General features: G+C 40.3%; 6 protein-coding genes across 11 annotated transcripts; 2 read left to right on the forward strand and 4 right to left on the reverse strand.

The window, feature by feature from the left end:
* The first annotated feature begins 4483 nt into the window (after positions 1 to 4483).
* On the forward strand, positions 4484 to 61023 carry tab2 (TGF-beta activated kinase 1 (MAP3K7) binding protein 2). 5 transcript variants are annotated; one of them, XM_040028088.1, is made up of 7 exons: positions 4486 to 5024; positions 46413 to 46598; positions 48021 to 49641; positions 52478 to 52638; positions 53700 to 53793; positions 56271 to 56351; positions 57438 to 61023. In XM_040028088.1, the coding sequence occupies exons 2-7, from the start codon at positions 46497 to 46499 to the stop codon at positions 57572 to 57574; spliced, it is 2196 nt and encodes a 731-aa protein (XP_039884022.1). In that variant the 5' UTR covers positions 4486 to 5024; positions 46413 to 46496; the 3' UTR covers positions 57575 to 61023. The 5 variants fall into 5 exon arrangements, with proteins under 5 accessions (XP_039884030.1, XP_039884022.1, XP_039883996.1 ...); XM_040028062.1 differs by having other exon boundaries at positions 4487 to 5024; positions 56271 to 56366; XM_040028070.1 differs by having other exon boundaries at positions 4487 to 5024; positions 46416 to 46598; positions 56271 to 56366.
* On the reverse strand, positions 60580 to 71222 carry LOC120731204 (probable ribonuclease ZC3H12D). Its single transcript, XM_040028109.1, has 6 exons — positions 71101 to 71222; positions 69531 to 69934; positions 66244 to 66383; positions 64066 to 64300; positions 63836 to 63942; positions 60580 to 61990 (listed from the first exon to the last, which is right to left on the reverse strand). Exons 2-6 carry the CDS (start codon positions 69911 to 69913, stop codon positions 61050 to 61052), a joined length of 1806 nt encoding a protein of 601 aa, XP_039884043.1. The 5' UTR covers positions 69914 to 69934; positions 71101 to 71222; the 3' UTR covers positions 60580 to 61049.
* A 14609-nt stretch (positions 71223 to 85831) lies between these two features.
* On the reverse strand, positions 85832 to 98628 carry ppil4 (peptidylprolyl isomerase (cyclophilin)-like 4). The gene is made up of 13 exons (XM_040028121.1): positions 98529 to 98628; positions 98195 to 98262; positions 96687 to 96751; positions 96485 to 96602; positions 96109 to 96251; positions 95859 to 95955; positions 94988 to 95104; positions 94748 to 94872; positions 94568 to 94634; positions 90759 to 90870; positions 90505 to 90601; positions 90176 to 90308; positions 85832 to 86258 (listed from the first exon to the last, which is right to left on the reverse strand). The coding sequence occupies exons 1-13, from the start codon at positions 98596 to 98598 to the stop codon at positions 86058 to 86060; spliced, it is 1413 nt and encodes a 470-aa protein (XP_039884055.1). The 5' UTR covers positions 98599 to 98628; the 3' UTR covers positions 85832 to 86057.
* A 55-nt stretch (positions 98629 to 98683) lies between these two features.
* Positions 98684 to 106447, forward strand: ginm1 (glycoprotein integral membrane 1). Its single transcript, XM_040028133.1, has 8 exons — positions 98684 to 98802; positions 100330 to 100401; positions 100510 to 100609; positions 101632 to 101786; positions 103489 to 103648; positions 103759 to 103988; positions 104406 to 104569; positions 105193 to 106447. The coding sequence occupies exons 1-8, from the start codon at positions 98713 to 98715 to the stop codon at positions 105296 to 105298; spliced, it is 1077 nt and encodes a 358-aa protein (XP_039884067.1). The 5' UTR covers positions 98684 to 98712; the 3' UTR covers positions 105299 to 106447.
* A 5386-nt stretch (positions 106448 to 111833) lies between these two features.
* Positions 111834 to 120721, reverse strand: katna1 (katanin p60 (ATPase containing) subunit A 1). Of its 2 annotated transcripts, none has more exons than XM_040028155.1 (11): positions 120564 to 120721; positions 118759 to 118924; positions 118534 to 118673; positions 116552 to 116747; positions 116201 to 116316; positions 115889 to 115994; positions 115653 to 115811; positions 115185 to 115311; positions 114955 to 115089; positions 114307 to 114433; positions 111834 to 112613 (listed from the first exon to the last, which is right to left on the reverse strand). In XM_040028155.1, exons 2-11 carry the CDS (start codon positions 118918 to 118920, stop codon positions 112415 to 112417), a joined length of 1467 nt encoding a protein of 488 aa, XP_039884089.1. In that variant the 5' UTR covers positions 118921 to 118924; positions 120564 to 120721; the 3' UTR covers positions 111834 to 112414. The 2 variants fall into 2 exon arrangements, with proteins under 2 accessions (XP_039884089.1, XP_039884079.1); XM_040028145.1 differs by lacking the exon at positions 120564 to 120721 and adding an exon at positions 119082 to 119213.
* A 2060-nt stretch (positions 120722 to 122781) lies between these two features.
* srp9 (signal recognition particle 9) lies at positions 122782 to 129531 on the reverse strand. The gene is made up of 3 exons (XM_040028167.1): positions 129348 to 129531; positions 129134 to 129202; positions 122782 to 123510 (listed from the first exon to the last, which is right to left on the reverse strand). The coding sequence occupies exons 1-3, from the start codon at positions 129417 to 129419 to the stop codon at positions 123391 to 123393; spliced, it is 261 nt and encodes an 86-aa protein (XP_039884101.1). The 5' UTR covers positions 129420 to 129531; the 3' UTR covers positions 122782 to 123390.
* Between the last annotated feature and the right edge of the window lie 14648 nt (positions 129532 to 144179).

Raw genomic sequence — 144179 nt, forward strand, 5'->3', positions numbered from 1 at the left:
AATCTAAACCACTGACCCATGACAAGCTGTCCTCAGACCGTGACAAACGGTCCATGTTCCATGCCAAGATTGTGGGTGGCCGGCTTTCTTGCTCCAAAAAGCCTATCTGAGGAGTGAGACCGGCTGCTGTAGTGGATTTCTCTCAGCTGAGTGCCCGTTAGGTGCAAAGCTTGCCTTACTTAAAAAAAAATAAAAGACTAAAAAAATGCATTGTCATTCTTGTAATATGTGTCAGCATATACACATGTAAGGAAATGGAACTGGTGTAGTGTGTGTATGTAGAGGGAAGTGTGTGCAGGAGAGTTTATAAGTTCCTTCGACTTCTTAGGCAGCTTGGAGAACTGGAGAAGGAATAAACTGAAGCCACATTCACCACATGAATTCACTGGGACTTCTCAAGAATTTCGATTCTCCTCCTTTTATTTTTCTTGCTGATTCACTTGCCTGACACAAAGCCCCCCGTTTACCACCAGCTTATCTCAAAGTGTAGAAGGCATTGTGTAAAGCTACGAGAGCAGTGGACAGAGAGGATAAGAGGCTGCACTGTGCTGTCAGTTTGCTTCTCCCACTGGAGGGGATTTCTTCTCTCCGGGCTTCAGACCCAGAGTCAAGGGGTCACAGTGTGTGTGAGATAGCTGGGGCTACAATTTGTGTGTGTGTGTGTGTGTGTGTGTGTGTGTGTGTGTGTGTGTGTGTGTGTGTGTGTGTGTGTGTGTGAGTCATTGTGCTACGCCGACACACGAGACGCCATATGTTTCCGCCCAGTTCGCTGAGGAACAAATACACAGTGCTTTTTCACACGAGTTCCCACAAGCGTCTGTTTTCTCACTCACACTGTGTGAGATGTGGTCCACGTTAATTATGTTCTAAAAGAAGGATTACAAGGGACACCTGCTTATGGTTTTCAGGCACGGTGAAAAACATCATGACTAACTAAATAGAAGTGGGTGCAAACTTTTAAATTAGAAAAAAGGTCAAACTGACTGGTTCTTATTATAGTGCTTTTCTACCCAAGCACTCAATACATGGCTCACAAGTTCTTTCTATCCAACATACATAGACTAAAAACTGAAACCTTTTTTATACCCTCTATATTATAATGTTAAAAGACTCAAATTACTGAAGCTAATGAAAACTTAACTACATTTTTACATTCTAAACAACAATTACTAAACTAAAATGAAAAACCAGTTCTGGAAACCATATGAAACAGAATTAACTTTAAAAAATTAAGGAGTTGTACCATGGTGGGAATTTGAAAATCTTAGGCAAACTTTCTTCTTGAGTTATCTCATTCAGATGATTTTCTGAAATTTGACCTCTGACCTTGACCTTGAGGTCGAGGTCACTGAAATTCAAACTCGTCCGACAGTTTTTAGAAGATGCACTGTTGGTTTGGTAAAGTCATCTGTAGATGAGACCCCAGACCTCCTCACTCAGAAGCCTGTCTAAAATGAAATAACAACTTAAATGACAACTATTCGCAGGAACCATGTTTATACATAAAAACAGCTTAAAAATAAACAGAGTCAGGTGATTGTTACAATTTTGAAATGCTTTACCTGATCATTTGTTATCCATCCACTTGAGTCCAGTTGTTGAGGTGGGTATTACTGTTGTATATAAATGAAGTCAACTGTGATTTGGTGCTTTTAACATGCAGCTATAAACACCTACCAGTGTTGTAGACATTAAGAAGGTCATCACCATGCAAAACAAGGAGGCTCTGTAGTCCAAGGGTGCACATTCCTGTCACATCTGGTTTGTAGAACTGAACTATGAACAAACAGAGTACAATATTATGAAACATTCAAAAACCATGCCACAATCAAACTTGCAAAGACAATAAAAACACCACCAGTGTTTGACAGTACAGATAACAGTTACTGACTGAAGAAGGGAAAATCCACAAGTTTAATGTCATCAGCAGAAATGAACCACACCACGTCACCTGATAAAATAAAGTTCATTTCCAACACCTTAAAATAACAATTTCAGTTTTTCAAGAGTTACAGTTTGTATTCATACTGTAAAGCATATAAGTATTTAGCATTCTTAGAACTCAGATATGGTTGTTGGCCTGCTTCTTTGGGAGCTGTGGTCTGGCGTTTAAGGGGTGTCTTTAACAGGTGCTGGGTAATTCTCGAGTGCCTGGGGCTCTGGGGTCCTGTCCTCAGCTTGTACTAGGATGGCTGGGGCCGGCCTCTGGCTGGGTTGGCTACCCGTTGCCTCTTGTCCTTTGGGCCTCTTGCCCTTTGGCCGTGGGGCCTGTCTGGAGCCTCCCTCTTCCTTCTGTTGAGGCAGACACGTGGTTATCATTGGGAAATGTGGTTTCGGATCCTCACTACGCTTAATGAGCTGTGGCTGGCCTGGGTCTCCTGGGCCTTTCTCTGTCTGTCTCTGGGGTTTGTTTCAGCTTTTCACACACAGTATCAAGTTTTTTTTTCTTTGACTGTGTTTTGTTATAGATGGAGCAGTTGCAAATGAATCCTAGACCCTTTTTGCTCTCTTTTTCTTGCCTGTCAGCTCTGACATTGTTAGGCAATGCTTATTAAATAATTAAAATAAAATAAAAATCCATCCATCCGGTCTCTTCAGCTTATCCTTACCAGGGTTGTGGGGTGGGCTGGAGCCTACCCCAGCTGCCATAGGATGAGAGGCAGGGTATTGCCTCTCTGTCACAGGGTTGACACATAATATTATGTGATGCCCTGAATACATTACACAGAATCACCAGTTAAGCCTTTGTCTTTGGACTTTGGGAGGAAGCTGGAGTACCTGGAGAGAACCCACACAGACAAGGGGAGTACATGCAAACTCCAAAACAGAAAGGTCCCAGCCAGATGGTGATATGAACCCATAACCCATAATAATAATAATAATAATAATAATAATAATAATAATAATAATAATAATAATAATAATAATAAATCTTCTTAATAAAGAAAATAAATAAAAAGAAGCTGACTAGCCTCCTGGTGTGGTTTGCACAACAGATCATTCAGATCATATTTCTTTTTGCTAAAGCTGCCTGGTGGGACACCTTAAAAGAGAAAAAACCCCAAAACATTCAGACCCGGCACAGTTACCGCTTCATCCAAATGGTGAAATAATGACATTGTTTGACTTGTTATTCCTTGATTGCTTATATTCTTCATATAATAAACAGTTACAATAAAACACAATAAAAACAAAAACATGCATTCTTCATTTCCAAGTAACATTAACTCATTTATGTAAGCAAGGAAAGCTAATAGAATTTACATAGTAGCTCTGCTATTGCATACTGGACAGACCTTTTGAAAAACAAACTTCTGCAGCCATCTTTGTGAATAATGTTTGCTATCATTTTATTATCCTATCTGGGCTATTGCTTGGGAAATACAGGCATTTATGAATAAAATGCATTAATGAACCACCACAAATGTTTTAACACTGTTTTAACAGTGGGTGCTCGCTGGATCTGTTGCTGTTTATAGTCCAAATTGGGATGTTCCAGATCTTTAACTCCAGATGTGGATGAGTGTTAAAAAGCAGCAGAAGTGTTCATTTCTGGCACCAGTACTTTTTTTTGTTTTGCTAAATCAAGTGAGGTGTCACTGAGCGATAAGGGGAAGATGTTCTCACCCTGCCCTACTTTGTGGTTTTTCTTGTTAAACTCAGGCTGGTCTGTGATCCTGTAAACCAAACAAACAAATGGAATACATCTATGAAACTTTATGTTGGGCTTGTAATGACCTAGTTTAGTTTTAACTCTTTTCCCCATAAAGATAATATAATAAATGATGACTTTCGACATCTCAGGATATGTCATTAAAGACGTGGTTTGACGACCATTAGGATAGTTTCTAGGTTTTTCAAGGGTAGCTGTAGCAGAGACCACCTCACTAACTTCTGATCTTATTTTGTTGTATTAGCAGGCTGAAATATGACAGCAACTGCTCAGTTCAGACAAAAATGCTAATGGTTTCAAGCAGTAAAGAATTTAAAACATATCGATATTTTGAAGCCTACTTATTTTTATTGATTTAATCGAAAAAGTGAGAAGTATAGTTGTATGCATACTTTTTTAAGTAATAATTTGTGCTCGATGTTTCTAAACACAGAACACTCGTGCAGTGTTATTTCTGTAACTGCTCGATGTAGAGGCCGTAGTGCAAACAAACAAAAAGTCAGAACATAATTTAAATATTGTGTACAAGTACTCTTACATTTCAGAAAAGAATCTCGCTTAGTCATAGTTATTAATGTATTTATAAAATTAGCTTAACTCGGGTACTACAAAGTGCAGTTCATTGATTACAATTAGTTTAAAAACTCAAAAATAATATATTATAACTTGATTTTATTTTTTCTGTATTGTTTTTAGTAAAGCCATCTTATCACATTTATTTATTCATCTCATCTGTGCTTTCTCGGTGAACGAAGATGAGATCAGCGTCAATCAGAATGCCGCTGTCTCACTTCATATGGTTTGGACCAAAATGCAATTTATTCCCGTAATTTTAAAGGGAATTGGAGCAACACATCCTTCTCCCGTCGCTTGCACCTTCTTCTGCTCAGCCTATTTTGCAATCACAACTTTCTCTTCCCTCGGCACAACTTGGGAAACTGGGGGAAAAAAAGAAAAACAACTTTTCTTCTCGCGATAGTAACTAGTTTAAGCAGCCGCCATATTCTTTGACAGTATTTTGATTCGTATCTGCTGGAAGTGAGGAAAAAGAGAAAAGTGAAGGGCTGTCGCGGGGAGGGGGGGGCACAAGAAGAGGAGCTGTCAAAAAGGTATTCCCGAGTCTCTGTCAAACGGCGGAGGACTAAGGCTCGGTATCCCTCCCCCTAACGCTATTTCGAGGACACAGAAGGCCCGGGGCCTCGGTGCAAGTTGGCTCTTCGTCTCCCTGGCAGTAGCTGGATCCTTCTTAGCTTCTCTTCTTCCAGCTCCGCGGCCCTCCGGAGGTCCAGCGGCGGTCTTGGGTGTTGAAGGCGGCCCGGGGAGCGGCGGCAGCGGCGGCGGAGACTGGAGGGTAAGTTACATTTAATTAACACGGCTTTCGCCATTTAGCAACAGCCGGAACAACACAGTTTTAATAGCGTTACAGTGAAAAGGAAAAGGCATTTCGGCTTATTATGCCGCAAGTGCTTCTATATACGGTCCATTGTATTTGAAAGAAAATGGAGAGAAAAAAAAAAGCTTTTCAGATGTGGAAAAAGTTTTTGTCTACAGTAAGCAGCTAACTTAGTTAGCTAACTTGAAGTGTTTAGAGCCTGTTCAAATCTCAGAGTTGGGTAACTACTACTTTACATTTTGAAACCAACTCGTTAGCTTAACCGCTAAGTCCTGTTTAATATTCATAGCTCCGTGTAGATACTAAGGGTCTCTTTATTTTAGAGTTACACTGCCTGGCGCTACATGTTTTATAGTGTGTGTTAGCTCATGCTATTTTTTCCATTGAGCTCTCCGATGAAACGTCGCACGATTAGTCGTGGATGGAAACGTTAAATCATAAAATTGAAGCTTCTCTTCTTCTCCTCCCCAGAATATTTGATCCCTTACGAGCTTAAAAATGAAGCTCGTACACCTCAATTAACTGTTTATACCGTCGCTACCACAATGGAAGCACGAAAACCTTCTTACTGACTAACTTTTACACAAGTTGAAGTTGTGATACATACACGCGTGGAAGCCCTACTGTATGTATCATGAACAAGTAGAGCCTTCGAGGTTCAAATAGTGTGGTCTTTGGTTGTTTGATAACTAAGGCAATAAGACAGTGACTTCGCCTATTTGATTACTTGTTTCTCGCCTTTTAACCGTATGGGTCCGACAGATTTGTGGCACTTGTGATAGGGAGTGGGTCCTAACCTTTACCAGCGAGAATGACAGCTCTGGGTATAGTTGGGATGAGAAGTGTTTGTCCTGAGATCATTTAAACTGTCGGGATGTTGACTTTTCTGGCTTGTGTTGTATTATTTATACTCGTGAAAACACTAAAGGTGCCAGCATGGACTGGGAGATACATTTGACTTATTGTGAAAGTTTCATGTGAGAATAAAATCTGTGGCCTTGCAGCAACTGCTCCTTTTCTTTGTCAGCTTTTAATCTTAGTAAAAGTATTCCGAATAGAAGTATTCTGTGACAGGTATTAGATTAAAGATGCTGGATAAGTTTGCTACCTTGTACAAAAAGAGGTGTAACAATCAGTTTGTCGTGGCCCAGCGAAAACCCCTTGGGTGTGTTCAGGCAGGCTGTGTTTCTCCATGTAGCCTCACTCAGCCTGGTGTTCCTATTAAGACGAGACACCAGTTGATGCACAATGTTGGTTGTGGCTGGAAAGTCTGCTGGCTCCAGCAGCCACTTTGGAAGGTGATCAATCTGTGTCCAATTAGTCGTTTTTGTCCTAAAATTGGCAGCTTTAAAATCCTGAATTGACTTGTGACTTGACTTCTGATTTTTTTTTTCTCTTCTCCCTCTCCTTTTTGCTTCTGTTCTTAAAGAAACAGCCCAGTCACAGCACAGCCTACCTGACTGTGGCTTTTTATGTGATTCCCACTATACTACTCATTTACTGCTTTCAAACTGCAGAACTCAGAATCCCTTCTTTTTTGGCCTCCAATCAAAACCTTGCTATTGTCGCTAACCTGTAAGACTGTATATTATTCACTATCAGCTTTTGCCTGTCTTGACTTGCAGTCAGCATTGCACTTCCTGACCAATAAGCTGCCACGGCCAACTGTTTATAGGTGCAGACCCCTAACTGAAACCATGTGTGCCTTTAGCTAGGCAAATATGTTGCTAGGAGACCTTGCTGATTTGCCACTCTTTGGAGACTCGGCAATGAATGCACGAGCCTGAGCGATAAGTGCTAAATGAGGATTTGGGGGAGGATTATGGAATTGTATAGAACGGCATGCTGCTGATCGCTTTATTTGGTTAGCATTAAGGCAAATGTTAACAGGGAGTTGGAGTACTTTATCCTTATGCTAGTTGAGAGAAGTGAAAAGAAACAGGCTCCCTTGTTCTAATTGCTTCTGTACATAATAAACAAGCAAGAACTAACACTTGAGAGCTTCTACAACCGGCCTGAGAGTTTGTGGTATGTTGTCGCGAGGCCTGTGCCAATGCTGAAATCTTTGTTCCTGGAAAAACCTGTTTGCTGATTTATCATTTGCAGTTTGTACAACAAGTTATCACTGCAGAGCAAACCAAAGGGTGGGGGTGGTATAGTTGTGTAGCTTGTGCCCCTGCCCCCCCACCCTACAACTGGCTTCACAAGGGGAAGGATAATTGCTGCATATTAGTGTTCTTGGACTGCGTACAACTTGCTTGTTGTTCAGATGAAGAGTGCAGAGTCAGTTTAACCCAGGAAATGATATTGGTTTACCTTTCTCTGAGTGTCAGGGGCGATTATATCTAAGACGCTACAAATGCTTGAGCACCCTGCTCAGTGACTTGTCCACGTAGGTTATTTTGGAGGGTGTGCTTTCTTCAGAGGTGTTGGTGAAAAAAAACAAACAAACTGTAAGCCCAAATGGGAGTTAGGTGAAAAGGAAGGACCCATCACATTATGCCCAAATGCTGCAGACTCAGGAAGAGGGCTCAATGTTTTTTAACCCTCCCCCTCTCCAGTGTGTGGTTGTCAGGAAGAACCCCCTCCCCCTGTCCAGTTCTCCCGACTTCTCTGCTTTATAATGTGAGGCCTCCATTACACATGCTGCTCATGGTTGTCTCCAGTTCAAGGGTTAAATTGCACACATTGAGGCTGACACTGCACACTCCTCTATACGTCTAACTGCCAAAGGCTACGAGCTTCTTCATTTTGCAGTGTGAATTTTGCAGCAGCTTTACAAATGGTCCGTGGAGACGTGGAGCTGTGTATGATTAAGCTTTATTGGCACTGTCATTTCATTCAGGCAAAAAGAACTCCTCACTGACCTAACAAATGCAGAGCTACAATAAATGCATACATATCAGAGCTTAGATTGTTTCTATCCACTAAATATATTTTAATGCCAGATACTGTGTCCCATAATCTCCGGAGTTGTTTCCATTAATGTGTATGAATGACATTTGGTTTAGTTTCTACCTGTTTGACTTGCTTATGTTGATGCTGCACAAGTACATTAGATGTAGCTGTAAACCTAAAATATTAGCCGAAAACAAGGCCGATAGTGCCATAAAACTGTAGAATTCAGTGGAAATTTGCCAATTTTCTGCTGCAAGCATCCTTTCTGATCATCAGACACTTAATTATGCATTTGTAGACCTAAATGCTCAAAGTAATTAAAGCGATTAGGTTAGGTTAAAGCTCTTACTGCATTTTTTTTTTAAGCATTTCTGTCGTATTTCTCACTATGTGATTGGAGAAAAGTAATTTTATTTGCTGAACTTGAGCAATTTTGTAGATTAAGTTAGCCTTACTTCTAAGTCTAAATTAAAAGTAGTTCTTTTGTGTAAGCGTACTCTACACTTGGGTAATAATATTTTAAAATCTGTATTCGGCGTGATGGAGGTTTCAGGTCTGAATGGCACTGAATTGTTATTAGTTACATTATGTTTATGGTAGAGATGCACAGATATATTGGCTGTATGTTCTGAAAGTCAAAACCAACAAAATAGAATAGAATATCAGCATTGTAATTGGCTATCTAAACTAAAACAATTAATAAAAGATAATCTAGTAGAGAAGAGAACTGATGAAAAACAAGGGCGTGTTAAATGTATTCCTTACCCGCAAGGACTCTGGTGAACCCTTCACTTATCTTTAAGCCAGATACTTGTTTTGCAGTTGGGACAATGGGTCAACATGATTGACAAACTGCATAGATGTTGCAGCACTAATGCCAATAAGGAACTGAAGATGCATAGCGATTAGGCAGTGGCATGCTGTGACTTGCAGAAAGGCAGACAAAGATCAAAACATCTTTGCCACTGACTAACAAGACATATCTCATCATTGTCATATAGATTACTACTGTAATGCAGAAAATCATATGTTTGTGGTGGCTTTCCTGTGTGGACTTAACATATCTGAAAAATTAATATGCTCAGAAACACAAATATAAATATGTTAAAATAATAACAAAACTCACAGCTGAATTGAAAGGCTTGTGAATTGTGTCACAGGGTTAACTGTCAATATCTACAGGGATTAAATTATTAGAGAAACATGAAAGTGGTTTGTTGGCAAACAGCTGGTTAAAATTAGTAATGATTTCTCAGAGATGTTAATCTCTGATGGCTGAGCCTGCACCTGTTCAACTGGCCTGTTTTTATTAAACTGGATTTGAAACCCCTTCTTCATCATCAAAGCTTTCCTTGCTTATATACTAAAAGAGATATTAATAACCTCTTCATGCTGCACTCGATCTACATCACACATGTTGGCACACATGAGAAAACTTACCTGTCAGTAATCTGTGTGTGTCTATTTGCTAATAGTAGCCGTGTTTCCACACAAAACACAGCTTTTAACTGTTCTCTGAGCAGTGAAAGCAGTGACAATGGCAGCGTGTCTAGCATGCAAATCTCCCATCAGTCTCCCACCAAAAAATGTTTTTTCATTTGATTAGACAAGCACTGCTTGCCTTGCTTGTCCTAATGGAGTGCCACTGAGATCAGGTATTGTCTGATATGTAAAAGAGATGTGGATGCAGATTTATAAACGACAACTGTGATGTTGCTGTTGTGCTGGAACTGAAACTGGATTATCACTAAAGAAGTCTTTGAGTCTTGCAGTGTACATTTCCGTTTGATCTGAGAAGTTTCCATTTTAGTTGCTGGGTACATTTTTGTTTCTCCCGTATTGTTAGTGCTAATGTTTGTTGTAATTTATTTCCATCTCTTAGATGTCTGGAAACAGTGAAATTATGGCCTGTCTTAATGATGCATTCAGTGACTAAGTGTTGTTGAGTTAAATTAATAGGATGGGAATTTCAGGTGAACGTAATCTTTATTGGTGGTGGTATGTCTGGGCCTTTGTCACCTGTAATGTGCAGTTCAAATAAATTAAAAAAAAAAAAAAAAAAAAAAAAAAAAAAATAAATAAATATATATATATATATATATATATATATATATATATATATATATATATATATATATATATATATATATATTATTTATTTATTTATTTATTTATTTATTTATTACGTATTGGTCCCATACCGACCAAAATTACTGGATTGGAGAGAAATTTAAAAAAAAACAAAAAAAAAAAAACATGTAATCCCATCCATTAAATATCAAAAAAGCACCTCACAAAACTTGCGACATGGCATAACTCGGCTCAGCTTAACAACCAATATATGGAGCAACTGCCTCTTCTTTCTCCCTCCCTCTCCTGCTGCTACAATCAATCGTGAAACTGATTGATGATCAGCTGATCGACTTTTCTGTCGCGAGTCTGTCTCTCTTGTTTGTTTATCGCCCACTTTGCGCCAGAAAGAGGAAACCAGCGGCCGAACAACAGCAGCACGTTTAAGCTTGATAATCTGTTGTTAGAATTTATTTAATATTAGTTTCTACATCAGGATCTTTTTCTACGTAGCTGACGGCTGGTACCTGTGCAGGGGCCGATCTAGCAAAGTTTAGCCAGGGGGGCCGATAGGGCATGAACAGGGAAAAGGGGGCACAAAGACATACTTTTCTTTCTTATTCTCATTTAAAATGTCTAGCTTTTAATAAATAATTATCATAATCTTACACCCAAAGTTTTAATCTGATGTAAACTGTATAGAAGTCCATTACTGTATATAGTAACTATTAAGTCTAATATACCCTAGTAAGCTGTAGTACTTTTTGCTTTGGGAAGGTACCATCTGTGCAGTCTGCAGTTCTGTTGAGGAAAGATGTTGAATCTATTTAATTATTCTTGAAAAATAATTGATTTCTGTGCATTTTTCTTCACACTGCATACGTCGATTAAGCATCATGAGGTGGGGGGTGGCTCCCTATTTTCTTTTTTTCTTTTTTCTTTTTTTTTTTTTTGCTGGGAGGTTGCAACCCTATTAGTTAGGTTGCTTACTCTTTAAAATACCAGAATAGGGAGGATTGAGTAGGTTTAAGTTTATTAGATTGATCAGTATTGCTGAACTATGAAATATTTTGGGTGCAGTGTATTTTTTGCATACAGGTATAACAGAATAGCTTTAGTGTTTTGTTTTTGTTTTTTTTTAAACTAGAGCTTGAACTTATACAAAATGCAGCAAGATTAGGGATGGGTACCGGTATCCGGTGCCATCATGGCACCGGTTCTGACATAAATGGTAGTAACCAGACCGAAAAGCAGCACACATTTCGGTGCTTTATTTCAGTGCTTTTTTTTTTCCTGAGCTGTGATACACCTTAGATTCTAGCCAATCATTTTACGTTTCCGAGGATAGTAGGCGGGTCCAGGTACGTACATTCTTTTAGAGCAGAGCTACAGATTAAAAATGCCCAAGGCGAAGCGGTCAAAAGTCTGGCTGTACTTCACAGCAAAAGATGCAAACTCAGCAGCAACAAGTGCTTTAAGCTGATAGTGTGATACTGTCAAAGGAGGTAACACCTCAAATCCGATGAAACACCTGGCGACGCATAGCGTTTTTTTTTTTTTTTTTAAAAGCCGAGAAATGCGCCGTATTTGATAGCTTGCTGCGAGACCTCACTCCGTGCACATCTACTGCGGGTGGGTTGCCTGTTATCGGACCCGGAGCAACATCCCCCAAAAACCTGAAGAATAGGGTCCTGGCCCCTAGCCCTGCCAGTGTAGCAGAAATGATGACGGATGATGATGGCAGCAGCAGCCGTTCTTCTCTGCGTGAGTAGCTTAATGTTGTTCGTGTGTAATTTACGTTGAGTAGGCTCACCACGTTATTACATTAATGCATGTAAGGTGAACTAGCAAACATCATCATAGCTACATGCGGCTGTCTTCTTGTTTGATGGCAGATACTCCCTTCACCCTGGCCAAAAAGGCTAAAATGACCAAAGAAGAAGTGGAAAACCGTTAAACATGAGAGGTTTTTGGACAAAGTTTGTGTTTTTTCCATTGTTTAAGCACTGCTTCCAGCCAAGAGTGATACCATATATGCCCCATAGCTGCAGAAAAGGCTAACATTGTTATCTTTTTACAAAAAAAACAGCTGAACATGAGAGGTTTTTGGACCAATTTTGTGTTCTCCATTCTTTAAGCACCGGTTTGAGCACCGTTTAAGCACCGGCACAGTTTCAAAAGTACCGGTTTGGCACCGGTATCGGATAAAACCTAAACGATAGCCATCCCTAAGCAAGAGATATATATATCTCTATCTTTGAAGTTTACAAGTGAAGTCTGCCTTACTTCTAAGTTCAGGTGAAAGTTACATGAGGCAGCTTTACCCAGTGCTGCTGTGGTCTGTTGGTTTTTGCATTTCTGGGCTCTTGACTTTCAGTTCCACTTTGTTGGCCCACTTTTCAAATGCTCTGCTGTTAAAGGTGTTTTCGTAGCTTGCCTCTTCAGTGGCATTGGTCGTTGTGCACATCAGACAACATAAGAAGAGTGAACTGCAACTTGGAGACTCTATGTACGCTACCCCTCCCCCATCGTGTTGCCTCTGACTTGGGTTCCTGGGTTTCATCTCTTATTGCTTTCTACTTCTCTAAGATCTCTGCCTTAACTTCCCTTAACTGACACAGACCTAGAACTACTTGGGTAACTCTGATGCTGCAAAACTATCTAGAAATAAATAAACAAACCCAGGCCTGATCATCCTGGTCAGTACTCTATCAGTTCTGTCTAAATTCACATTTTAATAGGCTCATACATGGTTACAGTTAATTGTGAACGTATGCAAGAATTATATATTTTTAGACTAAGCCAATTTCTGTTATTTAAAAAACAAAACAAAAAAAAAAGTATAACTGATTCTTTTAAGCTTAAGACTTGGAGTCATTCTTTAGGATTGACTTAAATTGTATTTTACAAATGTTACATACTATTTGCACTAGTCTGCACTAGTCAACTGAGTTGAGTTCACTGAGTTTTTGCTGCATACTTTAATTTACATTTTTACTACTTCCCTTCTCCCACCCTCAAACTCGTATGTAGAGCAGTGCTGGCAAAAGACAGGTGAAGTCAGCTTGGCTTGCCCTGACTCAAGGGTTCTTTTGGTTTTTCATTGGGTAGTAGTGTCTGGTAGCATGTACTTGTTTAATACTTACTGGGCTGCGGTTCCAAGCAATTTAAGGCAAGTTGGACACGTGACACCACCCACCACCGATGCCAACGATTGGCCAGTCATTGGCATCACTCGATGAGTCATTAGAGTGACTCATTCACGAAAATCAAAAGCGCAATTTTTGAAACCCCGACAATGAGGGAAATGGCTGCACAAAAACAACACTGTGGTCACAGAGTTTTGACAAAAAGAAATGCACTAAGCAGCAGGTGTACCATCGCCTCGACGTCCTCCATTGTTGTTGTATTTGTGTCATACAAAAATGATGTCTATGGACTTTTGGCTAAGTTGCTATAATGACCCCACGCACATTAGGTGGTACTCAGTTTAGTTGAGTAGGTACTACTGGATGAGGGCTACAAGTTATATTAGTGTAAGTGGAATAAAAGCTTCTTAGTAAGTATTTCAGTGAAAGGGCGAAGTCAACAGGAAAAGTATGTGTGAGGTTGGTTTTTTTTTTTAATTGTATCAACTTGCGGTTAAGTTTAAAACTCTTGCAAACATACAAAAACAAGTGTTTAGCTCCACATTTAGTGGGGTACCTAAAGTAGGTGAGAGCAAGCATACCCCCAAACAGAAAGCAACACCCCCTGGGACAGAAACTAAAGCTGTATACTGGTGTGTGCACACCTTGCAAAACATGAAAGTTGTTTGTTTATAACAGCCTTGATTAGATGATCTGTGTTGTTGTGTGACCTTGGTATTTTAATTGGCTAGTTCAGATCCAAAATAAAATGTCCAGAAAATGTAAAGTCACACAAAGTAGAACAGGAGTTTCTGCCTTCATCAGGGCACGCCTAGCTTACACATTAAGCCTTCAAACTTTAAATTATTTATTGTTTGACTGGTGTCGAAGGATTTGTCCCTTTATTGCAGAAATTTGCAATTCATTTGCTTCATTATGTGGCTCATGAATTCCAAAGTGTGCATTGAAAAAAAGAAGAATATAGTGTTGATTTACATATTATGTGTAAGATGGATAGATGTTTTGATCTCCAGCCAACCAATAACATACTTTGTTAATTACATTTGGATGGTTGTGAAGTTACTGCTGTTCATTTTGTTAGTAATAACTCCCCAGTGATGAAAGAAATAAAAACAAATCAACAAATGCAGAAACTTTCCCATGTCAATGGTGTGAAGAATTATTGACTAAAATTGCTATTGTCTGCGTTCATTAGCTCTTGGAGACGAGAGCACATCAACTCCAGTATTAGCAGAGTTTACAGGCCAGGGAATTGTTCAGCTAAATAAATTAACTCAAAATAGACATCCCGTGTAATAGCACTTGTAAATCAGAGTTGAGTACGATGGAATAATTAAAGAGGAGCTTTCATGCTAATGAAGTGCTTTTCAAGTCTCCTCTGCAGAAAGTCTGCTATGAAATAGGATAGTAGCACAACCATCAATTAAAGGAATATTGTGGAGCTCCCCGGCCGGCTCCCTTTGGATGCAGCATTTAAACTAATTGGAACCAGAGCTGCTGGTGTGTTAAACAGGCATGTTTGGAAAGACAGCAGTGCAGCTCTTGAGACACTTTCGCATTGTTAGTGGGATCAGTGTTGTGCTTGAAGCGTTAATTTCCAGCCTCGCTTCTCTTTTGTGATTTATTGGTCAATAGAAGCAGCAGACCAGTAAGGATTAGGTCTGTCTTTCTTCTGAATGACAACAAAATGCCTTGTTACAACAGCATGACAATAGAATGCACTCACTTGAGCATACAGAAAACTTGTTTACTTCCTGTTGTTGGAGTTGTGCTTTTGGTTGTTTTACTTTCACATAGAACCAGATGCAAGAACCAACAAATTCTAGGATTCAGTTTGACAATATTTACTCATTATTCAGTATTTGATGTCCTTTTGGTCTATAAAAGTTGTGTTTGGTCCTTCTGCTTTCTTTTCATGTATATTCTTTACAAAGTTAGTGTTAATTCCTTCATAGTTTATAACTAGAGGCTTATACTGCTAGCAGTATCACATTCTTCCACATCAGCTAATGGCTGTTTTGAATTTTCAACCACAGACATCTCTGATTTCAAATTGGCCGCCTGTGCCTTTTCCTAGACCCCCTTTTCAGTGCAATCTGGTGCTGTTCAACTTTCACAAACAAGCTAAATATTAAGTATGAATTACAGATATCCTTGTCATTTGTTTTTCTGCAGTCACTTTCATCACAAATCTCAGGTGTTATATGTTACTGTACTTTCACAGGACTGCTGCATGTGCTGCTCTTTTTTTTTACGTAACCTCTGTGTGACAGCATACAGGAAGATGGTTCAGTGGTTATCTTTGGCCTCTGTGCTCCTCACAGTCATGCAGACTGTAGCCTCCGCTGCAGGATATGTGTGCTTGACACAAACACTTCCTCTCCCTTTTACATTTCTTTCTGAAACTCCTCGCTTTGCATTTTCACATACATTCAGGTTTTGTCAGAGGAGCATAGGATTCAGTTTTAGTTAAATGTAATTTTATTTATATAAATCACAAGCACAGTTGCCTCGAGGTGGTTTGTAAGCTATAGACCGTTAAGTAATAGTGAGAAAACCCCAACAATCAGACCACTGCCTATGAGCAAGCATTTCAAGGAATGCATTAAAACTGTGCATTGATGTAGATGCAATTATCAGTTTTGTGAATGGCCCAGGACTCAAATGTGGGACTCTGCAGTAACCTTTTGGCATATGGGTCATCTGCTCAACCAATGGACTATATTAGTGCCCTTGTTTTTTTTATTTTTTTATTTATTAGACAGTAAATAACTAAATACTACACGCATGTCCTGACCTTACCTGACATCCTGAAGCGAAATGTTTTCTTTTTCTCCTTCTTCCTTTCTTTGGTGGCTGGCTACAATATATGTGGAACCTCTTTTTTTTTTTTTCAAGCCCACAGCTAAATTATGAAGGGCCTTTGGCTATTGAGCTAGTGGAACAAATTCAGTTTCTTTGGGAAAAGTCTGACTGTGATTCTAAAATTTGCTGACAGTATTTTGCTGCTAATTGTTCTTTTCTTCAAATAACATTCCTATTCTTTTATATAACAGAGAAAGAAATTTAAAATGAAACCAGAATTTAAAAAATTGCACAAATTTTGAACAAAGTTCAAATGTTTCTTTGAACATGGTCATAGATGATTGCTTAAGTTTTGTGTTCATTTAAGAATAAGCTGTCAAATTTCCAGTGATGACCTTCACAAGTCAAGAAACTATTGTAAACTCCCTTTTTAAAGCTGTATTCAAGTCAAGCATTACATTTCCTGAGGTTGTTTCAGTTTCCACAGATGAGCAGTTTCTGCACACATAAGTAAAATTAGCAATGGCGGAAAAATAGGTTTACATAAATTCACTATAAAGGGAATGGCACTGATTTGATTTAGAGGTGCAACTTTTACTAGACTTTCATGTTTCTTTCAATCTATTTTAATTCTGTCTCCACTGAATTGGTGTACTCTGAATAAGAAGATTGTAAACTGACCTCCCAGCTTGTATTCTGCATGGATGATATTGGAGGTTGGGACTGTCATATCACTATGCTTATCCTGTGGACAGGATCTGGCCCTGCGTTCCCTCTTAGTCCCGCCAACTTTGACTTGCAGAGGCAATGCAGAAAGCTGTTTGGAAGTGCCATGCAGGGATTGCCCTGTCCTTCATCATTTCTCCCACAATCTGCTGATGGTCTTTCATCTCTCTCAGGTTTTTTGTGCTCACTAACTATGGGAAAGGGCTTTGATCTGGTTGTCCTATCAGTAATAGCAGGGGCCCCGGGCTCTTATACTCCCCCACTGTCTCACTCTGAAAACATATTGTCAGGGCGTGGTGGACAACCGAGTCCACCCAGCTGAAAGTCTTTGTTTGTTGTGGTTCAGTGTAGCTTTGCCAAGGGCAAATGCCTGTGTGGGTCTCTCTGAAATTCTTCAGCTAGTAGTGGTCTATTAAATTAGACTCTGGCTTTGCGGATGCTTTGCATCTTTCTGAACTTAAGATAGAGCTACCTGAGATGGTTGGGGGTAGAAAGTCTTAGTTCCCATAACACGTACAGAACCCATCCCCCGGTGATTACACAACACCACTGCAAACAGATAAGATTGTTCCCTGGGACCTTTGCTCTTTCTCCTAGTGGCACAGGGTCTCCCTTTGTTTGAAATTTTTTCCTGTGCTTGCTTACTGATCACAGGAAATTTCCTTTCAATGTATAGCACACAAGTAGAGACTGTGTTGGGATATCTCTAGATCATGGAGTCCAGCCACCTCATCATTCTCATACCTACCCCCATAACCTTTTCTTCTCTCTCATCTCTTGCCCTTTTGTCTCCCAAACCTACTGGCCTGCCTCAGCGCCTGGTTAGAGATGTCACAACAAAGCCGCTGTGCTGTGGTATTCCTTTGAGGAATGCACTGCCTTGGGTTCTGGTGTGCGTATGTGTGTGGTTTGGCTGATGTCCGTGCAGTGGACCAGGCCAGGCTGATGCTGGCACCCCCCTAGGCACACCTGTTGGTGCCAGTCTTTGCAGAACCGATGCTGTGTTGTCCCTCCTGTCCTCTATAGGCCAGGAAAACTGGATGTGTGTGGAAAAGTGAGGCATGTATCCAGGAAACCATGAAGTACTGCACACTGATGATTGCATTTCACAGTATCCTTAAGTTGGTGGTAGATATAACTCTTATCACAATTTGTGCACATTTACTGCAGTAAACAGTATATCTGGAGAATTTATAGGCTTATTGATTAGAAGAGATATCTGGCTTCAAGATCTCACTTTTCACGCCATATACCTTGTTAATTTGTTTTGTTCCAAATCAATCTTGTTATTTGCTTGTTAAGGCACTTGTTATTTTCTGCTCAACAGAGGAAAATGCAAAGCATGTTTTTAAAAAACAAAACAAAACAAAAAAAACCCTCACAGATGATGAGGTTAAGGGATACCTTTTCAATAAGCCTTCAGTGTTGATCAAATTGCTTCTATCTTAAGAGCCTTTTGCTGTTTTAAAAACATACTTTTATGGTGAAGGGGCTGTTGAGAAATCCTGAGCTTTCAGCCTTGAGTTCCTTAAAGCAAAAGTTCAATACTTCAGCTAATACTCTACTTCTTCAAATAGCTAACAGGGTGTTTACTAGGGCTGCACGATTAATCGTTAGAAAATCGCGATCTCGATTCATACTTATGTGCGATCTCATTTCCAAATGACAACGATTCAACGATTCAACCTGCCAACACGGACGATGATGCAATTCTACACCGCAATCATCGAGTCCATCCTCACCTCCTCCATCACCGTGTGGTACGCTGGAGCCACTATCAGGGACAAACAGAGACTGCAGCGTGTTGTGCGCTCTGCTGAGAAGGTGATTGGCTGTAGACTCCCATCTCTGCAGGACCTGTACACCTCCAGGACACTGCGGCGTGCAGCTCGGATCTCAGCTGACCCTTCTCACCCTGGATACAGTCTGTTTGACCTGCTCCCCTCAGGCAGGAGGCTCCGGTCCATTCGCACCAGAACCTCTCACCATAAGAACAGTTTCTTCCCCTCTGCTGTTGGACACATGAACAATAAACGTACGACTGTCCCCACCACTAACTCATGACCCTACGCTGTGTTCACTGCATGATTCCATGTTTTGGCACTGATCACCACCTGCACTCATGTATATATCTTTCTACGTAGCACTTTTAATTCTTATTCTCATGTATATATCTCATGTATATCTCATGCATATATCTTTCTACTAGGGGTGCAACGATACACAAAATTCACGGTTCGGTTCGATACTTTGGTGTCACGGTTCGATATTTTTTCGATACAAAAAAATGTTCATGCATTTTTAATTTGTCATTTATTAAAATTATATATATTTTAACTCAAAAGTACAGTTTTTAAATTTAACCCTAACCCTTGTGCGTGTTTTTATTTTGACAGCGAATGCGCACCTGCGGACCACTTATGTGCAGCCCTGGTTATTTAGCTCGTCATATTGCAGCCACAGAAATTATTTTGTCCATGAAACCATAAAGCTGCACTTTCTTTTTGCCTTATAGTCTGATTTGTCATAACTCCTCCGTTTTGTGGTAAGCTTTTCTTTGGCTGTCACTTCTTCACCCTGACCTGTCTTATTTGGCTCAGCAGAACTGAAATGCTTTTACACGCTCACTCACATAAGCTCAGCGATTCTCTGCGCGATCAACCTCTCACATGTTTAAGCTTGCTGCGGGAGATTTCACTTGTCATGTTTGCATAGTAAGCTAATGATTAATAAGACGATGTCAGAGGAATTGGTGCACAAATTATCATCACTCACAGATCAGTGCTGTCGCTCTCTATACACAGTTCGCACGATTGCAAAGTGAAAGCAAAAAAACAAGCGCAAATTCAAACGCGACTTCAATATGTCACATATTGACAGTGGCTCACCGATGCCAATGACATAATTACCCAGCTACATTTCTGAAAGAATGCAAAAGCATTGACATATATTTTTCCTACAATAGCCCGACGGGCAGGGAAGAGAGATTTTGGTAGCCCGACTGAAAAAATCGCTAGCTCCGGGACGTCGGGCTAGCGATATTGCAAGCCCTGTATCTGATTGAGGAATCACTCATCTTTGGAAAAGAGAGTTTATTACAGAGAAATGTCTCTTTCCAAAATAAAAGCTATACTATCCGCTTCTTCTGGGCTATATTCTCAGCAGCATAAGGAGAATCATGTGCTAACAGCTGTCTAAATGACTCGGCTAAAGTTAGTAGCATGCTTGTTGTTTTTTGTCTGCTTCCACTTGTCTTTGCACTAGGATGATGTCGGCGTGAATGTGCAGTCATATTCTTTGTGTTCCCACTAGTGCTTTCAGGTTAATCTCGTTGAAATGACCTTAACGCCACAACACGGCAAATCTCCGTTAACGAGCTACCGCCGATCGCTCCGTGCATGGGGCTAGACGGCAAACACGTTAACGAGCTAACTGCGCTAACACACTAGTTCACACCAATGTAATTGAGCACTGCATTGCGCATCCAACATACTGTTTTACTTTAGTCCATGACTCGCTTACCTTCAGGGTCATACGTCACATGAAAACAAAAATAATTCCAAACGCCAGATCTGAATGTTGCAAGTAGAGCTTAACTTCTGTCTCGCTAGCTTGCCCTGCGCTCTTCCTTCTGACGATGCTGTCTGTGTTGAGCGCTCAGTGGATCTGCGCTCGACAGTGCAGCCTAGGCGGAGTAGTCGAACACAGATTCACTGAGCGCTCAACACAGACAGCATCGTCAGAAGGAAAATTGATAAAATAAATTACAAATGTTGTATTGTTCGATACATATGCGTACCGAACCGAAAGCACTGTATCGAACGGTTCAATATCGATACGAATATCATTGCACCCCTACTTTCTACGTAGCACTTTTAATTCTTATTCTTACTTTTATTTTTTCATGTCTATTTAAGCGCAATTTATGACAGCATGTTTGCACTGAAGCACCGCAGCAATTTCCTAATGTTGTAAACCTGCTCAACATTTGGCAATAAAACCCATTCTGATTCTGATTTAAAAAAAAAAAAAAAAAAAAAACGATGACGATTGTACCGCATTTTGATCCGGGACGTAATCTGCATGAAAACAAGCGCTCACTCTTCCTGCTCAACAAATGACAAGGGCGGAGCCTTATACCACGTGATATAGAAGCTGTGCCGTGTGATGCTAAAATTAGCAGGGAAAAAACAATGGAGAGCACGTCAGGGATGACGAGAAAGTGACAGGAGAAAATCCGTCCCGGTCAACCACCCAAACATCAATAACGGGAACCTTATACAGCGCTTCCTTATACCTGTCGAACTCCCGCAGGCACAAAGAAATTACGGAGGCTATCACTTATCACCTGACCAAAGATATGGCTCCCATCAACACTGTGCAAAACGAGGGATTTAGGAAAATGATCAACACCCTAGACAAACGCTACACAGTGCTGTCCCGCAACTATTTTTCTATTGTTGCACTACCTGCTCTATACACGCAGTGGCGAGCAACGGTGGAGACGGAATTTCAAGCAGTACAACATTTTGCGGCAACGACAAAATGTGAGACATTTGTTGTTTTTATGTTTATTTATTGTTTTTATGTTCAGTTTCAACTGTTACGAAGTTGATGTGCAGTTAATAAGTGCAATAAATATTTATACTGGAAAAGAGAATCGTGAGAGAATCGTGATCTCAATTCTAAGCCAAAAAATCGTGATTCTCATTTTATGCAAAATCGTGCAGCCCTAGTGTTTACCTTTACATTGTTATGATGATATACAGCTTTGTTATGATCTGCTCCCAGTAGTGTTCTTGGAGTCTAACATTACTCTGGGAATAATTTTATAAGGAATGACTTTCTCACAAAGATTAAGAGAAATGGCTCAACAAAACAAAACACACTTATCTGTGCTAACACAATGATTGTCATCACCCCAGCTACCCATTTGTGAAGCTGTGACATGGTGTCACGGCTTCACAAATTAACTTTGACTGCATTTTATTTACATTAAGCTGTAAACATAAATGAAGGGATATAAAACAGGTTTACCCATCCTCTTTTTTCTTTCTTTCTGATCTGCCATTATGAGGACCTAGCTTTTAAACACAGGATGAGTGTTTGCCCTCTTTCCAGGAGTCCTCTGGCTGTGTTCAGTGCAGAGACACGTCTGGGTCATGTTTAACCTAGCTTCAATTAGGTTTAAAAAAAGCACTTTAGACTTTCCAAATATTCCAAATTGCGTGTTATATCTTGTTAGATAGCAAGCTGCCAGGGATGCAACCCAGAGGCACCTGTGTGTTTTACTTACTAGTGTTTATCATATAACATGAGAAGCACTTATGAAATACTGCCATAACTCCACCCACCAGGTATCAGTTAAGAAAGTGCGTGACCAATGTCAGCTGCTTCTCAGACCACAGTGTCTCGTGTATTAGTTAGGTGATGGAGGCCTGTGAGCAGTTTCCTCTCAGTTCTAGTTACTGGTGCAGTGGTTGGGGCTAGTTTAAGCTATATTAAACTTGCAGATGGTCTATTCAAGAATTGTAGAAATACAAAACATTACAACTGCCCAAAGAGAACGGTGGCTGGGACCTACCATGTGTGTGTATGTATATGTATATATTAGGGCTGGGCGATATATCAAAAATTTATCGTTACCGAAATTTATGACTCTCATCGACGTCATTTTGCCCATGTCGGTAAATTCGGTATTTAAAAAAAAAAAAAAAGAAAAGGCATGTGCAGGTTGGCGATGTTCATGTCCCTTTAAGACGCTGTGCTACGTTACAGACTTGACGGGGTGGAGTCACATGACTCTACTACCTGTTGGACAGACACTGTGCGATTTTTTTTCAGTCGCGTTATTCAGCTCCTGCTCAAACTGTACGATTGACTCGCAGGGGTTAGAAGTTCGTAGGTCACGATGCAGGTCTCACACTGTACGGCCCGATGCTCTGATGCGACCTGAGTGCTCACACTGTGCGTACATAAAACGAAGGTTATAACAGAAATTCTGTCGCTCGCTCTCCCTCTCTGTCTTTCACTCACACAGACACACCACCACCATCAACTTTGCTAAATTGCTAATGAAAAACATTGATCAGGCAGCTGTGATTGAGCAGCAGTGTAGATCCAACTATTTTCACGGTTGTTGTGGTCGTGATCATTTTGTGAGGCCACATCGAAAAGGCTCGGATGAGCTTTCCAAAGCTCTACAAGTTGTGCCTCCATCGCTTGTGTCCAGATCACACGCTGCACTGCTGTGCTGCGCCGTCTTTTTCGCTGACATTTGTGTTTGCGCGTGCGCAGTGTGAGAAACTGCGGTGACACCCTCACGACAGGTCGCGAGGATTTCAAACAGGTTTGAAATCCTCACGACCAAGCGATTGATGATCGGGAGCTGGTCGTGAGGTGTCAATCGCTTCTCGTTACCCCACGTATACTACACGATGCACGACGCACGATGAAGGCCAAAATCGGGCCGATCGCCAAAACGGTCGCATGACTCAAAAATCGGCTCAAAATGGGCCAAAAATCGCACAGTGTAAGCCCAGCATAACAAGACGAGACACGGGTGAACAAATGGAGGACGATTTAAATGTTGAAGCAGCAGCGACGGAGGTAGAGCTGGTGGAGGAGGAAGAGGAGACGCTTGTTAACAAAAAAATGCATCATCAATCGTTTGGCAACATTTTGGATTCAACAAGGATGATATTGATCAAAAAATTGTTAAATGTAAACTCTGCAAAAAGACTGTTGCGTCAAGTCAAGGTAACAACCAACCTCTTCCACCACCTGCAGCACAAGTTTTTGTTTAAGAGTTTATAGCTTTCATTAGTCACATGGCAGTGCTTAGTATTTATTATAGTTTTTTTCTGTGTTCAATTGACATTTGTGTTTGTGACATTATTTGTTTACAAGTTATAGTACCTCAAGGCCTTAGCAGAGATAGGCCTTTGTCCATGATGGCATTACATTTGCACAATCATTGTTTACTTTGTGAATAGCCAATGTGAAACATATTTATTATTAAACTATTTTGTTTACAAGGGATACACATTTTTTTTAGAGAGCATGGTTACGTATTGTATCCTACACTTTTTATTTTGTTCAGTTAATAAATCTTAACCACTAAAAGTACTTACTACTATTGTCTTCATTTATTTTCAGTGACATTTTACAGTCCTTTAAAGTGGTAATAATATAATTGCAATGAATAGGTCTAGGGGGAATAATATTATCAAAATAACTGGAGGAACTATGCTGCCTGCCACAGCCCCATCAAATGAGGAAAAAAAAAAAAAAAAAGTTTATTTATTTTTTTTTTGGCACTTGGGGTGGTTATCGTCCATTTATCGTTATCGAGGTTAACTGCTCAATTTATCGTGATATTGATTTTAGGCCATATCACCCAGCCCTAATAAATATATATATATATATATATATATATATATATATATATATATATATATATATATATATATAAATAAAATTACTATACTATACTTCAGCAATGTTGCACTGGTGCAATCCCTCGTATCTAGCAACATTGAAGGAAATTGAATGCAAAACAAAGACCAATATGCATATACAGGCAGTTCTAGCAGATAAACATCTACAGGACTAAATTTCCAAAATAAGAAATCCTTGGGTAAAGACCACACTAGGGGTTTGGAAAATGGTGGTAAAAGAAAATAAGCTGGAGAAGGATATAAAAATATTAAAATGGTGTGCATATGATTCGGAATTTACACCAAATCAAATAGACCCTAGTTTTAAAAACTGGATGGATAAAGGAATTACATTGATATGTAGTATTGTAAAGGAAGATGAAATTATGAGTTTCCACACTTTAAAGCAAACGTTTAATTTAGAAAACCAAGACCACTATAGATACTTACAGTTAAGAAACTTCTATACTCGAAACATTAAAAACCAGATACCCACTACAGCAAGGCCATTTATCCAACTCTTTGTAAATGCTTATAAGTCAAATATACAAAAGTCTTCCTGATCTCAGCAATTATTCAACAAAGTATATAAAAGAAAGATGGGAGAAAGAGGGAGGTCTGGCAATTGCAGAAGAGGAATGTGCATAATAATTTATTTTAAGGTGCAATTATGTGGGTCTATCTAATAGTTCCTTAGCAACATCATCCATTTTGGGGTGGTTTTTTTTGGGGGGTTTTTTGGGGTTTTTTTTTAACACGTGTAGCTGTTATCCATGCATGTATTCCACCCCTACCTCTTACCCTTACATTAATAGTATGTGTAGAACAAATTTGGATTTCTACAACAGATTGGCCAGCTGCAAAGTACAAGATATTATTAGTTGTTTAAGGTTTGAGCTAAAAGAATTTTTTTTTTTAATCCCTTAAAAATATAAAGTTAAATTAGTGATTTTATATTAATAATAATAATGGCTTAGAATACTTAGACACAAGTAGTGAGAAATCTTTAATGTGGACCAGATAAACTGACCAGTTATGGCTGAAAGCTTAGTTTGTGGTTAGAGTGATTTGTAGGGTTATAATGACAACAAATGGCTTGTATTGCAAGTGCATTACAATGATGTGGGTGAAAAGGGCTCGCTCTCTGTAGGAGACAAGTATGACTTGAATTTTTTTTAGAAGGGTAGAATAAAACTCAATGGCATCTCAGCAGCAGAGGAGTCACATGACTTGGCTGCTATTTGTCTTTTGGTTGGCCTCAAGGTGGGGGAATGATACTCCTAACAGCTGCAGGAAGTATTTCCGGTGGAGGGTTTTTTCCTTAGCCAAGCAGACAGAGCTCTAGCAATACAGTCATGCAGGGATGCATTGATGTCTACTTCTTTTTGAACCACATTTTAAAAGCTTGGATTTGTTCAACAAATCACAAAAATAACTGTTTGATTTGTGATTCCACTTTCTTCAAAGGAAATCTGAGAGGCACCTATTCTGGAAAGAGCCTAAATTTGTTGCTTTAGCCTCACAACCTAAATCTACACTTAAACCCTGTTAAAAGTGTGGTTAAAAGGCTTCACAATGTTTTTCCCACCTGGTAACACCCTCAGAGGTGGGTTGAAACGATAGATTGAGCTGACCAAAGACAGAAGTACTGCTAATATCCCTCTGTCTGTGTACTTCAAAGAGCATGATGACATACAGTAAGTGCATTTCGTAAGGTGATAAAGGGTGAAGATTTGGCTGCTGCATACTTGCCATGTCATCACCAAACGTCTGAGTGCTAGGAGTCTCGTAGAAGTCTTATTGTGTACACTTGCCTTGCAGCGAGTGGTGAGAGATGCCACTGCCACCCAAGCTCTGACTGCAGTGAGCCAAAAGGTCAAAGATTTGAATCCCAGAGATGGATGGGAAATGCTTCCTCCTCCTCAGTGGATGTGCCTTTAAGCAGGGCACTCAGTTTCTTGAACAGTGAAGAGTAGATAGCTGTAAATGTACTTGGATAAGTAAGATTACAATTGCACATTCAGAGCATACATACACACACACAGACACAGATCACTTGTTACAGATTCCTCAATAATGTAAATAGATACAAAACTTCATCTCTCATTCGTCTCTAGTTTGTACTGGATGTCTTCACATCAAAAAGGTCAAAAAGTGATCAGAAGTAACTTTAAAGATAAGTAGCATAAATAACCTGGACCATTTCTGCACCTAAAGATTTTTGTTTTGCAGGAAATATTGGGTGGGATCTCGGCAGGAGATGGCTTGCTCTGTTAGCGTGTCTGTATTGTTGCACTACTGAGGAAAAAGGCGTGTGTGTCGGGGGGGCTGTTGAAGGAGGGGCTCTGGAATGAGATTGACATAGAAGTTATGTCTGGTATTTATGTCTTTTATTGTGTGTGTTACTTTGTTATCTCAAGGAATGGTTAAGATACCACTCTATATACCAGGTATTAGTCAGAGTCAGACTGTTCAGTCCAGACTGACGATCTTACTCATGATTGTCAAATGTCGTCTGTTGAAAATGTCTCACCAATCAAGACATTACACCTTTCTACTCTCAATCTGAAAAACCTTTGCTATCAAAATATTGTATTTATTTATGATGTCAGAATATGAGATAGAGAGATAGATATTTATTTATTTATTTGGCTATAATATTAAAGGTTCAGCTTTTGTCACACCCTGATTTGATTTGTAGGATCCAAAGGTAAGCTCGGTCCAATAAATTCCCAAGTCTAAGCAGCCACTAATGAGGCTGAAGTTGCTGCCTTGGCCCTCAAGCTGCCAAATAATCAATCATTGAGAAACATGTAGTGGAGGAATCTGCTGCCATGCAGCTGGACAGTAAAACCAAGTGGTCTTTGAAACTTCTGGCAGAAAATTTATCAGAACCAACTGTTTCTGAACCTTTTTCTTTTTTTGGTCCACCCCCCCCAACAGAGTTCATCTACTTCCAACCTCTCATCAGATTGGTTTTCACATCACTTGGATTTTCCTTAGTTTTTTACTGTCTTTCTGTAAGAGGACAGAAACTGTCAGTTGTGAAAGGAAGAAAGGTGCACATCTTAGTAAATGTAAACTAGCTTTAAATTTCTTGTAGCTGATGAATGTAATTCATAGTCTGCTTGTGCAATGTTCTCTTCCACTTAACAACTAAGCTGGTGTTCAGTTGTTTTTAGAGCAGCCAGCAGGTTACTTCTGCCACATGTCCATGAGTCACTGTATGACTTGTTGTTGTGGACAGGCTCCATTCAGCACACCAAGTTCCTTTGTTTATCTGCTGCTTTTTCTGTCTTGTATATTTTGTTATCCAGGAACAACTTTTTTTTTTTCCACCAAAAAGAAAATCTTACCTTCAAGTGTATTGACATTAGGGCTGGGCGATATGGCCTAAAATCAATATCACGATAAATTGAGCAGTTAACCTCGATAACGATAAATGGACGATAACCACCCCAAGTGCCAAAAATAAATAAATAAACTTTTTTTTTTCTTTTTCATTTGATGGGGCTGTGGCAGGCAGCATAGTTCCTCCAGTTATTTTGATAATATTATTCCCCCTAGACCTATTCATTGCAATTATATTATTACCACTTTAAAGGACTGTAAAATGTCACTGAAAATAAATGAAGACAATAGTAGTAAGTACTTTTAGTGGTTAAGATTTATTAACTGAACAAAATAAAAAGTGTAGGATACAATACGTAACCATGCTCTCTAAAAAAAATGTGTATCCCTTGTAAACAAAATAGTTTAATAATAAATATGTTTCACATTGGCTATTCACAAAGTAAACAATGATTGTGCAAATGTAATGCCATCATGGACAAAGGCCTATCTCTGCTAAGGCCTTGAGGTACTATAACTTGTAAACAAATAATGTCACAAATACAAATGTCAATTGAACACAGAAAAAACTATAATAAATACTAAGCACTGCCATGTGACTAGTGAAAACTATAAACTCTTAAACAAAAACTTGTGCTGCAGGTGGTGGAAGAGGTTGGTTGTTACCTTGACTTGATGCAACAGTCTTTTTGCAGAGTTTACATTTAACAATTTTTTGATCAATATCATCCTTGTTGAATCCAAAATGTTGCCAAACGATTGATGATGCATTTTTTTGTTAACAAGCGTCTCCTCTTCCTCCTCCACCAGCTCTACCTCCGTCGCTGCTGCTTCAACATTTAAATCGTCCTCCATTTGTTCACCCGTGTCTCGTCTTGTTATGCTGGGCTTACACTGTGCGATTTTTGGCCCATTTTGAGCCGATTTTTGAGTCGTGCGACCGTTTTGGCGATCGGCCCGATTTTGGCCTTCATCGTGCGTCGTGCATCGTGTAGTATACGTGGGGTAACGAGAAGCGATTGACACCTCACGACCAGCTCCCGATTATCAATCGCTTGGTCGTGAGGATTTCAAACCTGTTTGAAATCCTCGCGACCTGTCGTGAGGGTGTCACCGCAGTTTCTCACACTGCGCACGCGCAAACACAAATGTCAGCGAAAAAGACGGCGCAGCACAGCAGTGCAGCGTGTGATCTGGACACAAGCGATGGAGGCACAACTTGTAGAGCTTTGGAAAGCTCATCCGAGCCTTTTCGATGTGGCCTCACAAAATGATCACGACCACAACAACCGTGAAAATAGTTGGATCTACACTGCTGCTCAATCACAGCTGCCTGATCAATGTTTTTCATTAGCAATTTAGCAAAGTTGATGGTGGTGGTGTGTCTGTGTGAGTGAAAGACAGAGAGGGAGAGCGAGCGACAGAATTTCTGTTATAACCTTCGTTTTATGTACGCACAGTGTGAGCACTCAGGTCGCATCAGAGCATCGGGCCGTATAGTGTGAGACCTGCATCGTGACCTACGAACTTCTAACCCCTGCGAGTCAATCGTACAGTTTGAGCAGGAGCTGAATAACGCGACTGAAAAAAATCGCACAGTGTCTGTCCAACAGGTAGTAGAGTCATGTGACTCCACCCCGTCAAGTCTGTAACGTAGCACAGCGTCTTAAAGGGACATGAACATCGCCAACCTGCACATGCCTTTTCTTTTTTTTTTTTAAATACCGAATTTACCGACATGGGCAAAATGACGTCGATGAGAGTCATAAATTTCGGTAACGATAAATTTTTGATATATCGCCCAGCCCTAATTGACATACCATATTTTTCGGACTATAAGGCCTGCAAAAATCTGTCAAAAAATGTTTTAATGCGACTTTGGTAAGCCGCACCACTTGATGGATTGTCGGAGCATTACAGCTACCATAGTCAGAAGCCTCACGGAGTAATCCGGGTCCAAACTCCACTAGTCCTCCCCACTGTGTGCTGAATCTTGTACCATGTTCTGACTGAGAGATTTCTGAAAAAATGAAAGCTCTGCTATCACTTCCAACATAAATGAAGACAGAAAATGAAACGACAGTGACTTTTGAAGGGTTACTGAAATTAGACTAGCTGGTATATAATGAATGTTCTAAGTGATCGCTAGCGACACAGCTATGTTAGCATAACATAAACACAGTGAAGCTGGAGGATGAACGCTAACTTTTTTCCACTCGATAAAGAGAGAATTCAACATTAATGAATTAATGGTACGGAAGTGGAGGAAGCAAGAAGAATGAGTTGAGTAAAGTTTGACTCATCAGACTGTTTTGTTTTGCCCAATGCGCCTTATGGTACAAAAAATACGGTACTAGAAAAGCAACATATGCAGTTTAATTGTCCACAAGTCTGCAGGGGACTGTCAGGGGCATTACAAAACCTTCAGCTGCTCCTTAATATATATGGAGCCAAGTCAGGGTCAAAAGTTTTATCAATTTGAAAAAGTGATTAGAAACTGAAATTCTGAATTTTTATGTGTAAAAAACCAATTGAACAATTTTTTATTTATTTTTTTTCCAAATGTAATTTCAGTATAATATTCAGAAATGAACGGATGATTCTAGTTGGTGCCTTTGTGTCGGTGATGCAAGAGAGCACGGAGAATTTCTAAAGCTTTGAAATTTTCTCCAGCTGTTATTTTTTTACCTTTTGAGAATCATTTCACTCATTTAAGTCTTTTGTACCTAACCATTTGCATGCAACTGTACAAGTAAACAACTAAAATAAACTTGATAAATATTTTGATTTGTAACTCTTCACTGCCCATGCACATGCAGATGTATTATTTTTTTTACTTGACCAGTAGATTTGGAGTTGTTGAGCCTCTGTTTTCTTTGAAACGTTCTTCATTCTGGCCTCAGCTGCATTTGGGAGGCAGAACACAGTGACCACTTGACAGCTGTAAATGAACAAATGCATGGAAGCAGGGTTAGTCCTCCTAGTGATTGACAACTACCTGCCAAAACCTCCTGCAGAGTTAACCTAAGGTACCAACAGTCAAGCAGTGCATGCTTAGTTTCCCTCACGTTCATGTTTGCGTCACTCCTGTGATTAAAAACATTAATTTTAAAACTTATAAAAACCATTTTGGGGGGGAAAATCTTAATTTGAAATGTTGATGATTGCAAAATGTCTTCTTTCAAACTGAAAATTTACTTCTTAACACTTTAAGTGTTGAAGTTTTGTTGATGGTAGGTTCTGTTCTGTGGGTGTAGTAAAATGAAGAATAGTGGCACTAATTTTCCACCTCCTGTGTGTGTCAAAGTGGTCATCTTAACCACAGCACATGTTAGGGCTGGGCGATATATCGAGTTTTTTTTTTTTTATTTTAATTTTTTTTATTTTAAATATCGATATATTTTTATAAGAGATATAAGATGTGACAATATCCTTTATATCGATATAGTCTATGTTACGTTATAATTATAGTTGTGGAGCCACAAGTTCGCCTCTCTTTCGTCCGCTTTTGTCTTTACACAACGTTACTCGGCCTTGCCTCTCTCCTTCACTGAACACAACTCCCCCTTCTCCCCCATCGCTTCACCTGCAGGCAGCGACAAGATGGACACGGCAAATCTCTGTTAACGAGTTACTGCGCATCGCCCCGTGTGTGGGGCTGGACGGCGTCAACGTGTTATCGAGCTAACCACGCTAACGCCATGCAGCCCAGAGGGGCTGCACAGCCTAAAATCCTTTAATTCTCTCAAAAGTTAACAGCACGCCTTTTGTATGAATTCTGGTTGTGCTTGATGACTGCGAACCGATTTTATGTTGTACACAGCACTCAGCAATCTGTCAAAAAATGTTTTAGTACGACTTTGGTAAGCTACGGAGCTGCACCGCTTGATGGATTGTCGGAGCATTACGGCTACCAAGAAGCCTCGCGTAGTAATACGTACTGTGCTTCAACGTAATATATTCAACGTTTTCTCCGTAATAAATGCTCATAATTTATTTTTGAGTAGTTTTTTTCATGTACATCTATGCTGTATGTTCATAAAAGTGCCTGTGTGACATCTGGGACGCAGCTTTGACTAAGAACTCTCTTTTTGTTCTTACTTAAAGGCTTTAAAAAAATATCGAGATATATATCTTATATCGCCATCCAGCTAAAAAATATCGAGATATGAATTTTGGGTCATATCGCTCAGCCCTAGCACATGTCCAGAGCGAAATGGTTCAAGAGACTCAAGACAGCAGACTGGCATAGGCATCAAGCTGACCAGCCTGCCAGTCGGTCATTGGCTCTGAAATTGTGTGGTGTCAGCCCTTTACAGCTGGGACGTAGCCAGCTAGGTGAGAAAGAGGAGCTATTGCAATGACCTTTAGCTTTTAGCAGTTTAGTAAAAGTTTAGTAGCATCTGAACTTTTAATATGACAATGTGGCCAATGTCCAACAGCAAACTGATGGGTCGAGGGATGAAAAACAAAAATAAACAAAGGTCCTTCAAAATATGTTTGGGCTGTCATAAAAGTGTGTGTGTGTGTGTGGGGAAACCCTGGATATCCACCAGTAGGGATGAAATAATTAGTTGACAGACAGTAAATAAACTCAAAGCTGTTTTGAAGGTTTATGTACATTGTGGTTGTCAAACATATACAGTGTGTGCAGTGTACAGTTGTCAATCTGTGAAAAAGTGCAGTGAGGTTTTCGATTAAAGGAACAGGAAGAGCAGGGGGCACTTGGTGATTCGGAGCTGAGTCACTGAACCTGTCGGCCATCGCGTGGGACACAGGAACATGTCTTTATCTATCTTCTCTTGTCGTCCTTCCTCATGCTTACACACCAAATGCAGATCTGTTGCATCCTTGTGCTCGTCGGTTTCCAGAGTTTGCCATTTGCCATCCCACATGTAGTTGTTGCAGCTTGTAGTTTTGGGAATAGATCTGAAAATTTTTCTTTTTCTTTTCTTTTTTTCTAGGACAAAAATAACTTAGTGCATCCTGTTGTATTTGGACAGCCGCTAAGACGTGCAGTGATGGGAATAATAAATAATATATGGAGCAGAAAATGAATAGCTGTTTGGTCACACCAGAGTCAGACTGTGTGCACTCCTGTGGTATAAAGTGTTCAAATATTCATCCAACAGCTTCATATACCCATTTTAAATGTTTGAATTGCTGTTTTATTTTATTTATTTATTTTTTACTAGCAGTCTCAGCTTGGATTGGTTGGTTTAAGTCTCCACCCTCCTCTTGGCCTCTGGCTGTATTTGAGTGAAAACTATAGTTTGCAGTGAGTGCCAACGGTCTGTACAGCATTTTCCTCCTCCTAAGCATGCTGGCCCTGTAAAGTGTGAAAGCAATGTACACAGTCACATGGTTTGGACACTGCTGCTTTGCTGATTGGTTTAAAGATGGAAAACTAATCTCTATCTCTCTTTCCTGAGACTAGGCTTGGAAAGTTTAGCTTATAGTTTCTAACGTACCTGCTCAATGAGAGTGTGTGTTGGGGTTTGTCAGCTGACAATTAATGTTTCCACAATGTAAGGAAAAACACAGTGCCCTGCTGAGGCCCTCGTTGCTTTACGCTTTATTTTCACTTATTAATTTTTGCTTTGTAGATTGCTCGCACCCTCTCTTTTAATTCCGATTTCCCTGGAGGAAGGCAGACAAAAAGATTAATGGTTTCAGGATAAGGCTTTTCATGTTGTTGAGGGTTCTATTTTAAGCCTGGGCTGTGGTCCTGACATATAATGCCTAAGGAAAGTTAAAGCGGGGAGTAGGGTCTGCAAAAACAACTGCTGTCAGTGGTGGAGGATTGTTGCACAGCCTCAATAAAGAGGTGTTTCTTTGACGATTCATCACTGTTCATCATGTACATTGTAAATAAGTTTGACATTTATGAAAATATATATATATATATATTTAAGATCTATATCTGATATATATATTATTATTATAGAGATATATATATAAGATATATATATATATATATTATATATAGATGCGCAGCCTGGATAGCGTAGTGGTTAGACTACACGCCTTTGGAACCAGGATTCGCAAGTTTCGATTCCTGCCTGGGCGTCTGTATCCAGTAAGGGTCCTAAGGCTAGACCCCCTATGCTAAGCGAGCCTACCGCAGACATGAGCGAGACAGATAAATATGAAGGCATGCCGGCTCGGACGTCGCCCGGATCAACAAGGTCCGCGTCAGGTGTTGAGGAACCAGGGCACCCTGACGAAAAGTGGGCTACTGGAACAAGAAGGCATCGGTGGGCAAGAGACGAAAACAGGGCGTTGTTGGAATGCTACTACGCAAGTAACCCCGGCGGAAGGGGCTACATGAATAGGATGACGGACCTATGGATTCTTCGATACCCAACATCCACAATGACGGCGAAACAACTAGTAGCTCAGTGTTCCAACATTCGAAAGAAGGGACTGCTCTCACAGCTAGAGATTGACGAGGTACAACACAAATGCTACGGCAAGGAGGAGTCAGGACGCCAGGTCAGGGGGGAGATATCATCACCCCCACCCGAGATTGGGTACATAGCCCCAAGTGCGATAGGAGAAGGATCGTTGAGTGCAAGAGGAACTGACCTGAAAAATAGGATAATGGCCAAGCTTGAAACCTCGATCCCCCGTAGCCGGTTACCAAGATTACGTGAAGTACCCTCAGAAGGTCTGCTAGATGATGTTAATGCAGCACTACGGACAATACCTACAACCACGATTACCGACACTAACGAGCTGATCTACAATACGGCAGCAGTGATCAGTGAGATGCTTGGCTACAAGTTGAACAGCCACAAGGGGCAGTACCCTCCATGGAGAAGGAGGCTAGAGGGCAAGATCAAAGTAGCACGGAGGGAGGTTAGCCAACTAACGGAGTTGCAGAAAGGTGCGACAAAGAAGGTGCATAAGAAATACAGCAAGCTGTCCATACCTGAGGCCTTGGAAACGGCCAAGCAAAGACTCACAGCCTTGGCCAGCCGCTTGAGGAGGTACACCAGAGAGATAGAAGGCAGGAGAATAAACCAGCTGTTCTCCACAGAACCAGCAAAGGTGTACTCTCAGTGGCAAGGGAACAATAATAAGAGAACAGCACCACCAAGGCTGGAGACGGAGCAATACTGGAAGAGCATATGGGAGAAGGACGCAACCCATAACGGCAATGCTCAGTGGCTAGTGGATCTGAGGGCAGACCACAGCGACCTCCCTGAACAGGGTCCAGTAACCATCACAGTGGCAGATATCCAAGAAAGGGTCTCCAGTATGAAGAGTTGGACAGCACCAGGGCCCGACATGGTTCACGCCTACTGGCTAAAGAAGCTGACTGCACTCCACGAGCGTCTGGCAGCACAAATGAACCAGCTGCTAGTTAACGAGAGACACCCGGAATGGCTAACCGAAGGTCGGACGGTCCTGATCCCCAAGGACCCCAAGAAGGGACCGGTCCCCTCCAACTACCGACCAATAACCTGCCTCAGTACTACATGGAAGCTCCTGTCAGGCATCATATCGGCTAAGATGAACAGGCACATGGGTCAATACATGAGTGGGACACAGAAAGGAATTGGCAAGAATACCAGAGGCGCAAAACACCAGCTACTGGTAGACAGAACAGTCAGCCGAGACTGCAAGACCAGACTGACCAACCTGTGCACTGCCTGGATTGATTACAAGAAGGCCTATGACTCAATGCCCCACAGCTGGATACTGGAATGCCTAGAATTGTACAAGATCAATGGGACCCTAAGAGCCTTCATCAGGAACTCAATGGGGATGTGGCGTACAACACTAGAGGCCAACTCCAAGCCCATAGCACAAGTCACCATCAAGTGCGGGATCTACCAAGGAGATGCTCTGTCCCCACTGCTGTTCTGCATAGGCCTGAACCCCCTCAGTGAGATCATTAACAAGACTGGCTACGGATACCGACTACGGAACGGAGCAGTTGTCAGCCACCTCCTGTACATGGATGACATCAAGCTGTATGCCAAGAGTGAACGAGACATCGATTCACTGATCCACACTACCAGGCTATACAGCAATGACATTGGAATGTCGTTCGGACTGGAGAAGTGTAGTCGGATGGTAACAAAGAGAGGGAAGGTAGTCAGAACTGAGGGGATTGAACTACCAGAAGGCAACATTGCAGACATAGAGGACAGTTACAAGTACCTGGGGATCCCGCAGGCAAATGGGAACCATGAAGAGGCCGCTAGAAAGGCTGCAACCACCAAGTACCTGCAGAGGGTCAGGCAAGTCCTGAGGAGTCAGCTGAATGGTAAGAACAAGATCCGGGCCATCAACACGTACGCCCTGCCCGTGATCAGGTACCCTGCTGGGGTAATAGGCTGGCCAAAGGAGGAGATAGAAGCCACTGACATAAAGACAAGAAAGCTCCTTACCATGCATGGAGGGTTTCACCCCAAGTCCAGCACCCTGAGGCTGTACGCTAAGCGGAAGGAAGGGGGCCGGGGACTGGTGAGTGTCAGCACCACAGTCCAGGATGAGACAAGGAACATCCAAGAATACATTGGGAAGATGGCCCCAACTGACCGAGTGCTCAGTGAATACCTCAGGCAGCAGAAACCCAAGAAAGAGGAGGGAGACGAGGAACCATCATGGAAGGACAGGCCCCTGCACGGTATGTACCACCGGCAGATAGAGGAGGTGGCTGATATCCAGAAATCCTACCAGTGGCTGGACAAAGCTGGACTGAAAGACAGCACAGAGGCACTAATCATGGCAGCACAAGAACAAGCTCTGAGTACAAGATCCATAGAGGCTGGGGTCTATCACACCAGGCAAGACCCCAGGTGCAGGCTGTGTAAAGATGCCCCAGAGACAATCCAGCACATAACAGCAGGGTGCAAGATGCTAGCAGGCAAGGCATACATGGAACGCCACAACCAAGTGGCCGGCATAGTGTACAGGAACATCTGTGCCGAGTATAACCTGGAAGTCCCGAGGTCAAAATGGGAGATGCCCCCAAGGGTGGTGGAGAATGACCGAGCTAAGATCCTGTGGGACTTCCAGATACAGACGGACAAAATGGTGGTGGCTAACCAACCGGACATAGTGGTGGTAGACAAACAGAAGAAGACGGCCGTAGTGATCGATGTAGCGGTTCCGAATGACAGCAATATCAGGAAGAAGGAACACGAGAAGCTGGAGAAATACCAAGGGCTCAGAGAAGAGCTCGAGAGGATGTGGAGGGTGAAGGTAACGGTGGTCCCCGTGGTAATCGGAGCACTAGGTGCGGTGACTCCCAAGCTAGGCGAGTGGCTCCAGCAGATCCCGGGAATAACATCGGAGATCTCTGTCCAGAAGAGCGCAGTCCTGGGAACAGCTAAGATACTGCGCAGGACCCTCAAGCTCCCAGGCCTCTGGTAGAGGACCCGAGCTTGAAGGATAAACCGCCCGCAGGGGCGTGCTGGGTGTTTTTTATTTATATATATATATATATATATATATATATTGCACAAACTAGGGTTGTATTCCGATTGGGTCTTCATATGTTTTATATCTTCTTTTCATCATGTTTTGAAATTCAGTGAAATTTGAAACAAATGTAAATAAGAAACATTTATGATTAAAAACCTAACTGGGGAAGGACAATCAATCATGCACATTTGGCCTGGCATGAAGACCCCTTTGCTGCTATTCACTTCATGATTTTTCTTAAGCCATATGAACATGCAAACTCACTTCAATTTGGGGAATAAGAAATGAGTGTTTTCCACAGTTTCTCATATTTCGCACACAGAAGGAAATGTTTCACTTCAGGTGTGTTCATACCACTCTAGTGGAAATTCTCCTTGTAGTTTAGGCAAGTAGGTGCCTGGATAGAGCGAGTCATTCTACAGGCTTTCAGTGTTTCATAAACGGGACTGTCAGGGACACAGCAAAGCTTTCAGCTGGCCCATGACATAGCATATTATGGATTTTGAAACATTTAGATGATTATCATCCTGATGTGAAAATGTATCCTCTTTCATCCTCTTTTCATATACATTATTCCCTCAAACGGTGAAAAAAGCATGATCGTTTCAAACCTTTTTCTGTGTTGGCCTTGTGATGGATTGGCGACCTATCCAGGTTGTACCTAATTCTTGTTTTGTGAATTGAAAGAGCCAGCGGCACACATGAAGCTGACTCATTAGTGGTAAATGCAGCAAATGCAAGCAACTCTTGCAATGAACTATATTAGGAAACTGGCAGGTTAAATTTCAATATGACTGCACTGCAAAGAAAAGTCCTAGAAGAATTCAGGCCTGCAGTACACGTCTGAAAATGACTGCGAACTGGTATCTGTTTGGAGCCACTATGCTGAGTGACTCAACAGTCTGTGAGTAAATGAACATCCTGTGATCAGCTATGGAGCAGTCCTCGGGATGTCATTCTTGCATGTCAATGTGGTTCACACTGTGACCCTAACCTTTCCTATTCAGAAGGAATGCAGAATACTCTGCTAAACAAATAATGCTGTTAGTGTGTCTGACAGCATTTTTTTTCTCTTGTTGAAGTCAGCCATGTAAAAAGAATGTAATTTGATAAGAAATGAAGATGCCAGTTGCTGGAAAAGGAAAAGATGGATGAACGCCATCCAAAAATAGAAAAGAAGTATACGTCAGGATTTAAAACCTTGATGGTGTTTCACACACAGCGTGTTTTAGTTTTAATGTTGGGATGAATTATAATTGGGGTGAAAAAGTTAATTAGTGTTACATACAATTTTTTTTTTTCTTTCATTTCAATAATGCACAGTGACTCTTTAAAGGTTGCTTTGTGGTATAATATTGAGCAAAGTATTCAAGTTTGTCATATACATATCCATGGGCCAGTAGCCCTGTGTCCATGCCACCAAAACCATTCACTGACCACTCACAAACTAGTGTATTCCTAGTGCCAGTGCCAAGAACAGATAAATGGGAAACTGTGTCAGGAAGCACATCGATCATAAAATCTTTTCAAAACCAAATGATGCATCTGTTCACTATGACAACCCCACTGAGCAGCTGAGGGTACCCTTATCAGATAGCCACATTAGGTGTCTTTATGGTCTCATTACTTCATTTGCTCTTCCTAATGGCTACCTGGTATGGCTAATAATAAAACAATAATGCTAATGTTGGAGTTCGGCAGCTACCATTATCCTATGCACCACACAGTTGCAAGAATAAACTGGATTTCTGAATTAAATACTGATCTGATCTTAATCAGAATCTCTCTTATTGGCAAACATAATTTAATAACACCACCTTATCTTTCATGTCTTTTTTGAATCACTCAGTCATTGTTGTCCTGGTACTAGGGCTGCACGATTTTGCATAAAATGAGAATCACGATTTTTTTTTTTTTTTTTTTTTTTTTTTTTTTGCTTAGAATTGAGATCACGATTTTCTTTTCCAGTATAAATATTTATTGCACTTACTAACTGCACATCAACTTTGTAACAGTTGAGACTGAACATAAAAACAATAAATAAACATAAAAACAACAAATGTCTCACATTTTGTTGTTGCCGCAAAATGTTGTACTGCTTGAAATTCCGTCTCCACCGTTGCTCGCCACTGCGTGTATAGAGCAGGTAGTGCAACAATAGAAAAATAGTTGCGGGACGTTTGTCTAGGGCGTTGATCGTTTTCCTAAATCCCTCGTTTTGCACAGTGTTGATGGGAGCCATATCTTTGGTCAGGTGATAAGTGATAGCCTCCGTAATTTCTTTGTGCCTGCGGGAGTTCGACAGGTATAAGGAAGCGCTGTATAAGGTTCCCGTTATTGATGTTTGGGTGGTTGACCGGGACGGATTTTCTCCTGTCACTTTCTCGTCATCCCTGACGTGTTCTCCATTGTTTTTTTCCCTGCTAATTTTACCAGCCAGCTTCTGTATCACGTGGCATAAGGCTCCGCCCTTGTCATTTGTTGAGCAGGAAGAGTGAGCGCTTGTTTTCATGCAGATTACGTCCCGGATCAAAATGCGGTACAATCGTCGTCGTCTTTTTTTTTTTTTTTTTTTTTTTTTTTTTTCTTTTTTTTTTCTTTTTCTTTTTTTAAATCATTGTCATTTGGAAATGAGATCGCACACAAGTATGAATTGAGATCGCGATTTTCTAACGATTAATCGTGCAGCCCTACCTGGTACTGTTAATAATCTCATGCAACTTTATAGCAAGGTCAAGGCCACCGATTCTCCCATGAACAGCACACAGTGAGGAGGACAAACTTCCGCTGAAAGGAAAAAAATTGCTACTGCACCAGATTTAGGGTAGGCAACAGTCTACCCTGGCCAGTCGGGGTTAGAGAGGAAATGCAACAGCTATGTGACGCTAAGCCTGTTTATGTAGTTGTGGATAGTTGACGTCCTCATAATTTGTTTTCCCATATGGATATACAGTTGGAAGACAGGTTAGTTTATAGTAACTAGCTTCTCATTTTTCAATAAGTTGTCTGTAAGCAGTTTTTATTTTCTCCCCATTGTTGGCAAGTAAGCGTCTTCAAAGTCTAAGATTTTCAAACTTTGTTGCAAGAGAAGTAAACATAGAAATTCTTTTGTCTTGTCGGAGGAGTTTGCACTATGAAAGGAATTGAAGTCAACTCAGTAGCTTTGTAATGCTTAATACAGGTTATGTTTTAGCCACAGACTGTAGATAAAAGATGAACATAGCTTCCAGCTTTGAAAAGTAAGCCAGTGTGGAAATGGCATAAACCTGCTTAGGAAAGGTAACAGAGAGCACCTCAACTAAATCAGTCTGTCATTTTTAATGTGTTCTTAATGACTTGCCAGTTTTACTACAAATAAACAGTTTATTGTCTTACTTTTTTATTATTTTTTTTCTTCTTCCCTTTTCAGGCCTTTAAAAGCTACAGGTTGGAAATAACTGTTGTCAGCTAGCAGCATAGCTACAGTTGTATTTTTAATTAGATTTGTTAATGGATTAGCATCCTGCCACCTTCCTGCTCATGGTCGAGGTGGTTGCAGGTGAAAACAGCTGTAGGCCGGCTGCGTGATGGAACACACACATTTGTACTCTAAAAACCTGGCTAATGAGCTCAGCAATGTGCTGCCCACAGACATTTTGTACTGAAGAGGTAGGTGGAGGAGGATTTTTTTTTTTTTTTTTTTTTTTTTTTTTTTTTTTTATTATTATAAAGGAGGTGAGTTCATTTCCTTTCCTTCCCTTATTGGGCAAAGATGGACACAACGGGCCAGCTGTTTTACCTGTATGGTGTTTACAGAAGAAAACAAAAAGTTGGAAAAAGCTGTCAGTCCATGGTTGCGCAGACAGGCCTCTCGAGAAAGGCATGTCTTCGCACTTCTAAGACCTCCCAGTTTCCCACAGTGCCTTGGGAGGGGTTGGTTAACCTGGGGAGCTGGTGCTCTTGCCTGCTTCCAATCAACTACCATCTGCAGGCTGCGGTCTTGAAGAATTTTTGATTTCCTGCACACGCACGCATGCACGCACACACACGCTTGCACATGAACAGTTTCATGTCCCTATTTTCAAAAGCGAGCAACTAAAAGCTGAGCAGACTTGATCCCAGCTCTGCATGGCCTTTGAGGCCCAGGCTTCACAGTGGATGGCAGTTTGGATTCTGCACTTAATGTGTGTGGTTTGTTTCTGTTCAGGAGGCATTGTCTGGTGTGTGTGTGTGTGTGTGCGCGTGCGTGCGTGCGTGCGTGCGTGCGTGTGTGTGCGTGTGTGTGTGTGTGTGTGTGTGTCTTCTTGAACAGTTGTCTCAAGATTCCTTACACAATTGCAGTGTATCTTAAAGTTTATTTTACTCTGACTTGTGACATTAATATGGTGAGAAATCACTTTGATTCAGGTGGTCGCAGCTTATTTGATGACTTGAGAGCTCTTTTGTTAAGACTAGACTCCTCAGTAAAATTTCCATGTATTTCTATGGTTTGTGGGAGGCAAGGTAAGGCCTGTGATTGGTCAAAGTCATTGCATCGAAATGAAATGAAACGGAGCAAAAAGTATGAGTCAGGTTGCGTTCTTTAAGAACACGTATATGTGAGTAATACACAATAATGTGAATAAATGGAAGCAGACAGCTGCAAGTTGCATTATAGCTCAGCATAATCATAAATCTTACACTGTGTAGTACAGCACATTTGATCTACAGCTTTGCGTTATCTTTAGTGCATTCCTTGCTATCTGAAGTGTAATTAAACTGATTTGATTGGCCTTACTGAGAGCTCTGTGTTGTAAATATGTTGCTTATGTGCAACATTATTCTAAGTCGGTAAGTAAGCAGCTTGCTTTGCTGTTCTGAGAATAATTTGCCACAGTCATGACTCACAGGAGTGGATACTGGTCCTGTGAGTGCGTTTAGCAGTAGCTGACTGTGCATGATGTTTTCAAGTACAACATGTCCATGCCTGTATTAGTGTGTTTGCTTAATGCACACACAAACTTACACATACATGTGAGTTTGGGGTGAGGGAGGGACAGGCTACCAATTAGCGTCTTTATTTGTTTAGGTTTTGCTGGACCAAGACATAGCAGAAATATTTCATGCAGTGCTGCTGTGCTGCTCCTTAAAGCTGCAGGGGACGTTTTGGATTCAACCTGTATGTTTTTAATGTTTGAGCTACCATTTCTGCAGAAGAGTCATTTGAAGACTTGACATGACGAGATCAGCACTGTCCTAAACAATTACCATCATGCATTCCACTATCTGCAATCAGTAGATAGTACGACATGACATTTTATTGTTCACAGTAGAGCAGGGCGATCTGACCAAAAATATTTATCACGATAACACATTTGAAAATTTGCGATAACAATATAACTGACACTAGACAAATTACTTTACAACTTCACAACTTTGATGGGGTTTTTTGCACTAATAATGTATTTTCACTTGAACAAGCAGCTGTTTTTTATGTGCATTAAAGCTATATAAAAATTTAACCGTGCAAATGCAAAACCTTGCTGACAGTTTAACCAAAAGGTATTTCCAGTGGGAATTGGCCAACATAGCCTCAGCATAACCATGTATAATATCCACAAAACTTCAAAAGAGGTTATAAACACAAAATACGGTAATATTATGTTGAAGCACAGCACGTATCACTTCGCGAGGCTCCTGCCTACGATAGCTGTAATGCTCGAGAATCCATCAAGCGGTGCAGGTACAAAGGCACTGCGCATGCGCGTTTTACCCATATTCTATCGCGATATTTCATTTTCTTATCGTTGCCCAACATTATACCGGTATTACTGTGAGCGGTATGATATGGCCCAGCTGTAGTTCAGTGTGTTTTTGTTTTGTTTTTTTTGTCAGCTAACTTTTTTTTTTTGGGGGGGGGGGGGATTGCACAAGCATCAGGTGCTGGACTGATATTGCTGCCAAGAGCTCCTGTTGATGATTTATTCCCCTTTTATTTAAACTTTAATTGATTTTGACATTTTTAGGAGCTTTCAGTCTTGCATAGTGAATGACTCCATTGATGTAGCATGGCAAGGCCTGCTACTGCCAGAAATGAATGTGGGGCTGTGGGTCAATGCTTTGGCACAGTGAATAACACCCTGAGCAATGGGAGCTTTGTCTCTATCTGTGCTGCCTCAGGCATCGTTCCACTGCTGCCTTCAGGGACAGCAAGCACTGATCTGCTCCTGTCAGAGCAACCCCTAATACACGGGCCGCTCACAGACCTATAATTACCTAGAGTGAAGAGGTGTGGACCTTTTTTTTTTTTCTTTTTTTTTTTCCCCTTCTTTTTTCTTTTCTTTGTTTCCCGACTTCAAAAAAAAAAAAAAAAATCTAACCATGCTGTTGACCTGTAACTGGGTCAGCCGCCAAACAGCGAATTTCCTTTCCCATTCTCCCACAACGGCTGTGCTGCAGCCCTCTAAGTGGAGTTTAAATTGTGGACTGTTGCCCTCTGGCTCCCTGCACTCATGCATCCTCTTAGCCTGTAAGTCAAACAGGTAAATATACACTGATAATATATTAGTTTCCCTAAGTTGACTACTTAAAAGGATTCATTTTCTTGTGGGTTTATTAGCTTCGTGTGCTGGTGGAGACGGAGCATGCTTTACTGGAGTAGTAGGCTTTACTCTAAACATGTAATCTGAGATGCAGCACACTGTTTTCCTCTGGTTTGCAGTTAGTTGCTCATCAAGCTGCACTTTGTGCTTCTTTTCGACACCCTCTAAATGAATTCCACAGTCTGGTGGCATACTTGCAAAGCTTTCCATTTGCTTGTATTTCAGAAGACAAAAGAAAGCACTGACAGTTATTTTAGATTCTTATGTAATGGACAAGTTTTATCAAGACTTTAATGGTTCTTCTCTTTCAAGAGGACCTGGAAAGAAAAGTCTTTCATAAGTGGAGAATATCATAAGTTGTATCTCTGTGAAAGAAAATATATTTTCTTTTTTAGATGAAAACATGACTGTCTATGCTGGTAGTGCTCTTCTAAGGAGATCTTCAGCTTTGACTTCATGTTGCCTGCTATGGATTTTTAGTCTCTCACACGAAAAGGAGCTTCAGCACTTCTTTGCAGTTGCCACCCTACGATTGACAGTAGCAAATAGGTCCTCCTACTGCTTTCAGCTATAGACGGATGTTTTGCAGAACTGATTTACAACTTTGAAGTTATGACATTACACGTCCTCATTTCACAGATAAGGCAAAAACAGCTGCTTCTTGGCTGAAATAAGATCCCAGTGAGGTTGAAGTACACTCATGATTTCTCTCATCATTAAGTAAGTGTATTTAAGTGTCTGTAAATGATTTCACTTTTAAATCTCATGTTAGGATTGCTGTTGAGATGTATCACTAATTCCTTTTTAGCATTGACTGGCGTCGAACACAACAGGGTGTGCTTCATGTGTCACAATGTTGTGATTGGCATATTTGAACCTCCCACTGAAAGCTGTTTCGAAAGAGTGTGGTTAGAAGAAAAGTGTGGGAGAAGACTAAACATGGCTGTCATGAACTAACTCTTTGAAGTTCTCATGGCTGCTGCGTTCACCTTTGTCTGCTTGTGCTTCCTTCACACAGCAGGATAATGGGTGGAGAAGCAGGATTATAGAAAAGGTTTTTTGCAGGAAAGATGACTGCAGTGCGTTGACTGCTCGAGAAATTGCACAGTGGCTAGTAGTAAAGTGTGGTTTCTTTGGCAAGTTCCCAGGTATGAGTAAAGCTTATACGTTGAATGAAGTACAACCTACCAGCCAACTTGGTCTTTTAAAACATACTCAGCTTCTGTTCTTTTTCTTTCTTTTTTTTTCTTTAGTCCTGGTTTGGAGCCCGTGGTGTTTATTATATTTTGAACTATACAGAAAAGTGTTTACTAATACAAGCTGACTTACTGATGGTACACTAAATATAAGAAGTGTGTGCCAAAAGTAGAATTTAACTTCTTGCAGCAGAATCCTTTTCAAGTAGGCAAACATGGTTGTGAAATTCAGGGCCGATGCAACAGTTTGAAAGATAGATGATACCAGTATTGCTTTCTCGTTTGTTTGGTTTCTGTAGGTGCTTCACCTTTTGAGTTTTGTGTTTTAGCTCTTCATCTCACTGCCTATGAAAATGTATAGCCAAAACAAAATTGGTGGTAGACAGCAAATACGTCAGCCCCTGATATCAGTATTTTATTTACTGTATATCAGCTAGTGTCAGCAGGGGTGATAATGGCTGATACCAATATAGAAGTGCTTCTGATATCGAGATGCATCAGTAAATTTTAATCAAACCATAAATATCACATGTAATCTTAATTAAATGTGTTTAATTTGCTCAAGTCTCCACTAGACTAACTTTGCACTTTACAAACTAACATGCTGGCTTAGCTGTTCCCTCTGTAAGGCTTTACTCTCTTTAACCCACTGCTGTGATTGGCTGCCTCTCACATACAGGTTTGAAGACCAGGTTGGTGGGGCTTCTGTGCTTACAGAACAGAGCATTTATGGCATTCAAAGTGGTTACGAATCCTGACGTCAAAATGCTTTGGCATTGTTTAATTTTTGCATTCACTGTTGTTGCAAGTATGTAGTGAATTTCAAATTATGAGAGGAAATAAGTAAAAACTTCAAAGATTCCCTTTAGACCAAATTTGAAGAGCTGGAAGGAGAAATGTTTAGTTTGCACTAAAGGGGCAAAAAATTAAGTCCATTGTTATTCTGTAGCAGTTTAGCTTGGAGATATAAATGTGCAGTTTCATACTCTTCATGTTTGTTTAGTCATTTTCCAACAGCGCTTTGTTCAAAAGCTGTAAAACATAACAAAGCAGCAGCATTATTACTGTGGCTCACAAATGTTTCTCTCAGTGGTTCACATTTATGTGTGCAGGAAGGGAAACTAACAAATGGCATGCAGCCCTTTAGCTCGGTCTTTATCATACAGTGGGATTCTGAGGAATCGACTGTTCTGCACAGCTGCCTGTCTATATGAAGATGTGCATCCACACTACGCTGGTTTTCAGGCCCTTTTCTTTTCTGTAATAAGTGAATGTTGATGTTGAGATGAGTTGAGTTGAAAAGGGTTTTTTCTCAGTAGTCAGTTGAAGGTGGTTTCCTCCCTTTGCTACTCTTTTATTAAGGAGCTTTGTGGGGAGAAGGGCTTTTGAAATGAATGCTGTCTGTTCTCATTGAACATCTCTGAAATTTTGTTTTGAAAGCTCCCAGGCAATAATGAAAAAGTCGACCTCAAACGGCTGACGGATGTCTTTTAGAGAAAATTTGCAATAGACCACATTTGCTCCTTTTCTGCCTCTTGGACAGATTCCTTACTGAATATTAACAAAACACCGTTATACAACTCATAATGGTGAAATGGTGGTCAGAGTATTGTCTGTACAGAGAAAGAGATGTTTCTATTTGACAGAAGCACCATGAGAGAGTGTTGTTTCCTTATCAGATTCTCTCCTTCCTTTCTTTGTTTCAATTTAGAAGATGTTCAAAATGAAGGCAGTTTGCTGCTGAGACTGACTTCCCCGTGTGCTGAACAGAACAAACAGACCTGGCATCATACGAATGGCCCAGGGAAGCCACCAGATTGACATTCAGGTTTTGCATGACCTGCGCCAAAAGTTCCCTGAAGTCCCAGAAGGTGTTGTCTCCCAGTGTGTTCTGCAGGTAAGGGCGTTATAAACACCTCTGCTCGCAATTATGTGAAAGAAAATAAAGTCTACATAATTTATGGTGTTTTTGCTTCATGTCTGTGTTTTGTATCAACTGTCAGTGGCTCAGTGTTGGTATCTTAGAAGTGAATGCAACAAAGAAAACAGCATAAATTGAGATAGCTGTTGAATAAGACAAAGCAGTTTTCATGTCTGGGAACAGGATAGTAGTGTATACTAACAATGAATTCAGCTAAGAATGTTATGGCATAAAAGAGAGTGGGCCAAAATGATGCAGTGTGTAAGCTTACCTCCTGATTGTGCTTGGGCAACCAAGGTTACGTTTTTTCACATTACTCTAAAGAAATTAGTATCTTTAGTCCAGCCTTGATAAAACATGTCTAGTATTTTGTATACTCTGGATGATCATGCTCTGGATGAAATGAGTTGGGTCGATTATCAGGTTGTTGGGGGGGGGGTTTTGTTTAGCTTTTTTTTTTTTTTTTTTTTTTTTTTTTTTTTTAAATTAATTAATTAATTTATTTTAAAACAAGGTTTTTGATTGGTGAAAATCAGTTGTCGCAGTTTAGAAAGATGTCAAGTGTGATATGATCTGGTAGTGCATTTAAGAACAAAAACAAAAAGAAACCCCAAAACTCACTGAGTGAATTGACTAAAGTGTAGTTCAAGTTTGTAGAGTTGGGAGTAACAGCTGGTGGTTCATCTTAAACCAAAATCGATTTAGCTCCTTTTCCATTAGTACCTACTCGGATCACCTGGTACCAGGTACTAATGAAAAGCCCTGAACCGTGGCGAGTCGATCCAAGTAGGTACTACTGGAAAAGGGACTTCTGTGTCTTAACAATGAATAACGGACTAATTTTAACTCCCGTGCCTGAAAGACCAAAGAGATTATGCCATGGAGAGGCATCAATGTTCTGTCAGTCCCCTATAGAATTACTACACCATCTACAGTATTAATCAGAATTAAATTTGCCAAAAGAAAAAGAATTAAACTTGCACACAATGATCAATTCAAAGGTCTTCATCATAATTGATGCCAAGGTCTCTTTTATCATTTTATTGGCAGTAACTTGTGAATTATGTTGACTCATGAGTTGGATGAGCTACTGAAGTTGTGGTTCATATGTTAGTTGTTGCATGACAGCGGTGCTGCCAAGAAAACAAGCTCCACACCCCTTGTTACAGCATTGATCCCTGCATACAATTTTTCAATAGTTGTGTTGTTGTAGGTCTGCGTATTGTGTTGTATTTTCAGTACCTGTGTATTATTATTTCTTTCAACCTGGCCATAAAATGCTATTCTCAAAAATGGAAATGGTGTAAGCATCTTAGTTTTTTCATCTTCCTATAAGGAAGTAAACATGAAACAAACACACATGTTGCCTAACAAGTCTGTCTCTTCTCTCTCCTGCAGAATAACAACAATTTAGACGCCTGCTGTGAATACTTGTCCCAAGTCAGTCCGGGCTACCTGTACAGCGAAGAAGGGAACCTCAGCTTTTCAGACGACCCCAGCTTCAGCAGGCTCCATAATCACATGACCCAACTGAACCTGGACCTGCAGCCTCAGAATGTGCATGTGGGCCCGGTTCGGGACAGCCTGAGAATGAACGGCAGCCGGACTCTGGCCCACAGCCTGAGCGAAGGGCCCCTCTCTACAGGCCAGGCCACTAACAGTGACTTCTTTCAGCAGGAGCCCCAGTCAGCCCCAGTGCAGGTGCCCTCCAATTTCAATGTATTTGGCGTGATGGAGCCCCCGCGTAAACCGCAGCCTCCACAGCACCTTGGACTCTACCCTCTGGGTGGCAAAGCACCAGCTATGGGTTCCCAGCAGACACCACGCTTCAACCCAATCACCGTGACGTTAGCCCCTAACATCCAGACAGGACGCAACACCCCTACTTCTTTGCACATACATGGTGGGCCACAGTCGGGCCTAAGCAGTCCACAGGGTAACTCTATTTACATCCGGCCTTATGTTAGCCAGTCCGGTACGACACGGCAAAACCAGCAGCAGGGAGGCAGGGCCCAGTACAGCCCCACTTCCCAGCCTCAGCAGCAGATCTACCAGATCTCACATCCTTCCTCCCTGTCCGGCTCCTGGTCCGGCACTCAGCACTCTTCCTCCTCCTCTCATACCTCACAGCCCCAGACCCAGGGCCATCAAACTTCTCACGTCTACATGCCCATCAGCTCACCTACAAATCCCCAGGCGCCTTCCTTTCTTCCTACTGGAAGTCAGGCCTCTTCCTCTGGTGTCTCATCATGCTCCTCTTCCTCCTCTTCGGTCATGCCCAGCTCCCTGTCTGCGATCAGCCAGTACAATATCCAGAACATCTCCACCGGCCCACGGAAGAATCAGATAGAGATCAAACTTGAATCTCCCCAAAGGAGCAATTCTACAACAGCTGTGCTGCGGACGAGCAGCGGGCCCCGCTCATCCTCCACGTCCTCCTGCCCTTCCTCTTCCTCTTCATCTGCTGGGGCAGCTTCTGTCCCTGCCACCCCTCTGTCAATCGGAGGCTCGGGTCCCACTGTTTACATCTCTACTGCTGCTACCACTCCCTCTGAGGAAGTCATTGTTGCCTCAGCCGGCTCCCGCCCACAGTCCAAGTTGGGTAGGAGTCCTCACACACTCTTCATCTCAACAAACCCTTCCTTACAGGGGCCCTCAGGGGCCAGGAACATAGGGGGTCAAGTGAGCATGGGCCCTGCCTACATCCACCATCATCCACCTAAATCTCGCCCCTCTGTGGGAGGAGGGGGTACAGCTTCTTCCCCACGTGTGGTGGTCACTCAGCCCAACACCAAATACACTTTTAAAATCACAGTGTCTCCTAACAAACCCCCAGCTGTGTCCCCTGGAGTCGTGTCCCCGACTTTTGACGTCAACAATCTCCTCGGCCTACCCCAAGACCACCACTTCGTGGAGACAGACCCCCAGCATCTCTCAGACCCACTTTCGCCACACCGGGAGAGACAGAGTGAACCTCGCAGACTCAGCATGGGCTCTGATGATGCAGCATACACACAAGGTAAGAAATACACAGTAGCATCGATAATAAAGGTCATTCCCATTTTAAAATTACTCCTGTTCTATTTTTACAATGCTGACATTGTAGCATTTCTTAGTTGTTTGCATAGAAAGCATCTTCTGTTTTATAATGCTTTATATATAGACTTATTATTATTACTTATTATTCAGCTTTTTACTGAACAGACACGAAGCTCCAGAAATTGTTTAGACTGTGAATCGTATTTCATATAGACCTCTGAAATCTGGTTAGAAATGTTTGGTTTACAGTTTATTGACTATGTAGCCAAGGTAAAGAGGGTTAATATCTTCAACAGTCCTCCTGTGTATGTTGATCTCATTTGAGTTTTGTTTTTATTAACAAATATTATTCAGGTTTCTGCTATTCTCAGTAGGCCAAAATACCTTTTCCACAGACTTCTGCCAAGAAAGTCATTTTACTATCAAGTATACTGCTTTTTTTCCATAAGATCCTCTGCAGTGCATTTCCTGAGCCAAACTGTCTATGCTTGCTGTCAGTATTGTTCAGCCATAGTGGAAACATGTTGTGTTCATCTCCACAAAGTTGAAAAGCAAAGGTGACTCGCTGAGTGGGGGCCGGTGTGATCATGACTCTAGTGTGAGTCCTCCACAATAAATGCTGCATTTGCTCCACCAGCGCCTGAGACTTGCAGATTCTGTTGTGTGAGTCAAACATGTCAGAGCACACTGCTGTTTCCTTTTTTGGGCTTTTCACTGTATTGTGAGTGAGTCAGCAGCTATGGCTCCTGCACTGTGGTGACTATCACCAAGAGGGGCTTCACACCAGGCATGCCGCCTCTGCCATTGACCCTCATCAGTGCAGTTTTCCATCAGTTTATCCTCACCGGTTTGGGAAAATGTTATCCCCTACTGTTTTGATTGGCAAGGTCACTTTGGAAGTTGGTGCTATGCAGACACACCTGTCACCACATAACTGTTAGTTGAACATAACTGTGTTAACTACCATCAGTCACCAAGAATGTGTGTTATTGTCTGGCAGTGGAATAACATTAGTGGTATTGCATAACTGTTAAACAGTTGGTTCTGCCCTCTGGGGCAACAACCACTTTTTTTCTTTTTTTCTTTTTTTTGTATCGGTAAATCATCCATCTGAATTCTGGAGTTGTGGGTGTGATCACCTTGATTGACAGGTGTGCTGACACAGGGCTGGGCCACAGTTTCGTTTGTCACTGAACTGCTCTGCAGTGTTTGTACCTTACTGGAGGATTACTGAAGTTTGTGCTTCAGTCCCAGTACAGTGTACGGCTGCAGCTCGTTATTCAGCATTGTTAATTTTAGCCAGTAACTTGGCACTTTACCCCTTTTGGACAAAAAAGTGACAATGGCACTTCTAAATGCAAAGTCCAAAAGCAGTGAGTGATGTCTATGGTACATGCTGCACACCTTTACGACAGTGACTTGTCAATTATAACATTGGCCCAACATGAAGCGTTGTCCTTCTTAACTCTAATAAGGACCATAATTTACTAAATACGCGTCAGACAATTTAGAACATAAATTTATCCATAAAATGTTTACAGGGGGTTATTAAGAGCAGACTTCCGACTTCTTTTGCACCCAAAAAGGTCACCTGTCGCTGACAAATAGAACAAATATTTAAGGCACTTCTGCACTGGGTCCACTTCAGCAGATGTGCTTAATGTGTGGTAGCATGGACCAAACAACCAGGCTGCAGATGAGCAGGAGGAGAGGGAACACAGGAGGAGATGGATGGCGAGAGACACCTCAGTTTATCACTTCCAGTAGTCAGTAAAGTGTGTGTGTGTGTGTGTGTGTGTGTGTGTGTGTGTGTGTGTGTAAATATTTATCGCAGTTGGCCTCTCCAGTGTATGCTGGATCTCATCTATTATGTCATAACAGCCTCGAATCAAATTGATTTTGATCTTCAGGAAGTGGATGAAGTTGGAGGGAACCTTACAAGTGGAGTTGGTAAACAAACCTGGCGTTGATTGTTGAACTCCTGCCAATCGTAATGTCTACTGGTCCTGTTAATTCTTTTTATCCTTTTGAAAACAAAGAAAAAGAATTGTTTATCGTAGAATGCCTGTGAAGGAGGTGTTGCCACCTGTCAGAAAGTGCAAGAACTTTAATGAATTATGGGAAATGTACTGTAGAGACTTGAGTACATTATGTGCATGGTTAAGGCAGAATTTGCCTGCAGCAGTTTGCTAATCAGAATAAGTCTCATCTCCTTGTGTTACCACAATAGGTGATGAAAGGCAGCAGTGAGGATTCTAATGTTGCTTCGCCGTCTCTCCTTACACAAGGCTGTCTTTATGGGAAGAGAATTATCTAAACTGGTTTGACTGTTGTGTGCAGTCTGTGGTGCACTTGAAAATGTGTTGTTACTTTATACCCACGAGCACAGTGCTGCTTGAATGGCTTGTTGTCAGCATTTTTTTTTTTTTTTTGTTCTTTACTTAGTCTCGGTCGTTGTGTCCTTGGCCAAGACACTTCACCCACCGCCTACTGGTGTTGGCCAGAGGGGCCGATGGCGTGATATGGCAGCCTCGCTTCTGTCAGTCTGCCCCAGGGCAGCTGCGGCTACAACTGTAGCTTCCCTCCTCCAGTGTGTGAATGTTAGAGTGAATGAGTAATGGAATTGTACAGCGCTTTGAGGTTCTCGAAAAGCGTTATATAAATGCAATCCATTATAATTTTTATAAATGAGTTTTTCTTGAACTTTTCATGGATTTCACCCTCCTTCCTGTACAAATCAGGTTAAATTATGTTGTCATTTCTCATTAATAATAATTGTTACTGAGTCTTCTCTGTGTTTGTCTCTTTTCTTTTAGCATTGTTGGTGCATCAGAAGGCACGAATGGAGAGGCTGTGGCATGAGTTGGAGATGAAGAAGAAGAAGCTGGAGAAACTAAAAGAAGAGGTCAATGAAATGGAGAATGACCTGACCAGGAGACGTCTGGAGAGATCGAACTCAGCTTCCCAAATTCCTTCTGTAAGGAGAATTTGTTAGTTACCAGAAAAAAAAAAAGTCTATGGTGTGTGTTTTTGTGGGAGTGTCTTTTTTTAAAACATTTGTAGTTGAATCTGGTGCATGAAGTTGGTGATATTTCTAATTAGGTGGAGCTGCTGTTAGCTAGCTAACTGTGAGCTAGTGTTGCTTGGTATTGAGGCTTAAGATTGTGCATAAATGCTACCTAACAGACTGCCATAAGAGCTTCACTGCTCATTTCAACATTTTCCTCACTTGTTGTTTTGATCTTTGGGGTGGAGAGCAGTTTTTAACACATCTGTCCAAAATATCTTGTAGGTATTCAACTGGGTAGAAATCTGGGAATGATCTCTTCGCTAAACCAGTCAGATTGTTCTAATCTTTGAAAAGGAGAATTGTCAAAAGTCTCCTAAACCACATCTTTTACTGGCAGATCAACAGATTATAAACAAAAACAGTTTATTATGATTGTATCAGCAGCTGATTTAGAAATAAAAATGCTAACGAATCAGCATAACTGAAACCAAATGTACTTCTGGTTATTATTGATAGATAAAAGGCTGAATAGACAAAACCACATTATCTGGGTCATATTGCCATTCACATCAGTTGTCCTACACCCTGAAAATATGTTGATTACAGGGTCCATTTATGATTTGGCTGATAGCGCACACACTTTGTCTGATTCACTTTGCAGTTCATTTTAGAGCTGTGCAGCTACTTTCAGAAAAAAGAAAACACCCCTTCTTATTTTCTGCACAGCTTACCATCGCTGTTGCATTTACGTCTATGATTTTTGTTGTAATATTGCGGGTTTAGAAAGAGCAGTGCTTTCTGCTTCATGTCAAGTCAGCTGTTTTCATCGGGTTGAGTCAACAGAGTGGGGGAGAAAGTAGCTGAGGAAGGTTAATTGGATGGTGGTCTGAGCTCAGGAACTCTTTGGTTCAGTGTTGTTTACTTAGGAGAGTGGAACAGCTCTCCTCGTGACACGGTCACAGGTCACTGACTCCAAGCTGCCTACATTTGAAGCTACATGTCTGAACCCTTTCTTTTTTCCCTTTCAGATTGATGAAATGAAGCAGTTGCGATCCCAAAACAGGTCATTGCAGATTGATATAGACTGCCTCAGCAAAGAAATTGATCTTCTTCAAACAAAAGGTACGAGCCTGACTCACCATCTCTGATTTATTTGTATCTGCGTGTATTTTCAGATTATAAAGCCAACAGTAAGTCATTAAATGAAGCAGGCCAGATCAGATTGAGGCCTGGCAGCAATAGCACATCACTCTGGCCTCCTCACATCCTCTTGACACATGCAGCCAAAGTGCTACCATTGTGCTGCTAACTACCAGTTCTTCCTGAATTGCATCCTGTAGCTGGTGGGTAACAAGGGATTTATTGGTCCCCTGGCAGCACTCCACTACCGACAGATCACTGCCGCTGCCTAACAGGTCTGCACTGGTGAAAAGGAAGGCATAAATAATCCTTGGGGATTTTTTTTTTTTTTTTTTTTTTTTTAAATCACAACACAGAATCATTTTTGTTAAGGTATTACCGACTGTTAAAAAACAGTGAAATTTTGATGTATTTATTAATTTCAGTGAATTACCCCTTTGTTGCAAATCATACATGGCACTTCCATAGATATCCTTATTATTTTAGCTGCTATTCAGAGACAGATTCATCTTGATGGAAAAGCTCCATCAAGATGAATATATCCAAATGGTTTTTAAATGTAGGGGTGCACTGATCGCACTGAATGCAGTTTGGATACAATACTGATACCTTTGCTTTAGGTATCTGCTGACAGCGATTGCCTGTCCTATACTCACTTGACCACAGTTTGCAGTAAGGGGGAAAAAAACATAGAAAGATACAAATAAAAGTTTTTGGTGTTGCAAGACTGTAAAACTGACTTGCTGTTAGCGTCCTCCATGCTATGTATTGTTTGCAACCTTTGTTCATGTGTGATGTAAAAAAGAAGATTACCTATAACTCCTGGAAGAAATTATATTTTCTTTCAGAACCTGTTTTTTAAGTGCTTTTTCGGAGCAAGGCAGGCTAATTATTCGAATTTGAACTTTAGTTACATTTTTGGCATTCAACAATTACACACACAACTTGATATAATAGCAGTGAGATTTTTGCCCCTCCCTAAAATTTTAAACTGACTCAGTTAACAAGATCTATTTAGAGGAAGTAAGACTCAGTTTCCATAGGGGAACCTGTTGAGCTTGTGGAGTCAGCTTCAACCTCTTGTTACTCATCCAGTGGCTGCCATGCAAGTCTAGATATGAATTAGATATCTTAAACATTCAAACTCCCATTCTCTGGACTCCTTGTTTCAGCTTTTGCTGCTCATCAGATAACCCAGAATGAATGGAGCCCTGATGAGTGTATCTCAAATGTGTAGGTTTCTGTTGATTTAACTCATAGTGTGTGTGTGCTCTCTAATGTAAATTCTTCCCAAACAGCACGCATTAGCAGAATTCTAGCATTTTATGGGTGAAATGGGAAATGTTGTAGCCATTCCTGCAAGAGCTGGCTGTTAGTTAGCTGTTTTTATAGTTTATAATAGTTTGCTGTTTTTACCTTGTAGCTTTCTTATTGGTGGTGCAGAAAAGATGCTTTGAAGGTCGTTGTCAGGGGATCTCCCTGCTAGGAAGTACCTCTCAGGACCTCTCTAGTGCCTAATCCTAATAGTACATCATACCTTTGCAATACTGTCCCTTAAGATTCAAGATTCTTTATTTGTCACGTGCATAGTTATACAAATACAACACATGGTGAAATGTGTGGGAAAGGCTTGGTTCTAGGGCTGCACGATTAATCGTTAGAAAATCGCGATCTCGATTCATACTTATGGGCTCATTTCCAAATGACAACGATTTAAAAAAAACAAAAAACGACGACGACGATTGTACCACATTTTGATCCGGGACGTAATCTGCATGAAAACAAGCGCTCACTCTTCCTGCTCAACAAATGACAAGGGCGGAGCCTTATACCACGTGATACAGAAGCTGTGCGGTGTGATGCTAAAATTAGCAGGGAAAAAACAACAGAGAGCACGTCAGGGATGACGAGAAAGTGACAGGAGAAAATCCGTCCTGGTCAACCACCCAAACATCAATAACGGGAACCTTATACAGCGCTTCCCTATACACGTCGAACTCCCGCAGGCACAAAGAAATTACGGAGGCTATCACTTATCACCTGACCAAAGATATGGCTCCCATCAACACTGTGCAAAACGAGGGATTTAGGAAAATGATCAACACCCTAGACAAACGCTACACAGTGCCGTCCCGCAACTATTTTTCTATTGTTACACTACCTGCTCTATACACGCAGCGTCGAGCAACGGTGGAGACGGAATTTCAAGCAGTACAACATTTTGCGGCAACAACAAAGCGTGAGAAATTTGTTGTTTTTATGTTTATTTATTGTTTTTATGTTCAGTTTCAACTGTTACGAAGTTGATGTGCAGTTAATAAGTGCAATAAATATTTATACTGGAAAAGAAAATTGTGAGAGAATCGTGATCTCAATTCTAAGCCAAAAAATCGTGATTCTCATTTTATGCAAAATCGTGCAGCCCTACTTGGTTCCATTCTCCTTCTTTTTGTGTACAGGACCACACTTTAATCCCGGTGCAATCCATAACTTTTACGACAACATTGGATTCCTCGGTCCTGTCCCACCCAAACCCAAAGGTACTTTATCTATTGGTAAGTTTAAAAAAGGTTGCATGTCTGACGTTTCTCATTGCACTGGCCACAGCCCCTGATATCATAAGGCACATGTGTCGAACTCCAGGCCTGGAGGGCCGCTGTCCTGCTTATTTTCCAACTAACCTGCCCTTGTAGCTTCTTATTGGGAAAGCACACCTGATCCAGCTAATCAGCAACAGGTAGTGCAGGGATATCTCAAAAATAAGCAGGATACTGGCCCTCGAGGACTGGGGTTTGACACCCTTGACCTAAGGTTAAAGCCGGCATGTGGTCAGGAGTCAGTGCACTACACTTCTCCTCATGTTGATGTGCATGTCTGTATTGTAGCTGGACCACACAGCAGAGGGTGTGTAAATACTGTGACCTCATAGTGGAATGGTTGTGTGGTTCTTCTCAGTCCTGTTTCTATCGACTTCTTTTGCATGCTTAACATATTTCTAAGCCCCTGTGATGCATGTTCAAATAGCATACCCTCATTTATGGTATTTGCAAAACTTTCGAAACTCCAGATAGGTGTTGTTTGGAATAAGTGTTTGAGAAAATATTGGAATCAGCCTGTCTTTCAGTCTTCTTTGGGGGGGGGGGGTTCTTACAGAGTAAAAAATGTCGTCTATAAATAACAGTTTTAAAGTATTTTAGCTCTTTTTCACACAGTCTCTGAACATTTAGCTTACGCATAATTGATGTGTCACAAGAGATAAATATTGGCCACATATTTGCCATTAGACCGGTGGTGATATTTGGCTCATCAGTCAAATCAAACCTATGGAAACAGAATCCCATGAAGTATCGGTTCTTTGATAAACTGGCTGTCTTTTAAACTGGTGAGCTTACAAAACTCTGAAAAATGACAAAGGAGGGTTTCCAAATATGAAACAGACACAGTGGACGCTGTTGTTATTTCATCATCTGATCTGCTTGTTGATGAAGTGGCAGCCTTTTAGAGACTCTTCTCCTTGACCCCAAGGCACTTTCAGAATATTACATTTAAGTGCTGATAAATGCATGCTTATGCTTGTGATGTTACATCTGTCCCATCCCTCACTCGACTCCTCTTCTCCTTCTCAGACACGGGCAGTAAGAGTGTGAAGCCCATCACAGACCAGGAGGACGAGGGGACGCAGTGGAGCTGCACAGCCTGCACCTTCCTCAATCACCCTGCCCTGATCCGCTGTGAACAGTGCGATTTCCCGCGGAACTTCTGAGCCAACAAGGCTGCGACGCGCTGCCCCTTCCTCTGCCCGCCTGTCTTCTAGCAGATTAGAACAGACCGGGGCTCTGTCTGTTACTTCCTAGATGTATGAAAACCGGGACAGGGCATAGTCCTCGTACATCGTGCAGCCCGTTTGTTTTTTTGTTTTTGTTTTGTTATTTTCTTCTCCTCTCTATAGGCTTGTAGAACACTGTCCATTGAAGGCTTGACTGGATGGTGTTTACAGCTTGCGTTTCTTACTATAGGCTGGCAGAGTCGGATGATACCTCACCTTAGAGACTGGCATAGTGTGGGGTCCCGTTCTCCCCACATCCCTTGCTCGACAGGTGACACTTTACACCCTGGGGATACCTCGCTGCTCCCACTTCACAGTATTACAAGCGTGGCCCTGCAGCGTGATTGCGCACATGCACACTCAACACAGATGTGCCTTTTGCTGATTTTTCTTTTTTTTTTTTTTTTTTTTTTTCTTTTCTTCTTCTTCTGTGGTGGTGGCATGACTGGGGAAGGGGGGGTGGGAACTGTGTTGAGCCACCGTTCTCCACTTGAAGGGAACTCGTGGACTTTAAAGTTTGTTTGCTGTTTGTAGTGGATGCCAAAGGAGGAACCACCAGTGTTGCTGTCACTCAAACGTGCCTCGTTTCCTCAGCACCATTGTCTGTGTCTCTGATCGTGAGTTACCAAAACGCGAAACAAAAAACGGTTGCATGGTTTGTGTACAGAACACGGAGGCAGAAACTCCCCTCAAGCTTTTTACTGTACATAATTTTAGAATGTGCCTTTTAAAACCGTTCTTCCTCACACTATGAATCACTTGTATTTCCTGTAAGTATAGCTTTATAGACTTTTATTAACTTGTTTTGATTCCCTTCTTTCAACCAAATAAGCACCGTGCCCCCTTTTTAAGCTTTGATTTCTGTGAGAGTTGAAGCCTTGCAGAAGGAGAGGAGTGGAGCTGTTCAAACCCCTCGCAGTCATCATGAAGCTACGTCTGCCCGGCCCGTTCATCGCCCGCGTCATTGCTGAGGTTCCTGTGTATGATCTGCAGATGCAGCAAAAGTGGAAGGCGATGGAGGCGTCTTGTTTTTTGTTTTTTTTAAATTTTTTGTTTTTTTTCCTGTTTCGTGAGTGTATGTGTGTGCGTGCGAGTGTAAGCGTGAGTGTGTGTTTTTGTTTTCCAGGACACCAATTGCGTTCGGGGCTGTTGGGGGTGGGTTTGGAGAGGGGAGGGAAGGGGTAAATAACAAACTGCCATCTTATCTGACAACTGGAATGTAGTTTTGATGTTTGGAGGACAACGACACCTCAGTGCAAAGAGACACTCACTCTCCAGTGCAATCAAGAACCATGTCAAAGTGCTCCTGGAACAGTTTCCACGTTGCTGTGTGCCTGAATTGGCTTTTTGTTAGGTACCAAAGGTCAAAGTGAATATATTTCTGTTAAAGGTGTTCCTGTGCCTTACAGTCAGGATTGTTGCGTGTTCGGAGCAGGTGAGGCAAAACAAACTGTCTATTCTGCACACTTTGCTTTGGAGCAGTTCATCCTCCTAAGCTTTTATTGCAGAGGGTTTTTCTAAAATGTACTTCCTGTCATGTTTCACTGTGGAACTGTGGATTATGTGAAACAATGGCTTGCATTAGTGCCTTTGTATTAATAACCTGCCCTGTCACATCCAAGTTTTTTTTTTTTTTTTTTAAACCCCTAAAATTTCCTATGACTTTAACTCACTGATTTATGAATTTATAAATGAATTCTTGTCTCTTAAGCACTTAATGTCATACTTCTTTCTTTTTCCAACCCCCAAAAACCAGTTTTCAGCTTTATCTGCACCTTGGTGTGAAGAGGCAGTTTATTCATGTTTTAATACATGAAAAAAAAATAATTTGGACATCTAAAGTGTTTTTTGATTTTAGCTGGGAAAACTGTCTTTGTAACAGATAAGTTATTTGTAAAAATTAAAAAAAAAAATCTATTCTGAATGTTTGTGCTGCTTCTGTCATGTTCTGAATGTTCTGTCCACTAGATGGCAGTATAGCTCAGTGTACAGGTTGGCTGGGAGATTGTTTCCCTGCAGATGGTTAGATAAAAAGAAATTTATGATGCAGTCTTTTTCAAAATTGCCTAATATAGCAAAATGAAACAATAATTTCCAGCTTTATCTTTATTATCACATTTCAGCGTTTCATCGTGTTATCTACTACCTGCATTTTTATGGCCTATGGACCTTTTATGTCAGCCCTTAAAAAACAAGGAAGAAAGATATTGCAAAAGTCCTCACATGTCAGAGAGCACTCTGGCCTCCTCTTGGTTTATTTCCTGCTTCCTTGTATTTCGTCCCGTCTTTTGTAAGTCAACAGCTTTCTGGGAAATGCAACGGTACATTAAACACAAAACAAAATGTCACACAGGTTTAAAAAGAGGCTCAGAAACCCGTGTCTCGGGAGGAACATGCATGTGCTTGACGTGTGAAGGAAAACATCTGCAGCGTCATTACTGGTTGAACAGCGGGCCCACTTTAAAGTAGACGTACTCTGCTGTTCCTTATTTGCTGTTCTGTACTGTTCCAGTATGGCCTGAGTTTAAAATCATGAAATCGGTGTATGTACACAAATCACTGTGAGCAAAAAGCTTAGCTGGAGATGTACGCAGGGTGGTGGCACTTCTGTACAGATTTTACTTTTCGGATCCAGAAGCTATGTTTGTTTCTCTGATGCAGGCCTGGGTGTTAACACAAACGCTCCACCCAAATGGAGCAGCCAAAAGAAGAAAGACAGAAGCGGGTGTAAACAGCTTGTTTCAGATTGATGGCATGCACCAAAATAAGGATCATTTTGAACTGTAAATCATGCAAAGCTGCTCTACTAAAGCTACCATCAGAGAGCAATGGCTCTTTTTTTTTTTTCTTTTTCTTTTTTTAATGACATTAATGGCATTGAAATTTCACCTTAGCTTCACATCTATAAGCACAGTTTCAAATAGAAAATTACCCAGTGGTAATGTGGTTTGAGCGCTTTTATTTCTCAGCAAAAACAAGGCATTAAAATTCATATTAAAAATAGATCAATGACATTCTTTACAGAAATATAGAATATAGCGTTCCTCACTTTGAGGCAACATGGGAAAACAACACATGCTGCTTTTATTTAAAACAAAACTATTTTCAGGCTACAACAAGTAGCTTGTATGGAGCTTAGTGCATTGCACTTTTACACTAGGATAAAGAGAGAGCATTCAATCTGCTACATTTTCTGCAGATCGTGTCACTTTGTAATGCTTCAAATGAAGGGTAAGTTTGCATCATGTTCAAGCAAGACAAATCATTTTGCACAGTACAAACTGTCATAATGAATTCACAGTAATTTCGAGAAGTGCTCTCGTTCTTCAGTTTTCACTTTTCTTTTGAATTGAGAACTCCAACATGGGCTCGGTTTGAAGAAATGTAAAAAAAAAAAAAAAGTCCTTGGGATCTAGAAACTGATGTGGCTCGCTCTGTAGTTCTGGATGAGAGAAATCAGTTCAGACATGTCGGACACGTGCGGGTAAGCATTCATGACTTGTTCTACCATGTTCTGGGGGAATAGGGTGCTAAGCTGGATCCTCAGAACCTTCCTCCGCTCGCTCAATGGGCTCTTAGCCCCACTGCTCAGCCTAGGGTCAGACAGGCTGCCCTGCACCCATGGGTCCCTGGGCAAGCTGTGGGTCTGTCTGTGGGAGGGCTGTCTGGAGTACTGCTTCTCTGCAAATTGAGAGGGAAGCTCCCCATTATGTGGTGGTAGAGCTGGACATGAGCTCCATCCATGCTGCTGGAGGTGGTGGTGGTGGTGCTGCTGCTGGTGGCTGTTTGGGGATAGTCTGGTCTGCTGGTGACAGCACCTGCATTGACTGCACGTGGGGGGCTCACGCGATGCCAGTCCATTTGGCTGAGCGTAGTAACCCCCGTTCAGGCAGATCCTTGGGGCGTTGCCACCATAAGACCCAGAGTACTCATCTTGACTCAGGCTGTAGCTGGCCACCCCGCTGCTGCAGCTGTGCACAGGCTGCTCCCTGCTGTAGGCCATGTCATGGATATAGAGCCTGGACAGAGAGCTGTCCATGGAGCTGAAGGCTTCATCTATATCCGGGCTCGGGCAGTGTTGGAGACTTGAGTTCATTTGGTTTCTCGGGCTGCTGGTGTCCCTCTGACAGATGGACTGCTCCCCTGGCGAAGCCCTGTGTGACAACTCATCTATGCCCAGAGGTGGAGGGGTGGAGATGTACCTGTGCTCCTGCTGATATGCAGCAGGGGAGATGTTCTTGGCTCTGTCTCTGTCTCTTAGGGCCCTCAGCTCATCAGCCACTGACAACTGGGACTGGTTGGCCCTCTCTGGATGGTAGAACTTACACTTTACTCCATAAGTGCATTTCTTTCCTAAAAGACAAAAATACAAATTCCCAAAATTAGAAATTGTGTCTGGGCCACTAGAAGCTCAACTTTAGCTCAGGATGTGTGTAAAAGCCACTAGAATTACAAACAAATCATCTGCTCTCTTTGTTTCTTTGGCACTCACAGTGTAGGGCACTTTGTAGCTGTCTTATAAATGGATGTCTTTAAGTCCAGTCACTGACTGACTCCTCAGCTAAGCTCTTCCTGAGAGATCCGGGCCTTCCACAAATTTCAAATTCTCCAGTTGCAAGTCACTGCTGAATGAGTGCAGACAAGTGAAGCCAGAGCCCCCTACTGGCTCAGTTTCTCCTCATTTGTTGGCCATAAAGCACATGATTTCAACATTTAACAACCTTACTTTTTTTTTTTTTTTTTTTTTTTTAAACAAAAAACTGTACCAGTCATTAAAAAAAAAGGTTGTGATGTGTTGAAATCTCAGTTTTGTAATGACATCTGGAGACTTTATACTTCCTCTGTGGGCTGAAAAATCATTCTATTCTTATGAAATATTGAGATAATGTCAGGAATACACTGTGGTCAGTCTGGGTTTATCTCCAGCATTTCCCACATTTACTACTTCGCAGTCAGAAAGTCTGGGCCTTACTGTTTTTTCTGGAGGGGGGAAGGTTTACTCAAGTTTCAAACTATTTTACATGCTGGTGATTACAGTTATTAAACTCCACACCAGATTTAGGGCTGTATTTTAGACACAGGCACATTCCCAGAAACCGGAGTATGTCATAAACTTTCCATTTGGTTGTGCCATATTGGGGAAAATTCCATATACAAAAGTAGACGTGAACTGAACCTGTGGCCCTCACTGAATATATTATATCAACTACCAAATGAATGAGCTGTTCACCTGGCTCAAAAGTGGTGGATGACTTATTTGGATTTCAAGGTCATTTTTATCAATTATAGGGTGAATTACCACCGCTACCATTCTATATTTAATCATTAGTTATTATTAATTTCTAACTATTTCATCCTGTTTCCCTCCCATCACCCCCAGCTGGTCTTGGCAGATAGCCGCTTCTCACTGAGCCTGGTTTTGCTGGAGGTTTCTTCCTGTTAAAATTGAGTTTTTGAGCAAGCACTTTGGCAACAGTGGGAAGGAAAGAGGGTCATTTGATTGTTGGGGTTAATCGTCTTGTAGGGACTGAGGATTATTTTTGAACTGGGAATTATGCAAAGCTACTCACTGCTTAAAGCAGAATGTCTTCTTCAAAGTAAAATTAGCTTTATCAGTTACTATTGTCTGTAAAGGTTCTCAGTCATCCAGGTCATCATAGTCTAAGGAGCTTAGAAAGAAAAGCATCTGGACTTCTTTCAGTTGCTTGAAGATGTTTTACCTCTCATCCGAGAAGCTTCTTCAGTCCCTAGAACTGAAGAAGCTTCTTGGATGAGAGGTGAAACGGCTTCAAGCAACTTAAAGAAGTCCAGATGCTTTTTTTTTTTTTTTTTCTAAGCTCCTTAGATCAGCTACTATTAAACATAAATACTCATGATGCTAGTGTAAAACGACCTGTTTGTATGCACTGGTCCTCTGCTGTGTGTGCTGAAGTTTGGACAGGAAATGCTGGTGGGAATCTTCTGATGCAAGAAATGCATCATATTTGCTTACTGTCATGTTTGCTTAACAGCAGTGTGTGTGTGTGGGTGTGGGTGTGTGTGTGTGTATCCCTGGTGACTGAACTTGAAATGGTATCTGCTCGGAAAACAAACCTCTATTTACACAGAAGTTCCATTGATTGTATATATTTTTTCTTATCTTTAGAGGAGCACAAGGAAGTGTAACATGAGCTGTCTGTTCAAATAGACCGTACTAACCATATGGACAATGCTGCAGCTTGTTTTCTGGGGTGCGTGGCTTCTTTCTCAGAAAATCATCAATAGTGGGACCATTCCTGCCCAGAGGATCATCTGGAGGCATAAACCTGCACCGGCACAGAGTTGCAGTTAGTCTAGCTGAACACATGGTCCAACAGTGGGGCAAATCACCCCCAATCAGCCATGCAAAACAAGTAACCCCCTTCAACCTGCCCCTTAAGAAGCCTTACTTGTCATTGGCGAATGTGTACATCAGCAGCCTCTCCTCTATGAATTTCTTCCACTGGAGGTTCTCTGTCTGCAGGTCGCGGTAGTTGTCATTGGACACGATGATACCATCTGAGTCAAAGGCCAGCTTGACTATGTAGCGGTCATCATAGCACACCACCCTCTTCCCGTTTACGCAGCGGGATGGCGTGTACACCAGGATCTTCCTCCTCTCCAACTCGTGGAGAATATGTTGATCTATGGGACAAATATTATACAGGTTAGAGATTATTTTAAATGATGTGTGGTAACGTCCTTGACAGATACGAGACATTTATTCAGGCAGGTGACTGAGGCACCTTGTACTCCATGTGAGCTTTTAATCTTTTCTCAGTCTCTTTGTTTTTATAGTAAACGTCACACCAGGAAGAAACAATTTGTGGATTTTTTTTACCTGGCACTGATAATGGCAATAAAAGCTGACTGCAGCTTTCCGGAAAGCAGCTATTTTTAGCCGACATGATTGGACATGATTGGACATGAACGACGTGTAGGATTTCAGTTTTCATGCTTACACTTCCTCATTGTTTAAGGAGGCTCTATGGGTTCAATACCTGCTTTTCACAATGAAACGAGGTCATAACTATTGGATGGGCTCCATTGGAAGCCACCAGCTGCCAAACAAGATGACTCTAACAGCCAGGAAGAAGGGACAGGGATTTACCAGCAGCCATCTGTTATGTGCCCCACTGGCAAAGTACATGTTAAGAACACTTATAAAGATTTTATTTCCTTCAAATCCTCCGAGCTGTGGCTCAGGAGGGTTGTAATAGCAAAAGCACTAAGTACCAGTCCATTTACCATTTTTGTGATTGCTTTGCTAATAACCGATCAGACAGTGTGTGGCACACAGTGTAGTGGCATGCACTGTTTTCTTCAGCTTATTTAAATGAACTGCTTCTCTAACAGAGAAATGCATCATTTCCTGTGAAGCACACTTTTTCTGCCTGGAAACTCTGACTGTTTACAAGTGCTTCAGACTACATTAAAGCTTTACACCGATGAACTTAAAAAAAAACAACCTGCTTTGTCGACCAGCATAGTTTCAGGTTGGGTTTCTTTATAACACGTGCACACACACAGGCAGCAGGACGTTCAGGCAGCTTCTGTGTATTTGATTATATTTGAGTCAGGAGTAGTGTTGGTAAGCCAAACTTACAATTACAAAAGTATATGAGCTGAGGATGTACTAGTATTCAAATGGCATGATTTAACTGTAACGTAAACAGATTAAAGTTCCACTAATCAGTATACATTATATTGACAGTGTAATAAACCACTGAGTGTACTGTCACAGTGGCTGCTTGTCTCAATTTAAATACTCTGCTAGTCTGTATCATCTGGATTTAGAAATATTAGACTGCATTTGGCACATTAAAGCAGATTCATTCTATGTACTGCATGCTGCAACTACCACTGCAAGCTCCTTTGGAACCCATGTCTGTTGACATCATCAGTCTTATATATGTTGTCACTGATGTGCTTTGCTCTGCAGTCTTCTGCTGGTTTTTTTTGTTTTTTTATGTTTGTGCACAGAAAGACCCACTGCAAAAGGAATAACATTCAGATTTTATCTAACCCTGAATTGAATAAGCTGAAGAAAATGGATAGACACATGGTCCTAACAGAAATAAAATGAATGACTGCAGCTTTATAATAGGCAGAATAACACATCCCACTGTGTGAAGCAGGAAAGGAGGAAATTCAATTCAGCTTTATTTATGTCAAATGCCAAATCGAACAACCATCACCTCAAGGCACTTTTATGTAGTAAGGTAAAGACCTTACAATGGAAAAGGGAAAACTGCAACAACCGGATAAACCAAGTAAGCACCTGGCAAAAGTGGGAAGGAAAACCCCTTTTAATAGAAAGACATTTCTTCCTGGTTACTGAGCCAAGAATCCCTGTAATCAAATTGAGGATCTTGAATGTAGTAAATGCTGACAAACAAAACGCTGAAGTAATTATGGAATCTTAACTGACTGAAGCGTGAGTTAATCAGGCTTCACTTCTACTTCACCCTGACCAGGACGATTCAATTATAAAGGCACTTTTTCATCAGTGAACAAGAATAATTAGTGGAGACTTGACAAACACAGCTGACCTGAGCTGAGTGCACAGCACTGTCAGGTGACCTTACCTGTGATGGGCGCCTCAGGCTTCGGCTGCTCCTTCCTCCACAGGGGGACGAACACGGTGATGTCGCGCATCCCTTTGTCCCAAAACCAGTTTACTGCCAGCTGGAGACCCTGGCACGAAAACACCTTCTTGTTGCCGTGGCTACAAAAAAAAAACAACGCATACAAAAACCAGAGTGAACAACAGAAAAAAAAAAAAACAAAGAGCTTCTTCTTTTGCGCTAACGTGCACATTTTGCCCACACATGCTTCTCCCTTTTTCAGGAAACTAATGATGTTGCAAGTGTTCACTAGTTCATGATTGCACAAGCACAGAGATAAGTCGTTTTCAACGTAAGAGAGACTCTTCACGTGAAATTTGTGAGATCATTTATTAATGTTTTAAAATTCACAAAGTGGAAGCTTAAACTAAACAGCCTTCTCCAGCAATGTATTAATCGTGAAAAGGCCCTGGAAATTTTGAGGAAAACAGAATAAGGTTACATTTCACTACACTGCTGAATTGTGATCATTGTCACACCTAGCCAGGAGAGCCTGAGACAACACGACACTTGTGTTTGTTCTAGTTCAACATTCATTCTTTGGAACAGCTCAACATTTATTCTCTGAAATACAAACCTACTATATGAAGTCAAAAGGCTTCAGAAGAAGCAAACTGGATTGTTTTGCCTGCAGGCAAAGAAAAAGGCGTGTGCTTGTGGGTGTTCCCCTTCTTTTCATCATCAGGAAGTGGCAAGATACTTTGCATACAACAGGTAACAAAGATAAAGCTTTTGGCATGAGCTAGTTTATGGATCCCGGATAATCTATCTAATCTGCCTTGCATAACTTTACAGATGACTCACAGATGACACTTTAAAATGATATTTCCTGTCTTGTTTAAGCTCCCAGAGAAGTCGAATGAGACCAGAGGGCTGCACGTTCATTCGAGAGTTAAAGGGAACAAAATAAAAGCAACTAATTAACTTTAGAAATTTAAATGAAAAAAATGGATTTTTAAGAATAAATGAACAAATGAATTTTTTTTATTTGTGGCTACTATAACCAAAAACAGTGCAGGAATGTAAAAAATTTATGCTTTTATTTATTTATTATTGGTCTATTTTTCATGAATCAGTATTCTGATTCAACTCATTACCTACTTTATTACAGTTGTAAAGAGGTGTTGTTTAAGTTTTGATAAACTTGTGCATAGGAGTTACTGAATCTTTTAAACATCACATAAGAGGAAAAAGTAAAAAGCCACTTGAGCTACTTGATTCTGGCCTGTGTCAGACTGTGCTGGTGTTTGGCAGCAGTTTCCAGTTTAAAGTGCCATCTGCTGCTGTAAACATTAAAGCTGCAAGCTTAATAATTAGCTAAAACAGGTTAAAGTGTTCTGTAAAGCTGAGGGGAACTAGTGGGTGAAAAATGGTTTGTCTGTGGGTTTGTCACTGTGAGCGTCTTTCAGATTGGTGATATATAAATCCGTGCAGCTTTAAATCCTCACGTATTGCTGATAAAGTCTCAGTCTGCTGAGTAATGAGTTTACCCGAGCTGCCAGATCAGCAGTTCGTACCTCCAAAATGTTTTAAACATGTCTCTTTTTTTTGTACATTTCTCATGTGTGAATCGTTCTCTTTTGATAAACGTGAAGAATTACTTGTCACATGTGCTGGAGCATAATGTTTTTTGTGTCAAGAGGGAATGAAGGGACATGTCATGATTAATCTAGGTATGGGCTCAGAAATGACAGATTTATCAAACCAAGAATGTGGGGGTGTTTCAATCAAAAAACTAAAAAGATGTGGGTATTTGCAAGAATCTTGCAAAAACACGGTGTGAACGGCAATGTGTAGGAGTAGTAGGTTTTTGTTTTTTTGTTGAGTTTTTTTTTACTTAGTGCTTTTGTTTTTTGTTTTTTCTGCAGCTGTCGGGCCTAAAATGTAATTACAGGTAATCCAGTTTCAATAAAGTGCAGCAGTAAAATCCCTTTGACTGATTTCCTTTACATGGCCACAAAAAACTAATCAGGAAGAAAGAGCAGTGAGAGGCTCTGATGACTGAGGACAGGAACTGGGTCTGTTTTTCCCATGAGACACTCAAGTTCCACTTAAACATGATAAACTGTACGTCAGCTTCAGAGCTGAAGAAGGGAAACAAAACAGGGAGACCGATGAGAGCTACCCCCCACAGCCTCTGAGGTTTCACACCTGAGGCTGGACTACAGTTACACCATCTTACCTGGGAACAAAGCAGTGACAGTAAATATCTGAGCCCTCTTCCTCTTTCAGCTCACTTCATGTCCTTACAGGAATATGCGTTATGAAAACATTGCTCCTTTGCTTTTTGTTTTGAATTCATGCCATACCGTCTTTGATTCGAGCGAAAACATTTTTCACTCCAAACTTCCTTGTTATCTACTTTGGGTGGAGGTGCAGATGCCAACCGTGAGATCAAATGGCGTTAAAGTACAGTGCTACACGTGTAACAAGTCACGCTCGATACAAACATCACTTAAAGAGCTCAAACCTGACAAGTAAAACGCACTGTGGAATGGTCACTATGTCAAAGGCCCTTCAGGGCACGAACATAATCTGGAATTGAGTGAAAAAACAAAAGGGAGAAAAGTGTCTGCTCAGATCATGTTTTCACTTCCCACGTCTTTAAAGAGGAAGTGTGTTGCAATCACATTTGTGAACTGAAACAAGTTCTGACATAGACAGACAGACAGAGCCTCTGGTGAGAGATTGAAAAGTTAAACCAAAGTTATCCTCATTCAGCCTCACAGAGAGGAACGCGTCTCCGCTCTTTTTACTGCCTCAAACAAGTGTTTTTTGTTTTGTATTTTCCAGGAAGTGACGAAGCGTGTTTTCTTTGCTGTGAAAAAATGATTTGCTTCCTTGTGCCTTCGTGCCTGTCTGATGAATAAACTGAGCGAAGGGCTTCGGTACAGTTGTGAACAGCTGCCTAACACCCATCGGGTCTGTGGCACAAACTTGGGGTTAGAGTTAACTTCGCTCTCAGATGTTACCTTTCAAATCAACACTCTTACACACTTGTTCTGTAAGATCAGCTCAATTTCAGAGAGGCGAACATTCAATTAAAACTTTACGGGTGGATGTTGAGAAGCTCAGATAAGATGTATTCATTGCGTTTCACCCCCACCCACCCCGCCTAACACCTGACAGATACGGTTACTCTGATATGAAGAAGTATGAAGTTACTGTAGTGCACTGTAACTGGAGGACTCCTTCCACTGTACTTAGTGCATAAGTATACATAAAGCGAATGTCATGTGCTGACTCACCTCATGGCCACGTTGCTGCCGTCTATAACCACCGGTCTGAATCCAGCTGCCGCTTCTCTGTCCGGTCCCGGTCTGGCTTGGCTGGGGCTGGGGCTGCAGCCTCTGGGCACCAGCTTGGGGCTGTTTGGCACGCTCCTGTTGTTGTGGGTGCGAGTGTGGCACGTCTTTATCAGCTCCTCCAAGATGTCATTGGTCTGGGCGTCGTGCCGGAGGCTCTCCAGTACCCTGAGGATGTCGCTGTAAGAGTATCCTAACTTGAGAAAGCGCTCCACTTTGGCGTCCATGGTTGCCAGCGAATCAGAGTGGCTCCTCTCCTCCTCCTTTGCGCGCTCGGGACCGTCTGGCTGGGGAATCCTACTCTTCGCCTCCTTATTGTGGCTCATCGGCGTTTCCACGGAGACAGCCTGTGTTTTGGAACAGTTGACAAGTGTCAAAAGAGGAGGAGGAGGAGAGGAGAAGGGCGAGGGGTGGAGACAGAGAGTGTCGGTATAAACACAGGAAGCGCAGCTGCGGTCTCACAGGGGTTTTCAGACAAATTGACTGTGGTTGATAGAATCTGCTCTGGTTACCACAACCTCATGACTGCAAACGCTTCACTGACGTCATGCTGGCTAAGAAAGCCCCTGTCTCTCCCTTTCTCTGTCTCTCCTCCTCACTCACACACACACACACACACACACACACACACACACACACACACACACACACACACACACACTAGGAGAGGAAGCAAAGGGTCTGCACTGATCACAGCTCTAATTTTACCTACAGTCACACCCTGCTCTGCCAAATCATGAATGAATGGAACTGATGTGAGCGGCCTCTCCCATTCCACCCGCGTGCTGTTGCGCTCTCTGGAAAACCCCCTCTTGCGCTTCAGGTCCAAACACAGATCACAGTGAGTGTAGAGGTGAAGAAAAAATACTGCTGAATGACTCAGCCCACTTCTTCTGTTTGTCCTCCCACAAAGACAGAGCTATTTCGAGTAGGAGACCTTCACAATGTTCTCACACACGAAACCGCTGTGAGGAAGTGTCACTGACCCTTCAGCCTATACCAGACATCCAGAGAAATACGCCACCGCACTTTTGTGCAACGCAGGATGAGCTGATTACTGTACTGCCCTCCGTGTGTTAACGCAACATTTCAGGTATGAGGAAGAAAGAACAAAGCAAACAAAAAGCAAACAAAAAGCAATCTAACAATCGTTTCATCTCTAAGAAGATTGTTCGACCTATAAAAGCTATTATTATCTCACCAGAACCAACATTCCACAAATATCTGTAAAGGAGAAGCTGTTTTCATCTGACACCACCTACAGTACTGTCAGCAAGGGGCTGCAGTCTGCACAGGCCTGCTGCAGCCTGCAGCAGACCACATCCTCTGCTGATCACTTGGTAAACTGCAAGCTCCTAGCACTGTTTTCTGAAAAAGCCACACTATCTCCCACAACCTCTGTGCTCAGGGCAGACCGCACGGTCTGGACCTGACACAGAGCTACACATGACAAGACTGCACCCTCAGCTCACATTCAGCACAAACAGCAGTCAGACTTTGAGTTCACACTTACAGATTCAGCAGGTAGTGGCTCGCAGCATTAATCTCTTTCCCTCTGTGTGTGTGTGGGATCTGCTCTCAATGAGTGACTTACATAGACAAAACCACTGGTCTGTGTGAAACTGCTCTTATTACTCACTGGAGGAAGTAAAGGCTGCTGAGAAAAAAAAGGGGGAGAGAAAAAAACCCTCTATGACCAGTAAGGAAGAGAACATGTAAATAAGCCATCTGAACTTCCTTATGTGCAGCAGCCAGGGCTGATCTGGGATCTGGGAGTCAAAGGGATATGTTTGACCTTTCTCCTCGCTTTTTTTTTTTCAGCTCTTGTGGTGTGGTGTAATAACTGAACTGGCCAAGTTAGACCAAGGCTTTAGACTGTTTCCATGAGCTGTTTGGCATTTTCTTTTCAATTCAAGTGTGTTTGAGTTGCCTTCAAACACACAATCTGTGCTGATTTCTGCTATTTGTTGTCTGTTATGGGATTATGAGGAAGTAAGTCTACTGTCTGGCCTGGAGTTCAGTTGCTTAACATGTTTGTCTGAAACTGCAGGATGGTCACTGAGTGTAGAGTCAAAATTTGCCTGCTATATTTTCCATGTTGTGGCAAAAACAATGGTAGTATGTGTTAATAGTTATGTTTGAAGTAACATGGCTGTCTGATGAGGGCAACGGCCTAAAAAGGAGAGAAAGAAAACTAATGTGGAGTTTCAAAGGTGAGTCAGTCTTGTGAAACAGCTGCTGGTGAAAAATGAAGCCAGTGTGGAAGAAACCTGCAGTTCTTCTAATGGCCACTTGAGGCTTACTCAGTGTAATTCAGGGGTCAACTTTACTAAAAATCTTGAACATAATAACTCAAGAAGGATTTTCAAACTAATACCATATGTGCGAGGAGGCTGAGGGCTAGCACTGCTGGCCACCAGTATTTTTGCTGATCTTTTGCCCATGCTTGGTCTTCTGTAGGATGTAAGGATAGACTAGAACACCCACAGCCATATGCAGCATCTGCCACTCTTGGAAAACTTGTAACCTTGGTGCATATGTGCCTGTGTTTCCCATGATACTGAAAAAACCCAAATGAACCAAAACAAATATCATCATTTTTTTCAATATTATGAAATTCTGAAATCATTACCTTTCATACACGGCCAGTGAAAGTAAACAGATACTCGCTGGCAATGTCACAATACCAGAAAAGTAGTATACTAATACTACTTTTCTGGTATCGCCAGCTACTGACTATAGTCAGTACCAACAGTATGATTCTCAGTGCTCAGTTTGATACCACATGGGGTTATGTACTGTATGTACTTAAACAAAAACCATGAACTCCTTTCACATGATCTTTCACATGGTGGTGTCAGCGTGTATTTAAAATATTAAAATTATATTTTGATAACAGGACGGATTAAACTGGTTGCAGAGTAGTCTACTAATATTACTACCGGTATAATATTATATAACATAAAAAAAATGTTAATTCACATGTTGAGTGATGCCAATACCCAGCATGTTCTTTTGTTGCTGAAGTTGGATGCCTAGTTGCTGTTTACAGACAAAAATGCAAAAAAAAAACAAACCCTTTCACTGATTTAGAAGCGTGTATGTCTGCTAACGTCTTTGTGGTGTAGTACTGAGCGGGCAAATCAAATATACACAAGCGACATTCCACTTTGTCAACATGAAACCCAAGGGGAGAAAATATCGCCCAGTTATGATGCTGACAAAACCACAAGGTGACATCCAAGCTGACCTGAGTGACACACTTTAATCTTCACAGCATCAAAACAACAATGAGAGTGACATCTGATCCTTCCACAGAGAATATGTGTGCGCCGCTGCCCGTCAAATAAACAAAAAGGACTTTTGTTCAGAGACTCTGCCGTCTTCAGTCAGGCACATGAGTGATTAGAAAACTGGGTCTAAACACACAGATGAGATTTTATAAGCTGTACTATTTCCACAAATCATTCACGCATGCACTGATGAAACTGTGGCATGTTTATAATACAATTATTTCTTCATTCTTTCTTTCTGTTTTTTTAAGTAGGTAACCTGACACCACAGCTGACATGACAGTATATAGTTCATCTGAATTGCTTCTAGTTAGCTTCTAGCTTCTAGACCTGCTCTGGTCAAAGTGCGCACACTGTGGCGTTGCTCTTTGTGCTCACACAAAGCCTACAGTCTGCTTTTCTAGCTTTACATAAAAACAGATATGTTTTCAAAGATAAGCAACATAACGATGACTTCACAATGATGTGATGATGACAACATTAAAAGTAGGGCAGGGAAAATCGAGAACAATATAAATACAGAAGAATAATTCAGGCAATGAGGAACAGGAAAAGTCACAGTCACAATGAAACAGCATTAATGCCGCCCATGGTTTTTTTTTTTTTGTTTTTTTTTTGTGCATTATCTAACCAGGATGTTGGACATGAAAAAAAAAGAAAAGAAAAAAAACATGAGGAAATAATAAATATTAATGGGGACTAATGTGTGTGTGGGGGAGTGAGTGAGAGATCAGAATGGAGGGGCAAGGCTACAACTACTGACTGGAATTTCTTACTCATACTTGAGTACATGTTGCAAATGAAAATTACAAGACAATCACAGTTTTAGGTCAGGAAAGTTCATGGAAAAGGTGACATGAAAGAAAAGTTGTAGTAATGGAAATGTAGCACGACACACCGCTGCCAGAAAATCTGCTTTAATGAGAATACGTTCATGCTTAGAGCTCATGATTTGGGCAAACACACAAATAAGAGTAAATAATCCATAACAATGGTGCTCATTAAACATGTTAGGAAAGTAAACAGTCATTTCTTGAAGATTATGTGTTAGAAAGAAAACAATATAATAAGGCTCTGACAGAGTCTGACCAGTTCTTTTGCTGTAAGGTGAGGATGGAGTTGACCAATACATTTTGTTTGTTTTCCTCAAAAGTTTAACTCTTATCAGTTTCTACTTTTCAGGTTAGATTTCAAACTTTCCTTTTTGACTGCTGATCCTGAAGTATTCCTTATACCTCAATACGTTCAGTCTGCTAGCAGGCTTCCCATGATACCCTGAGCACTTCTCTTCCATTCTTTTCTCTCTTCGTGTGTTTATACCTTTTGTTATCTTCTTCCTGCAATAGTTATAATATAAGTTATAATGCTGAGCTCTCACTGAGCCTGGTTCTGCCAGAGGGTGTTTTTCCCCTGTTAAAAGAGAGTTTTTCCTTCTCACAGTTACCAAGTGCTGCTCAAAGGGGTCGTCTGATTGTAGGGGATTCACTCTAGCATTGTAAGGTCTTTACCTTTCAATATTAAGCAATTTAAGGTGGTGTTGTGAATTTGTGTTATATAAAAACACAATTGAACTCAATTGAATTGATAGTGGGGATTTTTTTAGACAGCCGGAATCTCCAGAAATGAACGAGAAGCAATGGGAAGAGACAATGATCATACTTTATTATAAGTTTGGTTACATGACCTGTGATCACCCTTAAACACAATGTGCTACACCTTACTTCAAACTCTGGCTTCCTCTTGACTTGAGAATCAAACTTTATTTCATCATTTTATGGCTGTATATTTCCTGTCACAGGTTTCCTGCCCACATAACATTAAATAATTAATGCATAATTAAGTACCTCAAAGATTTTTTTGGCACAGGTAAAAAGTTTTTATATGTCCTAATAGTCCAGTATGTTGCCACGGAGACACCCAGTGGTTACTGTTCTTTTCTGTCAAAGAAAACTCGGAAAAGGCAAAATCACAAACACAAGATGGAAAACAGAAAATAGTGTGCCAATGGGTGCGTTAAGCACAGATGTGTTTTCTGTGAACAACTGAATAATTTTAAAGGTATGTTAGAACACTTTGCGTGCCTTTAGCACGTAAATCCTTTCCCAAAGAGTTAGCTGTTGCTCAACATATACAGCTATTTTGTTTTTAAAATGTAAAGCCCGAAGCATGCTTCATTTCTATTTTCAGTATTCCGTTTATAGTGTCACACCCACACACTCCACTGCAAAAATCTTTACCAGCACAACCAGCAGAACACCTGAGGCGTTGCTACATCAGCACTGAGAGCAGGGCAAAGAAAATTCATTAGAGAAAGTGATTAAGTACTATATTTATGTATACATTTATATCTGAGGTCCATTATACTGTACTACACACACACACAGATGAGATGAGGCAATTGAGGGGTCACTGATGTCACTGAAAACTCAATCCCACTTATCAATCACACAATAAAGCCCACTTGTTTGGCTCAAATAGGTAATTTAATCAAATGGATGCAATGTTGTTTTTAATAAGCTTACAACCAGTTATTGAAATAATAGAGGGTTGAACCACTACTGCACTGCCTTCACGTGTCAGATCCTTAGGATATTTCAGTCTTTTATTTACAGTCTACAGGACTGTTAGAGGAAGCCAGAGCAGCTGGAGAGAACACGAGCAGGCACAGGAAGAACATGCCACCTCCACCAAGGCCTCAGCCAGTCAGCACATGCTAACTACAGTGGCTTGCAAAAGTATTTCCACATTGTCACATTACAGCCACAAACATGAATCAATTCTATTGGACTTCCACGTGAAAGACCAATACAAAGTGGTGTACACGTGAGAAGTGGAACAAAAATCATACATGATTCCAAACATTTTTTACAAATAAATAACTGAAAAGTGGGGTGTGCGTAATTATTCAGCCCCTGAGTCAATACTTTGTAGAACCACCTTTTACTGCAACTACAGCTGCCAGTCTTTTAGGGTATGTCTCTACCAGCTTTGCACATCTAGAGACTGAAATCCTTGCCCATTCTTCTTTGCAAAACAGCTCCAGCTCAGTCAGATTAGATGGATAGCGTTTGTGAACAGCAGTTTTCAGATCTTGCCACAGATTCTCGATTGGATTTAGATCTGGACTTTGACTGGGCCATTCGAACACATGGATATGTTTTGTTTTAAACCATTCCATTGTTGCCCTGGCTTTATGTTTAGGATCGTTGTCCTGCTGGGAGGTGAACCTCTGCCCCAGTCTCAAGTCTTTTCAAGGTTCAAGGTTCAAGGTTCTTTATTTGTCAAATGCATAGTTATACAAGTATAACACACAGTGAAATGTAGCCTGACACGCTCCTCGACATGTGCAAAAATGGGGGGGGCTAGAGGAAGAACATTATATATATATATATATATATATATATATATATATATATATAGTATATACATTGGGTGAAGACTCCAAGAGGTTTTCTTCCAAGACTGCCCTGTATTTGGCTCCATCCATGTTCCCATCAACTCTGACCAGCTTCCCTGTCCCTGCTGAAGAGAAGCACCCCCAGAGCATGATGCTGCCACCACCATATTTGACAGTGGGGATGGTGTGTTCAGAGTGATGTGCAGTGTTAGTTTTCCACCACACATAGCGTTTTCCATTTTGGCCAAAAAGTTCCATTTTGGTCTCATCTGACCAGAGCACCTTCTTCCACATGTTTGCTGTGTCCCCCACATGGCTTGTGGCAAACTGCAAACGGGACTTCTTATGGTTTTCTGTTAACAATGGCTTTCTTCTTGCCACTCTTCCACGAAGGCCAACTCTGTGCAGTGCACGATAAATAGTTGTCCTATGGACAGATTCCCCCACCTGAGCTGTAAATCTCTGCAGCTCGTCCAGAGTCACCATGGGCCTCTTGGCTGCATTTCTGATCAGCGCTCTCCTTGTTCGGCCTGTGAGTTTAGGTGGACGGCCTTGTCTTGGTAGGTTTACAGTTGTGCCATACTCCTTCCATTTCTGAATGATCACTTGCAGAAAATTCTGACTTAAATGCAGCATTTGAACAGCATTTTTACTAAATACTAACCACTTCCCACAGTAGAGGTCAAAAGTCTATACGACATTTTAAAAAAGCAAGATATGCCAGAACACAAGTATGGAACAGGTTTTTTCCCCTATCACCACCACTCAATGAGCATGTGCATTTATTTCTGAAATAACATATGATGCTTTTGGTTCCCTAAAATGACATCTGAGTTTCCCCCTGTGTAGTCACACGGTATAAAATGAGGAACAAATACAGGTAACAGTGATGGATGACTTCTTCTGTGAGCAAGACTTTCCTAAAAGGGCTTGTTCTGTTTTATAGCTGCCTTGTGATCACCTTTAGTTGGCTCTGTTTCCAAGAGACGCTTGATTAATTCCTTGAAAGGCACGTGGTTGAATGTGAATGAGGGTGGCAGTGCAAACAAGGACACAGGTTTGATTATTTATTACTGTTTCTAATTCTAATCTTAATTACTTCTTATGTGAATACAACTTATTATGATAGTAATTGTAGGTCTGTCATCCAGGGTTATTAATGTAAATGAAATAAGATATCAAAATATGCAGGGTTGAAAGGAAATTGCAGAAATATAAAAAGTGTGACATAAGAAGTTAATTAATTATAAGTGTAATTGTTTCATCAAGCAAAAAGGTTAATTCCATTAAATGATAGTATATATTATGAAACGCTCTGTGAATCACTACCTTATCATGGTGGAGGAGTTTGTGTGTCCCAGGGATCCCGGGGGCTATGTTGTCGGGGGCTTGCCATGGCAAACTGGTCCAGACAAAGAGCGATTTAAATGACCTCTATGAGTAGAACATCGAGGGGACAGTTCAGCCCGGGATAGGGTTACTGGGGCTCCTCCTAGAGTCCGGGGAGGGTGCCCGAGGGCAAGCGTCTCAGTCCATGGGGCCCATCCGGGCACAGCCTGAAAAAGGATCATAAGCCCAACTTCCTGTAGGCCCACTACCCACAATAGGCACTGTAGAGGTCGGGTGCATTGTGTGTTGGGCAGTGGCCAGGAGCAGAGGCCCTGGTGAACTGATGCCATCAACAGGAGCCAGTTGAGGTGGTTCGGGCATCTGGAAGTATGCCTCCTGGGGGAGGGCATGTCCCACTGGGAGGAAGCCCCAGGGCAGACCCAGGACACGCTGGAGGGATTATGTCTCTCGGCTGGCCTGGGAATGCCTTGGTGTTCTCCCAGACAAGATGGAGGTGGTGGCCGGGTAGAAGGAGATCAGGGCTTCTCTGCTTGGGCTGCTGCCCCTGTGACCCCGGATAAGCGGAGAAGATGGATGGATGGTTGCATATATATTATGTAATATTCACAGTACTATATTATAATTTCCCCTTTACATTAACAAGAGATGGTACATATAGGTATAGTACAAACACATTGCATGTCTCTGCTACACAGCAATATGTCAATTTCATCTTTATTGTTATTCCCTTCATCCCCTGGCCCTTTTTGGAGAATTTAATATCCACCGTCCTCTATGGGGTCTTATATGAAAAGGTGTGTGCCTTTCCACACACTGTCCAATCAGTTGGATTCACCACAGGTGCACACTAATCAAGTTATAGAATCATCTAACAGATGATCAGGGAAAACAGGATGCATACATTTTTATTTCAAGCAAACCTTTTTTTTTATAATTTTTCTCACCTGTTATGTCGATCTCCATCTTCATTTTGGATACTTTCTCTCCTGTTTCACTACCTGAGCTGGTAAAACTAGTGAATTCAGTGAAAGCATCCTCTTGTTCTCTTGACATTGTACCTGCATCATTATTCAAAAATGTCTTCCAGGCAATTGGTCCATCTGTGCTCACTCTAATCAACTCTTCACTGTGTCTGGTATAGTTCCAGTTTATTTAAAAAATGCTGCTATTCTCCCACTTTTAAAAGAACCTCAGCTAGACGCCTCTCTTTGGAGCAGCTACAGACCAATCTCCAAATTACCATTAATTGTTAAACTGCTAGAAAAGGTTGTGGCTAAGCAACTTATAGCAGCTCTGGAAAAACATAGCAGTTTCAGTCCAGCTTTCGCAGCGCTCACTCCACGGAGACAGCCCTTCTTAGAGTCTAAATGACATTTTGATGAGTAATGATGCAGGAAAATGCTCTGTTCTACTTATGTTGGACCTCTCATTGGCTTTTGACACTGTTGACCACCACATCCTCCTTGAAAGGTTTAATCATTGGGTTGGTGTATCTGGAACTGCCTTACAGTGGTTCTCCTCATATCTCCATCACCGATCCTTTTTTGTGGCAGTCTCCGATTTTAGGTCATCCTCTACCGCCCTTACTTGTGGTGTCCCTTGGGGTTCGTTTTGGGGCCTTTATTGTTTTTAATACATCTTCTCCCCCTCCAGCATATAATGGGCTCTTTTGAGGACATTTATTATCACTGTTATGCTGATGATATTCAGTTGTACATCTCTTTTAAGCCCCATGATTTATCTAAGCTTCAGCTTCTGAATGATTGCTTAGATTCAATCAAACATTGGATGGCTGCAAATTTCCTCCAACTCAGTGAGGGGAAAACCGAAGTCCTCATATGCGCTCTGGACAGATTTTTATCCCAGATAGTAAAAGCCCTTGGTCCTCTCTCAGTGTATGTTAAATCCTCTATCAGGAATTTAGGTGTCACTTTTGACTCGACTCTTACATTGGATGGGCATGTGAATTCTCTGGTTTGGTCTTGTTTTTATCATGTAAGAAATGTGGCTAAGCTAAGCCCTATTTTATCTTGTTCTGAACTGGAGATTGCTATACTTGCATTTATTTCGTCACGCTTGGACTATTGTAACTCACTGTTTATGTGTCTAAGCAAAGGTTCTCTGGATCGTCTGCAGGTTGTGCAAAACGCTGCAGCAAGGCTTTTGACAAAATCTTCTAAGTATTCACATGTGACACCATTGTTATCTCAGCTACACTGGCTTCCTGTGGAATTTAGAGTCCATTTCAAGATCCTGGTCTTGACATTTAGAGTCTTGCATGAACTAGTACCAGTCTACATCTCTGAACTGCTACAGCCCTATGTCCCTAGCAGGTCCCTGAGGTCATCGGATCAAGGCTTACTTGCTATAAAAAAGACTAAGATGAGAACTAAGGATGATAGAGCTTTTGCCACTGTGGCCCCTAGGTTGTGGAACTCTCTCCCCCAAACCTTAAGAACTGTGGACTCAGCAGTTGTTTTAAAAAAAAACAACTCAAAACTCACCTTTTTAAAACTGCTTTTGATTAATTTTTGCATGTTTTATATTGTCTGTTTTACCTTTTATTATTTATTATCTTATGTGCAGCACTTCGTGACTCTGTCTAGAAAGGTGCTATATAAATAAAATTGTATTATTTTGGAAAAAAGCTGTAACATATGGAGCAAGTGCTGGGAATTCATTCTGGATGTATGCATATTTTTAACTGGAATTTTTGTAGGCCAGGCTGAGGAGTAACCAAAAATAATGTAACAAAAAAATGCCCCAAATAATTATTTTTTATGAGTAAGAACACCAGTACTGAAGACAAGAAAAACTGATATCTTCTAAAACCTTCTAAAAGAGGACAGGACCTCTCAGCAGTCTAATAGTCTTATCCGATCCATAATACATTTTCTTGAGGCAACATATGAAGCCACTGAGAATGTGTAGGAGGAGCAGCTTCCTTTCACTGTACTTGCATTGCCTTTTGCTGCATTTAGCTGTGCATCTGCAACCCCAAACAGAGCCTGAAATAGTTTCAAATACTAAAGCACCGTTCAGTTCCCATGCCTTCTGTGTGAAATCAGAGCTGTACACAGTACACAAGTAAAACCCACAGTTTGACTTGTTTATTGCTGTAATGACCAATTACAGCAATAAGCTGAAATAATCACCTTTTCAGTTTCATACTTTACTTGAGCTCAGTTTCTAAACTAATTTAAAATAAATGCCCACATACACATACAACAGTAAACCAAACAAATTTGGACTGGCAGGACTGAATGACAGCTTCTCATCCAGCAGTCACAACAGTTCATTTCTCACAGTTTTGTATCTTTTTTTAACATGCTGCTAAAATGTGTAAGAGAGCTAAACATCAGGGAACAACACTCAAGCCACAGGTGAAAATCTTAGGGTTGAACACCGTCATCGATCACTTCAGCGATATTTCTACAGTAACTGTGTTTAATTCAGTCGCAGCCCATCCCCGTCAGGGTGTGCAGCATTATTGCTGTGATGTTTACAGGATAAAGGTGATAAGGGGGTGAGTACACAGCGTAGGCAGCTGGGGAAGTCTACCAGTGGTTCCACTCGGGGGTGTGAAGTGGTGCAACCCTTTTTTTCCACTCTCTTCTTTCAGTTCCTACGGGTTCACCCTTTAGTTCCATTACTGCTCACCGCACATCTCCTCACCACCTACAAATCAACATGTGTATTCGGGGAATTCAAAACATTGTGTGGTAACTCTTTCTTAAGAGTTACATGTCTTGATCAAGAGATTACTAATGTTGTGTTTGTGGTTAGCTTTACTTAAAATAGTCATTTCTCAGTAATTCTAGAGAAGTATAAAACCCTACAAAGACATTTTAAGGATAATCCACGTCCCGCATAAGACTTTAAATACTTTTGTTCTCTAATGACTCATTTTATTTGATTATTACCTGTGGATCTGATGGTGATCTGATAAAAAAAAAAGAGCACTAAGAAACACAATTAATTTACCAACATTTTAAAAGGTTTACAGCTGCACTTTCATTTTGACATAAGACACATTCTTGGGTTATAATTGACACAAAATCTGTCCTTCAGATTTCTGTAACATTTCCCAAACACACAAGAGTTTACTTTGAGAACTGGTATTCTGGCATAGTTGAATCCTTTTTGTGTTCATCCTTTTCATGTCATACTTTAATTGTGCTCTGTAATTATCATTAATTATATTTATCACTTTTTCACAGGCGAATCCAAACTTTGCCTCAGCTGGATTCCTGTAATATTCTCGCCATCAAGCTATGGCTTGCAGCTCCATCATAACAATTGGCTCAGTCAATGTCATTTGAGAAGCAACTTTTTACCTGTAATTTAATAACACCTGAAACCTTATGGTTAGAACAGAGGACAAGAGGTTTAATTGCCTGCCTATCAACTTTGAATTACTGTCAGAGTTTGTTTTTTCAATTCTCAAGTGATACTTGCAAACATGACACAAGAAGACAAGTCTAGCAGCAGAGATACTCAGAATACATTTATCTGACCAGGGTCTTAACCTCTTACTCATACATCCACACAAATACAAAACTGTACTAAGTGTGGTTCAGCCCACCCTCTGGATATTACAGCTTGCTTTCAGGCTGATTATGGTTAATCTGTCTAGCTGATGAAAGGTGGTTCTCCAACTGCCTCATATTGGCAACGGTTGCCTTTTTCTGTTTACGTAGTCTCCATCTCTAAGATAACCAAATCCCAGTTCTTTTGGATTTTGTGCAGCAGGGCCTGTATCCACATACCCACGAGACCAAATGTGGGTACCTCCTAACTTAGCCTAAAAAATTCCAGCATAGTTCTCTTGCACAAGTGAAAAGACTCTGAGCAGGGAAGGGGCTAAAACTCTAACCTCAGCGGCAAGGCCCAATAGCCCAATCACATGCTAATAGTTATAGTCTGTTCTCTTTACTGACCTCGCCTGTACCTCACCTCTCGCACTGTTGTAGATGGGATAGGCTCCTGCGCACCCTCAACCCTGATAAGGATAAGCGGACCCAGATGGATGGATGGATGACTTACCATCTTATATTAACGGGGGAATGGTTTAGTTTTTATCGATATTGACAACACTAAGAAGATTATGTCTATACTTCACAAGGAGCAACTCGCTTTTTGGGGAAGCTTCAAGAATATAGGCCCAAATTTTTGAGCTTATTGGAATGATATAAATTTGAATGCTGTGAGAAAGGTAATCATTTTGAATTAAAAAAGGCAAACTTTCATATATTATATATGAATTACATCAAAAGTTAAATATTTCAAACATTTTGTTTAAATTTTGCTTATAGTGGGTTCCAGGGCAACAAAATCTGAGATGTGACAGTTTTCCTGAAGACACCTGTGTGTAGTTACTCATGATGCGCTGGCACCAGCAGTGGCGGTCCTAGCCTGTTCGGTGCCCTGGGCGAACACCCCCTCTGCACCCCCTTTTCTACTCTGGAATAATCTTGTCAATTTTCTTGATATTTATTTATAATCACCTCTGTTAATCCTTGATATTTAGAACTGATTATATATTAGTATAATATATACATATATATATATATATATATATATATATATATATATATATATATATATATATATATATATATATACATATATGTACATGTATGTTTCAGGATACATGACCTGCCATGACATCTGCTTACCTGTATCTTTTGCTCTTTTCTCCTCCTCTTCCTTTCTCTTTTTTCTAAACTGAGCACCTGATGGCTTTGAACTTTTCTTGTCCATCTTCCATTGGTTTTAATTTTGCACTCCAGTATGAACAATCACCCCCCAACCCGAGGATCACCACAACATAACCTAATAGACCTACACCTTAGTTCACAGAATCACTTTGTCTAGGGTTTATTTCTGGGATTTCGCACAACCCAGGATTCAAATCATGAATACATAATGGACTTGGATTTACAATATTATAAATGAAATGTGCTCTGTTTGGAAGCAGCAGGGCCCCCCTCCCCTTTCGATGGGTTGTGTGTGAGACTTTAAATCATCAAATATAAATTTTAAATTGTTATTGATCCCTTCACCTCTAGTCCTAAAGTGTATATTTTTTTTCTTACTCTTCTTATATTTATTGTTTGTTTACTTGCACTGTTGTAACTGGAGCCTCGTCTCTCTATATACTGGACTGTATGTAGCGGAGATGACAGTAAAGTTTACTTTGACTTCAGCAGCAAGCAGGAGCACCGAGGGCTCTCGCGCTCACTTTTCGCGTATGGAATTTTAAAAAAACAGCGGTGCAAATTATAAGTCTGTATTATAATGTCTGTTGTTTTCGTGTTTGGTTTGTTTTTATTTAGTTTTATTTTGCGAGTTGGTTATTAGATGCTGCTCCAGCCAGCCAGAGAATCCCCCGCCGCCCCGCCCTCTCCTCCCTGTGCCGCAAGCAGCAGGCGCACTTCGCAAACGAGGGCGCCCTTACTCCCAGCAAATGGGCGATAGAAAACTGATCGGTGCCTATGACATTCCCAATATGCGCTGGCATGACGTCGGGCAGCATGAGTACGAGTAAATGGGCGTGATGCCGCCCCCCACCACGATGCCGCCCCGGGCAACTGCCCGTATCAAAAACCGCTACTGGGCACCAGCCTCAGTCCACTCCTTGTAAAGTTCACCAAATTTCTTGAATCAACTTTTAACGATCTTTTCAAAGCTGCGGTCATCCGTGATGATTGGGCAATTTATCCTACCACATTGTTCCCTTTCAGTCAACTTTCCGTTAAAATCCTTTGACCTTCTGTGACTTAACCTTCTTATGGAGGGAGTCAGTGACCACCAGGTAGAAATCTTCCCCATGACAGTTAACTAGACAGAGCACTCAGTACTCATCTCGTTTGAAGAATTTTTACTCAAACACCGTTAGCACTGTTGTCTCTGAGGTTTGAATCAACGTCTGGCCGGGATCTTCCTGTGTGGAGCTTGCATGTTTTCCCTGTGTCTTCGTGGGTTCTCTCTGGGTTCCTCCCACAGACTTGCACTTGGATTAACTGGTGATCATCATCAAAGTAAAAACAAGGAAATATTTGAAAGATTTCATGTGTAATGAATGTAGAACATATGGATGTTTACCTTTTAAAAATTAAATTACAATAATAAGTTTACTATTCTAACTTTGTGAGATGTACTAGTAGAATGATTTAGAATTTTATGGCCTACTTATAGCCCCATTAAAACAGATCATACATAAACCAGAGTTTTAGTTTTGTATTTTTTCACATTCATTTTGACTTTTAAACTTTCCTATTCAGTTTAGCTTCAGTCAGTTTCCAGAGTGGGTTTGTTTGTTTCAGTTTAGTTCTGATTGTTTGAAAATGTTTAGTTTTGGTTTAATTGTGTTAGTTTTAGTCTTTTTATTATTATACAGAGGGTATATGTGGGAGCAAAAGATTCACTCACAGTCATCACAAACATCCCAAGTCTCAATAAACATGTGCATAAAAGCCTCATCAGGAAGTCAACAGTCTTTTTAAATGTCTGGCTTTTATTGTGAACTCAAACAATTTTTCACACTAATTTTAGTTTAGTTAGCTATAATAAGCTTGCCCTACATTTTCGTGCCTTTTTGCAGGAAACCCAAACACATATAAAAGGCTGCAGCCAGGGTTAGAAGCAGGAACCTTCTTGTGGTGCAGCGCTAACCACAGCAACGCCATGCAGTTTTGTGTGGGGACAAATTTTAGTTTGTGGTAGCCACCTGTCCAGTTACAAACAAACCTCGTGGTACATCAACAGGTCTAAAATCAGCTTACCGTCATGACGTTTTTATTTCAGCATTTGCTTTGATCCTTTCATCTTCTTTTCATTAGTAACCTATATTAACCTAAGACCACAATGATAATACCTCAAATCTTCCCCTTGCGGGCTTTTAATTGATGGCAACTGAGTGGCATTTTGAGCTACGGTGTGACCCCAGATCTAGGAGGTGGGTGGAGGGAGACACCAGTGAATTCCCTCAGCAGTCTGATTACACCACCCAGCAATTTTCCATGTTGACATTTTCTAAATGTAAAAGACCGCACAGTCAGAAAGTTGAAGGTTGGATATTAATCATCTACCACTTTTGTTCTAAAAAATGTGTGGGGTTCAAGGAAAGGAAGTAAACAACACTTATTCGGTGACATCTGTCACGGCATTCAAATGAAGTGAAAGAAGTGATCAAATAAAAACCTCGTTACAGTGAACTTTTAATGCACATATAAAAAACATTTCTTAGTGCCGATCTAGACGACGTGACAAAAACCTGATAATCACCCGACTAGTTCCCTAAAAGTCAAGATCAAGTGATTTAAGAGGAAGTTTAAGATGATGAATATTCAGACATTTCATGATGATCACAGTTCAGTGGCTGTGGTCCAAATACATATATATATCTCATTCGTCCTCTGTTCTCCCTCATCTGTATCTACTCTTCTCCTTGTCCTTGGACCTCTTGGGAGAGCGACTGCGGCTCCTGTCCCTGTGGCCTTTATCGTGCCCCTCTTTCCCATGTTTGACCCGGGACTTGCTGTGCTTGTGGTCCCTGTCTCTGGAGCGAGATCGTGAGCGTGAACGCTGGCGGCCTCCCTTTCTGTCCCGCCTGCCCTCCTCACTGTCCTGGAAAAGAAGGAGAGGCAGAGTATGTTCAGTAAAGCAGCTCGTCTTTAAGTCCATAAAGAGAAAGCTACAAAAAATGTTCTCTTCTCTCGTTTGGTTACTAGTATTTAATATATTTTCATCAGTACACAATTGTAGGATTTGCATACGTATGGAACAATAAGCTCTATTATTACCCGGTTTCCAGCGTGTTGCACAAAGCATCCTGAGGGTGGTTTGCAGCCTTAATGCTGCTAGGCTAGCAATCAGCTCATAAACTGTTTCAGTTTCAGGAGATTCTGAAGGCGTGTGTCATGCAGGAAATAAATTTGCAGTAACTGAAAATGACGTCAGTCAACCAAGAGTTATGTTCAACTTGTAAGCCTGAGAACAAGGATCAGTCAAAAGGATTGACACAAGATAAGACCTGACAGATAACGCACAGGAACAAATTTCATGTTTCGCTTTTACAAGGTAAAAGTTGCTACTTTCCCCTCGGACCCATGGCATCTCTGGGAAATGAGTGTTTCTCAGGCACTCGGGAAAATATTTTCCAAGAATCTTATTTTGTCTTTGTTTCTCAGGTAGTGCTGGATTTATTCATGCACGAGCCGTTTTTGTTTATCCAAAGTTCAGACATAACAGGAAAATGCAGGTTTCTCTCAAATAAGGTAAACGACTAATTATTTACTGTCGGTGGGCAGGAAGTCCTGCAAGGACTCCTTCTGATCCAGAAAAATCCCTTTAATATGACCTTTAAGTTAACCTTTTACATACACTGAGGCTATTTATGACATGACTGAAAGATCCACATATTGTCTGACACTATTATACATTAGACACAAGTTCAAGAGCCAAAAAAATTGCAAGTCATGCTGTAAAAATGTATATTTACAACATGACTGATCAATGTCACGTTACAAAAACAACAGTGTATTTCTTTTCTTTTAAAAATGACCATAAATGTTTGAGTGTTAGTATTTACTGCTATGCTTAAACATGAGTAGAGCAGTTACACAAATGCAATGATATAAATGATATAAATATTGCAATGAATTCTGTCCTGACTGTTTTCACTCCACATCCAAAGTTGTAAAAAAATAAAAACAACCAATTTATTCCATTCTTTTCCCTGTGGAGGTGTTGATACACTGGGCTCTTTTCTAGGCAAAAGAGCCTAGAAAGGAAGATCTTAGGAGAATAATTAAAAGTAAATACTGACTGGACAAATGTATAATTAACCAAAGAAACAAGGAAACACATCACATGATAAGCTGGGGCTATCTTGACATCTGATACCATCTGTGAAAAACATGCTGACTATTAAATTCCATATGATGCAGCTGAACATGTGAGACACATGTTTTTGTGGAGTCATTGCAGAAATGAGAACAAACGGTTTTTAACACAATCAACAGACTGTCCACAATGTGCTGGGCTACACACTGACAGATGGTTTTAATGGAAACGAGGAAATTCCAGATATCAAAGGTCAGTGTGTAAACAATGGAGTCGATCACTTCATAACCTAATTAGGCAGCCAGCCAGGTAACTCCTCGCCTGTAAACACAGACGCTGTAAAACACACTCAGGGACGGTTGTAACTGACATCACCTAACGAGGCAGATTTCTGTCAAACATTTATATTCAACTGTGTGTGTTGTGTGTATAGACCTAGACTAAATAGGGCTCAGTGATGCACTGTGATTGCAGCTCTGTATATCAAAAGGAAATAACTCAGTGAACACAGTATAATTATTTCAGACCCTAAATCAGGGATGTCCAACTCCAGGCCTCAAGGGTTGGCGTCCTGCAGGTGTGTTGTCCCTGGGTCAACACACCTGAATCAAATGATTAGTTCATTATCAGGCCTCTGGAGAACGTCAAGACATGTTGAGGAGGTAAATTAGCCATTTAAATAAACTGTATTGGTTCAAGGACGCATTTAAAACCTACAGGACCTTGAGGCCTGGAGTTGGACACCGCTGATCCAAATAATCCATACTGGTTCAGTCTTTTGCCAGTGAACTGTAATGATCTTTGACCTTTAACATGTTATCTGAGGCTCGTATAATGAGATGTACCTCTTGTGTTTTTTACAGTTTCTCAGAGGTCCAATCTCTGAATCACTGACAACTGTCTTTTCCACTTGTGAATAATCCATCTTATTGTCCATGGTGGAATTCAAATTGTTGGGAATGACCTTATAACCTTTCCCAGACTGGCTTCTCTAAAACCTTCACCGATATCTTTCCTCTGTGGTGCGGTGATAACACTCTCTTGAACAGTTCAGTCCCACACACAACCAAAACCTCTGCTGTTACAGAGGTGCTCGAATCGTCTGATCATCAGTTAAACAAGTGCAACACATTTTCAGGACCTGACTGCTGCTTACTCTCTTACACATCTCCTTCATTGTTATTATGTTAGCTGGATGTGACATGGGCAGTAGAGCTTGTGATTACAAGCTTCTAAACCATTTAGAAGACTTTTCTAAATATTAATATATTTACTGTGTATAACAATATAGACTGACTATTTATAATCCATGTAGCCCACCTTTTCTATAAGTAGAAATCAACTTATTGGAGGTACTTTGGTTGAGTGAGTGGGAGATGTGCAACTATTTTCTTGATCAATTACTTTCATCACTGATATATCAGAGTGTCTGTTTTCTTTTTGAAAAAGTCAGAACCTGTACCAGGTTAAAGCAGTTATATGTGCACAAGAAATAACATGATAATAACTGTATGTTAATTAAAACGATCCAGTTAGTCTTTAATAAAGGTGAAGTGTCACCTCATGTAGAGGCACGCATCTGCCTCTGCCTCCGTTTCATGGTAATATTCTTTTACTACTCCAAGTGTTATCAGCACAAGTACTGATGATAACTCTTGGAACACGTAATACCTTCATCTGCTGTGTGAAATTTATATTTCTATAATGATACAAAATACAGCAGCTAGTATGACTAACTCTCTCGGTTTGATTCTGAAATGAGCACCTGCCTGACTGGAAGTGATACTTTGATACTAGCATATTTTTATTAAACAGCACGACACCTATAAGGGCACTGCACGTGGACAAACTGTGCTGTCACTAAAGGGAACTAAATATTAGAATAGTTTACCCGTGGCAATAAAGGAGCACTCCACATACTGTTAAAAGCTTATCCTAAACATTGGCAAACCACATCTGTGACCACTTTTAACTCATTTGTGTCTATTCATGCTTTTTGTTTTTGCCATATATCTCTATGGTTTTTTGTTTATTATAAAGTTTAATGCAACCTGCTCCGAGACTGCAGTTGTAAATGAGCAGTTTTCCGATGATCTGACATGATTACACTTTATGTGTTTGGTATACTGATGTTCATTACCATGTGTTACCCTGTTAAATAAGTGGAAAAATGGAGTGTCTTCTGACCTTTGACACCAACAAGGCATTTTTACACAGACAACTGCATATCAGTGTATATGTCTCGATGCATGCTCAGTCATCCAGATAAGTAAATCTCAAAAGGTTGCTTCTGTGATCAATGTATACTCTCCGTTTTTTTGGAACATTCTCAGTAAACCCAAGAGACTATTTTGTGGAAACATCCCAGTAGACCAGCAGTTTCTGAAATACTCAGACCAGCCCATTTGCCATATTCAAAGTCACTTTAACAATTCCCATTCTAATGCTCAGTTTGAACTTCAGTAGGTCATCTTGTTAATGTCTAAATGCATTAAGTTGCTGTTGTGTGATTTGAACATAATTAAATAACACAAAGATAAACATTTGTGTTACTGGACAGTTAAAAGGCGTACCTAATGAAGTGGCTCGCATGTCTTTAGGTGCATCACTAACAGAATTAGAAACATTTCTAAAACAATTCTTACTGATCAGCGAGCAAAGAAAAAAAATGTTATGTCATGTCATGGACTGACTATTACCTTGCGCTTTTTGGACTTCCTGCTGTCCTCATCATCTGAATGATGATGGTGCCTCTTCTCTTTATGTTTCTTCTCAGAGTGCCGATGACTCGGTGCCTCCTCTTCTTCCTCGATTATCAGGTTGTACTTGGAACTTTTACCTGAGTTATGGAAATCTCCAGGAAGTTGAGACAGTCAGTTCTGAAAGCTCTGCCAACTCAAACCAGGAAAAGAAAAGGAAAAAAGAAAAAAAGCACACAGCAGCTGGCATGTACTGCAGAATGATATGTTGTGGCACGAAGTGGAAAAACTGGAAAACTCAATCCCAGCCTATTGACGCACAAGGATACTCTTGTTTTGGCTTCACCTGATCCTTGAGAGCCAGTTTGGATCGATTCTCTACATCCTTCTCATAAGCTTTGAAGTCGTCTTTAGTGTATTTCCCCCCTAGGAAACGGAGAAAGCAGTGAAGGTCACAGCTAATGAAAAGGTGTGGTAATACAAAGGGAGAACAACACCACTAATGACAGAAACTTTGGTGTAACTGGTGCACTTTAAACAACATAAACTAACATGCAAACCACAAAGCCTTCAGCTTCATTACCTTTCCCTTTCCATTTGATCTTTGCAACTGATTGACTGAAGTCTACATGAATGCGTCTGTCGTCAATGAGCACGTTGTCCATTTTGAAGTAAGCTTTCTCACAGTCTTCTTGCTGTGGAGAAAAAAAACCCCCACAGTAAATCTAAGGAGCTTGGAAAGAAAAGCGTCTGGACTTCTTTAAGTTGCTTGAAGACATTTCACCTCTCATCCGAGAAGCTTCTTCAGTTAAAAACAAACAAACAAAAAAAAAACTGGTAGTAAAGCTGCTCGATAATGGTAAAAGTTGTAGTCCTGATTACTTTGCTCAACATTATAATCTAGGTTACATAACATAGCACTTTATATAGCCTCTGTAGAAATTATCCACACCCTCACTTATCTTAACTGCACTACTGTATAGCTCTGTGTAAATAATCATTCTGTACATTCGATAATCTTTAATCCTACAACTGTTTACAACTTGCATAGTTCCCATTTCTGTATAGCTGTATATCTCAGATTTCTGTAAAGTTATTTATTTCATATTCTGTATAGTTTTTCATATTTATATCCTGTTCATAGCCTGTACATAGCTTGTACTCACTACAGCCTGTACATACTTATAGTTATAGAATATTCACAACATACTTCATACCGTGTACATTATAAAATACCATAATAGACCCATTTCTGTAATATACTTACATATCTATATTATTGCTAATATATATTGTAATATATCTATATCACTAAAGCACTTCTGGATGGATGCAAACTGCATTTCGTTGCCCTGTACCTGTGCATGTGCAATGACAATAAAGTTGAATTCTATTCTATTCTATAACACACATTAAACTGAAGACCCCCTCCCACCAGGACGTTTGCATGTGCAGACCAAATGGCAACGTCTACCAGCACCAAAGTGACAAAAACTGTAGTTCCTCTTATGGCCTCTTGAGGCTAACTTCAAAAGCAAGTTATTCTCCACAGACTGCAGTAATGCTATTTGGTACAAAAATCATCTTGGCTTATAGACAGTTTTCAGTTTCATAACAGCTTTGCAGTGGGCGTTTCTGTAGGAATTAAGCCACCTCTGCTAATTCTGAACTCGTCTTCTCCAGTGTGTTTGTGCTGTTGTAGCATTATTAATGAATTTATCTGACAAAGCAATACATCTCATTGGGTGATTCAAGTGGTATAAAAGGTTTGTGGTTCAGTTTTGGTGACTGAACTTTTAGTATTTTATATTGTGTGCACTGAATGTAAACAGACACCCTAATATATAGATGCCACTTGATAACCAAGCTAGCTAGCGTAAGCTGTTAATACGTTTTGGCCTAAATATGGAAACGTCTGGCTCCAAAATACATGCAAGAGCAAACCACTAATGCTAAAGCTTCAATATGAATAGTCCAAAAACACCTGTGCATGTCGTTGACAGTCATGCAGGAATTAATGCGTCATCAATCATGTGAAACAAGAATCAAGATCGAGTTTTGATAAAACGTTAAGTTACTGGAAACTGAAACCAAAAGACAGCAGTAATCTGTTATATTTATGATATTTTCAGCTTTTAAAAAGCAAAAATCTGCTTTTCCAAAAATAAGAAAAGAAAAAACAGATGTTCTCAACATTAATGAACTAAGCAAACAGTAAGAAACCCTCTAAACAACAGCAAGGTTTTCCAATAAGAACCATTATCAGTGCCTACTATCAGATATCCGAGAAGAAGAAAAGATTTTGAGGAGAATTTGACATTAAGTGTCAAACTCCTTAAATAAGAATGATAGGCAAAGGTATCCTCCCTACTGACAGAGATTACATGGCACGAAACCTCTCTGCTAATCATAAGGGAAAAACCCTTGGCTGGGACTCACACCATGTAGCACTACCAATGAATATTTAAACTTTCATTAATCAGAAATCAAGAATTAGGGAACATATACATGGACATCAGCTGAACAACTGAAGTAAACAACACAGACCTGCATTTGGTTTTTTTGCTTTTATAAAAACATTTTTTGGTTCTAACCTTTAAGCCATTTTATATTTGTATAAATTAATGGTAACAGTACAGTATAAGTTACATACATTAGCAATAACAGCTGGGGTGTCAAATTGAATTACAGATCACAACAGGGCCCAGACGTAGTACTGTATGTAATTTGCTAACATGCTTGAATCAAGAAGCATCCTGGATTTCTATTGCTGCATATCCCATTATGTCTTCTTACATATAAGCTGATCCACATAAAGGTCTCGACAGCTGGTGATAAACTTCCCAGTAAATTATAAATAAAATACAATTTAGTGTTTCCTGTCTATTAAGATCCGCATACTTTTGCACGTTTTACAGATGAGCCAAACATTTCCCTGCTGCTTAAACCTAACAAAGGATAGATTTAGGCCTGGAATAGTTCATTAACCAGAGAAGCGGTATTAACGGCAGAGCTCACAATTCAACTCTGCTCCAGTGAGTGCAGACCTGAAGACCTGTTTGGAAATATTTTGTTGTAATGAATTTACTGGTGATAAAAAAAAAACAGGATAAAACGGTAAAAGTAAAAAAAAAAATATTCTACCCAAGTAGTGTGGGCTCAAGTCTCTTAATATAGTTAGATAAAGACCTAACAATATTAGAAAGAAACCTCAATAATCACACAAGCAAGCACTTGGTGACAGTGGGAAGAAAAATATCACTTTTAACAGGAAGAAACCATCCCACTGAGTGAACGTCAGAGGAACCCTACTGATCGTTTGATCATTATTTACACTGAGGTAGATAACTGCTGTTCCATATTTTTATAACAGAGCTCGCTCAAAGTTTCAAATATACATTTGATGTAATTTAACATAATTCTTTTGTTTGTTTCATTTGCAATCTATATGCTCGTAGATCTTTTTAAAGACGCGCTTATGTTGCAATATATGTGACTCTACAATTAGATAAGCACTGCCTTGCATTGTTTTGCCCTCTTGTGGACGAATGCTAACCCAAATAATTTGAACCTGTTTTGTTTTTTTAAATGAAACATGATTGAAACACCTCTGAAAGCTCCAGCGGTGTGCATGCAGGTGTTGGGATGTTCTGAGGCCAAGTGCACTCAATCAATAATTCACCATAGTCAGTGAAAAAACTAATAGTCCACGATTGTGTTCTTCGTTATCTTCTGATGGTGTAGATTTACGAGTTTACCACAGGGAGTTGCCCTTTTAATAGTTATAAGTCATTACCAGTCATAACCTGGGGCAAATTCCACAAAATCAAAGTTTTATGGTTTTTATTTTCACAATGTATAGCAGGCTGACAGCACCTTCATGATAAACACAGTCTTATATCGTGGGTTTAGTTCTCACTTCTCTATGATACAGACTCCACGGCATGACAACAACATGTCACTATAAGAACATGACTGATTTCCATTACTCCTGACCAGGGTTTTCCCATCTATCACTTTCACTAAATTTATTGTATTTACTCTACTGATACTGATAGATATGCTTCCCCAATCTGCACATATGTATCACACAAAGGACAGTGAAACATGGAAGACTGTTAAAGATATACTGGTTGTGTCATGCAAACTGAAATGCCAAATGTGTACACACAAACATGTCATTAGGGACATGTTAATCAGTAAGCTAACCAGGCTAACCGTGCCCTGGCTCAAGCTCATGACACCAAAACAGATCATCACGATATCTCTAAAAACTATAAATAGAGTAAACATAATGCACTGATTATATTATTATTATAGAGGAAAAAAGTGTTTCCTTAAATCTAGAACTTTTTCTTTAAACTGTCATCACTGCAGTATACACACACTTACCTTTTCAAACTCTATAAAAGCATAACAGAGGGAGTCTCCAGTTTTCCAGTCTCTGATGATCTCACAGCTACACAGAACAAAGGATTATTTGAAGAAGACAATATAGAACCAAGGCAAAATATAATAAATAGAAATAACTGGAAAACAAGATACTTTGTAGTACTTGGAGTGAAGCGTCACCTTTTTATGCATCCAAAGCGAGAAAAAATGATTTCCAGGTCCTCATCTGTGGTCACTGGGTTCAGCTTGCACACAAACAGCACGTTTTCTGGAGGCTTCACATCTGCATCAGGGAGGTCGCCCACCTGGATGGATTTACAACAGAAGAGCTTGAGTATTTATTTTTTGCATCTTCTTACACGCAAACTCTCTCACACACACACTTCAACATAAAGCTGAGAGCAGGTTTCCTTATCTTACCATCTCCAACAGGATAGCCTGAGTCTTGGCCTCTTTCTCCTTCAGCTTCTCCTCCAGTTCCTCGGCTCCTTTCCCATCTGCATCATCGACCACTTCATCTGCACCGATACGGCCACTCTGCACAGCCATGGCAGAAGCATTTACTTACGGTACTGTACAGAAGTCATGCTAATTTCTTTCGATTTTGCTTCCAAGGTGCCAGACCTAATTTTTAAAGTGGTTTTTGAGCAATAGTTCTCCTGGCTTTCTGACGATTGTTCAAAGTGTTTTTTGCATATTGGCTGCTTCTTTTACTGCAGTGTGTACAAGTACTACTTCTACACAATTCAGAAAGCATGTGCTTACAGCCATCTGTAAAACATGGCAAAGGCTCTGTCATGGTTTGGGGTTAAGTTTCAGCCAGTGGTGTTGGGGATCTTGTCAAAACTGATCAAATTATGAACGCAACAAAGTATCGTTCGATTCTGAAAAACCATCTGGAAACGATCTGACTGGCAACAGCTTAATTTTTCAGCATTACAATGATGTCAAACTCACTGCCATTGCAGTCGAAGCATACCTAGATAGAAAAACACACAACAGAACACTATCAGTCACGGATTGGACTCCGCAGGGCAATGTGGGGTCATCTTGACAGAGAAGGCAGCCAACATCCAAAACAGAGCATTGAATGTCCATCAAGATCAATATTCTTTTAAACAACTTTAACAAGCAAGCTGCCTAAGAAAGTTCAGGATGTGTTAAAGAAGGTGTTTGACTTTTAAGCTTGTTAAAATTAGAATCGCAAATATGAGATAGATATCTTTTTTATCTTAGCTTTATGATCTTGCTATGAACATCTATCTAATTGAAGCTGCGGCCCTATACTCACATCCAGCTGCTCCTTGGTGGGTTCAGGCGATCGATCAGGCACCGGTAGGTCAGGAGGGTCATCGAACGGGTCGTCCAGGATCACTGTGTGGTTTATCCTACAGCAAAATGTAATAATAATAATAATAATAATGATGATAATAATAATAATATGCCCTGAGGTTTTTTTTTATTAAAGTGATAATGAACGCAGCATTAACATTATTCCTCAAGTTGATAAAACAAGTGCAATACAGTTTGTCTTGACTCGCCTGATATCTTGGAATGGGACAAAATCCTTGTCAACAAAGGCCTCATTGATTTTGTTCAGGACGTCCATGCCCTCAGTCACTTCCCCAAACACTGTATGAACTCCATCCAGATAGTCTAGGTTCTCGCCAGTGGTAATTAGAAACTAGGAAGAAACATACCTCTAGATATAGTATCTCATGTTAAACAATCTTGCAAAATATTATTTAAAATGTATTTATAATATATATTACATACAGATCTATGATTTCTGTATGAATGTTGAATATGTTTATAGATCATCTAATCTGGTCTAACCAACAGGGGATGAATAATAATGTATTTTTTCTGTGGTTACTGGTCTGAAAGCACTCAACACTGGGTGCTCATCTCATTCACCTGAGAGCCGTGCTGATCATTTCCATTGTTCACCATGGACACCGTCCCCTTCTTCTTGTGTTTAATGCGTGGCATTTTCTCCAGATCAAAAAAGCGTGCCTGGTCCCCATACAGTTTGCTAATAAGACACAATGGAGAGCATCTTTATTTTTTGTCCAACATCCTCAATCTGCTGCCCTCTTAAAAGACGGATAAGACTCACCTATACACAGATTCTCCTCCACGACCTGTGCCAGTAGGATCTCCAGCCTGCATGATGAAGTCTCTCTGGAAAGAAGATGAAGAAAAAGACAGAAAAAGTGCAAAATCTTCATTAGAGTCTGAAAAAATATGGAGAAGATTTCAGTAGAAACTTTTAACATCTGTAAAGTCTACATACGATTAAATATATGAATAAAAATTGGCAGGCGACACCCAAAGGCAAACGCCCAGTGGTCCAGCAGCATTAAAACCCTGACAATGGGTTTCCTTTACGCAGTGGCAGCACAACTAAATCAAGAAGAAGCTAAAATAACGGATGCCTGAATGAAATACTCTAACTGACAAACTGCTGCATGTGTCAATTTGATAGGTTTCTTTTAGACTTTGCTGCAGGCTGACAGCAGCAACTTTGTCTCTTTATAGCGGCAATACCTGGAGTACGCACAGGTGACTCTCAACGGAATGAGAAATGAAATTACTCCAGTTATTTTAAAACTTTAGCTACTACATTTTTCTCATTTAATTTTACAATATCAATACAAATCTAATATGAAATTATACTCTGACGTTCAGGCTTCCAGTGATCCATCCATCTACTGCTTACTGGGGTTGCATGGGCAGCAGAGAAACCCAGACCTCCCACTCCTCGGCCACTAACTCCAGCTCATCCAAGGGAACAGTGAGGTTTTCTCAAACCCGCCAAGATATGATCTCTCTAGTACAGGGGTGTCAAATATACGATCTGGCTTTCGAAAATGTGAAGAGGGGCATAAATTGTGGACTTTTAACTGTATTTTTCCTGCTTACAAAGACCTTCCCCATGGCCATTCATGCTACACCAAAGTAACTAACTGGCAGTTAGACATTTAAATGACAGAAAAGTTCTTGTTTTATTCATTATCTGCTATAGAAAGTAATTACAGGAGAGCCTCGTTAATGAGCTACCAGAACCTTGTTTTCTGTAATTTCACAGAAAAAAAAAATCTTCAATTTACAAGAACAACATTTGTTTATCATGTAGAAAAACTGAGACGTACTGCACGCACGACCATGCAGGTGCTAGACAAGTGTAACTAGTAAACTGTTTGGGAGTATTTAGAGACTTGTCCTGCTGATAAAGGTGAGCCATGGAACATGGATAAAGTTCTGAGGACTATCTGTCTCAAGAAAGTTGTGGCTAACAAGTAAGGAGGTACTAAAAGGAAATTAAAATCTAGACTAATCAACAAGTCTGAACGCATGGGAACAAACTTAGCAGTAGAAACACCAACCTTCCTTTCTTGCACGGTAACGTCTACATGCTGGTTTGCCATTATGGCAACAATGCAGTTTCAATTGAATTTGAATTCTGCCATATTAACTTGTTACTGGGTCCAAATGCAACACCACTTACACCCAACTTCCGCTATTACTACATACCGTATTCTGGGTTGCTTGAGGTTTCCCAAAGAAAACCAAATTTGAACCATTCACTATCACATAAAGTTTATACAGGACATTTCGCTTTACCTGCACATTGTGGATGAGGCAGTAGTTGTAGTATTTTATCTTGCATAACTTCAGAAAGTTTAAGCAAGCTGGAAAAAGAGCACAGAGTCCAAGTTAAGCCAAAGTAATTATAATTAACTAAGTCTTTATTAACAGAGTATTTATAGCAACACGATGTATGGGTACCTTTGCACAACACCGGCTAATGTTAACTAAAACGAATATGAAGCAAACATGCTAACGACGGTAGCTAGCAACCATTAATTCTGTAGTTTAACATCCCAGTGAGTGACTCAACCAGCAGCCGCTTACAGAAATTAGCTACCACCAAGAGTAAGAATTTTTGTAGTCTTACTTTTAGGCCTTTCGTCTGTAAACAAATCGATCACAATATCGCCCAGACTCGTTTCAAGGAGCACCGCCATGCTGACGTTCCTCTTCTCGCGAGAAGAAAATCTGCGCCTGCGCAGTACATTTGCGTGCTCAATGTTTTTGTTTTAGCTGTCCTGCTGCTGTTGCTGCTGGGAAGTGAACTCAAAATGGAAATGACGTGGTCGACAGTTTGTGTTCTATTACTTCTTTTTGTCTCAGCAACTCGCACAGAGTCGTCGAATAGACAACTGAATACGGTAAGAGCCACGGAGGCAGCAAATATATGGAGCTAACTTGATCATCATAGCATTAGCTTACTGAGAGTCCAGGGCCCTATTCCGGAAAGCAGGTTTAGCCAACAACTGAGGCTAAACCTGATGAGTGGAAATTCCCAAGTTTTTTTTTCTCCCAGAAAGAGAGTTAACGTAATCTCAGCCTCGGATACCTTGGAAACACTTTGTGAACTTACCTTGCTCACTAGCAAGTTTTAGTCAACCAAGTCGTCCTTCCACAGACTCCTCCCTTCCTGCAGCACCTGAACACATTTTTCAGTTTCCTCATCCAAATAGCACATAGCAGAGCGAATTAATTTACAGAATTTTACATTTTACAAACACAGAAATCCTATTTACACGTTAGTTTACTGTTTTATGTACCCAGCATGAGTGCTTTTATAATCACTTAGTCGTCAACAACTGATACAGCGATTACGCGGATTTATTATCAACTCAGAATAAACTCTAAAGGCTAGTCTCCATCTTTCTAACTCTTGACTATTTCCCTGTAATAAAAAGGTTGACCGTTTTAATCAAATCTTTAGACACAGAACACGCTGATCAGTGATCAACCATATTTGTGTAATCGGTCACACTGATGGAAAAATGCCTGTCATAGTTGAGATCTTGGTGATGTGAATATGTGAGTGAAGAGAAGGCTGAAATGGTTTTGGTATTTTAAGAACTAAACCGATTTTAAAGTGACTTTTTAAAACGAGGCTGTAGAAAGTCTAACTATAATCTGATTACACATCATGTTGAAATGTGTTCACGGACTGAAATTCAGTCATTAAATGATATTAAAAAACATCCCACTGTCAACATCAGCAAACAGGTCTGCCTTGGAGTCAACTCGCACAGTGCACAAGGATCACAGATTCAGACTGGATCAAATCTGTATCCAATTCAGATCCAGCCATTTTCCATCTCATTCTGTCTGGACCTGCTTTGGATCAGTTCATAGTGGCTTATTTTGTCCCAAATCCCACAATGCAAGTAAAATGTCTAATTCAGAATATAAAGAGCTCTTTAAAAACTTTGGCATATCTTATAACATGTTTGTCTTTAATGGTTAAAGTTTACATTCATAACAGATTTGAAAATTTGTCCTGCATTTTTCAAGTTGCATTCAAAACAGGTGCAACATGAACCCAATTAACTGTAACATGTCTGCTATGGCTGCAAGAGAGACATCACTTGTTAGTGAAAGCAAATATTAGTTCACATTATAAAGGGTTAAACTGGGGAACACTAAAAGGTTTTTTTGCAAATCTCATTAAGAAATGTTTTTTCATGGGAGAAATGATAAAATCCTCCATTCAATTTTTTAAGGTGGTTACAGCCGTTAAGTACAAATATAAAACAGTGATTAACTCTCTGTAACTCTTTATTTACTTGTTGCCATAGTGAACCTGCTTCCTGGAATAGAGCACAGCTACATGTACTGTAAATTACAAGCATTGCAGTGTTAAACCTAATCCTTTCGTTTTTAATTACTGACCACCGTAGGAAAACATCCTAATCAATGTGACAGCGGGGACACTGGCAGACACACAGCTGCAAGACTCTAACAACTTACAGGTACTCGGTGTAAACTACTCAGTAACCGAAGGTTTGTTTTCTGTAAGTATGAACTGCGACAATTAGTCGCCTTTTTGTTTTGTCTATTTTTTTTTTTTCTTTTTTCAGATAAATTTAAACATATCAGTGAGTGAAGAGCAGGTGCTGGTCAATGACGTCCCAGTGGAGCTGTCGGGGGTCACTAGGTTCAACTGCCAAGCGCTTCTCTGTGAGTTTTTCACACATTTATTCAAACCACTGTGGTTTTAATCAGGGGAAAGCACTTATCTCAGCTGGAAGAAAATATACTGTTCAAATGTTAGAAATGTAAATATTATTGTCAGTGTAAATTCAGTAGAGTTCAGTATTGTTTAATCAATCATGATTTCAAATGTATATCAGATTAGAGTAGTTTATTCTTATGCTTTTCCTCATTGTTTTTGTTTAAAAAAAAAGAAAAGAAAAACCACATGGTGGTTAATCACATTAAATAAAAGTGGTCTGAAACACTTTGAGAATGAACCAAGGGGCAAGCTCTATATAAGACAAATACAGATTATTTTGGTATTTGGTTAACTGTGAGTCATGCTGTGATAGTCTAGTTAAATTCAATAAGAAAAATATGGATCTGGAAATGAACACAAGTCCACTTTAAAGTCAATTAACATTACAGTGATTGGAAAAGTCAGTGATAATGGACTTTTAGACAATCATAAATCACTAATGGTTTTTTAATGGACTACCCAACAGACAAACAGGTGCCTGGGTTCCACATTATGTTTCCTAATGTGAGTTTATCATTTTAAAAATGCCAAGTGATCAATAGGAAGACATTTTCCCATTAAGTAAGCATAGCTGAAAACCGTACTGCTGATTAAAGAAGCAATACATTTGAGCAGTTGAAGCAACAACTGAAAAAGCCTAAGTCTTCAGCTGGCAGCTTCATTAAAGTGTAACCATAAAACAGGAGAGATCAGAGACTGGCCAATAAATGATGAAGATTCAGACATACAAATGAGCACAGACAGTGGGAAATGTGGCCTGTTCTGTTGAAGCTGCCAGTTGGAGCCCATGAAGTAAAAATTCTTATATTCTTGCTCAGTTGTGCACAAGGTCCTCCCACCAGTCTTTTAGAGACTGGTTAGACCCAACTCCAGTTCTTGTTTTCAAGGGAAGTCTGTGGATTTCTTGACAGTGACATTTCAACCTCTAATTCCTCTAATTCTGCTACATTTTGTTTGTTTTTCTTAGTGGACAGTGTTAATGGGAGCAGTGAGTTTGAGTCTGGGGACATAGTGTCCACTGTTACCCGGGTGATGGTGAGCCAGAACAGGCTATACAGTGACTCAGAGGAGGTGGTGGCTCTTCAGGTCTTCAGTGAAGTGATAGAGATGGATGGCAAAGAGGTAAACACTAATTGTACAGCTCTCTGACAGAATCTCACAGTTTGTTTGTTTTTTTTAATGTTAAGAATAACTCTGGAGTAAATATGACTGAAATTATCATGTGGGGACAAGCCTCTGTGGCTTTAAAGAGGTGGTGATTGCTTATACTAAACATGGCCAGAGTTTAAAGCTGATGCTCTTAAAAACTTGCTTTCACATTCAAAAATCCAAAGTGAAATAGTTTATGTTCATGTAGCAACAGGAAATAGTGTTTCCTCATTTCCCCAGTACAGCCAAATCGGATGGACATAGCTTCCAGGTCTGAAATGTGAACCATATGTGGAAATCCCAAAAGTTGATTCTGTTCATGTGGACGTAGCGTTTTCAGTGGGAGAAATGTTTTTTCACTCATCCAAGTGACTCCTTCAGTCTCAGCTGAACGCAGGTTTCCCCGACCTTATAAACAGTACATTTGCACAGTGACTGAAAGTAGCACCACTGAATGAACAATGGGCCCTGATATGGTTCTTTCTAACGGCCAGCAGGGGGCGGCAATTGTGGTGGCTAAAAGAAGTTTATAAAAGTCTCTCGAAAAATGTCCCTCGCTCTATGACCTCATTAAACACTTTGCCGACGATTATGATGCCAGTCATTAGTTTTGAGTCTTAGAGGATGCAACTTAGTGTTTATGTTGTAAATTATGGTCCCCTTTAACATGCACAAAAAGCAAACAAGCCAGACTTAGCTTCTTTTTTATGGGGGCGGGGAGTTCGCTTGTGATTGACAGATCACTTTAGAATGAGCAGTCAGCCTTGCTTTAACTGTGAAATCTGGATAATGGTGACAACATGGCTTTTTTTGACCCTATGCGACCCATATCCGATCACGGTTTGACAGTGTGAACAGCACAAATCCGATATTTTCAAATCCGATCTGGGTCACTTTCGCATGTGGTACTGAATCTGATACATATCTGATGTTTTAGAAAGCGACTGCTGTTTGAATGGTCATGTCGCATTAAATCCGTCTTCTACATCACTGACACAAGACAGACGCCAATTAACAGCGCTAAAGAAGACATCGCGAACGCTTGCTGGCCATCCAGTGAAACTGTTTGGAAGGCAGCGTTGGAGAAACATGAACATTTTATTTGTACTGTATAATCTGCAGATTCTGACAGAAATCTGCAACTATCCATTGAAGCACCACTCCTCTCTAAAACAGCAATAAGGATAATTATTAGGCCATATCTAAATAACAAAATAACTTTATAACTTAAAGAAAAATTGGGAAACATAAAGTCCAAAACAAGTCTTTATATTAAGGGCCATCAGTCAAACAATACTGTTTGGTCTGGGTCTAAACAGTGCGTTGTGTGTGACGTCTTCTTTTGCACATGCGGGCCGCTTTGAGGGTTCACACTAGAGCGCGTTTGCTGTCACATTTTATTTGTAGTGTGAACAAGCGGACAAAAAATTCGGATTTGATCAAAAAATCAAATCCTTAATTGAGCATTAAGACCTGCAGTGTGAACGTAGCCATTGTGTACTGCATTCTAGAATTTGACTTGCCATTCAAGTCAAATTCCAAATGCATTGTGGGATGCGCCTTTTGAGTCTGATGACTCATACATAAAATATGCATCAAAGAGGCAGCTTAAGTATGTTTATTTTAAAAAGTTGTTGCATTTTCCTTTTTGTTTTTTTTTGTGTGTGTTATTCAGGTTCAGCAGCCTGACATGTGTGAGGTGAAAATACTGATGAGCCCAGACTTCCAGAAGCTGGCGCAGTTTACCAACATCTACCCCATTGGACACAGTGATATCTTTAGGGTTCCCAGAGAAAATGATGTGGTTGTCACAGATCCACCAAATTCTAGAAAAGGTTTGCTTTTTGTGTCCTAATTGTCAGTAAACTACTCATTAGCTGTCCAGTTTAGAATATTGGCTATTAATTAATATTTAATATTTTTCCTCCTGCACTTTTCAAATCAGATGAAGAGCAGCTGATCTCTCAGACCACAAGCCAGTATCCTCTGAAGCACACAGAGACCACCCGGGAAGAGATTGCATCCCCTGGAAAACTCCCAGAGACCCCCCTGCGTATGGATCCTGACCTCCTGTATGATGTCAGATATGATGATGAACTTGATTACACTTACCCGAGCCAGCCTGATCAGAATCAAATGGAAACTCCACCCAAGGAACTTATTTCTTCTTACTCTGTAAGTGCAAGTCTGCAGTAAGATCACACTCATTCCAAACAATACAGTCTGCTCCACAAGGAGTTTCATAGGGTCGGACTGAGGATAAACCAAGGCCAGTATAAAATATTGTAAATTACACAAAGCTACTCTTTGGAGTCACAGAGTAAAAACAGGGAGCCAGAGTCTCTACTATTAGGAAGATTAAAGTGAAAGATCTGGAAAAAATGTCAAAGTTTGTAGTTATTTTATGTTATCAGGAGAAAATATTGAATAATATTTCCATCACAAACTACACAAAGTTAGCTATACAAAAAGAAATCCTGCAATCCAGCAGTTAAAAGCACATCATTTCCTCAATTTTGACACTTCTAGTCTTCACAAAGTGAGCACATTGTTTGAAAATTTCTTCCACAATAATTAACAATGTCTCCCCAGGCCATGTGTCAGTGGGTAGAGCAAGCCAGGGAGCGTCTGCGGCGCTTCTGTTCCGAATCCCTGCCTCTCTTCTTCCTGGTCATGTGGGTGGTCGTGATCGGCGTGGTCGGATCAGCCGTCATCGTCAAGATCTTAGATGTGTTTTTCCCAATTTGTGAACATAAGTGAGTTTGTTGCATAGATACAAGATGAATGTAGCTGTTGTCACCTATTGGTTTCTTTACTCTTTGGCTGCCGCCATATTTGTTTTCTGGAGGTTGGAGTCACCATATTTAGATGAAAGGGTGGCGTGCTGAGTTGCTAAAGAATGCAAGCTTGGTTAGGAAGCATTCATATTCATGTGCAGACATGCATATTGCTAACAGTTTAATGTAATGCTAGAATTTCACTCACCAGAAGAGAAGAGCAAACTTCTTGAACTGCCTCCTAACTTTAAACTTTCAAATTATTGAGTTGCAGAAAAATTCCTGGCAGATGAGGCTGGTTCTGCTGAGTGTTTTTTCTTCCCCCTTTTGCCAAAGCGCTTGTTCATAGGGGTCATATGATTGTTGGGGTTTTCTGTTGTAGGATCTTTACCTTATAATACAAAGCGCCTTGAGGCAACTGTGATTGTGCACGCTATATAAATAAAATTCAACTGAATTTTTGGTGCTGACCTCAAGTGGTCATTAGAGGAACTACAGTTCTTTTTGCATCGCCTTCATTTTTGGGACCCAGAGGTTGGGTCCCAAAAATTTTGACACCCCCCCGTGATTACTTCCAACAAACTTTATTTTCTGTTTTACAGGCGCATTTTTAATGTAAACTCTGTCCCTGTGATGCCAGAGGATGAGAAGCACAATCTCCTGGAGAACATAGAAGTAGAAGCAGAGGAAGAAGAGAAGAAGCCTTGAATGAGGATCATCTTGACCGGCTCCTCCAGTTTGTTCCTATTTGTTGTTTAACCTGCGGTTTCGCATGGCCCGGTTTTGTTCTGATCTGTGAATCACCACAGCTTTTCCTGTCACTTTTCTTTTTCATGGTCTTCGTGAATCTTTTCATCAGCCAACATAAGCTCATTTAATGTTAGCTTATACGAGTCCCTCAGAATGGAGAGTAAAGTGAGAGATTTATGGTGCTGAATGTCATGATGCAATGAGATTAAAGTATGGAAGGCTTACGGTTACCTCACCAGCATCTGCTTTCAGCACATCATGCAGAGAATCTGCAACAGTGACCACTTTTGCTTTACCCACACCCAAAACATGTTTAGCTGTAATGCAGTTAACAAAAACAATGTCCAAGATTCAAGGGATTATCAGATGAGCTGAAGCTCTGTTTTTTGAGAAACACTTCGTTTTTGTTGTTTTTTTTAAGTCATTTTAGCTGAAGGTCAAAGGAAAAGACTGATACCGCTCTCCAGCTGCTGGTCTTGTTTAGATTTCTTTAAAGACTGAAAACGAGGGCAAATGAGCTTTCATGCTGCCAAAATCTTTCTACAAGCAACCCTTCCTAACTGGCACCCATGTTGGCAGTGCTTTAGGAAGGTGTTTTGAAGCTCCCATCTAAATGAATGGTAAGACCCTCCCAATATTATTTATAATGTCCATCAGGACAAAAACTGGAAAAGGCCTTTTTGGTAATAACATGACATAAAATAAACATAAAATAACAGCTCTTATATAAACTCAAACCATTCAAAGTTTACTCTCTTTCCTTTGCTTCGGTAAAACTAACTGTTAGCTGCAAGGCTAACATGATCAACCCAGTTTCCTGATGGCAGAGCTGTGCAGACACAGTGTATAGGGCATAAATACAAATGATTACATTAACATAAGTCATTGAAATTTCACCACCAGGGAGCAGTGTTTTATCAGTGGGTGTTTAGAAATGTTTTTGAATGTAAGCTTCTTTACTTCTATTTGGTAATTCTATTTCTGCCATATCCCTGATTCCGCAAGTAGCTTTGCTTTTCCCGGTATGATATTGTTGATAAGAATGTGCTCCTAATGACTTGCCTGGTTGGCTCACTGCACCATCTTGTGGTACAAATTGTTATTACACAAAAGTATAACCTTTAGCCTTTGTATCAGATCTGCTCCAAAGCTCAAGACCAAAGCAGTTTGATATGGTCTACATCCTCAGAACTGTTACTAAATGGACCATTTATCCTGTTTAGTTCAAGTTTACGTATCACTAAAAGTTTGCAGTGCAGAATAAAAAGCTAGATGCTGTGGGGTTAACTTATAAATATGGACAAACTGAGAATTTTAGAACCAGATCCAAACACTTCAGAGTTCCCTTAAAAAAAAAAAACTTTGTGTATGTAGCAGTTCTTTACAGATCACACATTTGTTTGCTATATATATATATATATATATATATATATATATATATATATATATATATATATAAATTTTTTTTTTTCCAAAATCATTCACCTACAGCTGAAAAAAATGAAGACAGCTCTAAATGCATTAAATGTATTTAAAAGTAAACAGAGGCAAAGACACTTGCTTAAATCTGTTGAAATGTCTAAAAAGACAAAGCTAAGCAGATTACTGCGTCAGAGTTTCTGTTCTGTCTCTACTAAAAAACTTCTTCCTTTGACTCGACATTACTGACGTTCATCTGTTGTCTTTTTTTTTTCACTGTGCCTCAGTTTGTTTGTTTTTTATAAGGATTCTATCATGAGAAGGATTACTATGTGGTCTACTTTAATCAGTATTGTTTGTGGCTTCCTGTTACTAATATTGTAGAATGTCAGTGAAGCTGTTCAGAATGTCTATGCACCTTCTCTATATATAAACTACGAGCGGACTGATACAGTCCAAGACTGAAACACAATTCTTGTTCAAAGAACGAATCTGCATGTCCTCACTATCACTTCAGTGGCCTGTGCTACAAAGTAGCTGTTCTTTTCTGAACTTGGGCTAAGCGACGCCACAATCTGGCTAAGCAGTCACACAAAGGTGGTTATCAACTGCAGAAGTTACCCCCAGTTTCCCATCTATCCATGTGTGCGTTCACATAACAGAGGAAGTGCTGATCTCAAACATTACCTGCTCCAGAGCAGGTTAAATGTTCAGCAGGTTTAGTTGACCTTGCGAAGCTTTAATCATGCTTTGCAGTGCAGCCCTCTCTGATGTTTGGCAGTTCTAGGTGTGAAGGATCAAACGGCTCAACAGGCTGTCGGTGAAAAACCTGCGTTTTCATTCATCATAAATTCACAAACCACATTTTCTCTTTTTGTTGGGTTTTTTTGTTTGTTTTTTTTATGTGCGAGGGTGTTATTTTACTATTGGTCATGCTTTTTCAAAGACATCCCAAAAGATCAGCTTGTGATGTCATGATTTTCTCTCCCTAGGGCTCAGTTAAACTGCAGTATGCATGATATACTGCGTACAACGAAAAGGTGCATGCATAGTGTAGCTAGTGAGTAGAGTTTGCTGCTCCATCAACAAGTTTTCCATTAAAAATAGGAAAGTGCATGATGACTTAAAACGGTGTTGGAATCTGCCTCAAGTTGTGCAACAGAATGCTGTACGCAACACCTAGTTGGTTCAGAGTTAAACAACAAATGTTTTAATTTGGTCTTTGATACATCAGCGTGATATCTTTTTTTGGCATCTGTGTGCATACATTGTATGAATTACAGCTGGACTGTGTATTTGGGTCAGAAATCATGCTAATTAAAAGCTTTCCTTACAACCATCACATGGATATATTGTCTGATAATTGTCTTTGTATGTTGGGTGATCATACTGTGTTACTGTACAGACTAATGATAAAGTGTTATACTGGCACATAATGTCTACCTTGCGAAGCGACCATGCACCCCTATACACCAAGCATCATGGAAGAGCTCAGAGTACAACCATAAAACTAAAAGCAAACTCAGTGTAACTCCATTTTACAGGTGGAGGACACTGACATTTTCCCCTCATATTTTCTGACCGTTTTCCCTAATTTTGCATTAAGCTGTGGTCATTGACACTACTGGTGGAATGATGTAATACATGCACCCTACAGAGGATGTATAGGTAGTCCAGTTCCTCCAGGATGGCACATCAAGACATGCCAGTGCCAGATTTGCTGTGTGATTCCAGGAGACGGGCAGTTAGTCTATGAGAGCTGGATAGGGCTGTAAAGGGTCCTGCATCCCTCAGCAGGACCGGTATCGGCTCCTTTGTGCAAGGAGGAACCGGATGAGCACTACCAGAGCTATTAAAAAAAAAAAAAAAACCTTCAGCAGCACACTGGTGTGAAATGTGTCTGACCAAACAATCAGAAACAGACTTCATGAGGGTGGCCTGACATCCTTCAGTGGGCCCTGTGCTCACTGCCTAGCACATTGAAGCCTGTATGGCATTTACTATAGAATACCAAAAATGGCAGGTCGACCAGTGGCATGTTGTGCTTTCACAGATTAGAGCAGGTGAGCACATGTGACAGACATGAAAGGGTGTCAAAAAGCTACGGAGAACGTTATACGTCCTGTAACATCATTCAGCATGACCAGTGTGATGGTGGGTCAGTGAGGGTCTGAGGAGGACTATACATACACACCTCTAAAGGTTAAGCAACGGCACCCTGACTGCCATTAGGTATTAGGACGACCCAACACTAGTGCAGTGGGTCCTGGGTTCCTCCTGGTTTACAACAATGCTTCATGTGGTGAGAGTATGCAGGCAGGTCCTGGAGGCAGAGGCGGAGCCAGACATTTGAAACACCCGGGGCTTAGCCCTAAAGGTTAGTATGCATGTGGGATTTTTTTTTTTTTTGGGGGGGGGGGGGGGGGTTAGAAATGACTGAAAGATTAATAGGCTCTGTTTTGAGTTTTGTTCAAAAAAGAATTACTTCATATAGGGAAAAATATATATCACATATGCAGGACACCTTAAACTAGTTTTTTAATTAAGCAGCAAGGCAGAACAAAGTCGGGGCTGTATCAAGACATGAGGACTAAACCCCAATTCAACCAGACCCTGAACTGATCCGGAATTAAAACAGGACTACAACAGTTCAAAATCAGGACTACTTAGGATTTAACCAAGACAGAACCAGAATCAGAACTAGATGATAGTAGCACTAAAAATCATCATAGACCTGCACTACACTTATTTTTTAATTCTACCAAAGTACAATATTTAGATTCAGAAAAGTTTATATAATTATTTTGCCTTGTTGTGCAAACAAGCCTGCATAACTTAATAAATGTAGAATTTGAAAAATAACAAACCTAAAAAGAAACACTAGGTACGAGATACATGAGGACCTATGATACGGTGATACTTTTGGTAAACAACCATTTGACTAACATGTGTGTCTCACCTGCTCTTGTTCCATCTCTGTTCTGTCCTCATTCTCTCTCTCCCTCTCTGTTCCTCTCTCTCCCTCTTTGTGCTGACAATAATCAAATATACAGTTGAAACCAGATATTTACATACTCTTCAGATCAAAACACAAACACTTTTTTAATTGTAACATCAAATCAGACTAAATGTTTATTTTTTTAGATTGATAAATATAAAAAACATATTTGTTAACTTTAAGAGTAAAGCGAGAAACTATCTGTATTTCTTCATTGTAAATGGCACCAAATTGTATTTGAAATTGAGCCACACTTATGGAGCTCCACAGTTCTTTTTCTCGTGTTTTGGTTGACATCTCTTGATTTTCCCATGTCAAAGAAACAGGCTCTGTGTTTTGCCTTATATGCATCCACAGCTGTGCCACCAGTTTACTCACATGGACTCTACTAACCTATCAGAAGCTTCTTCAGCTCAGAATTGGAATCGTCTGGAGTTTTCTTATTAATTAACAATAAACTTAGTGTATATGTACTCCTAAATTTGATGAAAGTGATAAAAAATAGACAGCTCTGTCTCTCTTTATTCTGACATTTAACTAATTCAAAAGATATTTCAATATTTATTTATCCAAAACAAAACAAGTTTACTCTAAATTGATGTTGTACAGTAAAAAAAAATGTTCTTGTGTTTTCCATAAAGTGTATGTAAATATCTGGTTTAAACTGTGAATATACTGCTGTGTATTGAAGTTCCTCTTGTTTTGCATAGAAATATACTGAACAACATACAAAGCATAATATATAAAATACTACCAGTTTTTTCTTTGAAAGACGCTCCTTATGTCCATTCTTGTATATCAGTGCATTACTGAAACAGATTTATTTAGCCGTGGAGGGTAACAACTGAAAATATGAAATAAACACATGTAAGCTGAGACTCTCTAAAGAAACAGCATTGTTGTTGTTCGGCTTTTCATTTTGCCATTTGTTGATTCACTTGAAGAGCAAGTAACGTAATATGGGTCGAGTGATCAGTTTGATATCAATCTTTCGTGATACACCGTCATATTTACATTATTTATACAGTACGAATGATTTGCTTTGGTACCTGCTCAAACTTCAGTTCTCCTCTGTCTGCCTAGCTCCGTTTCTCCAACAGCGCAGCAGCTGCCCCGCCCCGCTTACTGCCTGAGCTCGGATCATACCAATATTAGGGGGATTTACGCACAGTCGTAAATTCCCACAGTGTGCACTATGTGCTTCGAATATTGTGTGTAGTTTTTTGCTTTATACAGTTGTCAGCCAGGCATCTAACTATGAAAAAATTACACTCCAAAAGACCCCGGGCTTCTGAAAAAAACAACCCGGGCTTAAGCCCAGTAAGCCACCCCCCCGCTCTGCCACTGCCTGGAGGATAAATTAACTGTTACCACTGAATGCCCCCCCCCCCCTCGTCTGACCTAAATCCAATAAAACACCCTGGGACATTTGGTTTCAGTCTATCCAACACCACCAGGCTGTACTTCAGACTGTGGAAGAGCTCAGTTCAGCAATCTGAAACACGCCGTCTTAAATTAGTCTCCCTCCCCATTCCCTTTAACCCAGCTACAGCTCATGGAGGTTTGAACAGCAGGTGGAGCCATAGCTGTGTGAGTGACAGACTCAGTCCAGATCAAAAGTTTAAGACAACTTGTAAAATGGCAAAACAAACAAACAACAACAAAAAATCTTTTCTTTTTGCGCCATGTGGTCCTAAACGTTTGATCAGCTGTAAAACAGCCTGTTTCAGTTTAAGCATTTTTTTCAATAAATTCCATGCTCAAAAAATGTTTTGTCTCACTCTCATTTCTTCTTGGAGGGTGAAGCTCTACCTGGAACCTTGTTAAGATCCAACCATGCAAAATATGATTTATTTATTACCATTTTTCAAGTGGTCTTAAACTTTTGATCGGGACTCTATTAAGGACACCCCCTCTCAGTAACATACAGATCCAAGCATAGAAAACCTGAAACAGAGCTTGCAGGTTACAGGGGAACTTGGACAGGTTTGTTTTGGTTGCAATTAAATGTGTGAACTCATCTGTGTGTAGATTTTTTTAAGCAGATATAGTGAGCAATAAATAAACTTGCACGTATCGCAATATAGAAATGGCTTCTTAGTTTAATGTTTATAAGAAAAAGTGTTATAGATCCATATGGTTTAAAATAAAATCAAGTGCAAAGTGAAAAGAACAACAATAAAGGGAACAACATTTGATTGGCTGGTTCTGTATCCAACAGATACACCAGCACAAAGACAATAAAACGACACTGAGAATAAACTAATATAACATGTTTGGCCTTTTACTATTAGTGTATTTCAGGAAATGCCGACGTTTTGTCAGTTTTTCTAATAGCTATATCCGATTTGTCTAACATTTTGGCAACATGTTCAGGACCAGTCAACTAAAATGATTAAGTCCAAAAATGAATTGTATCAACAATCAGCTCCGAGTTGTTGTTCTTTCGACACTCACTGAGATGAAAAGGTTTGCATAGCAACAACATGTACAAGAGTTACCACTTTTCAAGTGCAATTACTTTTGTAATAAACCTGCCTGCTGATTCAGAAATGTACTTGCAGCTCGATACACCAGAGCTGACACATTTCTCCAAGAAAACATTTCAGTTAGCAGGAACACAAAACCTTACACTAAGCTGCACACTTAAAGTTTCATCAGCAGGAGCCAAACTCTTCAATCCACTTTTCATACTTTTCCAGGTCAGCTGCAGAAACTGATTTGGACACTTTCCTCAGAGCGGACTCAAAGTCCTCCATGGTGGTGGGCATGTGCATCTCATCCCGGGAAATGTTGCGGATCTCCTCTGGAGTGAGGCCTTCGATCCTTCGCCTCATGGCCATCAGAGATGCGTCCCTACGCGACACACAACAACGATTTGTCAGATTTCACTTAATACTGTTCATCACATACAAACCTTTAGGTGGGAATGTTAGGTTAAATTGAAACCAAACTCATGAATGTTTTCAGAGTGCATTATCATACTGCAAAATTGCACCCAGCTGTGGAGATTATTCTTGTTGCAGAGTCCCTTGCATCAGCGTCTCTCTTAGTCCCCAAGAAAGTGTTATAAAGCAAGCAACACAGCCAAAGAGTACCGTAACAGTCCACTAATAACTAACATCAAACACATATGGCTACCAGCACAGCAGACTTTAACACAAGCTCACAAAATGATGTGGTTTCACATAGGAATGTGCTAGCCAGTCTAGAACACAAGAAACCTAGAATTAGCGAGGAAGCAACAATTTGTCCACGTTAGCCGCTAATTTATTATTAGCTAACAAACAGGAGCTTCGTGAGCATCAGCAGAGTGATCACGATTCATTCTCTCTCATCTGGTTAGTGTTAGCAAATACTAGTTTTACTGCTAACACAGACAAATTGCAAGACATCTTATGTAGCAAAGTACCATATTTTTCAGACCATAAGGCGCACCGGATTGTAAGGCGCACTGTCGATGAACGGGTCTGTTTTCATACATAAGGCGCATTAAGCGATACAAAACAGGCAGATAAGTCAAACTTTACTCAACTTATTCTTCTTGCTTCCTCCATTCATTAATGTTGAATTCTCTGGCAGCTGCTCTATTCCCATGTTGTTGCAGTATATTAATGACTAACCTCGTATCTTGGATTGATTATCTCAGTTGTTCTCCTGACTGAAGTTTAGTCCGTTTACAGCATCCTGCCATGCTATTGCATTTGTTAACTTTTATCGAGTGGAAAAAAGTTAGCGTTCATCCTCCAGCTTCACTGTGTTTATGTTATGCTAACATAGCTGTATCGCTAGGGATCACGTAGCACATCATTATATACCAGATAGTCCAACTTCAGTAACCCTACAAAAGTCACTGCTGTTTAGTTTTCTGTCTTCATTTATGTTGGAAGTGATAGCAGAGCTGTACATTTTAATTTTTTCAGAAATCTCTCAGTCATGGTATATCACGTTTAGGTGGAAACTAGCGAGCTAACTTCCTGCGAACTCCATTAAATTGACTAAATTCTATTTTCATGGATGCCTGGATGTTAAACTTAATTGTTACACCTGGTGAAGCAGCAACGCTGATCCTTTTATTAAAGGTGAAAGAATTTAGACAGTTTTTAACTCTCAGTGATGCTGCAGTGTTCGTTTGACTCTGGGACCTGAAACAGACGGAGTTTTGGACCCTGGATTACTCCACGAGGCTCCTGACTACGGCAGCCGTAATGCTCCAACAATCCATCAAGCGGTGCAGCTTCGTAGCTTACCAAAGTTGTACTAAAATGTTTTTTGACAGATTTTTGAGTGCAGTGTACCACATAAAATCGGTTCGAGGTCAGTAAGCACAACCAGAATTCATACATACGCAAACCGGATTATTAGGCGCACTGTTGATTTTTCAGAAAATTCAAGGAGTTTAAGTGCACCTTATAGTGCAGAAAACATGGTACTGCAAATACCAAGACTACAGTTCATTTAACTACCAGGGCCATCAGTAAATATCAGCAGTTATCTGGAAGTTATGCTTAGTGTATTCTTTAAACTTCATTTTGAAATATGCCCTGACCTGCACACGTTAGTGATGTCAGCTCCTGAGTAACCCTCCATCTGCTCAGCAATCTTGTCCAAGTCCACGTCGCTGGCCAGCTCCAGCTCCCTCAGGTTAATCTTGAGCAGCTCCACTCGCCCCTTAGCTGCAAACAGAGGGCCAACAGCAACTAGAGCATGCTTTCTGCTTCAGTAAATGGTCATTTCATCAGCAATATTTACACGAAGAAAGAAGGTCATCATTTACTCAGCATCGTTAGCAATTTAGCCCTCCTTGAGAATATTTATGTTGGGACTGTAATTCCATGTTGTACATTTCTAAATCAACATTTGTCAAGTTTAATTAACACAAAGCAGACACTGAACCAGGCAGCCTTCTGGCATGGTTATAAATGTTTCCATAGAACAGAAAGTAGCTTTAAAAAAAGCTGCATGTGCTGTCAGCTGTGTGCACTGTGCTTCAAATCAGTGGAATGTGAGGAATGTGGAGGCTGAGCAGCTGATGCTTGTCACCAAGTCAAGCAGTTATGATCCAATCTGTTATGATCCCTTATTAGTTATTGAAACATGCAACACTTTTCAGAGTTTAGAGTTGTTGGCAGTTTTCATTTTCAATAATTGCATTTCATTGCCTACAATGTGGAAATCAGTAAAACAACAATTGTACTTGAAGGAAGAGGAATGTAGATCCGCTTCTCCAGGCGCCTCCTCAGAGCCTCGTCAATGTCCCATGGAAAGTTGGTTGCAGCCAGGACCATCACCATCTTTGATGGGTCGTCGTTCTCTGATGCTCCACCAACACCTGCGTAAAAACAACAAGAAGAAGAGTATAAAAAACTGCCTCCATCAAAAGGTAAATATATCTAGCATGAATGGAAATAGACAAAAGTTCTATACCATCCATTTGCACAAGTAGCTCTGCCTTTACTCTCCTGCTAGCTTCATGCTCCTCTGAGGTTCCTCTGCGGCTGCACATTGAGTCAATTTCATCAATGAAAATCGTGGTGGGAGCATAAAAACGTGCCTGTACGGGGACACATGCAATGACTCAGATCAAGGACCAAAAAAAAGTGTATTATTTTTAATACTAAGAGAAATTGTTTAACTTTACACAAAGATTGTTATAATTGGTTCACAAAAATGGCTTAACTTAATATGAAAGCACGTTTTATTCAGTTAATGATTATTTATTAATGAGTGATAAATTCACTCTCAGAAATAAAGGTGCGTTAGGTGATTTCCAACCACTAGAGGGCTCCAAAACTAACTTATAGTCCTGAAAAATTAAAGGAAATACTACTACAGACAACAGAAACTAAGTTCAGAACATTTAAGCACACCAACAAAACACAAAACTGGACTTACCATTTCAAAGAGAAGGCGAACTAGTTTCTCAGATTCTCCTCTGTACTTAGAGGTCAGAGTTGATGAGGAGACATTGAAGAATGTGGTTCTACATTCAGTAGCAACTGCTTTAGCCAGAAGTGTTTTCCCGGTGCCAGGAGGTCCCACCATAAGCACACCCTAAAGAAGAAAATAACGTCTATGTAACAGGACGCATGTGATACAAGTGATGACACAAACTTGTGCTTGCACACTACCTTCCAGGGTCGTCTTATTCCTTTAAAAAACGCTGGCATCCACATCGGCAACACAACTGCTTCTTTCAGCAGTTTTTTTGCATCTTCCAAGTCTGCGATGTCATCCCTATAAAAACAGTTTAGACTGATGTCAGATGTGAAAACTCTCAGGGAGGCTGGTGGTCATGCCAAGAAAGATAGATAAACCTCTACAGGACAAAAAGGCTATTAAGTGAAGCCAAAGCAGACATACCAAAAACTACAGTTTGTCTAACGGAGGAAAGCTCAAAGACTACAGCTTAGTCATTCAAGGCATCTGAAACATTCACCTACCATTTAATATTTGGATTTTGAGATATAATATCCCTCTCCAGAGCTTCCACGAGGTCTTTATCATATCCTGCCCCATCAAACCTCTTTGCTTCTTTCTCCTGGACATCTGATTTATTCTGAGAGGCAGACCATAAATAAGTAAATACAAATAAAATAACCCTTCCCAGTTCCTTGAACGAATCCCTCGGGGAAAAAAAAACCCAAACTGGAATGACAGGCTAGGTAGTGAGTAAACAGACCGCATGTGATACTGTTTGATCAGCAATACTTTGTGACTTTTTGTTATGTGATATAATAGAGAAGGCTGTGACTATGTGTGCTGCAACTTGGAACCGTCAACATATCGCTCACCTTATCGTCCTTTGCTTTGCCAGCAGCCTCCTTTGGTTCCTTCTTTTCTTTGCCCTTGGAAGGTCTGCTTCTGTCGCCGTTGGCCCCTCGGGGCAGGTGCCTCTGCTGGGCCTTCACAGCCACACTCAGGCGGTTGTTTGCAGGTTTGCTGTCTTTGTAGGGGTTGGTAGGACGTCTGACAGGACAGGGAGAATGTCTGTGAAGAAAACAGGGATAAGACTATCAACTGCAACCCCTTAATGTCAACAGGTGTTAAATCATTGAAACATTTACATTCTTTGTGAATCAGCTGTTGCCTTAGTGCTTAGAGCACAAACCAGACAGAACCGTATGATTGATTGTTTTTTCCCCCCTTAAATACTGTGCTAATATTACTGATCTGACACCACTCCGATTATTCTATCGGCCAGCAGCCAACTAAAGAGCTTAATATCATAATCTTTCATTTAAAACTAGCAAGACCAGACCAAACTGCCACAGCACACAGTCAAAAAGCCAAAGGAAAAACAAACAGACTGAGACACCGTCCTGCATTTGAAGTTAATGCTACTATTTTTTTCCCCTCTAAACAAAAACAAACATTTATTTAACCAGGAAGTAAAACTCGTGAGATCAAGCATCTCTTGTGAGAGTGTCCTCGGTGATGATGATAATAAGCTAGCATGTTTTTTTAAGCATCATCATTTGCACTAGCAGCCTAAATTTTCCAGACTCAGTCCAATCTGCTTCTCATTTTGATTCAAGGCAACCTCTGCGAATGAAAAATGAGACAAGCCCCTAAATGCCAAAAACAGTCCCATTAAACAGCCAACGTTACAGTTTTTTGTTGGGCTTTTTTTTGGCACAGACATGTTTACAGACTGTATAAAAACAGATTTGGTCTCTTTGCATAATTTTCCTCTTAAAAACTAAAATCTGTATGGTGGGTGAAATGGTTAGAGGCACCTGTAGCCAAATAAGACGAATAAGACGGCGTCCTTTGTGGTATCTGCTATCAAAGAAGTTTGTGCTTCAGTTTTGCTGAGTGAAATTCCAGTATTTTATAAGACAGCACTGATGTGCAGATATCTGTGTTACAAATATATAGTCTGCTAATTACCAGATAACTTAAAACTCACTTGAACTGGGTGGGTGGAGTGCTATTTATTGTGTATAGCATCAGTATAAATAAAATTACACAATATTAGAGAAAGAACCACAAGAATATGTAAAGGTTCTCAGTCATCTAGGTCATCGCAATCTAAGGAGCTTGGAAAGAAAGAGTCTGGACTTCTTTAAGCTTCTTAACAGAGAAGCTGATGAGATGAGAGGTGAAACATCTTCAAGAAACTTAAAGAAGTCCAGACGCTTTTCTTTCCAAGCTTCTTAGACAACCACAAAAATCACATGATCCTCTGTGAGTAGTAGTCAGAGATGGTGTGGTAGAATAACTTCCTTTTAACAGGAAGAGACCTCTGACAGAACCAAGCTTAAGGTGGAGTAGCTATCTGCCATAATCTGTTTGTGGCAGATAGCTGCTCTCATCCCAAAACGGAAATTTCTGGCCTTGATAAAATAAATATATACATTTTTAAAAAATCAATAATGTTGTTCAAAATGGAGCATGTGGCCAAAAAAATATGTTACAAGCATACAAGCAACATAATATAAACTATGTTGCGAAAGTTAAAAAAAAAAATGAAAAGGTGAATTTTTCAGGAAGTGCATCTCTGACAGTTAAAAATACACAGTTTGAGGTTTACCAGCCATCTTTCTGGAGGGCAGAGCAGGAACAAATCAAGCTCACAGAGGTTCACTGATCTCAATCATATGACTACATCATGACTATTGTTCTTGGCTTATTCAACAATTGCAGTTCAGAAAACTGCAGAATTACACCAGAAGCAGATATGTGTTCACGAAGCATCGGAATTTGTAGCATATGAAATTTCCTAAGCAACGAATAAGCAGAAAATAATACATGTAAATAGTCAGTGCAGTACCTCTGTTCCACATGCAAAGGTCTCATTTCAAAATCATCATGGTTACTGGGTTTAACAGGAGCTGTGTCCAACTGAAAGTTCCCCAGAGTTGACATTATGTCCTGAACTTGTTGATTCTCTTCGATGATTTCCTGCCACAGCTGAGAAACAACCACAGGTGCATGCATAAGAAAAATTGGGACCGGCTCCTCATATGATCAGATAAAAGATCAGCACTACATTTACCTGCTGCCACCTCTGCTGGAAACTGCTGTCTCGCAACGTGTACACATGTTTTTTGATTTGTTCAAGCAGCCCATGATAGAGAACACTGGCTGAGCTGTAGTTTCCCAGCAAGGCATATTCACGAGCCAGTTTCAGATTCTCACTAATTTCCCGTAGACTCATACCGCTGTGGAAACAGACAACAGGTTCACAAAAACTTATAAAGCTGACTGGTCAAAGTGGGCATGCTGCTGACAGTGAAATAAGGAGTGTTGAATAACTACAGCGCAGACAGAGATTGAAGTTTTAAAAATCATACCAAAAAACAAAAAGCTTGCATTCACCTGGTGTAATCAGTAGAACATTTTCTCAGGACCATTTGAGGAACTACCCGTGTTCCTACCGGAAATGCAGGCAGTGTCTACAACAAGTACCATTTTTCTAACAAGGTCTAGTTTCCTGCCATTGTAAAAAATAAATTTAAATATTCAATTCAATTTTGTTTATATAGTGTCAAGTCCTAACAGCAGTCACCTCAAGGTAAAGACCCTAACAAAAATACAGAGAAACCTCAACATTCAGAGGACCACCTTATGAGCAAGCACTTGGTGACAATGGGAGGTAAAAACTCCCTTTTAACAGAAAGAAACCTCCTGTAGGCCCAAGCAGGGGCAGTTATCTATTGAAAGTAGTTGGGGGTGATGGATAAGGAGGTAAGACAAAAGACAGTGTGAAAACGAGTCAGAGATTAATTAAATGCAAACTAATGTATAAACAGACAGTGAAAAGAGGAGACAGGTGCCCTGTTGTGCTTCGACACAAAAACATGAAGCTACTGTAAAACTAACAAATTGTAAAGATCCGCTGGTTTTAGTATTACTGCTTTCTTCTTTACTTTTTGCCTTAAATTCTTTTTTTTTCTGGTTATTCTTTGTTCTGATACAGATTGAGGTTTGATTTACTCCCTGAAAAATAAAATTTTTGTTTTTCCCAAAGGGCCAGAAATAGCAGGACATAGAATGGAATAATGTCACGCAGACTTATTACCCGAACCACTGTTCATGCGGACTAAAGTGCTCATTTTGAGCCTGGAAAACACTACAGTGACCTTTTTGAAGTGGCATATTACAAGTCATAAGGTCTCTATTACGTACTAGAATCATTACACTTGTTAAACAGATATTTTGTATGCATTTGCATTTTTACTATCCAGATTATCTGGACATAAATACCTAAACTTTAATAGCTGGCCTTAAAATACCATCTTGGTGCTAGTTCCATTGTCAGATGGCCCGGGCACAACACCTCTGTTGTATACAATCTATGAAAAATACCTAAGAACATATGTAGTGCCATCTGGACACTGCTTTATATAAGAGTGATACTATATTTACGACACGTGCACAGTTTAAAACATGTTGTCACATTCAGCGAAACATACGTAGTTGACAAGTGTGACGAGCACCTCTCAGCTGAACTTGTTTCTCCACAGATTAGACGGAGCCTCGCCCAACTATAATCTGTTAAAGGCAAAATGCGACACTCAAGTCCACACGTACAAGATGCTAACGTTTCAAAGATGAGAAGAACAGCTCCTTTGTTCGTAGGAACCTAAATGTTAGGCAAGATAACTAAACTAGTTAACGCTAGTATACGTTTGTACGAGGTAGTGGTGACGTTAACGACAACCGACGCATCCTTAAGTTTGAATTTCAAGCCGGCTGGCTGGCTTCTCTCACTCTGGTTCAAACTGTAAACGCATCGTCTTCGCAAAACTTGATGAACACAGTTGTTGAAACGACACTGAAACAGCTTTTGACACAAACCTGGTGTAAGTCGCATTTATGCTCAACTTTTCCTAAATGTGGCCGTGGTTCAGAGAAAGGCTGCTCACAGAATCCATCGGACTAGGAAAATAACTACACGATCTGAGGACATTTGTAGTCCAATTCATGACGGAAGTTTGTCACAGCGCACGTTGCGTATGCAAACCAGCTAGGGGCGAAAAGTTTTGAACTTCCGTTTTCGACCTTCAAAATAAAGGTATGGACGTAAAAGCACAAAAAACTAAACGTAGTTTCCTGAAAAAACAATAACGTCACTACGACTACTACTCACAGTGAATTACTCGCCCTAACTCGGTCATCTTAAGTAAGGCAAAGTTTGCATAATTTTTTAAAAAGTTCCTTCTGACGAAAGGCAGCCATCAGTTATCTATTAACATAAAACATTTCTGAATATTCCTGCTGTATTTTTTAAGTTCACTTTTTAGGGGAGCAGTGGTTGGCACTGTTGCCTCAGAGCAAGAAGGTCCTGGATTTGAATCTGCTAACCTGGAGTCTATCTGTGCAGATGTGAGTAGCTGGGCTCTCTCTGTGCGTTCCTCTTCTTCCCAAAGGAATGTGATTCTAATTTGTGAATATGAGTGTGTATAGTTGTCTTTCTTTGTGTCAACCTGGTGACAGACGTGAAACCTGTGCCCTGTTGTTGCCCAATGACACCTGGGTTGGACTCTTGCCACCTTGAATTGAATACGCAGAAGAAAAATGGACGGACCTTTAATAAAGATCTTCATATTTTTGGCGAGCACGTGTGCTTATGATAAACTTAACTTTCAGCATTTGTATTACTGATGAAAATGTTGACAGGGAAGACCCAAATACACATGTTTGTAGTTAGTTAGAAAAAAAGGCACTTTGACTACAACTGAAAAATGAATGAATATTCCTGAATATTTACAAGAAGACAACTCAACAGCAGGGAGCCAGCAAAGAAAAGAACAATAGGTACAGAGATACTGAAAAATAAATTACAATCAATTCACGATTTACAGATCAAAGTTGATCTATGAAGGAACAAAACACATGTAGTTTGTTTTTTATGTGGAGAACGTCATCCCGCATGACTGATTTATTGGTGGCTTAGGCTGTTGGACATTTGCACCTTAGAGAGCTCAAGGGGCTCAGTGACACCCTAATCCAGATCTGGAAAAAGATCCCCAGGACACCATCCACTGTTACATTAGGAGTATTCTCCAACAACATCATCCCCAGTGCCACTCATGGGGGAGAGCACATCATGTTTGAGACCGTTCTGCAGCTGCCATCCTACCTCAGAGCCGGGGTCTGTACAAGGAAGAAGGTTCAGCATATCCACGACATCTTTCCAGCTGCTCATTTCACAAAACTATAATTTTAGAAACCAACATATTATCAAATATCATTGTCTCTATTTTGTCTTTCAACAAGAGGTTTGTATACTCCTGTTTTTCTTCATGTGCAGCTTTGCTTATTCTCTTTGGACTTGCCCCCAGACTCCTTATTTCTATTGTTTGGATTTTGTGAATGCACTGGTAATTTCAGCAATTAAAGGCTCACTTTGAAGTCATCCTTGCGTTTGTGTGCCTGCATTAAACACTCCAGCTTTAAATATGACACAAATAGAAATTTTTATTTTTGCTTCTGTAATACCTTTTTCATATTGATCACTATGAATGAAAAAGTAAAAACAAGAACTTGAAAAATAATTGTACCAAGAATAAAAAATTTACATAATTCACGAAGGGTTTTTTTTCCTGGGGAAACTTGGTTAATTAAAACAAACAACTTTTTCAGCTTTACTGAAATACACAGAAGGCCGATAAATGATCCATGTCCATCTGAGGACAGGATGTTGCTGTGGTGCAGGAGTAAGAGTACCTGAGTACATGAACAACTGGAAGACCGACACACAGGTGATCGTTTAAATTAGTAAGCCCTTTTTAATTCCGTTTGCTTTGCTAGATAATATTGCTTACGGTAAATTTGTTTTTCTAAATCAGCATTTATATTATATGTTTATTTACTTTGACTTGTGACTAAGTTACATAAAACTGTACTTTTTGATTTTGTTGCATTTGAGTTATTTTAACTGCTTGGGCTAAATAAAGGACGTGTTATCTCATTAATTCAAACCCAATGTCATATAAGCTGTCTGGCATAATAACGTTGACGTATGACTGTTGAACACAATATAATCCATAATGACATGAATAAAAGAGATATATTGCTGACTGGGGTAAACAACCATTTATTGAACATGTCAGTGTGGAAACACTGGGTTTTCTCCACACCCTTGCTGGGAAATCAGAAAGCTCTGCTTCATTCATGTGGCACAATGAGGGGGGAGAAAAATCAAAGTAAACTGGGCTTAAACTGAATCTGACATAGCTAGAAAGATGGGGAAAAAAAGACAAGTTATCTTCATTGCCCATCTTTTTCTTCCCCTTCAAAACTAAAAATTTATGGAAATGTCTTTAAAGAATTCAAGGTGCCAAAGCTGCTTACACAGCAGCTAATGTTGTTCCACCCCTACACGTTTCTTACATTTAACTTTAACTTCTTACATTTACACCATTAGGGATGTGATAATGCCTGTAAAGGAAAGGTGGACAGTGAAACTTTAAAAAAAAAAAAAAAAAATCCTGAAAATATATACAGTATATATCTATAGCTTCTCTGGCAGCATTAAACCAGTGTAAGCAGCCAGATCCAGCTCCCCACATTCCCGTTTTACAGACTCGTCCCACTCTGATGTTTCTATTCTCTCAGCAGCACCACCATGTCCTCTGAACTCAGTCCGAGAGCTCCAAAACTTTAGCTCTTCAAGAGCATTTTAGTCCGTCTCCATGGCACCACTGTGCGTCTCCTTGGACACCATGAGTCTCATCAGCTTCCCATGGAGCTTTTCAATCTTCTTCACGTCCTGGGCCTGGTCTGTCTTGTATTGTAAACACTGTAAAGATGGAGAAGACACCAAATGAAGGCAGTTACAGCATGAAAACTACAGGTTTTTACGGTTTTATAGTAGTGATTAAGTAGTCACTTAAATGATAGAGTTACATTGTTGCTTTCTTTTGGTGGTGCACACCTTTTTGTAAATCAATAATTGCTTGATACAGAGTTACATTATTTTGGCATGTGTACACGGTTCTACACTCAATGCCTTTTTAAAATAAATCTTACTATAATTATGTGACAAGAACACAATCAGCATCTTCTTAGCTCATGGATGAAATCCAAACTTCAATTAGACTGTAACTGGTCACAGAAGTCATTGTTATGCTTTGTAGCCTTGTGTAGCAGCACCACAGCTCTCCACTTGAGCAAGACCCACCATCAACAACAATATTCGAACACATTGGAGCTGGGGTTGGGTTTACAACCATGAGAGGTGAGCCTTAAGAGAGCTCAGCAACATCCAGGAACACCACACCACCACAACTAATTAAGCCAGCACCAAGTACCCAGGGAAGACCCACACAGACACAGGGAGAACATGCAATTTCCACAGAGAATGAACCTAGCCAGGATTCAAACCAGGGACATTTTTGCTGTAAAGTTACAGTGAAAACAACCAATTCAGGTCCCTGGCTGGTCAACCGGTTCATCTCTAGAAAACATCAACCAAACAACATGCACTATGACACAGCTGTGCTTGATGTGTTGGTTACCAAACAGCCCCACTTATATTCTCATATGAATAATACTAGACTCAAAGCAGTCTTCACCATGTATCACAACCCAAAAATTAAAGATATTAATTCCAGTCCAAAGATCCATTAATTACTTTATACAAACTGTATGTGATGATTTACAAAGGGTCATTCCAATTTCAATACAAATTTCATGGCCCAAGTAAAGGCTTGTCTAGCCAGTTTCAAGTCATTTGTTTCCACAGGCAATAATAAAATATGGCTCTCTCAAAACTTTATCTCAAAAAGATAAAAGCCTGAAATTTTCACTTGTTTTTCTTTACACAGAGCTGAATCAGGACCTGTAATTTGTGACTGAAATATATAAAAACAAATGCCAGTACTGGCTAGTTGAAAACTATAAGCAGTCCTGTAAAGTACCATATATGAGCACACATTAATAATAATACAAAATAAATACATAAATAAAAACCTTCACATTGAGAAGTACTTATAACTGAAATCATTATTCTGTTAAATATATGCATATCCTTCATTTTTCAAGACCCATGTTGTAAGCAGCATGGTCAAGAAGCACTCTCATATTTCAGATTATGCTATCTATCTATGCACACAGACAAACTTTTGCAGCGTTCATTCATGCAGTCAGTATATCGAATGCCTGTGGCAGCTGTGGCATTAAGATTAGGGTTGGGTTATACTTATACATCAGACTGCAAGTCATGCCATGTCGACATGGCAACTTGGCTTTGCAAGACTACTTATGTGGAATAACTTACTAAGCCATTTTTCGTAACTTTTAATTGTTTTGCTATATTTACTTTTCAAGATCAATTCTGCCTACCACTTTGAGACTTATCACCCTGAAGAAGTCTTGTAATTAAGATTACATTTAAAACTCCTACCGGCAAGCAGGGATCAGGAAATTACAAGTTAAAAAGTATTCTACGTGTTTTATTTTGTATTATTGTGAAATACAGCTAGACACCACTCACAAGTTGTTGCTCAGTGGCTTTTGCCATGTGATATTTGTATTATTAGTGTGTGCTAAAATATGGTACTTTAAGTGCTTAATTTATTCATTTTTTATAACCAATGCACTTAAAACAATAAATAAATGAAAAAAAAAAATATATATATATATATATATAGGGTGCAACGAACGAACAGTTCGATATTTTTTCCATACAAAAAAATGTTCATGCCTTTGAACAAAAATGTTCAAAGGCATGAAAAACAAATTTGTCGTTTCTTAAAATTATAAATATATATTTTAACTCAAAAGTACAGTTTTTAAATTTAATGTTGCTGAAACAACAAAGTAATAAAAAAAAAAAAATACATCTCTCTGATCGACAAATCACTCATCTTTGGAAAAGAGAGTTTATTACAGAGAAATGGCTCTTTCCAAAATAAAAGCTATACTATACGCTTCTTCTGGGCTATATTCTCAGCAGCATATTAAACATATCAGGTCCCCATAAGGAGAATCATGTGCTAACGGCTGTCTAAATGACTCGGGTAAAGTTTGTAGCATGCTTGCTTGTTGTTTTTGTCTGCTTCCACTTGTCTTTGCACTAGGATGATGTCGGCGTAAATGTGCAGTCATATTCGTTGTGTTCCCACTAGTGCTGTCAGCGTTAATCTCGTTGAAATGACGTTAACGCCACAACACGGCAAATCTCCGTTAACGAGCTACCGCGGATCGCCCCGTGCGTGGGGCTGGACGGCCAACACGTTAACGAGCTAACTGCGCTAACGCACTAGTTCCCACCAATGTAATAGAGCATTGCGTGGCACATCCAACATACTGTTTTACTTTTGTCCATGACGCGCTTACCTTCAGGGTCATACGTCACATGAAAACCAAAATAGTTCCAAACGCCTGATCTGAATTAGGGTGGGGGAGGTTCAATTTGCCATGTTGGAAGGAGAGCTTAACTTCTGTCTCGCTAGCTTGCCCTGTGCTCAGTGAATCTGCGTTCGACTACTCCGCCTAGGCTGCACTGTCGAGCACAGATCCACTGAGCGCTCAACATAGACAGCATCGTCAGAAGGAAAGTTGATAAAATAGATTAAAAATTTTGTATTGTTCGATACATATGCGTACCGAACCGAAAGCACTGTATCGAACGGTTCAATATCGATAAGAGTATCGTTGCACCCCTAATAAATAAATAAATAAATATATATATATATATATAAGGGGTGCAACGATACACAAAATTCACGGTTCGGTTCAATATTTTTTCGATACAAAAAAATGTTCATGCATTTTTAATTTGTCATTTATTAAAATTATAAATATATATTTTAACTCAAAAGTACAGTTTTTAAATTTAACCCTAACCCTTGTGCGTGTTTTTTATTTTGACAGCGAATGCGCACCTGCGGACCACTTATGTGCAGCCCTGGTTATTTAGCTCATCATATTGCAGCCACAGAAATTCTTTTGTCCATGAAACCATAAAGCTGCACTTTCTTTTTGCCTTATAGTCTGATTTGTCATAACTTCTCCGTTTTGTGGTAAGCTTTTCTTTGGCTGTCACTTCTTCACCCTGACCTGTCTTATTTGGCTCAGCAGAACTGAAATGCTTTTACACGCTCACTCACATAAGCTCAGCGATTCTCTGCGCGATCAACCTCTCACATGTGTAAGCTGCGGGAGATTTCACTTGTCATGTTTGCATAGTAAGCTAACGATTAATAAGACTATGTCAGAGGAATTGGTGCACAAATTATCATCACTCACAGATCAGTGCTGTCGCTCTCTATACACAGTTCACACGATTGCAAAGTGAAAGCAAAAAAACAAGCGCAAATTCAAACGCGTCTTCAATATGTCACATATTGACAGTGGTTCACCGATGCCAATGACATAATTACCCAGCTACATTTCTGAAAGAATGCAAAAGCATTGACATATATTTTTCCTACAATAGCCCGACGGGCAGGGAAGAGATAGATTTTGGTAGCCCGACTGAAAAAATCGCTAGCTCCGGGACGTCGGGCTAGCGATATTGCGAGCCCTGTATCTGATTGAGGAATCACTCATCTTTGGAAAAGAGAGTTTATTACAGAGAAATGTCTCTTTCCAAAATAAAAGCTATACTATCCGCTTCTTCTGGGCTATATTCTCAGCAGCATAAGGAGAATCATGTGCTAACAGCTGTCTAAATGACTCGGCTAAAGTTAGTAGCATGCTTGCTTTTTTTTGTCTGCTTCCACTTGTCTTTGCACTAGGATGATGTCGGCGTAAATGTGCAGTCATATTCGTTGTGTTCCCACTAGTGCTTTCAGGTTAATCTCGTTGAAATGACCTTAACGCCACAACACGGCAAATCTCCGTTAACGAGCTACCGCCGATCGCTCCGTGCATGGGGCTAGACAGCAAACACGTTAACGAGCTAACTGCGCTAACACACTAGTTCACACCAATGTAATTGAGCATTGCATGGCACATCCAACATACTGTTTTACTTTAGTCCATGACTCGCTTACCTTCAGGGTCATACGTCACATGAAAACCAAAATAATTCCAAACGCCAGATCTGAATGAGGTTCAATTTGCCTGCTGCAAGTAAAGCTTAACTTCTGTCTCGCTAGCTTGCCCTGCGCTCTTCCTTCTGACTATACTGTCTGTGTTGAGCGCTCAGTGGATCTGCGCTCGACAGTGCAGCCTAGGCGGAGTAGTCGAACACAGATTCACTGAGCGCTCAACACAGACAGCATCGTCAGAAGGAAAATTGATAAAATAAATTACAAATGTTGTATTGTTTGATACATATGCGTACCGAACCGAAAGCACTGTATCGAACGGTTCAATATCGATACGAATATCGTTGCACCCCTAATATATACACATATATATACACACACATATACACATATATATATATATACACACACATATATATATATATATATACACACATACACACACACACACACACACACACACACACACACATACATACGTGTGTGTGTGTGTGTGTCCCCTAAAGTACAGAGTATGTTTCAATCCTGTACTAAGAAATATCAAAATGAAAATTTCCAGCTTTTATCTTTAATAGTTTTAATAGTTTGAGATGTTCATGTTTAAACATTGCCTCAAATTTCAAAGTGCACAAACATGCTAGATGGAGATGTTGAGCAGAAGGCTCACAATGATTTGAGACTGAATTAATCATATGCCATTACCTCACTTAAAGAAAAAGTGGGCAAAGTGGCATGATAATCTACATACTGTCATTTTCTCCTGTGCCTAAGAACCATTTAAGCCTCTTTACCCTGATTTTATATGAATTTATGGATAAATGATTTTAAAATGAAATTAAATCTAAGAACTTTCTTAGCATTTTGACAATGGGATCTACTCTAAGTATTAGGAAAGTTTGTGAATATAGGGCTAGATGCCAATATTATAAATCTGTAGTCTTCTCTAAAGATGAGTTTACCCGCCAACCTTCCAAAAAAATTCATAGAAGTGAAGAATTTGGGATATCTGGAATATAATGCAGCCAGGCCATTAGACATTGGGTATCACTGTCAAGTAAGCCTAATATTTCTACCATAAAATGAACACGGAAAAATCCAGCGCAACACAGGAAGAAGAAAAACAGCTAAAATGGTGTATCCCCCTCCCAGTGTTCACACTTTATTACACAACAAAACGTAAAATATTACAGGAGCTTTATTAAACAAAAAAAGAAAAAAAACTCGCAGCTGCTAGCCTGCTTGTGTTACTCCGCTACACGTTACGATTTAGCCTCACACAAACTAGTACCAGCAGACTCAGAAAACAAAGAAAGAAGTTTCTGGCTGCTCGGCCAAAAAACAAGTTTTAAGAGGTTTCTCAAGATAACCTCTCATATTTTACTGGCTGGTACAAACAATTCCACGTTTTTTCCTCGGTGTACTTACCACAGCATTGTCAGTCACTTTAATGCACAGGTTTCCGTCGCAGTGTCTGTATTTTAGAACCACTCTGACCTGAAAAAAAGAAATAACATAACAAAAATGTTCAGAATTTAACATGAAAAAATATCGAACCACCAGTCAGCACAGTCACGTCGCTAACGTGCCATCTAGCTAACAGGCTATCCAGTATGGTACTTATTAAATAAAGCGTTATTACCTTCATTGGGTCTGTCAGATACAGTTTTTCTGCTGCACGGGCGAACTCCTCCCACGTCTGATAGTAAGGCATTGTTTTCACAAAGCTACAATACTAACAAAAGCAGAAAACAAGTTTGAATCGGATGTTCGCGTTTGCTAACTTCAGAACACCACATCAGCAGCAACGTGAGTACAACCAATCAGACCGAAGAGACCACGGCGCCGAACCCATATCCGGTGTGCGCATTCAAAATAAAAGCACAAGACTTGAACTTACTGAAAAATCACAAAAAAAGGTAAGAGTACCGTAAATCGAGCAGTGCTCCCTTACAAGATATTAAAAGAGACAACGAACTGAAACACTGACTTGATAAAAATCCTAGACCTGATTAGACCTTTGATCTTTTAAGCCTGAAACTCTGATTGGGACCTGGCATTTTTGTTTGTTTGTTTGTTTTCTTTTTTGGGGGGTCTCTCTGTATGTTTGTTTGATCGTGTCATTTCATTCATCTGAAGGTGGCAAAATTCCCTCTGAATAAATAAGGGCCTTCAAAAAAATTATGTGCTGTGAACACAGGCCATAGAAGAGAAAAATCCAACACTGAGGGAAATCAATGTCACTAATGGAGCAGAGAGAAAATAAAATAATGTAGACTAATAGAAATCATCTAACTCTTGTGTCTTGGGGTGAGTTTAGTCAGAAAGATATGATTATATATTTATAAACAGCACTAGCAATGAAATATTACAAAGTTTTAAAACATTTACATTTAATTTAAGCCTTCAAAATTAATGTTTCATCAACATACGACCACGTGATATAGGCTGACCTGAAATGCAAGATGAATAAATTGATATAACATACTTCCTCAATGAGCCTTTTTAAACAGTGGTTTAAAAAGATTAAGTTAAAAGCAAACACATAACAAATAGCTTATTTAAGCAGAATGGTATAAAAGGCAATAAGAGGCAAACACGTTTGTTGATAAGGCACAAACCTGAAATTTCATTAAATGCAATCAAATAAAATCAGCATACACTTAAATTTTTGAAAACTTAAGTAATAACATAACACATGACAAAGTAAATAGATATTTCGAATTCAACAAAGCAAAAGTAAGCAGTTACGCAGAGTCATATAGAACAGTTTTTAATTTGTTTATTTATTTGTCTATTTATTTACACTGTACACTTTATGGAATGTCATACACTAGTTCAGTAACGTAAATATTGCCTCTCGTTTTTCTGAGCAGTCGGGATGGTTTGTTTTGAAATTGTACACAGGCCCAGACCCGGAAATGTTACTGTGCTGTAAAGCGTGGGAATGCCTTTATGTCGCCTCCAAGTGGTTGTGGTTAAAGACGACTAAAATAACAAAATATGTATATCAAAATTTAAAATCATACACCCCAAGTATTTAGAATATTGAACGGCAGCAAAGTAAAGTACTTAAGTAATAATAATACAAATAACAATAATAATAAGAAATTTTAAAAAATGAGGACATGCTCATTATGTAAATTTAAAGTAAAAAATATTATATGTTGAAAATGAGAAATTATTATTATATTTTAAACATATGTGATCATTTTAAATGTGGCTGTTAAATTAAAAGAGAAAATCACAACACACAATTTTAAAGAAATGAGCAATTTCATCCAGAGTGATACATATTAATTACAAACACAAAGGACAGGAACGAGAAACGAGTACTAATGTAACACTACTCCTTTTTATCAGTTAAGTAGAGTTTCTAAATTATTTACACATGACTGCACTCTTTGATTTACACATTACACATAACGCATAAAAAGAGGGTTACACCTTCACACTATTATCACGTAAATGTCAAAGAGTTGGGGTGTGAAGTGAACCCAATTACATGAAATAGAATCTCTGGGTCTTTGCCACTAATTTGTTAAGATTAGTGGCAAAGAACCAGTTAGGTTTTTTTCTTAACCTAATTAGTTAAGAAAAAAAAAAAAGCATAGCAGCAGGAAAAATACCTTATAATTGAAGCAGAGCAAAAACAACAACAACAAAAAAACCCAAAACAAAATAAAAAAACAAAATTCAGGAAACTAAACTGATGCCCAGAGAAACAAACAAGGAAAAAAAAGACAACTGCACTGAGACAAAGACTGACAAGATGACAGATAAAAGAAAACAGAGGAGGGCAAAGGATATAGGAAGCAACATATATGGAAACCCCGAAGGAACTAAACACACAAGAAATAAAGTCAAAGTAGCAAATGGACCAAGAATGACAAAACAATGGTTTGCAAATTAACACAAAAAAACAACCTTAACAGTCACTGTGAATCCTCTGAGGTCCAAGAAACCCCAATTCTTACCCAGGGCTATCACAGTATGTAATTTTTGTTTTTATGAAATTGTTCTCTCAAGTCTTCACAACCAGGGAGCAAAGAAAATGATAATTTTAACTGAAACACATCTAAATCTTCTCACGTTTTTCCTAAAAATCTAGGGTTCCATTTATGACTTAATGTCTTAAAGCAGGGGTGGGGAACTCCAGGCCTCGAGGGCCGGTGTCCTGGAGGTTTTAGATATAGCCGTGGGTCAACACGCCTGATTTAAATGATTAGTTCATTATGAGGCTTCTGGAGAACTTCAAGACATGTTGAAGAGGTAATTTGGGCATTTAAATCAGCTATGTTGGATAAAGGACACATCTAAAACCTGCAAGACACCAGCCCTTGAAGCCTGGAGTTCCCCACCCCTGTCTTAGAGCTCAGAGGATTAGGACTAATAAGTACCAATGCACCTAAAGTACTAGAAAAATATTTTAGTGAAGTAAGTGTGGAAAAGAATTACAGTACCCAAATACAAAGATGTTTTTTAACACTGGCAGAATGTTGGTAATGTTGTGGAGATCATTTCATGGTCTCCACACTAGATGGCAGACAGAGTTCACTGGCATCTGGGGTGAACTTTAGAGACCTAATGAGCGCAGAAGAAAACTGATGCAACAAAACTGAGTTCAGATCAGGCTGCTTGCATCAGGATTTGGATGGTGCCCTTTTGCCTTTGAGCAGTTTGCAGTGAGAGTATGCTTCATTTGCCTCAGATCTAATGACATTTACTGCTTCATTGTGTTAGATGTCACAATAACAGAGCTGGTGAGGAGTGGGCGTTGTGCTGACGGTTCATTCATCATCGGTGAGTCAGTCACAGCTCAGTCACTCGAGTGGATGACTTGTATTGATTCCGGATTTTAGGATGGATGGTGCTAGTGTTTCGACACGTACGCACCCACGGGGACTCCATCCTCACAGAAGAACACAGCGACAAGACCCTTCATGAACAGACTGACAAAACACAGGCTTTTAGCACGAAGAACCTGCATCTCAGAGGCAACATTGCAAACTATAGCTGCCTCTAATGTTGTGGTAAAAGTCTGTTTGTCCTTTCCACTACATACAGTTTGATAATGATATTTCTAGGAAGCTGTTAGATGTCCTAGAAGAGGATAATAGAATGTGTAATCTGTTATGTTTTGGGATTTGCCACCTTGTACTTGCAGTCTACAAGAACTATAGAGTCAGGTCTTTCCCTTTGGCTATAAAACCACAACGACACACAGGAGTGGTTTGTGCACTTATACAATTCAGGGAGGAGGAGGATCTCCTTCAGCTACATAAAGAAACAGTCCTTTCAGTTTTGTGGACTAACTGATTCAGCCTTACCTCTGATAAGCTTCTTTCAGCCCTTTTGTGTGTCAGTAGCTTACAGGACTTCACTTGATGATGGACATGTGATATATCCCGCACACATATGGCTGAAATTCAAGCAACCAGTTAAAATAGAAACACTCGCTGTGGCTGCGGATCTGTAATGGTGACAACAGGATGACAATTTTGCGTCTCGCTGACTTGCACATTAATAATTGTCAGGGATCAGCAGTCAGCGTTTTTACCACACCAGCATGAACTCTCACATCAGTCCACTCACACATAAACACACACCCGCAGTAGAGAGAGTGACCAGCAGTAAATCACACAGTTTGTGTCAGGCACCACCTGTGGCAGAACATCAGCTGTCTGTGTTTCTGACACCCGTTTGTCTTTGTGGGGAGGGCTACAAGTTGTTTTTGTGTCTGTGTGTACTTGAAAGTAAAATCCTCAAATGTATTTTCTCAGTCAAAGACATTAATAAAAATTCCCATCAGAGTAGGGAGGGATTCTTTATGAGACAAAGCCTGTTAAAAGCTTGAGAACCACTGAATCACACTAAAGTCTGAATGTTTCCAGCTTTCATTTTACAGTGTGTTCAGAAAGCATTCAGATCCCTCCCCCGAAATATCACATTTACATAGTCTTTGGCAAAAACACAACGACACATTTCTCTTGATCATTGCTGAGATGTTTCTACACCTTGATTAGAGTCCACCTGTGCTAAACTCAATTGATTGGATGCGATCTGGAAAGACACAGCTCTCTATAGAAGGTTTCACAACTGATTATATATATATGAGAGCAAAAAACAAGCCCAACAAGCACCCTTCCGAGAGCTGGCCACCCTGCCAAACTGAGCGGGGGGGAGGGGGAGGGGGTATAGTGAGAGAGATGACCAAGGACCTAATGATCACTTTGACTAAAGGACAGAAGAAGACCACATGGATAACTATCACTGGAGCTCTCCATTGATCTAGGCTTTATGACTAATAAGCAATATAATTCTAGCTGTGAAATAAATGTATGCAGTGAAATGTATAATGCACAACCCTGAAATTTAGTGACGGAAACATGTAAGTACAGTGAAAGCACTTCACAAAACTTGCGATATGGCGTAACTCAGCTCATAGCCTTAGCACGTCGGAGCAGTATGCCTCATGCGATAGAGCGGCAGTGGCGTGCAAGACCTCTGTCTGGTTGAGCATTTGGAGCCTTGCTACCAAACTGGCATTTCATCTCCGAGAAATTTATCCCAGAGAGAAGTAAAGCAAGTGTGTAAGTTCATTTTGGAATGTTTTATTTATTTATTTAGGACAGTGCATGTTAATGAACATAAATGTAAAAAAAAAAAAATTACATGAATGTAAACATACCAGATTATAGCCAAGGGCTAATTTCCATCTGTTGTCCTTAAGCATAAAAATAGACATAATAATTCATAAAAATTCATCATTCATTCATAATAAAAATTCCATCACCAAACTTACACATACACACCATTCTGTTCCCAAATAAAACATTAAAACTATACAACTTATACATGATCACACACTTGATTTGTCCATAACCAGTTTTTAACCTTTGCCTTAAACAAATTGAATGTCGAGCATTCTCTAATGGGTTGAGGAAGACTGTTCCACAGATGGCCACCCTGGACAGAAAGGACGTTCTGCCCAAATGCTGTCCGTCTGTGGGGTATAAACAAGTCTCCTCGGATTGTAGCTCGAGTGGTCCTGTCTGAGCTTTCTTTATGCCTAATGAACTGCTTTAGTGGTGGTGGAGCAAGGGAGTGTAAGACTTTATATATTAAACTCACTCTTTTAAGTTTCACTAAGTTATTGAAGTTCAGTAATTTATGTTTTTTTAACACATGACAGTGGTGGTGGGAAGTCGGTTTTTTGTCAAGTAGTTTTAAACTTCTTTTATAAATGTTTTCAATAGTTTTAAGTGTTTTTGGACAAGCAAGTGACCAGGACGTCAAACAATAGTCCATATGAGAGATGATCATTGAGTAAAAATAAGTTTTTGCAACATTCATATTTAAATTATTGTGTATATGATTAAAATTTCGATTATTAAATTTAAGTACCTGGGACACTTTATTTATGTGACTCTTGAAGGATAATGTTGGGTCTAGAATGACCCCAAGATATTTAAATTCTGGAGCTAATTCAAGCTCTACTCCATCCAGGAATATGTTTGACTGCTTCAAGTTTAAGGGGCGTTTTGAAAAATACATACCGACAGTTTTTGAGGTGTTCAACATTAGGCATGAGTCCTCCAGCCAGCTATGCATTAATGCTAAAGCAGCTGTAAGATCTTTTGCCACCTGCTGGGCACTATTTGCTTGCGTATATATAACTGCATCATCTGCATACATTTGAGTAAATATATTTGGACAGACTTCAGGTAAGTTATTGATAAAAAGAGAGAACAATAAGGGCCCAAGAACAGATCCTTGAGGAACCCCTGTATCACAGTCTAGATATGGAGATTTAACCCCATCCAACACCACACACTGTTTCCTGTGTGAGAGATATGAGGCAAACCACTGAAGAGCCTGACTGGAGATATTAAACCGAGTCAATCTGGATAACAATATCTGATGGTTTACAGAGTCGAAAGCCTTCCTCAGATCTAAAAATACAGCTCCAACACAGGGACTCTTGTCCAGCAAGCTCTTCAAGTTCTCCACTAACATACACAGGGCAGTATCTGTGGAGTGATATGCCCGAAAGCCAAACTGCAATGGATGTAATGAGGGTTGGGTGTTTTCTAGGTGAGCAGTGAGGAGTTTAACCACCCACTTCTCAGCTATTTTAGATACGACCGGGAGTAGGCTTATGGGGCGATAATTAGCCATGTCAGTCTTCACACCTGCTTTGAAAATTGGTGTAACTGCAGCAATTTTCCAATCTGTTGGAACAATGGAGTGTTTGAAAGACATATTCAAAACATGAGTTGTTGGACGTACAAGAAAATCCATATGTTCCTTTAGGAAGTTTGTGTTAATACCATATACATCAAGTGCTTTTGATTGTTTTAAACCTGTAATTAGTTTAGCAACTTCAGTGTCTGAAATATGAGTGATGGTGAACAAATTTTGACCAACATCATTCACATTATCAGAGCATATGACTGAGTCAAAGCTCTGACTGATCTCCTTAACAGATGAAATAAAGAAAGTGTTTAAGTTACTGGCAATAGATAGAGGCTCTCTAACAATAGAGTTATTTACATAAAGTTCAATTGTGTTTTTACTTTTGTTTGAATGACGGCCAAGTAATTTATTTAAGTGTTGCCAGATAATTTTACCATTACCTTTGGCTCTTTCAATTATATTTATAAAAATTTTTGCTTTGGCCTGTCTCAAACTTCTTGTTACTTTATTCCGCATTGAAGTAAATCTCTGTCTATCCAGAGTTAGACCTGTTTTCAGGAACTGCTTTAGTAATTGATCTCTTGTTTTCATTAAATTCTTGCACTCTTTGTTTAACCAGGGCAAATTAGATGTTGTCTTTATTTTTTGTCGAGCTCTAATGGAGTATGTTGATATAACATCCTTGACAATGTCAGTGAAGTGACTGCTGCAGAATTGTGGATCATCACTACACAATAAAGGCTCCCAGTTAACTGATGCTAATGCTTCTGCTACATTTTGTCGCTGACTTCTTGGTATAAATTCATAAAAGGATCTCCTATTAGATGAATTTTGAAAGTCATTCTTAACCCGTGATTTTATAAGTTTTCTAGAAAATAATATAAAATTGTGGTCTGAAATACCAGTGATAAAATTATAAGATTTAATAATTCGCTCGGGCTTATTACTGAAAACCAGATCTATTTTAGTTTTAGAGTGTCTTGTTATTCTTGTGGGTTGTTCAATGTGTTGAGTAAAGTTCAAAGTCTCCATTATGCCCTTGAGTGTTTTTCTGTCCTTTTCACAGTCCCAGTTGACATTAAAATCTCCCATTACAATTATTTCATTAGACTTATTATTTATAGCATGATATTTAAGTAATATCTGTAGTTGTTCATAAAAAATATTCTTTGCTGAAGGAGGGCGATATAAACAGATCAACGTAAATGACATTTCTGGGGAAAGAGTGATTTTAACAGAAATATGTTCTATTTCGACATCTATTGGTGAACTAAGTATAGAGCAATCCAGGTGTTTTTTTTACATACACAAGTATTCCTCCTCCTCTTGTTCCAATTCTATCCCTTCTGAATACTGTGTACTCTGGAAAGACAACCGCAGACTCAGGAGAAGAACTTGTGAGCCAAGATTCAGAGATACCCAAAATAGAAATATTGGAATTGCTTAGAATATGTTCCAGTTGCTCATGCTTTGGTAACATACTGCGAATGTTAATGTGTCCACATAGAAGCCCCTTTGGTTTATTTTTAGTGTCCCAGATTACTTTAGCCTGATTAAATGTCTTTCAGATCTTTGTTCCTCTGTAAATTTTAATAGCAGGATTTCTTGTCCTTTTGTTGACAATACTATGAGCATTTAATGATGAGAAACCCTTTACCGGAGACTGTAGTTTGGGTACAGCAGGTGGGGGCCCAGGCAGCTGAAATGGGGGCCCAGGAAGCCGAGGTGGAGACCCAGACAGCTGAGGTGGAGGCCCAGCTAGCTGAGATGGAGGCCCAGCTAGCTGAGGTGGAGGCCCAGCTAGCCGAGGTGGAGGCCCAGGCAGCCGAGGTGGAGGCCCAGGCAGCCGAGGTGGAGGCCCAGGCAGCTGAAATGCAGGCCCAGGCAGCTGAGATGGAGGCCCAGGCAGCTGAGGTGTAAGCCCTGGCAGCCGAGGTGGAGGCCCGAGCAACTGAGGTGAAAGCCCAGCTAGCTGAAATGGAGGCCCAGGCAGCTGAAATGGAGGCCCAGGCAGCTGAAATGGAGGCCCAGGCAGCCGAGGTGTAAGCCCTGGCAGCCGAGGTGTAAGCCCTGGCAGCCGAGGTGGAGGCCCGAGCAACTGAGGTGAAAGCCCAGCTAGCTGAAATGGAGGCCCAGGCAGCTGAAATGGAGGCCCAGGCAGCTGAAATGGAGGCCCAGGCAGCTGAAATGGAGGCCCAGGCAGGCCTAGGCTAACTAAGCTAATTAGTTGTAGCCAGTCCAAATCACTGATGTTTGAATTAGGTCCAGGATTTAGTTCTATATCACCAGCCAAAAGTAGCATCAGAACAAGTTTCAGAATCTCCAGCGACAGTTGTGGTATATCTGATTGTTCATGTTTACCTGGGGGTGGTCTGGCATGACCAAAATCCAAGAATCTTGTGAACAAAAGATGTTGACTCCATTTGGCTGGGAAAGTGGTATAATTATCCAGCTTTCTTGGACATGTCGAACTCCACAGAAGATAAAAATGTATAAAAACAAAAAGACAAGTTGATGTCAAGATCCAGGGGTTTTTAGATGGTTTTTTAGGTGGGTTTTTTGGCAAACGCACAGGACCTGCCAAGCTGTGTGTCTGCACCCTAGCAGCCATCTTGTTTAACAGTCCCTGTCTGTAAAGCATTCCCACGTTAAGCATAATAACAACGGATATATGTAGCAACTGCCCCTCATTCTCTCCCTCCCTCTCCTGTTGCTACTTCAATGATCAGCTGATCGACTTTTCTGTCGTGACTCCCGTCTCTCTTGTTTGTTTTTGGCCCACTTTGCACCAGAAAGAGGAAACCAGCGGCTGAACAACAGCAGCACGTTTAAGCTTGATAAGCTGTTGTTAGAATTTATTTAATATTACTTTCTACACCAGGATCCTTTTCTACCTAGCTGACGGCTGGTAACTGTGCAGGGGCGGTTCTAGCAAAGTTTTGCCAAGGGGGCAGGTAGGGCATTAACAGGGAGAAGAGGGGTACTAAGAAATCTTTCTTATTCTCGTCTAAAACGTCTAGCTTTTAATATATAATTATCTGAATCTTACACCCAAAGTTTTAATCTGATGTAAAATGTATAGAAGTCCATTACTGTAAATAGTAACTATTAAGTCTAATATACCCTAGTAAGCAATAGTACTTTTTCCTTTGGGAAGGTACCATCTGTGCAGTCTGCAAAAATGTAGAAAAATAATTGATTTCTGTGCATTTTATTTTCCTTACACGTGCATTAAATTAAAGTTGATTACGTTGATTAAGCATCACGAGGCAGAGGGTGGGGGGTGGTTCCCTATTTTTTTTTTTTGCTGGGAGTTGGCAACCCTATTAGTTAGGTTGTTTAATATTTCTGCTAAGTACTCTTTAAAATACCAGAATAGGGAGGATGGTGTAGGTTTAAGTTTATTAGATTGATCAGTATTGTCAGTAGCAGTTTTTGATAAGGGTGACACGGGCGGTTGCCCGGGGCGGCATCGTGGTGGGGGACGGCATCACGCCCATTTACTCGTACTCATGCTGCCCGACGTCATGCCAGCGCATATTGGGAATGTCATAGGCACCGATCGGTTTTCTATCGCCCATTTGCTGGGAGTAAGGGCGCCCTCGTTTGCGAAGTGCGCCTGCTGCTTGCGGCACAGGGAGGAGAGGGCGGGGCGGCGGGGGATTCTCTGGCTGGCTGGAGCAGCATCTAATAACCAACTCGCAAAATAAAACTAAATAAAAACAAACCAAACACGAAAACAACATACATTATAATACAGACTTATAATTTGCACCGCTATTTTTTTAAAATTCCATACGCGAAAAGTGAGCGTGAGAGCCCTCGGTGCGCCTGCTTGCTGCTGAAGTCAAAGTAAACTTTACTGTCATCTCCGCTACATACAGTCCAGTATATAGAGAGACGAGGCTCCAGTTACAACAGTGCAAGTAAACAAACAATAAATATAAGAAGAGTAAGAAAATAAATATACACTTTAGGACTAGAGGTGAAGGGATCAATAACAATTTAAAATTTATATTTGATGATTTAAAGTCTCACACACAACCCATCGAAAGGGGAGGGGGGCCCTGCTGCTTCCAAACAGAGCACATTTCATTTATAATATTGTAAATCCAAGTCCATTATGTATTCATGATTTGAATCCTGGGTTGTGCGAAATCCCAGAAATAAACCCTAGACAAAGTGATTCTGTGAACTAAGGTGTAGGTCTATTAGGTTATGTTGTGGTGATCCTCGGGTTGGGGGGTGATTGTTCATACTGGAGTGCAAAATTAAAACCAATGGAAGATGGACAAGAAAAGTTCAAAGCCATCAGGTGCTCAGTTTAGAAAAAAGAGAAAGGAAGAGGAGGAGAAAAGAGCAAAAGATACAGATAAGCAGATGTCATGGCAGGTCATGTATCCTGAAACAATCAGAATCAGAATACTTAACAGTAACAGACTAAACTCCAAACATTATGTAACATTATGTTACAGATTTTACACATTTAAGAAATAGCACTAATATATATATATATATATATATATATATATATTTATATATATATATATATATATATATCACCGCACCTAGTCGGAGCACTAGGTGCGGTGACTCCCAAGCTAGGCGAGTGGCTCCAGCAGATCCCGGGAATAACATCGGAGATCTCTGTCCAGAAGAGCGCAGTCCTGGGAACAGCTAAGATACTGCGCAGGACCCTCAAGCTCCCAGGCCTCTGGTAGAGGACCCGAGCTTGAAGGATAAACCGCCCGCAGGGGCGTGCTGGGTGTTTGTTTATATATATATATATATATATATATATATATATATATATATATATATATATATTTATATATATATAAATTCCCCACTCGCCACTGTGGGTGGTCAATCCTTCAAGCTCGGGTCCTCTACCAGAGGCCTGGGAGCTTGAGGGTCCTGCACAGAAACTTAGCTGTTCCTTGGACTGCGCTCTTCTGGACAGAGATCTCCGCTGTTGTTCCTGGGATCTGCTGGAGCCACTCGCCTAGCTCTAAATATCGAGGATTAACAGAGGTGATTGTAAATATATATCAAGAAAATTGACAAGAATATTCCAGAGTAGAAAAGAGTGTGTATAGAAAGGGTGTAACTATTGCAGTGTTCACAGTGGTGCTCTTTGGTAATCTCAGTCTCTCACTAAACGTGCTCCTGTGATTGGCCAGCATATCATGGAGTGGGTGGGAGGTATTATCCAACAATGTACAATCCTTAATATGTTTTGTGTGTGTGTGTGGGGGGGGGGGGGGGGGGGGGGGGGGGCAGAGGGGGTGTTCGCCCAGGGCACCGACGAACAGCCACTGAGTATTGTTGAACAATTAAATATTTTGGGTGCAGTGTATTTTTTGCATACAGGTATAACAGAATTGCTTTAGTTTAAAAGAAAACACAAAAGCTTGACTATGAACTTATACAAAATGCAGCAAGATGTTAAAAAAACTGTTTTATTGATTAAAAAATACACTATATCGGATTCATATCGGTATCGGCAGATATCCAAATTTATGATATCGGTATCGGTATTGGACATAAAAAAGTGGTATCGTGCCATCTGTAGTTTAAACCACTCAGACTGTGACCAAACATGATTCTGTGGTTTGATTAAACTTTGTGGCCTCAGTTCTAAATATTATGTATGAAGGAAACCAGGCAGAGCTTATGACCTACTCAATATCATCCCTACAATGAAGTATGGTGGCATCATGGTGTCTGGCTATTTTTCAGCAGAAGGGACTGGAGACTAATTAGGGTTTAGGGAAAGCTGAAAGTAGAAAAGTACAGAGACATCCTCAGTGAAAACCTGTTCCACATGTGGAACAGGTTTTCACTGAGGATTCAGAACCTTACAATTACTTGAAGGTTCACTTTCCAACATGACAATGACAACACAGGAGTGGCTTAGGGACAACTCTACGGATGTCCTACAGTAGCCCAGTTACTGACCTGAACTCTATTGAACATCTCTGTAGAAACCTGACAATGCCGACTTTCATCATCCAACCTGACAAAACAAACAATAAGAAGAAAAAAGTTGGGAAATAAATGTACAATGGTTGTTGCTTGTTTACTTTCCTACTGTTTTCAGTTAGATTGACTAACATAATTACATAATTAAGACTTACATGTTAGTTATCAAGGGTATGAGTAAAATGTTGTGAATGTGTGTAAATCATAATGAAATCCATTTGAACTATTGTCTATAAGTGTGTAAATTAAGATAAAGAACAACGGAGTGTTATTAAAGACATAACCAACTCCTTACAGGAACCAGTCAACGCAGAAACACTGAAAAAGTTATCCACCTCAGTTGTCAAGGGCAACCTGTACGTGCGACGTCTGACAAGCTGCGTAAATTGCTGCATTCAGGTACAGTGCGACATAACCAACTTATGCCGGCTCGCATGAAAAAAAGGCAGCAAGCCGGGTGCTGTTGCCTGAGTTATGTTTCGAACTAAATTAGCCTTCTGTTGTGTTTTTCCAAAAAAAGCATCATTTTATAAAAGGTACAATACATGAAGAAACCTGGACCAGTCCTAGATTGAAATGCATTAGAGGTTTCGACGACAGCAAAGTTGGTGGTAGAACACATAACTTGCAAGTGAAGAAAGGTTATTAAAACGTTATTTTGGGGCAAACATTTTAAACAGTTTTATTACATACGTGCTTATGCTAGACATGCCGATTTTTGTCCATGATGTAACCATTTAAATCAAAGTTCGTTTAGAAAAACTGCCCCAATAAGTGCCTGAAGGAGTTTCAAGACCAAAGGCAGTTAGCGAAAGGCAATACTTTTCTGCAGACACACCTGGCGCTGGTAAAATTCATTTTTTGTTTGTTTGTTTTAGGGAAGGGGGCATATTTATTCCCGAGAAACTTCAGAGTAGGAGCTTACAGCGGGTCCTTAAACGCAGCACATGTTGCGGCCAGCAGCCAGCGGCAGCAGACCGGTATCCGAGCGGCACAGCGCCGCATCACATAGAGCTGAGTGCGTCAGAAACAGCCGAGAAACCCTGCGATTCTCCGCTTTAGTTCCCAGTGACTCAGTGCCAGCAGCGGAGCGGCGATGCTCTAGAACATGTAGGAGTAGACTGTTTCTTTTTAAGCCACCATTTTCTTTTTTATTTTCATTTTTTGTACTTTTATCGGATAGCCCGCAAACTGTGAAACATCTTGTCACGCCGTCGTCGGGAGTCCCCATTCATCTTAGGTCGCTTGTATCGTTGAACCGAGCAGCGAACTTTGGTGAAAACTACACAGCAACTCAGCCGTCGTCGTTATTCAAAAGATTCTGTGACATATTTGGCCTGACACCACTTTCACCATGAGGTAAGAAGCCCCTGTCTTCATTCTGAAATAGTGTGAGAGGAGTGAGTGTTTTTTTTTTTTTTTTTTTTTTTTTTTTTTGGGGGGGGGAGATGAAACAATGAAAACTACAAAATTACGCCAACTTTGCTTCCATAACGGCTTGTATCGAGTAACCGGTACGCGCCTGCTTGCAGTGCCGTGTTCGCCTTATTGGAGGGTATTTGTTTGTGGTCAGGTTTTATTAACGCCAGCAGGCGCGTTCAGTTGAATCTGAATTTGTGCTGCATTTGTGAACGTGCATGGGTTTGGAATGGCGCTCGCTTATTCCTCCTGCTGCTGCTACTCCCACTCTGCATGAGAGAGGATTATCTTTCAGCGGTGCTGCTGATGGGGCGGCATTTATTTGATGCCACATCATGATTGTCACACACGCGCAGAGAAGCACACAGAGAATGGCTGGTAAATAAACGCTAGCTCCATAGACACCCAGCCTGAGCGAGTCTGGTGGCAAATGGCGAAGACATATGATAGCTGCTTAAACACATAGTGCAGTTCTGACATGTGTCATGAACTCGGGAGGACACGGGTTTGACAATGTTCGTGCAGCAGGTTGGATGTACCACCTGACAAAACCATCATAGCTTACCATGTGTGGCTGTTATGTAGCGTGGATGAAGTCTCTGTTTTCCATTAAAACATGATATCTTCTGAAGGGAAAGCCTATTCTTGCAGATACTTTGAACGGCTGCTTATTCTATGGAGGTCTGTTTTTGTCCAAATTATTTTCGGATATCTATTGTACAAATTGTATTTGCATCCTTTCAACTTTACTTCACTTATGGCAAAACACTTTTTGACAAGCAGGTTGTGCTTGATGGTGTCTCTTTTGACACAAACATGTGTCGGTGCTTGTTTAATGTGGAGGGAAGACCCATCCCACACTGTGGTGTTT

The sequence above is a fragment of the Simochromis diagramma genome, unplaced genomic scaffold, assembly GCF_900408965.1.
Source record: "Simochromis diagramma unplaced genomic scaffold, fSimDia1.1 OVJJ01000746.1, whole genome shotgun sequence".
Classification (NCBI taxonomy): domain Eukaryota; kingdom Metazoa; phylum Chordata; class Actinopteri; order Cichliformes; family Cichlidae; genus Simochromis; species Simochromis diagramma.

Bases quoted from the DNA above. Each gene is read 5' to 3' on its own strand.
- srp9 (XM_040028167.1), bottom strand. From the start codon at position 129,419: ATGCCTTACTATCAGACGTGGGAGGAGTTCGCCCGTGCAGCAGAAAAA. The intron at 129,203-129,347 runs GTAATAACGCTT...TCTTTTTTTCAG, and splicing joins ATCTGACAGACCCAATGAAG to GTCAGAGTGGTTCTAAAATA. The intron at 123,511-129,133 runs GTAAGTACACCG...CCATCTTTACAG, and splicing joins AAGTGACTGACAATGCTGTG to TGTTTACAATACAAGACAGA.
- ginm1 (XM_040028133.1), top strand. From the start codon at position 98,713: ATGGAAATGACGTGGTCGACAGTTTGTGTTCTATTACTTCTTTTTGTC. The intron at 100,402-100,509 runs GTACTCGGTGTA...TTCTTTTTTCAG, and splicing joins AAGACTCTAACAACTTACAG to ATAAATTTAAACATATCAGT. The intron at 103,649-103,758 runs GTTTGCTTTTTG...TTTTCAAATCAG, and splicing joins TCCACCAAATTCTAGAAAAG to ATGAAGAGCAGCTGATCTCT.
- ppil4 (XM_040028121.1), bottom strand. From the start codon at position 98,598: ATGGCGGTGCTCCTTGAAACGAGTCTGGGCGATATTGTGATCGATTTG. The intron at 96,752-98,194 runs GTAAAGCGAAAT...TCTTCTTTCCAG, and splicing joins GCCTCATCCACAATGTGCAG to AGAGACTTCATCATGCAGGC. The intron at 95,105-95,858 runs GTGAGTATAGGG...ATGGCTGTGCAG, and splicing joins CCACCAAGGAGCAGCTGGAT to AGTGGCCGTATCGGTGCAGA.
- tab2 (XM_040028062.1), top strand. From the start codon at position 46,497: ATGGCCCAGGGAAGCCACCAGATTGACATTCAGGTTTTGCATGACCTG. The intron at 52,639-53,699 runs GTAAGGAGAATT...TTTCCCTTTCAG, and splicing joins CAGCTTCCCAAATTCCTTCT to ATTGATGAAATGAAGCAGTT. The intron at 56,367-57,437 runs GTAAGTTTAAAA...TCTCCTTCTCAG, and splicing joins CAAAGGTACTTTATCTATTG to ACACGGGCAGTAAGAGTGTG.
- katna1 (XM_040028145.1), bottom strand. From the start codon at position 119,116: ATGGTCCTGAGAAAATGTTCTACTGATTACACCAG. The intron at 115,995-116,200 runs GTAGGTGAATGT...CTGTTTTTATAG, and splicing joins CAAAATCCAAATATTAAATG to GGATGACATCGCAGACTTGG. The intron at 114,434-114,954 runs GTACAATTGTTG...CTCTGTTTGCAG, and splicing joins CTACATTCCTCTTCCTTCAA to CTAAGGGGCGAGTGGAGCTG.
- LOC120731204 (XM_040028109.1), bottom strand. From the start codon at position 69,913: ATGAGCCACAATAAGGAGGCGAAGAGTAGGATTCCCCAGCCAGACGGT. The intron at 64,301-66,243 runs GTAAGGTCACCT...TTTGTCCCATAG, and splicing joins GCCTGAGGCGCCCATCACAG to ATCAACATATTCTCCACGAG. The intron at 63,943-64,065 runs GTAAGGCTTCTT...GTGCCGGTGCAG, and splicing joins TACACATTCGCCAATGACAA to GTTTATGCCTCCAGATGATC.